Here is a 134,853-nt window from a genome sequence, read left to right as displayed (position 1 = left end):
CCCATGGAGGGGCAGCTGTGCCCATGCAGCCCATGGGGGTCAGTGGGGGTGCAGAGACCCTCCTGCAGCCCGTGGAGGAGCCCACACCTGAGCAGGTGGATGCTCAGAAGGGGTTTGTGAACCGGTGGGAAACCCTTGCTGGAGCAGGATCCTGGCAGGGACCTGCAGAGCCGTGGAGAGAGGAGCCCATGTTGGAGCAGGTTTCCTGGACTTGTGACCCACGTTGGAGCAGCCTGTGCCTGAAGGACTGCACCCTGGGGAAGAGTGACCCACGTTGCAGCAGTTCGTGGAGAACTGTCGCCTGTGGGATGGGCTCACGCTGGGGTAGTTCATGGAGGACTGTCTCCCATGGGATAGACCCCATGCTGGAGCAAGGGGAGGAATCCTCTCCCTGTGCAGCATCAGGAACACGTGATGATCACGCTGTAACCCCCATTCCCTCTCTCCCTGCGCTGCTGGAGGGGAGGAGGTAGAGCTGGGAAGGAGGGAGAGGTGGGAGGAAGGTGTTTCTAAGATTTATTTTACTTCTCATTATCCTGCTCTGATTTTGTTAGTAATAAATCCAGTTAATATCCCCAGCTGACTCCGTTTTGCCCGTGGTGGTGCTCAGTGAGTGATCTCTCCCGCACCTTATCTCATGAACCTTTGTTATATTTTTTCTCTCCCCTGTCCAGTTGCGGAGCGATGGAGCGGCTTTGGTGGATGCCTGGCGTCCAGCCGGGCTCAACCCACTGGGCTCACAGAGGAGCAGGGAGCAGGGTTTGCTCTTGCAGACAAAAGCCAGTTTATCGGGATGGTTGCATGAGGCAGCACACGGGTGGAGGATCAGATCCTCTGATCAGATCCTACGAGTTGCAAAGGTCCTCGTAGCAGCATCTTCAGCTGGAGCAGGAGAGACTCCCCAAGCTTTCACGCCCCAGTCCTGCCCAGCCAGCTCCTGGATCTGTAGTTATTGATAATCTTGAAATACCTACACAACATCTCCAAACTCTCTTAAATAGATCTGTTCCTCTGTTGCAAACCGCCTGTGCAGTTTGGGTGATGCTGTAGCAGGAACTGACTGGGCAGGCCGTGGGAACAGAATCAGAGCATCATTTAGGTTGGAAAAGACCACTGAGTCCAACCCAACCATCATCCATCAAATGCTCTCTCCCTGCCCACAGGGGAGCTATGGGGAGCCCTGGAGGGTTTCCCAGTGGTCCTGGAGGGTTTCTAGGTTTCTCAGCCTGTTGTTATGCTAAAGGGACACTTGCCTGTCCTGACTGCTCCATTCTCAAAGCTGGCTTTGGCATTGCACAAATTAAGGCCAAAAAATGGTGCTGTGCAGGGTCAGGAAATCCAGCCTTGCCTGCCTGACTTGGGGTGAGGGGAGGGACAGAGCCTGGGATCCCAAGAGGGAGGGTGGTGGTGGGAGAGGGCATCTCAGTGCAGGGACAGGAGGAGTGCTGGCCCTGGAAAGTGAGCAGCTCAGGTTTGGAGGAGCAGGGAAGGTACAGAGAGCAACACTTTAGATATCTAGCCCGGGGCATTCCTTGCCTGGGCAGGACACTTGGCTGCCCCCTTTGCGTCATTCCTCAGCCACCAGCAAAAGTGGATCATGGGTATGGACCACAGCCAAGAGATTGAGGTTCAGGCAGAGAATTTCCAAGAGCCACGGGCTGGTGCAAGTCCTCATGGGAACATGTGAGATAACCAAGGAGCAAAAGCCACAGGCAGTCCGGGTGAGAGCAGTGCAGCCAAGGACAGAGCAGCATGGCAGGGCTCCGTGTCCACTCCCTTCTGGTCACTGGGGCCAACCGGGGCATCGGCCTGGGGCTCATCCAGCACTTCCTGAAGATGCCAAACCCACCCCAGTGGGTCTTTGCAGGCTGTCGGGACCCCAAGGGACAGCGAGCACAGGTGAGGCTGGGCTGGGAGGCAGTGGCTGTGCTGGGGGAGGGAGCACTCGGTGCCGTGGTGGAGATTGGAGCAGGGGAGGGGGTTTGCAAGGGGCTGAGCTGTGGCTGGGCACCCACAGCACAGGGCAGCTGGGCTGGGACACCCTGGGAGCAGCTGTGCATGGGATGTTTGAAGGGAACAGTGGCACATGGCACATGCAGGAGGCACAGAGCCCCATGTGATGGGAGCAGGACAGCTGGAGCAGGGCGTTGGGCACAAAGCAGTGCAGGGATGGAGCCAGAAGGACATGGGCTTTGCCTGAGAAAAGCTGAGCCTCTGCACAGCCCCTCCTGCCTCTCGGTGCCCACACAGTGCCCTCTCTTGCAGGAGTTACAGAAATTGGCCTCCAAGCACCCCAACCTGGTCATCCTCCCACTCGGTAGGTGCTCCGAGGTGGGGAACCTTTGCCCCAGTTCCTCTGGCGAGTGCCCAAGCACTGGGCACACCCTGGCATTCCCTGTGCTGGGAGGGAGCCGTGCCAGTGGGCTGGTGCTTGTGGCTGGGGCCATCGGGCACTGCCAGCGCTCCTGCCCACGAGCAGCCCTGAAGGCACGTCCCTGGGGGAACACAGGACACCCCAAACTCCCACAGGGACACTGACCCCCCCTATGTCGGCTCTGCAGAAGTTGCCAACCCCACCAGCATCAAGGCAGCCGCAGCCAGAGTTGGGGAGCACCTGGGGGGCTCTGGGCTGAACCTTCTCATCAACAATGCTGGAATCGCCAAGATCACCAAGATTGAAAATGAGACACTGGAGGACATGACCGAGATTTACACCACCAACACGGTTGGGCCTCTGCTGATGGGCCAGGTGAGACCCTCACCCAAGCTGGGCTGTCCTGGGGGAGCGGGAAGGTCTGGTGGGAGGGGGTCCTGCTTCCACTCTAGAGCCTGATGGGCTCTCAGCTGATGAGAAGCTCATGGAGCCATGGGCTGGAGCTCAGGAGCTGGAGCCTGGCAGGCTGGGGCAGTGGGGAGAGGAGAGAGAATGTTCTGCTGCCAGTGCCAATGCTGCCCACTGTGGAAGGAGCTGGTCCTCTTCCCTGTGCCACATCCACATCTCTTCCTCCTCACAGGCATTCCTGCCCTTGCTGAAGAAGGCTGCCCAGGGGAGCCCAGGCTCAGGGCTGAGCTGCAGCAAGGCAGCCATCGTCAACATGTCCAGCATTGGTGGCTCCATCACTAATCCCTTTGGTTGGGAACTGATGCAAGTCACCTCGTACCGCTGCAGCAAGGTACTGTCACACCGTGCTGGGGACAGATTTGCTTCCCCTGCCCTGCCACAGCCGCAGGTCCCCTTGCTGCCTCCCTTCCCCTCCCACCACCATCCCTGCCCTGTGTCCCCACAGGCTGCTCTGAACATGCTGACCAGGTGCCAGTCCCTGGCATACAAGGAGCACGGCATCTTCTGTGTTGCTCTCCACCCTGGCTGGGTGCAAACTGACATGGGCAGCTCTGCTGGATACCCGGTAGGAATTTCACCAAGGCGGGTCCATCAGAGCCCCTGTGCTGATTTTCCAGGAGTGGAAGTTGCTGCCGTGATTCCCTGTGCACAACTTCCCATCCTGCCTGATCCCTGCCAGGGCAGCTCTCCCTGTCCTGGTCCCGGGTGCTGGGTGCCCCCATCCCCTCGGTTCCCTGTTCAGCCCCTCTGCCTGGGGTTGTCAGGTTTCCCCTCGCCCTGGAGTGGCTCCTTGCCCTGGCTCCAGCTGCTCCAGGGCCCTCAGCCTGGCCTGGGGGCATGGGCTGCCTCTCCCCCTTTGCCCCACAGCCCCCTGTGACGGTGGATGACAGCGTGAAAGGGATGCTGAAGGTGCTCTCCTCCCTCTCCGAGAAGGACACCGGCACCTTCCTGGACTGGGAAGGGAAGGTCGTGCCCTGGTGAAATGCCGGTTCAGGATCCTGGCAGCCATGAGGACCTTTGCTGCTGCTCCCACCTGCCCCACAACCTCAATAAACCCTTGTCAAGAGCTCCCAGCTCTGCTGTGTGTTGCCAGCTCATGGGGTGGCCCCTTCCCCATTGCCCCACTCCTCATCCCACAGCTGCCACCGGACCCATGGCTGTCATTGCACCCCCACGAGTGACAACATGCAGGTCCCATAGCACTGTAACCACCCTCTGGAGACTTCTCCTGCAGGAGGCACTGGAGGAGCCAGGGCAGAGGCCCTCTCATGGAGTAGAAAGGTCTTCTGAACACCTGCAGGGCTGGCTTTCCCCCTGTCCAGCTGCAGGGCACCCCAGGGCTGTGCTCAGCGTGGGCTGCCCAAGGGGCTGAGGGTCACAGGGACCAGCTGGCCTCTCCCCTCAGCTGGGGGATACCTGGTCACAGGTGGGACAGACGGACACACAGCACTTGGGAAGTGCAAAAGGAGCATGTGCCGGGCTCAGGTGGAGAGTTTGAGGCTGAGTATGTGGAGACAGAGCAGAGAGACATCAGCTCCCAGAGTTTACAGAAGTTGGGAGTACAGAGAGACTGCAGGGTCATACAGGGGGTGGGGAAGGGGAGAGAAGCTGCTTCCCAATCCCTTCCCCTCTCCTTCACAGCCCGGGGTGGGCTGAGGACAAGCAGGGTGACCACTCAGAGGGGTGAGCCGGCAAGCAGGAGGCTGTGGCGTGGGCAAGAGGCACCATCCATCTGTCCATCACCAGGGCAGGCGGTTTCCTTCCCAGTCGAGGAAGGCTCCGGAGGCGTCCTGCGAGAGGCTGCCCAGCACGGTCAGGATGCCCCGCACGCTCTGCTCCACCCTCAGCGGTGCCTGCAGAAGGGGACAAGGCACAGCGCCACTGCCAGGGGCTGTGATCAGCACAGAGAACAGCTCTTGGGCAGAGGAGAGGGTGTGCAGCCTGGGAGCAGCACCCACGGTGCTCATGGGCACGTTTTTCCTTGCTGCCACCTCTCTGTTCTCCAGGCGGGGGGGGAACACGGGGCTGGATGTGCTGCTTGCTCTGACCCAGGAGATGGTCCTGGCAACCCACACAACATCTCCCAAGTGCCCCTGCCCTTCCCAAGATATGGGGATACAGTGTGGGTTCTCCTGTCCCTTCCCTGCACAGCCCATACCTTCTCGGTGCCCATGTCAGTCTTCACCCAGCCAGGATGGATGGCCACGCACAGGATCCCCTTGTCCTGGAGGTCCACAGCCAAGCACCTTGTCACCATGTTCTGGGCAGCCTGGAAGAGGCACAGCCCTGCCAGCACCACCTGGGGCGTGGGTGGGCAGGAGGGGGCATATTTGGCAGCCAGAAAATGGCTGTGGAGGTGGGAAATGGGACTTGGCCCCTGGGCAAAGCATCAGCACAAGCTGCCTGAAAGGCTCAGTCCCGGCTGCTGCTGTGCGGGTCTCTGTGCTGATGCCTGGGAGAACCAGGCAGGGGGTGGGTGAGCGGGGCAGGGGGTGCCCCCATGGGCTTCCCCCCTCCTCGGGCACCGTGCACGGCAGAGCATCCCCAGCACCTCCCCTGGCACCTCACCTTGCTGGCACGGTACGGGTACATGGGGGCCTCTGGCACCCCGAGGCACAGCCCGATGGATGCCAGTTTGGTAGAGATGTTGATGACGGCGGCCCTGCTGCAGCTCAGCCCCTCCTTCCCTGCGCCCTTCGCCGCCTGCTCCAGGAGCGGCACAAATTCCTGAGGCAAACACACTGTTAAGGTGTGACAAGCCCCCAGCTTGAGGACTGCCCTGGGGGGGCTATGCCAAGGATGAGCAGCTGGACAGACACCCCCAGCAGGAGGGCAGGGGATGGGGAGAATGCCCCAAGGAGTGGCCCAGCTCCAGCCTTTCCCCTCCCCAGGGAAGGAGCGAGCTGGCACAGCCAGCCTGGGGCGGGCAGGAGCTCCAGCTGGGGAGGAACAAAGCGAGGGAGATGTTGGGGCTGGGCTGCTCTGCTGAGCTCCTCTGGGTGGGCAGGGGAGACCCATGGAGGTGGCCTTATTCCCATCAGGGAACAATCTCCCCCCGAGCAGGAGAAACCCAAAAAGTTCCACGTGTACCTTGGTAACCTGCAGTGGCCCAACCACGTTGGTGGCAAACACGGCGAGCATCTCCCGGGAGTCCAGGGAGCGCAGCGTGGCGTGTGAGGCGACCCCTGCGTTGTTGATGAGCAGGTTCAAGCCCTGGTCCTTCAGGTGAGACCCCACAGCCCCCACGGCCCCTCGGATGCTGGGCAGGTTCACTGTGTCTGCCAGGGCAAAAAGCAAAGCGGAGGAGAGCCCTCGCAGGTCACACAGCACTCACTGGAGACTGCGCTGTGGCTGGAATGGCTCTCCCTATACCAGCATCACCCAGAAAGGACACAGCAGGTTTAGCAGGTCAGGTCATCAAGCACATTGTAAACTATTTGCAGCCTCAGAGAAATTAAACCTCAATTCAACCCATTCTGGCTGTATGGGGGCTACTGGTAGGAAAAACTTGCTGCACTTGCTTTCTGTATTCGCTTTCTGTACTCAAGGAGTTTATGATTGCAGAAGAGGTGCTTGGTCTTTGCACACTGAGACTCCCAAATTTATTTCCACTGGATGGGCACATTTTAAGGACAGACACCATCTTTGGGGAAACAACCAAACCATGCTCTTCAAGCCCTTCTGCACTTCACAGCAGCTATAGGGGCTGTTAACATAGAGGGGATTACTGGATTAGATGCAAATCCTTTCTGGTTTATACCACTCTGACCAATCATTTTGAGTTACCTTTGCCTTTTTAAACAATTTGTGCTTAAATTGGTCTTCCACAGAACAACTTCCCACAGTTTTGCAGCCCTTTGTATGCAAAAAATCCATCCTTTTTCCTATCCTTTGCCTTCTGTTTAGATTTTTATTTGTTTCCTGTTGTTACTCACGAGGATTTGGAGCTCACGGATGAGTTAAGGTGAGTACAAGTAATAAAAGATTTGGGATGTAACCTGCAGGATTTGGTTGCAGGCCCTGAGTCTGAACTTCCTCATCCCTACTGGCAAAATTGTGGGGACAATCCCTCTTAAGCAACCAGAAACAACTGAAACTGGGCTAACAGGGATAAGCATCCCCAGTGCTTTCCTCTTTGCTCAAATATTGGGATGGTTTTGAGATTCTGCCACGCTTTTATTGCAGGATTTTTTGGCTGAGGCAATAAAAAATGGTATTTTTTTAGCTTTGTGTTCAGCTTTCGGGGTTGCTTCTTGGGATTCGTGTCCCCCCAGGTGCTCACCCACTGAAGTGGTTGTTGTTTGTTTAAAAGGGTCATTTAAACACCTTCAGGATCTGAAATGGAAGGGTCAAGCCAACATTAAACTTTATATATTGCCTTTTAATACCTCAACTGAGCCCTTAAGAACCCTGAATATTCAAGCGTATGGGCATGTTGAAGTGTGCCCTTGCTCCCTTTGCACATTTTTGTGCCCATTTTTTTTTGCAGATGCCAATCTGATGAGCCTGCTGGGAGGGGGCGACCGCAGGGCTGGATTCCTCTTTTTTTGCAACACTTTGGCCCCTGAGCTGTGTTCCCATTCTCATGCTTAGGCAAGAGGGACTTAGCAGAGGTTTCCAAGGCTGAAGACTCCCTTCTTGGAGTATTTCACGCACTGACAAGCAGCAGAACCATCCTTTTTCCTGGCATTTTTAACTAGCCTGGTGGTAAGCAAGTGTGTGAGTGGCATGGGACTTGTGTCCACCTTGCCTTGTGCAGCACAGACCTTTGTAGAGGTGCCCTGAAAACATCTGAGGGGAATGCGAGGGGATGGAGAGGGCATGGCCAGCTGCAGGGCACATCACAGAGAGCTTTGGAGTGACTTCTCCTAAAATGATCGGATGAAGTTCAAGGCTCTCCCGCCACTGTGAGGGGTCTTTTGGTCACTCGGTGAATGATTAACTGCTCTGTTTGGATTAGCTGAGTCACTGCTCGGAGGGGCCAAGCACGTGGGACAAGCATGTCTCTAGTTCTAAGACACCAAATTTGTCTAAGGGACAAACTTTTGTCTCCTTAGAAGAAATGAGATGAGGATGAGAAAGAAAGAAAGAGAACAAAAACAAGTGACAGATCTTCCACACTTCGGAGTTACTTTTTAACTCCTTTCTGAGAAGTCCATCCCTGTTACTGGTTTGGAGACAACCTTTCCTTAAGATGGAGCAAGACAGACTGAAGCAGCTTCTCTTAAAAAAAAACCATAACATTTTGCTGCTGTTGATTCTTCAGAGTTTTTTTAGCTTATTTTGGGACTTCATTGATAGTCTGGGGTTTGGGTGTATGTCTTTCAGTAAAGGTTGCTTATGTAGTGGTCAGTCATTTGAGATGTCCCTTTTAATGCTGGCCATGCTTTGGTGAGCTAAATAAGCATGCCCTTCCCATTAGGTACTGCCAGTTGGGGCTCACAGATCATTTATTTTTCATTACAGAGAAGCTGTTTTACTTTAATAATCTACTTAATAGCAAGAGAGAGACTTGCTGCCTGTTTGTAATAAAGCCTGACTTCAGGAATGTCTCATTTGCTAAGAAATGCTAAAAAACCTGAACTTTGAAAACTCGAACTTTTCAGGTGTTTTCAAACAAATAAATAGGTAGGTAGGTAGGTAGAGACTGATACAGCCTGTGCATGGCCTTTATTCGGTTTTCTTATTACTGGCTACTTAGGAACCATCCAGTAGATTTGCTTGCTGTGCCCTGCCTTCCTCTGCTTTGTGACCCATGTGTCCCAGCCCAAAACTTGGCCACTGTATTTAGCATCTTTGGGAAGAGATGCCTTTCCCATGAAACTTGCTCAGCTGAGGTGTCCAGACCCACCTGTACCTCCTCCGAAGCCAGTTTGACTGCCCCAACCAGAGGACAGCTTCGCTTGGAGTGAGTGGATCCCTCCCCACGGATCCCTCCCCGCCTGGCAGGGCTAGAGCTTCCTGGCCAAGCTGCCCCTGGTCCCATTCCCGAAGCCAGCAGAGGACTGGAAGCAATGCTGGGTGAAAGGAGAAAGATTGCTCCATACCTAGCTGGACCAGTTTGATGCTGGGGTGCTGGGCAGCTAATTCTTTCAGGGCCTGGAAAAGTGATGGAGCAGGCAGGTTAGAAGTCACTGGCAGCACGGCCAGGTGTCCCACCCCTGCTCCCAGGTCAACGAGCCAGGCTGGTTTTGCTCTTTTGGGGGAAGTGTGTGGGGCCATTCCCAGTGGATGGGGTAGGGCAGCATCCCCACAGCCAGCAGGAGAACGGTGCTGCTGGGCTTAGGCACTGCCCACCATCCTGAGTGATCCCAGCATGGAGAAGGGATTGGCTGGCCATTGTCACAGCCAGGAGTGAGTGTTGAAAATATGTCTGCCTCTCCAGCCTCATCCCACCCGGCTACATCATGCACTGCCTTATCCAGGGAACGTGGGGGAGTTATGAGACCCTCCCCCCCCCCAAAGCACTCCTGCCCCCACTGCTGGGCAACCCAGCCAGGTCCAGAGCCAGCGGGGAGCTCTCAGGGCTGCGGGGACCGTGGATTCCCTCTGCCCACCTGGCTCAGGACCATCCCCGTGCCCTGTGCCCACACTGACCTTCCCTCTCGGACCCTCGGGGTCGCGGCAGGTGGCAAAGATGTGCTGGGGGGGCCGGGGGCTGGCGGCGAGCTGCCGCACGAGCTCCAGCCCGATGCCCCGGTTGGAGCCCGTCACCAGGACGCTCCGAGCCAGCGCAGCCATCCCCGCAGCCTCCGCGCCGGGCGGTGACACATGGCAGGATTGCCGCCTGCTCGGCGTGAAGAGGAGCCAGGCACAGCCCAGGGTGTGGCTCTGGGCGCCCACGGGGACGGGGACAGTGCCAGCACCAGCCCTGGCCCCTCGCCTGCCCCAAACAGCGCCAGGGTCCCAGGAGGATCGAGAGGTCTCAGGTGTTTTGGCAGGTGGGGCTGCGTGTCTCCTGCATTACCCAGATTCCCACCACTTCACTCCTCTAAAACCCCAGATCCCAGGGTCTCTGTAACAGCAGAAGGGTCCACCTCTTCCACAGGTTTGGAAGAGCACCACTAGGAAGAGGAAAACAGGTTCAAATCTGACTGTGGCCGGCAATCTCCCAGTTTGGAGAGTGTGTTTGGGTTGGTTGAACCCTGGTGTGCTAATCCAAAGCCCAGCCTAGAAAGCACAGGGAGGGAATTTTGAACACTTTCCCTCTGAGCACCCCATCCAGGACCAGCAGGGAAGGACCCCCAGCTTCCTGCTGACCCAACCACTGGCTGCTGGGACTCCAACCTCACAACCATCACCTTCCTCCTTTGCTGGAGGAGAATGCTGGATGCCTATCAGCCCAAGAGGTGCCTGTAAAGTAAAGGCTCCTGCAGCCCAAACCAGCCTTGGGTCATGGATTTTTAGGATGTGGAAGTGCTAAAAGAAGCAAAGACCCGCCATGTAGAGAGCCTCAGTTGAAACAGAAGAATTGGGGCAACCCGAATGTGAGGAGGGAGAGGGAAGAAAAAGAGGAAAGTCATGGGGATGGGTCCATCCCATCTGGATGCGCCCAGTGGGACACACCTGTTGCTCAGCCTCGCAGAGGAGCCAGAACTGTCTATTCCCTGGGTATTGAGTGGTTCCACATTTGGTGGTTCCACCAAAGAAATACACGGAAGGAAGTGAAGGGGCCCCCAGTTTGGAAGACGAGCTTTCAGGTGACACAGAGCGTGGAGGGGAGAAAGCAGTGACGTTTCCTTCCATCGTAGAGGCCAGACTATGGCCCCCATGAGAGCTAAGCGTGCTGGGTGTGGATTTGGGTGGTGTTGGAGTCGGACCTGCTGTAGCAGACGTTCTTGAGGGTGTAATCACCTGTGCAAGCAATCGCACCGCACAGACTTGCCTGCTCCTGCTGCTATCTGCCAGCAGCATCCAGAGCAGAGCTCCCATTAGGAACCAATAAGACTGGAGTTTCCTCTTTTCCTTCCAGGCTCCTCGGGAAGGAGACAAAAGAAACAAGTGGAGAGGGCTGCAAGACCAGGGATGGTGGGAATGGCTGTGCTAAGCACGGGAGGAAAGCACCAAGTGACCTTTGGAAAGGGCTGATGGATGGCGGCCAAGGAGAGCAGCGCAGGCACGCTCATGGCTCGGGAATCACAGCCCGGGGAAAGAAAGGATTCCCTGGGGAAGAGATTCTCTCTTCATGTGAGCAGCCAAGGCTTCAGGCAGGGCGTGGGGCTGTGCTGGGTGGCCAAGGCTCTTGGTGCAGCACCTCACTGTCATTGTTGCAAAACGTGGAATGTGTCAGGATTATCTCAAGTCAGGGTGTTCTTTGATGTAAGATTTTTGTATACTTTCAAGCCTAATCAGCGAGAAAGGAGGGCTAATCAGTGGAACAGGCAGCAGCCAGCATCGCTTCCTCAAGGACGTTTTGTAACCAATACGCTTTAGGGATGACATTGCTAACTTGGCAAAATACTCAAGGTCCGTGTGTCCTAAAGCTGAACTATCTTCATTATAATACTAAAAATCACACCTATAGGTCAAAAGGACCTGCCCAGGGTCCCCAGGTGAAGACCCTTCCCCTGAGCACGTGCGGAATTTACCTGTGGTTGTGTGATTTGTAGGGGAATGACTAATCAATCTTAATAGAGGGGACAGTGAAAAGCTACTTTACCCCTTGCAAAGTCACTAACTCAGAATTTGCGTGTAAATAACGGCACGCGTGGAAGGTCCAGTGGGGCGCACTGGACTTTGTGGAACACCACCAAGCACCCAGGCTGGGGCAGCTCTGAAATCAGTAATCAGTGTCTCAATCTCAATCTCTCTCAATCTCTCAATCTCTCTCTCTTCTCGTGTGCCAATACTGGCTCGTTGCACACGGGGGAAACCAAACCCGATTTTTGTGGGTGACCCACAGGGCGGGCACCCCTAAAATGGCGGCGCCCACAGCAGCCTCAGCCCGGCCGCGTCACGTGACCACCGTGTTCCCGCCATTGCATCAGCCGGCGGCGGGCCCGCCCCGCCGGTAGGGAGGCGGGGCTTGCGCGGAGCGACAGCGCCGGCAGCCAATGGGAGGCGTCCCCGCGGCGAAGGGGCGGGGCTCGGCGCGCGCTGCGGCGGCCGGCGGTGAGGGGCGAGGGGCGGCGGCGGCCGCGCAGGTACGGCCTGAGGGACACGGGGGATCCGCACCCCGGGTTTGGCCGCCACGGCCCGCCCGGGAATCCCCGCGCCCAGGGGAGAAGGGCAGGAGGGAGGGTAATGGGGGAGGATGGTGGCGGTGGCGGTGGCGGCGCCGCTGGTCGCGCCCCAGCCGGGCCCGCGGAGGGGGTGGCGGGCCCCGCGGGGGGATGGCGGGCCCCGCGGGGGGATGGCGGGCCCCGCGCTTCCCCCGCCCCTCCTCGGGCACTGGAGAGCGAGCAGTGTCCGGGCAGACCCCTTGGTCGGCCCTGTGCGCGGTCCTTCCCTCCTCGGGTCGTTCCCTCCTCCAGCGTCGAGGTTGGGCTCGATGATCCTTAAGGAGTTTTCCAACCTCCTTAATTCTGTGATTCAATGAACTGCTCCCAGGCTCTGCTCCCATGGGGGATCCCCTTCCCTCCGCGCCGCAGCAGGCTGCTGGGAGCTCGCCCCATCCCCCCCGCTCTGTATCTGCATTGCGCTCCGCTGACAGGGACAGCTCTGTGCTGCCCTGCAGGCTGTCACTGCCTCTGGGGTGCCTGGGGGGATGTGGGTCCTCCCGGGAAAGGCTTCCGGGAATCCCTGGAGCTGTCACTGCTTCAAGCAGGGAGGGTGGACAAGGTGATATTCAGGGGTCATTTTCGAACTTGGCTCTTCTGTGGTTTAATTATAGAATCACAGAATGGTTTGGGTTGGAACAGACCTTAAAGCTCATCAAGTTCTACCCTCCTGCCATGGGCAAGGACACCTTCCACTAGACCAGGTTGCTCCAAGCCCCATCCAGCCTGGCCTTGAACACTTCCAGGGATGGAGCATCCACAGCTTCTCTGGGCAACCTGTGCCAGGGCCTCACCACCCTCACCAAGAAGAATCTAACCTAAATCTCTCCTTTTACAGTTTAAAACTGTTCTCCCTTGTCCTGTCACTATCTGCCCATGTGAAAAGTTGCTCTTTCTCTTTTTTATAAGCCCTCTTCAGATACTGGAAGACTGCAGTGAGGTCTCCCCACTCTCTGCATTTAGTCACCTTGAGTACTTTGATAACTTGGCAGTTGTCCCCTCCATCCATGTCCCCAGCAACACAAACCCAACATACTAAGTTCAGTATCCACGTGAATTTGCAATTTTAAACCCATGCGTTTTCAAAGAACAGGTAACTTGATGCAGAGCCCCGAAATCAGGGAGGTTGGGGGAGAGGAGGTTTGGGGTTGGGCCAGCACTCTTTGGGGCATGGTTGAACTGAGGAGTCAGCGAGTACCTACTGTGGGGGGACCCTTTCAGGAGATGGAGACAGTGATCCTCAGTGTTCAGAGTGAGCTAACAGCACGTCAGAGCCTTGCTTGTTGTTGTTTCTTCAGACTGCACCGAGGCCTTGCCGCTTCCCTGCCGCTCGCTTTGGACAGCGGTGACTTGCAGGCTCGGGATGGAGGCCACGCTCACCGCCAGCCAGATCCGGCAGCGCTTCATCGACTTCTTCAAGGAAAACAAGCACACCTATGTGCACTCATCTTCTACCATCCCCCTGGACGACCCCACGCTGCTCTTTGCCAATGCTGGTATGAACCAGGTAGGTTTCCCACCCTGGCACTGCGGTCCTTACGAACGTATCCTGTTGGCGGCATTTTTTGTGTGGAAAATTGTTATTTTCTCCTTCTTCCATCTGGCCACAATGAGGTGGTTGGTGTGTCTGGTTGAGTCCTCTCTGCCCTCACAGAATTGGCAAGAGCACTGGAAGAGAGGTCCCTGTGATGGGAGCTCTGCCAGTCTCCCTTCCTTGACCCTTTGTACCACAGTCGGTCCTGGCACAAATGACTACTGGCATCTTTAAAGAGTGTTTGGGACTGACCTCCTGGCAAGGGCTGTGCTGCAGATCAGCACCCAGTTTTTATGGTTTGGCAGCTGGGAATCTGACAGCTTCCAGTCCCTTTGGAAGTTCCAGGGTTTGGTGGAACATGTGTGTGTGTGAGTGCTGAGTTCTGGGCAGTGCTTGCAGCCTTGCCACAGGCAGGAGCAGCAGGTTTGTTTCTGAAAGGTCACTGACATTGTCACACAGATGACACACACTGCCTTGCTGTTGCTTGCAACATTTGGAAGCGGGCTCTGAGTGCTTTTCTGAGTTGCCCTTTTTTCTCTCCTCTCAGTTCAAACCCATCTTCCTCAACACTATCGACCCCTCGCACCCGCTCGCTAAACTGAGCAGAGCCACCAACACTCAGAAGTGCATCCGAGCAGGGGGCAAACACAACGACCTGGACGACGTGGGGAAAGATGTGTACCACCACACCTTCTTTGAGATGCTGGGGTCCTGGTCCTTTGGGGATTACTTCAAGGTAAAGCAGGCTGGCTGAATCTCTGGCACAAATTTATCTCTGTGAGCTCAGCACAGCGGTTGCCAAGAGGAAAGAGAATATTTTGGCACAGAGGTGCGTGTGGCTCCTCTGGGATGAGGTTGGAAGCTGCCCCAACCCTGCAGAATGATTTGAGATTAATTACTTAAGGTTTACAAAGCTGATTAAATTAACTCTGCTAGTGTGGAGTCCTCAGACAGAGGTTTTTGGGGTTGTCCTGGAGCTGTGGGGAGTTGCATGTGCTGTGCAACTATGGTGGACCTTGAAACAGGGGTGATCATACAGTGATGATGTCCTTTCCCAAGCTTCTTGATAGGGTAGTGCTCAAAGTCAGAAGGAGGATGTTAACAGAAAACAACAGCAGAATTAAAAGGCTTTTTGGAGGCAGTGAACATGCTAGGAGTTTACTTGGCTGCATCAGGGAAGTCCTTTGAGATGTTTCTTGTGCCCTGTTCACTGCATATATTCATTTGCCTCTTATGTGAAAGGTGGGAAAGTTGTTTGGTTTTTACCTGCTGGTGTCTACAGTGGCCAGTACTTCGGATGTTGAAGAGAAGCTGTCTTTGCACTCACTTGCTGACCTCATCTTTCCTTCTGCAGGAGCTCGCTTGTAAACTGGCACTGGAACTTCTCACCAAGGAGTTTGGCATTCCTGCTGAAAGACTCTACGTCACTTACTTTGGGGGAAATGAGGCTGCAGGGCTGCAGCCAGACCTGGAGTGCAAGCAGATCTGGTTGGATTTGGGGTAAGACCTTTCAGTGAGGAAGGTGAATGTTTTGATGAGCAGCAATAGTAATTTGTTTGGCTTGGATATTAGGAAAAATTCTTCACAGAAACAGAAGAGGCTGCCTAGGAAAGTGGTGGAGTCACCATCCCTGCAGGGACTCAAAAGCTGTGTAGCTGTGGCACTTGGGACATTGTCTAGTGGTGGGCTTGGCAGTGCTGGGGTAACAGTTGGATTTGATCTGGAAGGTCTTTTCCAGCCTAAATGTTTCTGCGACACTGTGATGGCATCTGTTACGTGGCAAAACACATCACATGTGGCAGGATGTTTTAGCAAAATTGAAGTGTCACAAATAGTGTTTGCAGGGTGGTGGAGCTTTGAAACCGAAGGGAAGTACTGGTATTAGATACAAGAGAGAGCTTGGGAGCTCTGGTTTCAGAATCTCTGGTGTAAAGCTTAACAGGTGCCTCATTGGGTCAGATGGATGGGCTGTACTGCCCTGTGTGCTGCTGCTGACAGCATTTGAGAAGATCATGGAATCCTAGAACCATGGAATGGTTAGGTTTGGAAGGGACCTTACAGCTCATCCTGTTCCAACACCCTTGCCACGGGCAGGGACACCTTCCACTATCCCAGGTTGCTCCAAGACCCATCCAACCTGGCCTTGGGCACTTCCAGGGATGGAGCAGCCACAGCTTCTCCAAGCAACCTGTGCCAGGGCCTCCCCACCCTCCCAGGGAAGAATTTCTTACCAATGTGTGGTCTAAATGTGTCCTCTTTGAGTTTAAAGCCCTTTTCCTTTCACTACACGCCCTTCTAAAGCCAGAGTTCCTCTCCAGATTTCTCGTAGCCCTCTTTTGGTACTGAAAGGTTTCATCAAGGTGATCCCAGAGCCTTCTTTCCAGGCTGAACAATCCCAGTTCTCTCAGCCTTTCCTTATAGGTGACATGCTCCATCCCATCCCTGTCTCCTTGCTGGTGGCCTCACTGAGGTGTTGTGTAAGCCTCTGCCTCCAACTGGGACAGGTGCCAGTGTTCACTTGATCCCCCTCAGCAGTGATCCCGAGGCTTAGGCTCTAAGAATTCATCGTCTCATCCAGGGAATTAGTGAGCTGAGGTTTCTCTGGTCTAGCCCTTAGTCTGGGGAATTCTTGCCTTGCTGTTAGTCTCTGCTGTTCAGTAAGTTTCTTGTTGCAGGCTGGCTGAGGGCAGGATTCTGCCTGGCAATATGAAGGATAACTTTTGGGAAATGGGAGACACAGGCCCCTGTGGCCCTTGCAGCGAGATCCACTACGACCGGATCGGGGACAGAGATGCTTCGCACCTGGTCAATCAGGATGACCCCAACGTCCTGGAGATCTGGAACCTGGTGTTCATACAGTTCAACAGGTGAGCCAGACCTGCTTCCAGCCCCTGGCTTGCTCACCATTCCCAGGGGTCCAGGAGCTGTGCATATTGTGATGCTCTGTCCCCTGGCCCACCTGTACAGAAGGAATCAGTCACGCTGCCTTTGGGAACAAACTGGAAGTATTTTTTCCCGTTTATCTACCAGGAATTCAGTAAGGAATAAGTGCCATCCTGCTCTGGGTCTGAGTTGTCACTGATGGTCTTGTTAATTGTGTTTTATCACAGTTATCCTTTGTGTGGCTTGTGTATGGGCTCGTGTCATCAATCTGATGGAACCAAATTTCATGGAGATGAGGAGAGAGATGGGGTTCCCCCTGCAGAGCCCCCATCCATAACAACTCATCTTTCTTTGGCAGGGAAGCTGATGGGACACTGAAACCCCTTCCTAAGAAAAGTATCGATACTGGGATGGGCCTGGAGAGGCTGGTCTCTGTCCTGCAGAACAAGATGTCCAACTATGACACTGACCTTTTCCTTCCTTACTTTGAAGCTATCCAGAAGGTAGGAACTGGAATCTGATCCAGCTGTATCCTTTCGCTGAATCCCTGGGGAGATGCCTGGGGCTGGTCAGACGGGGCGGTCTCTGCTTTCCCAGCTGCTCTGAGCCCCACAGGTTTGTGCTTTGCTGAGGAAATTCGGGCTGTAATGCCATGCAGAGCCCGCAGCTTCCCACCTTCCCTGGCTTCACTGGGTCACCTCTTTCCAGAGGAGTCTTCCTCCTCTGTGGCTGCCGGCAGTGGGGTGGGCTTGGCTCCTGAGGCCCTTCCCTGTCTTTCCCTGTCTTTCTGCCATGCTGCTGGCCCCCAGTGTCTGTAATCATCCCCCTTTGCCCACTGCCTTCCCCTCTCTGCTCAGGGCACAGGTGCCAGGCCGTACCAGGGGCAGGTGGGGGCTGAGGATGCTGACGGAATAGACATGGCCTACCGCGTGCTGGCCGACCACGCCCGGACCATCACCCTGGCCCTCTCGGATGGGGGCAGGCCTGACAACACTGGCAGAGGGTAAGAAGGAGCTGCTGCAGTGCTGCCACTGCCGTTCTGTTCAGCACAGCTTCCCTGTGGGCTCTGGGATCTCCTGTGTCTCTGGCATTAAAGCAGTGGGGAGCAGAGTGTGCGCTCAGGAGATTTAACACTTGAATCCCTGTAGTAAGGTCAGCCCAAAACGCCACAGCACAAAGGTCTGAGGGTTCTTGTGAGCACCAGTGCTGCTGTGCCAGCCCCTGGAAAGGATCACTGCGGGCAGACAGGCACAAAGCCCTGCTTGGTGCAGTCTTGCTGTTAAAAAGCAAGGAAGTTTGGGCTGAGGGGGCTGTGCTGTGGGTGCCACTGGACTCACAGCAAGCACAGAGTGACTCTGGGTCAGAGAGCTGGGGCCTGGCACCTCACCCGTGCCTTGCTGCTGCTATGAGCAGCTGCTGTGGGAAAAGAACCCTGTGTTCTTGGTCCTGGGAGGGGGTGCTGGTGGGTGGATGCTGGTGGAGCCCTGAGAAGAACTCAGAGGTGTAACGTTTGCGTGGGGGCTCTGCTGTTCCCTAGGTATGTGCTGAGGCGGATTCTCCGACGAGCCGTGCGCTACTCCCACGAGAAGCTCAATGCCCCCAAGGGTTTCTTTGCTACTCTGGTTGATGTGGTGGTGCAGTCACTGGTAAGTTCTTCTCCTGCTCCTCTGTATCTGCTGAAGAGTTAGTTCCTCTGCTGAGGTGTGTGGATCTCCGTGCTGAAGGGCTCATCCTCTTGGGTCTGCAGGGAGATGCCTTTCCTGAGCTGAAGAAAGACCCAGATATGGTGAAGGACATTATCAATGAAGAAGAGGATCAGTTCCTGAAAACACTGAGCAGAGGACGTCGCATCCTGGACAGGAAGATCCAGAGCCTGGGGGACAGTAAAGTCATCCCTGGTAAGGCTGTGACTTCTGTCTGGATGCAGCAAAAGGCATTTATTATTTGGGATCACATCAGGGCTCCACTGGGCTGGGAACTTTGAGGTGGTGGAAGGTATGGGACAGAGTTGGAGTTAAAAGACATCTCTCAGAGCTGAGCCACCTGTCTCTCCTCTGGTCTGTGTTCACCTGCTCAGGTCTCTGAGCTGCCCAGAGCCCTGTGCTGTCAGGGAGGAGCCTTTTGGATGGTCTGTTCTCCAGACCTGTTTGCTGTCCTGCCGTAACACAGAGCCAGCTGGGTGGGACAGAGCCAGTGGGAGAGCAGGGAAGGGAGCAGTGTATTTTGGAACATGAGAGCTGACTGCTCTGCCCTGTCTCTGCAGGTGACACTGCCTGGCTGCTGTATGACACCTACGGTTTTCCTGCGGATCTCACTGGGCTGATTGCAGAGGAGAAGGGCCTCGTTGTGGACATGGAGGGCTTTGAGGAAGAGCGGAAAAATGCACAGGTAGGTAACAGCTCCAGGGGAAGATGGGCCCTGAGTGGACAGGGAGGATTCCCTTCCTTGCAGTTTGCAGTCACAAGTTGCTCCTTTCTTACTGAGTCTGCTCACACCCCACGTGCCCCAGTGTCCCGTGGGAAACACCGGGACAATGGCAGTTGTTGTAGGACATGTCTTTTCTGTACAGCTGGGGTTGGTTTCTCTCACTAGCAGAGCGTGGGGCCTTGAGCTCAGCCTTCAGACAGAGATAGTGGAGCCCTCACAGCACTTACCTGCTGGCCTGTTCTGGTTGGGGAAGTTACTCCCTGTCTGAGTGTCCAGGCAGGTTTGCAGCCTGAGTGCCTCTCTCAGCACGTTTGCTGCAGCAGCGGGGAGTGGCATCGACCAGCTGGGTACTTGCCTTGCCCTCGCTGGGCTCAGGCCCACTTGGTCTGCATGCTGGAACTGCCTTCTGAAGCCAGAAAAGACAGGAGCGTTCCAGGTGCTGGCACAAAGCTTCCCAGGACAGAGCTCTAAACCACAGAGCTCTCAGGGGTGCGGGTGAGATGTGCAGCTAGGCTGGTGTGCGTTGGCTGGAGCTGAGGGGGGTTTTCTCAGACCTTAGTGCTTGTCATTGGCAGCTCAAATCCCAGGGCAAGGGAGCTGGAGGGGAGGACCTCCTCATGCTGGACATCTATGCCATCGAAGAGCTAAGGGCCCAAGGGCTGGAGGTGACCGATGACTCGCCAAAATACAGCTATGCTTCGGATGCCAGCGGTACCTATGGTATGAAAAACCTTCTCAGAATCATCTACTGCTGCTGAACCTTCCCTGGCATGTACCTCAAAGAGATCCCCTCTGGGCTCACCTTTCCTTGGGACATGGAGGTGGGAGTGGAAAGGTGTGCAGGTGAATAGCCTGCCTGTTACAAAGCAGGGAAAGGGAAGGACAGACTGTTGTTTTTTTCCAAGTTAAGGGCATCCCTGTTCCCTGCAGCTTTGTGTCTCCACACTCCTATGTCGGTGTTTGTCAGCTGTTGCTGCTTTGCCACTGCTGCAGGAGGCTGCAGTTTCTTCTTGGCCTGTTAGGGGGCTCTTGGCTCGTTTGCTGTGGCTCTTCTTGCTAATTCTTTGATTTGGTGGAGATTGAGGAGGCTGCAGGCTCACAGCCATGCGTGCTTCTGACTTTTCACTGCACAGATGTGGAAGACAGTGACAGCCCCTGCCTTGGAGGGCACTGAATGAAATTCCCAGCTCACTGTTACTTTACTCCTTTCTCCTTACCCTCTGCAAATGTGGTAGCTACCACGATCTGCAGTAGCTGGGAGATGCTGCCGTGAAGTTCCCCTCCCATGTGGTGTCTGCAAGGTTTTCCTATTTTACTGACGCTGCCTGTCCTCCTGGTGACAGATTTCGGGAGCCTGGTGGCCACAGTGAAAGCCATCCGCAGGGAGAAGAAGTTTGTGGAGGAGGTATCCACTGGCCAGGAGTGTGGGATTGTGCTGGACCGGACCTGCTTCTACGCCGAGCAGGGTGGGCAGATCTATGACCAGGGCTACATGGTCAAGGATGACGACAGCAGGGAGGATGTGAGTGGGCCTGAGAGCCTTTTGCTAGATTCACTCTGACCCCCAGGGCCTGGGCAGAGGGGGAGAAGGGGCCAAGCAAGCTCCAGCAATTTCCCATCTGTGTCAGATGTCGGGCATTGCCCAGGTTTCCTTTCTGGGGGTACAGCATGGCACGGATGTGCTGGAGTTTTGTTCCCCTTGCTTCTCAGGGAAGTGGACTCTCTGCTGCTGTTGCCTTTGGTGGTGGTGCTGGGATTGCCCAAGGGCAGTGCTCTCAAGCCATGATGGGGAGCTGAGGTGGAGAGCTCTTTCTGTGCCCCACCTTCATTCACTTCTCTGCTTTGCTGTGTGCTGTGCCTGGGGACACTCGTCTTTCTCCAGCACACACCCTCTCTGGCTCTCAGCTGGGACCTTTCCAGTGGCAGCTCAGACCTCTGGCTAGATGATTTGTCTCCCCTTGGCCTCTTGCCCTGCTCACATGGGGCATTTCCCTCTTTGTACAGAAAACAGAATTCACTGTGAAGAACGTGCAGGTCCGAGGAGGCTACGTGCTCCACATAGGAACTCTGTATGGGAGCTTGAAAGTGGGAGATCAGGTCCACCTGTCTATTGATGAGGTAAGACATGGTGCAACACATGGGCTTGACTCTTTTCCCTGGATTTTGTCTCCTTCCTTTTCATCAGTGCCACTCTGAGGGCCTGATGTTTGAGACCTGCCCTCCCTGCAGCACACGATCAAGTTTGACGCCTGGCTTCCTCCTACCAGGAGGCAGACCTGGTCTGTCCTTGTCCTCCCTCCACACAGGGGATTGCCAGGGAAAAACCTTGCACAAATTTGGTGGGGAACGCCCTGCTCCCTTAGCTAAAGCTCCAGGGCAGCAAGTGTGGTCAGTTGTTTTCTGGTCTCCTGAGCTGGTTTAGGGTTCTGTTGGAGGGCATCAGCCTACCCTTCACCTGCTGGAGGCTGTGGTGGCTCCTCAGTGCAGGGACCCACCTAACAGGGGCTTTCCCTCCCTCAGGCCAGGCGGAGGCCGGTCATGAGCAACCACACGGCCACCCACATCCTCAACTTCGCTCTGCGCTCGGTGCTGGGCGAGGCCGACCAGAGGGGGTCCCTGGTGGCACCGGACAGGCTGCGCTTCGACTTCACGGCCAAGGGAGCCCTGTCCACCCAGGAAATCAAGCAAGTCGAAGGGATTGCCAACCAGATGATCGAGGAGTCAAAGGTGGGTGCGGCTGACAGGTTGTACACCCGGAGCCCGGCTTTTGGATGATCTGGGGTGCTGGGAGTTTGGCGTGCAGGAGTCTTCTGTGCACAGCCTGGCATCGCCTCAGAGGGTTCTGAGCAAGAAAACACCATGTAGATTGTTCTGTTCGTTGGTCCCAGGCCCTCTCTAGGGTTGGAGTGTTCCCATTAGCTAAAAGAGCCAGGAAGTTTGGCAGAGAAGTTTTGCAGGCCTGGCTGGATTTACAGCATACACCCAGACAACCCAGTGATGCGTCACCCGTGGCGAGAGAGCTGCTCTGTCTGGTGCCAGGCCTGTGTCAGAGCAGACCCTGGAGGACACTATGCTGTGCTCAGGAGCCTGTGCTTGGAACCATTTGCACGTACAGTAGCACAGGGAGTCTGAACAGGTGGTATGGGGAGTTTTGAACATGGGACATGTGCCAGTGCCTTTGGAATCCTTGCAGCTCAGCAAACCCCAGCTTGGGTGAGGCACAAGGCTTCACTTTTAGCATCTTCCAGAGAAAGTCAGGGTTCCCAGGGAATGTGGGTCGTCAGAGCTGATAGGACCTGCTCTTACCCACATCCCTTTCCTGTCCTCTGCAGACTGTGTATGCCAAGGACTGTCCTCTCGCAGCAGCCAAAGCTATCCAAGGACTGCGGGCAGTTTTTGACGAGACCTACCCCGATCCCGTCCGTGTGGTCTCGATTGGCATCCCTGTGGAGGAGCTGCTGGCTGACCCCTCTGGCCCTGGGGGCTCCATCACCTCAATTGAGTTCTGTGGAGGCACGTGAGTATCTGGAGAGGCCAGGGAAGGCTGATAAGGAGTCCCTGCGGAGCCCGGTCCCTGCTGGGAGTGCTGTGGGTACGTGCAGGGCACAGCCAGGGCAGAGCTGGAGGTGGTGGTGATAATGCCTTTGCATTTCCACTCCTCAGTCAATCCATTTTTAAAATCAGGCTGTAACTGCCTGTATTGCCCTGCCTACAGGCAGGGTCTCTGGCAGTGCTGGGAGCACAGCCCTTGCCACCCTTTCCTCGCTCGTTTGCTTTTTGCAGCTTGATTGGGTTTTCTGCCTGTCCCCACACTTGCTGCATCTCCCTGGCAAGGTGGTTGTCTTGTTTCTGTCCTGATTCCTGCTGAGATGAGAGCTGGACTTCTAACTCTCTCCTGTGGGTCTGTCTGGGTTCTTTCCAAAGGCACTTGCAGAACTCCAGCCACGCTGGCCCCTTTGTGATTGTTTCAGAAGAAGCCATTGCTAAAGGCATTCGGAGGATAGTTGCAGTCACCGGGGCTGAAGCTCGGAAGGTAAGGGGAGGCAGGAGAGATCCTCTGAAACTCCCACATAATAACCCAATGCCAGACTTCCTTTTGTTTGAATTTGCACAGTATCCCTGTCAGCACCAGGGAGAATTGTCTGAGGGACTCAGGGAAAAGGGTACTGCTGTTGGCAGAGGCTGGGCTGGAGGCCCCTGCTGTGCTACAGTCAGAGAGAGCAGGGAAGAAGGGGAGAAGTCTCGGCTGTAGGTGTTGTATCAGTGTGGCAGGCTCTGGGAATAGAAGAATAGGTTGCTTAGCAGAATGGGCTGCAGATGTAGAGCTCTCAGCAGCTGGCAAGGCTGGCAGGAGAGTGGTGAAGTCTGAGAACCCAGTCCTCTGCTGCTGGGCTAGCAGATCCTGGGCTCGCTTGGGCTGGTGCTTCCCAGAGTGGGAGAAAGGGGTTTGTAGGGGAGATAGTTTCCATTGTTGAGGATCTTTCTTTTGCTTCTGGCAAAGAAAGAGTCCTGGGGCCTCTCTGCCAGCATCACACCCTGCTTCTGGTCAAGTGCTGCCTGCTTTGGCTCTGTCTTCTGGAGGAGTTACTCAGCTCCATCCTGGGGCGCGCCATCATTCCTCACCCCTTCTCACCCTGGGGTGGTCAAGAGCCCAGCCTGCTCAATCTTCCTGCATGATTTAACCTGGATTGTTTTCTGCTAGGCCCTCAGGAAAGTCGACAGCCTCAGGAAACTGCTGTCAGCCCTGGAGGCCAAGGTGAAGGTCCAGACAGCTCCCAACAAGGATGTGCAGAAGGAGATCGCGGATCTCGGTGAGGTGAGGATGGTAGCAGTGCTCTGCCTCCCCAGTGTGAATGGGACCTTGATTGCCAGCACTGGGTTGCATTAATGGGGTCCATATTCACCTTCCTGCTCCTGTCTGGCAGCCCTGAATCCCATGGGTGCTACAACCAGCACCTCCTGACTGGGTTGTTGGCCCTGGGAGAGGAGCGGGGCTTATGGGGCTCTGCTGGTTGAGGCACTGAGGTTCGTGAGGTGCAGCATCTCCTGTGGTTGCTGGTACCTTTAACCCTCTCCACCTGCTCTTTTGCAGACTCTGGCCACTGCTGTTATCCCACAGTGGCAGAAGGATGAGCTGAGAGAGGCTGTTAAAGCACTCAAGAAAGTTATGGATGACCTGGACCGTGCAAGTAAAGCCGACATCCAGAAACGGGTGAGCCCTGGGCTGGAATAAAGGATAGCGTGGGAGGGCTGCAGGGCTGTGGGTGTGTTAGGGGACCTTGGGGGCCTCTGTACCTGCAGGGGAAGCTCTGCCTGTGTGGTTCTTGTGTCCATACACACTGTGGGTGCTCTAGTGTCTGACCGCTGTTGTCCCCAGGTGCTGGAGAAGACCAAGCAAGTCATTGAGAGTCACCCTAATCAGCCATGGGTCATCATGGAAATGGAAAATGGAGCCTCAGCAAAGGTATGGGGAAGGCCTGATTTCTCCTCAACAACCTTCCTTGTGCCTGAGGAACAGCTGGGTGGTCTCTGCTCACTCGGGAAGGCAGTGCAGTCCCACAGAGCTGTCTTTCTTCAGACCTGCCATACCTGAGGAGGGGAATGGACTGCTGGGGCATTCTCTGCATCCCACCTCCTGTGCTAACACATGAGTTTGCAGGGGTGGGTGGGGTCTTGACCACTTGCTGAGCTTCCGGACCTGGTGGTGGATAGGAACCCCAACAGAAGTGCCATTGTGTCCCTCAGCAGTCCCAACACTGAAATGCAGGCTTAAGGGGACTCAGAACTGCAGCTCCTCCGAGCAGTGGAAGTCATGATGTTTGTGGCCCCTGCAGATCAGTTGTCCTGGGCTGGGGATGTGGACAGGGTCGGGCAGAGAACTGCCCCCCAGCTCCTGGGCACTGTCAGCTACAGCCAGGGCTGAATCTGCTCCTTCCCTCCTCCACACACAAGTTTCTTTCCAGGGAGTTTCTATTGGAATAACTGCTCCCTCGTGTGCACTGTGCCGCAGTGCTGAGCCCAGCAAGTGCCAGGCAGCAGGGACTGATCGTGCCTGGGGCTGGACCGCTCTGGTTTTAACGCCCTGTTGAAATTTCCGCTCCGGGAGTCTTGGAGCTGATCCTGCCCTCTCTCTGTGGCCCTCTCCATCACCATGGTGCCCACGCTCACAGTGGGTGCCATGGCAGAGTTCTCCCTGGCAGAAGGGTGCATCCCAGGGGATGGCAGTGCTGGCAGCCTGGGGAGCTGCGTGTTCCCAATCCACCCAGAGCAGCGCTGCTTTGCTTGCCAGAGGACCTGCTCTGTGCTGCATCGCGCTGTCTGTGTGAACAAGGGATGATGCTCTCCTTGGGAATAGCGGGAGGCATGGCAGTGTCCCCGTTTCTTCCCGTGTGCCTGCTGTGTCTGTTAACCCTTGCAGCCTCTTCATGCTGTTTTTTGAGTTCTCCTGAGTCGCTTTGGAACAGCTGCTCCCTCCTGCTGGGGGCAGCTTTCTACCCTGCAGCCAGTACACTTGGGAATGGTTCACTCTGGGGCAAGTTCTGCCGGTTCCTGGATAACCAAAGGTGGAGAAATAAAGGTGCTTTCTCCTTCCTGCCTCGGGACACAGCCGGGGCTTGTGTCACCTGCCAAGGCTTCTACACTGTGAAGGATGTGAAGATGGATTGTGTTGGGGAGGAGTAGCACAGCAAGGTGCTGCTGGCTGGTTTTGTGCCAGTCTGGATCCCTGAGTTCTCCGTGGGTGCCATGGGGGCTGGAGGTGAGCTGGGTGTGAGTGCAGGGAAGATGTGCTGCAGTAATTTTTTTCTCTTACAGGCCCTGAATGAATCTCTGAAGCTCTTCAAGACTAACTCCCCCCAGACTGCTGCCATGCTCTTCGCTGTGGATAATGAAGCTGGCAGGATCACCTGCCTGTGTCAGGTACCCCAGGTAATGCTGAGACTCTGTATCTGCCTCTCCCTGAGCCTTCCTGGAGATGCAGCCTCCAGACAGGAACTATCTAGTTCCAGAGCCACAACCTTCATGCTCTGGCATATCACCAGGCTACAGAAGTGTGGGGAAAGGGTTGTGCTGTGCAAATGGGGAAGAAGGGTCAGATCTTAACATGGTGGGAGGCATGGGGCAGGGAGACAGCTGCTCTTCCCTCAGTGCTGACCAGTGGTTCTTTTCTCTCTTTCCCTGCCCAGGAGACTGCAAATAAGGGCCTGAAGGCCAGCCAGTGGGTGCAGGAGGTGTCTGGCTTGATGGACGGTAAAGGCGGTGGGAAGGACATCTCTGCACAGGCAACGGGCAAGAACGTGGGCTGCCTGCAGGAAGCCTTGAAACTGGCCACGGACTTTGCTAGGCTCCGGCTGGGGGAGCTGAAGAACTGACCGAAGGGGGGGTCCCCGGCCCCCTTTTCCTCCTGTCTGTCCCCTGCGCGGTTTTCCTGTCAATAAAGGTTCCCTGCCCTGCTCGCCGCGGCCCTGCTGTGCTGGGGGAGCGAGATGGGAGGGGAGGGAAGGGGATGGGATCCTCCTCCTCCTGCCCGTCACAGCCCGTGCCCGTCCCCGCCTCCTCGCCGTCCCCGCCCCGTGCCCGCCCGCCGCCGCCGACCATGCCGCTGGATCACCGCCGCCTGTGCGGCCCGGAGGAGTCGCAGCCGCCCGCTCTGTGGGCAGCGCTCGCGGCCGAGGATGAGGACGAGGAGGGTGCGGGGGCCGCGCCGCGGGACCCCTGCTCCCTGCGGCCGCTGTTCGCGCGGGCCGGGCTGCTGAGCCAGGCGCAGGGCTCGGCCTACGTGGAGCTGGGCAGCGGCACCAAGGTGCTCTGCGCCGCCTGGGGCCCGCGGGAGGCGGCCGAGCCCGGCCCGGGCCGGTTGCTGTGCGAGTTCCGCCGGGCGCCCTTCGCGGGCCGCGGGGCGCGGGGCCGGCCGGGCGGGCTGGCGGAGCGGGAGGCGGAGCGGGAGGCGGCGGCGGCGCTGCGGGAGGCGCTGGAGCCGGCGGTGCGGCTGGGCCGGTACCCGCGGGCCCGCCTGGCGGTCAGCGCGCTGCTGCTGCAGGACGGGGGCTCGGCGCTGGCCGCCGCCGTCAGCGCCGCCGCCCTGGCGCTGGCGGATGCCGGCGTGGAGATGTTCGACCTGGCCGTGGGCTGCGCGCTCTGCCGCCCGCCCGCCTCCACCGCCGCCCCCGCCGCCTCATGGATGCTGCAGCCCGCGGAGCCCGAGGAGCGCCGCGCCGCCGCCCGCCTCACGCTCGCCCTGCTGCCCGCCCTCAACCAGGTGTCGGCCGTGCTGGGCGGCGGACAGGGCGGCCCCCCCGAGGACTGGGCGCAGGCCCTGCGGCTCGGCCTGGACGGCTGCCACCGGCAGTACCCGGTGCTGCGGCAGAGCCTCCTGCGGGCCGCCCAGCGCCGCGATGCTGCTGCTGCTGCTGCTGCTGCAGCCGCTGCCTCTGTGGCCTGAGCGCCCCTGAGACCCGGGTGCCCCGGTGTGGGCACGGGATCGTCACCCAGAGCTGCCGGATACCCCTGGAGCCTGCCTGATCCGCGCCTCGCTGTTGGGGATTGAAATAAGTTTACTTTCAGAACATTAGGAGTTTGTTAAGTTTAATTATAACTACTGGAGACCACCACGGATCCACCCTGTTCCACACCTCATGCTGCCAGAGACCCTGGACCCAGCCTGTTCCATGCCTCGTGCTTCTGGAGACCCTCCTGAGCCAGCCCTTGTGCTGCCATAGACCCCGCGGTGCTGCTCACACAGCTGAAGGCCCAGGAACTCTGATGAAGGACACTGGAGTTTCCCCCCACACACCACTGGAGAGCCCCAAAAAGCGTATCTGAGGAGTCGCTGCATGGCAGAACATTCCTAACTGGCACCACAGGGCCCAAACAAGCCTGGTGTGCTGCTGGACCACCCCAAGTACTGCTGGCACTGCGGGACCCCCACGTCTCACCTTGGAGTGGTCCTGGCACCAGGCTGAGACCCTCACGCTGAGCTCCCCACCACAAGCATCCATGCAGGCCGGGTCCAGTCACCCCTGGGCAGGAACCACACTGTGGCATAGACTTTGCGTCCCTTGGGCCTCCTGCCCAGGCAGTGCTTCAGGGCAGCAGAGTTGTGTTTTGTTGGTTTTTTTTTCATAGTAATAAATCATTTATTTTCTGGTGAGTCTTCTGCCTGCACGGCTCTGCTGGGCCCTCTGCTAGCCAAGGGCAGAGGTGGAAGGAGACACTTCCATGATTGGGGTCACCCCCTGCTTCTTCTCCCTCTGTCCTTCCTTGAGTGGTGCAGGTGGGTGCTGGTTGGGATCTGGTTATTCCTGGGGATGGAGCAGAGCAGAGCAGCCAGTCCTGTCTGCCCAGCTACACCGTGGTGGGCTGGTAGGGAATATTCTGGGTATTTTCCATGGGAAACAGGGCAGAGCTGTGCTCCTGCCTCTGAGCTGAGCTGCAGGAAAGGCAGCATCAGGAAAAGCCAGGGACTGTGTCTGGCAGCACACGGAATCGGGTGCAAAAATTAAATGAGCACTTTAGACAGTTAGAAACTGCACCGGAGTTAAATAACCAGAGAAAAGAAATACAAATTATTTTTCTTTCCAACACGATACACTCTTTTACCAGAGCAAGTTAGAAATACAGAACAAGTTCCTACCAGTGAGAGAAGGACAACCAAGAAATGAGGGACAGGGAATTTGATGCTGGAGGGTACGGGGGGACCAGGACTCCTCGGGTGCAGGTGAGAGGACCCTGGTAAAGCTCTCACAGGAGTCCTGCTGACTGCAAACGTGATGCCTGGACAAGAACAGCCCGTGGAAAACACATTTGGGAGCAGGGGCGAATGGGAGAGGTTGGGTTGGCATTGCCCTGCTGCTGGTTGGGCAGCTCACATCAGAGCTAGGTGTGGCACCGTCCCAAAATCCCGCAAAAACCTCATGGAGATGGCTTAGGGTGGTTCCTCCTTCCTGTGGTGGCTCAGAAAGCTGCCATGGGCTGTGCCTGTGCCTGCTGCACCAATTCCCAGCGGGGTCTGACGGTTGGGATGTGACCTGTGCCATAGGGATGGGAGCCCCGGGCTGCTTTCTCTGTGCCCCACAGCACCCTGTGGGTGAGGTGGTGCTGGCAGCAAGGCAGGTGGGATTTGGGTTGCTCCTTTGGGACATGGTCCTTTTCTTTTTGTTTTTGCTCCTGCCCTCCCTCCCCTGGCCACCTCTGCTTAACCCTAGGTATGACAACAGGAAGAAGAAGAAAACAAGTGCACTGGAACACAAAAACTTCTCTCACCCCAGCCTGGCAGCAACTCCCAGGGTGGGACACGGGGCTGCCGGCGGCAGGGGATGGCTGTGCCAAGAGCGGGCACGTCGCGTTGTGCGTGGCTGGAAGCCTCAAAAAAAAATAATGAACACAAGTTGGGAAGGACTGGCCACACGGGAGGGCCACAGCATCCCTGTCCGGCTACTGGCTCCCCTCGGGATCTGACATGTGGGTTTTCACCTGTGAGGAGAAACACACGGCACGGTTGTCCTTTGTGCTGTCAGCAGGGTCAGACCCAGCGCCCTGCCCGGCACGGGGATCCCCGGGATCCCACACCCAGCTGGGGGATGTGGGTGGGGGAGCAGCACCTTTGATAAAAGGTATTTCTGCTCTGAGGGTCTTTTTTGCAGCCTCAGTGCAGAGTTGATTCACAGCCAGGGGTGCTCGGGGCTGTCCCAGAGGCACCGGCAGTTTTAGCCCTGGCACCCAGCTGGAATGGCTTGGGCAGCCCTGGTGGAGCCTCTCATCTACTCCAGGCATCCCCCACCGGCAAGCAGGGGTGGGTTTTAGGGAAGCAGAGAGCGCAGCACAGGATCTGGCCCTCCCCTTACCGTCTCCTCCGTGTCTGTGCTCTCCTCGGCGCTGTCGATGTTGCGCAGGTCACTGTGCCCGTCAGCTCCCGTCCCCTCCTTCCCCCGCGACTCCCGTGACCCCTCTCCTGCTGGGGATGGGGACTCTGTCCCTGGCTCTGCCCTCTTCCTCTCACTCTCCTTGGACCCTGCAAAGGCAGAAACAGCAGAAATCTGGGGTACCTGTGCAAACATCAGCCCTGTCCTCACTGCGTTCCCTTGTGCCAAAGGGCTGGTTTTTTACTTCCCCAGCCCAGGGAAGGGGAAGGATGTAGGGAAGCTGCCCAGCCAGCTCTGGATGTCCTGGGCACACAGGGGGGGACCCCTTACAGCCAGCTCAGGGTCCAGGTTCGCCTGTGCCCTCAGGTTGCCCAGCACGGACACACGAGTGTTGAAGGGTCTGGGCCCGTCCCCTCACCCGTGAGACGCTCTCTCCTCTGGTCCATGCGGTCCAGGCTCTCCAGCAGACTGTCCACCTGTGCCTTGATCTGGCTCAGCTCCCCCTTGATGGAGTGCAGCTCTTCGGCTCGCACTGCAGGGAGAGGAGTCGTGAGGAGCCCACCCAGAGCAAGGAGGACACGCCATCCTCCTCTGAAGCATCGCACTCTCTGGAGCATTCCCCCCCTCTGCAACATTCTCCTTTAAGAAAGATACTCCTTACCAGACATCCTTGGGGAACAGGAATGGACCCAGGGGACAGTCACCAGCCCAATGTAGCCCAGGCTGTGTCTGCTGGAGCTGGGGACTCACAGCAGCAGGGTCAGCACTCACCGAGACATGAGGGCTCAGCCTCTTCTTTCTCCCAGCCCTGTCACACTTACACTTTGTCCTTCCCCCCGTGGAGCTGGTGCTGCTCCTCGTCCCGGGCTGGGGACTCAGGCTGCTCTTGCCTCCTGCTCCCAGGTGAGTCCTCCTGGTCTTGACCGGGATGCGGTTAATGAGGGGCGGGATCTTCTGGTACTCATAGACCCTGCAAGGGCACAGGAGCACAGAGGCACGAGCACAACCTTAGGGGGTGCAAGCAGCACCCCTTGCCAGCCAAGAGAGCAGCTCTTTGGGTCCCTATGTGGTAAAAGACCCACCCCCAGTGTGGGCACTGCCCTGCCCACATGATGCCCCATCTGCCCACTCTCCAGGCCCCCAAGCCTGCGGAAGCTGCAGCTCCTCAAAGTGGGGAAACACCACAGAACCTCTCTTGGAGGCAGGGGACAGATGCCCAGGTACACACCCTGCTTTTCCACGATCAGAGATCCAATCACACACACCAAACCCACACGTGCTCAGCTCATCCCGCTCCTGGAACACCCCACACTCACCGGTATGGGAAGTCATCCCTGTAGCGATCGTAGTCCAGGTCACAGTTACTGCTGCAGGAGGGGGAGAGAGGAGAACATGTCACTGCTTCGTGGAGCAGTCACTGCTGGGCATGGGAGGGCAGAGACACCCTCCAGCCTCCAACCCCCCCGAGCAGGAGACATCCTGGAGGATCCCCTGCAAGCTGCCTGGGCTGCAGCGTGCCCTAGGAGGTGGCTGTGCCCTGGCAGGAATCTTTCTCACGGGAAATAAGGGTGTTGGGAGGGATGGTGAGAGCCCCCTGGGCAGCATCAGCAGGGTCTGGCCTCAGGAGGCTGCCTTTAGAGTGCCCTGGTGCTAAACTCCACGTGCGTGCTGTCCTGCTGCCACCCTACCTCCTTCAGAAGTCACCTGCACAGGGCACAGCCCACAGGCACCAGCCCTCCTGGTAAGGGTGCGCTGGGGGCACTGGTGACCCGCCTGCTCCTGTGCTTTGCACGTGGGGCACAATCCTTGGGGTCTGTTTTGGGAGCTTTTGGTCCAGACTTGCTGCCTTCCAAGTTTCTGTTGCTGTGACAGGGATGGAGTGTCCTTTGCACCCCCAGTGGCTGCTGCTGCTGCTGCACGGAGCCCACACTGCAAGGGGTGGGGATGCCACAGGACACCCTGTGCCGTGGGAGAACTGATGGCACTGCAGGACACCTGGTCTTGGGGTCTAGCACCCTGTTAGGGACACAGCAAGGGGTTTCCTGGCTCAGCTCTTGGCTCAGAGAATCCCGTGGGAAGAGCAAAGGCAGTGGCTGCCACGCTCCAGCGCCCAAGGGGGCCAAGCAGTCCCGGCCCTCCAGTGCTGCCTCCCTTCAGCTCCATGGCAACAGGCAGAGCAATTAGTTCAATCAGGGCGTTCGCAAAAGAGCTCTTCTGAGGCAGAGGAGCCCGGCTCTGATCCCCACCTCGCCCCACATCCACTGAGGGGGGGAGACAAAAGCGTGCAGGGATAGGGACCTGCTCCTCTGCTATCATCAGTGCCATCAGCATCACCTACTACCATCCTCAGGGCCATCACCACCCCGTACAGGGGCGTCTGTCCCTGAGGAACAGCATTTAAAAGCCACAACTGCAACGGACTGAGGGAATTGTGGAATCCCGGAATGGTTTGGGTTGGAGGAGTCCTTAAAGCTCATCTCATTCCAAACCCCACTGCAACAGGCAGGGACACCTTCCACTAGACCAGGAAGCCCCATCCAACCTGGTCTTATGCATTTCCAGGGATGGGGCAGCCACAGCTTCTCTGGGCAACCTGTGCCAGGGCCTCCCCAGCAGGAGAAATTCCCTTCTTATGCTCAGCCTAAACCTGCCCTCTGTCAGTGTGACGCCATTCCTGAGGGAGGGCAACACCTGTAACAGGCGTGGAGATCGCAGGGCTCTGCTCTTCTCTCACTGCCTTCGGGTGAGGAGGGGGGATCCCCACACCCCACTGGTGACACACAGTGGGAGGGGCCCAGCGAGGACTCCAGCCAGCACCTGTGTGGCCAAGAGCCCTGTCAGGATGGGACAGGGACATCCCACAGACTTAACACCTGCCAGCTGGAATAGTCAGGGGTGTGAGTGATGGGGAGCAGGGGGGGAAGGTGAGCCAGGTGTGGGACAGTCCCCATCACCCCCCTGTGCAGCCCCCAGCCCGCACACAATCACTCACTGGTACAGGCTGCTGCTGTGCTGCCTCTTCTGGCCCAGCCTGGCCCGGCTCGGCTTGGGCTCCCTGGCCATGTCCAGATCTGTGGGGAGAGAGGAGGAGCATGAACCCACACAGAATCATCTCTAGCACCAGCTTCCTTTGGTCCCAGCCACGCTCCTCTCCCGGTTGGAAATGTGCCACTTCAGAAAATCTGCAGGGCAAGCAGGAGGCTGGCAGCTCTCTAGATTTAGGTTTTTGGGAAGGGCAGGAGCAGCCCAGGGTTGTGGCAGAAAGCACCTCTGATGATGAGGGTAATTAATCCACAGAGACATTTCCCACCGCGGCGGTGAATCCACCTGTGCTGTCACTCCTGCTGGGCAGGTGGACCATATTTTGGGGAGCTCTGGGATGATGCCCTTCACCCCTTCGTTAGGATTTCACAGCCAACATCCACATCAAAGCCAGCTTGAACCTCCTTTCTGCATTTGAGAGGCACCAATACCGTGCTTTATGGACATCTCCATAGATTTAATTTTGTGATTTTGGGGGGACTCCAAAACCTCTCTGGCCCCTGGGGTAGGAGCTGGTGGGTGAAAAGTGGAAGCTTCCTGAGTGCTCTGGGAACACACTGTCCCATCAGAGAGGTTTAGACCTCCCCAGGAGCATGGGCACTGGCCACAGATCCCTCCAGCCCAGCATCTGCCAGAGGAAGGTTCCCTCCATCCCCACAGGGAAGAGGGTTTCTGAGACAGATCCAAGCAGAAGGAAACTGGCACTTTGCTTTCCAGGCTGCCACCTTGTGTGGTGAAGTCTGTGGGCTGGCTCTGATCGCAGGGTGAGCTGGGGAAAGTGCTCTGTGCGTGCCAGGTAATGCTGGCACCGATTTTTCGTGGGTGCTGCCAGATTCCCAGGGGCTGCTCGGGGCCAGAGCCCACTGCTGACATCCCTCTCTCCAGCCCATCACACCCACCCAGCAGAGACACCCACTCCACCCCCTGCCAGCAGGACAGACACCTCAGCACCCCAACCAGGCACCCTGTCACAAGCCACCTGCACCGAGGGGACTGTCCTGCTGGGGCAGGGGACACAGCCAGCAGGGCTCCATCACCCGGGGCCATTCCCCATGTCTGGGCTCCTCTCCCTGTAATGGAAGGGTACTGGGAGAACATCCCTGTCCTTGGGGAGTAATGGTATGGGGGAATAATGTTTGGGGGAGCATCCCAGTCCTGGGAGGACACCCTTGACCCGGGGGTAATGGCATGGGGGCATTCCAGCACCGGGAGGACTTCCCTGACCTGGGGGTAACATCCCAGAACTGGAAGGACATCCCTGAGGTAGGAGGGACTTGCACGGGGCCATCCCAGTAGTGTGAGGATATATTCCTGTCCTGAAGGTAACAGTAACGAGGGGGTGTCCCAGGACTGGGAGTGCATCCTTGTCCCGGGGGTCATGGCATGGGGAGAACCAGGTACCCCGGTATCGGGAGGCCATCCCAGCCCAGGGAAGGGACTGGTACGGCGATGGAGGGCACCCGGGAGGCAGCCCCGCCCGGGGTAGGGGTGATAGGGGCGCCAGAAGGCTGCAGGGGGACACCCCCCCTGCCTCGGGCAGAGCTGCCAGTGCCGGGCGAGCATCCCGGTGCCGGAGCATCTCCTGGGGGAGGGGTGCGGGAGGAGGGCCGATCCCGCGGGGGATGAGGGCCAGATCCGGCCGGTACTCACATCTCCAGCCCGCGTCCCCGCTGCCGAAGAGCGTCATGGCCCCGCACCGGCCCCGCACCGGCCCCGCACCGGCCCCGCACCGGCCCCGCACCGGACCGAGCGCTGCCACCGGCCGCTACCACCGCCGGGCGGGGGGGGCCGGGCCGCACCACCGCGGCGCGGGGAGGGACACCACGCCCCGCACGGTGGTCCGTGGCAGCCCCGCTGCCTGTCCCTGCCCGCACCGCTGCCGGCACCGCGGGCACCGCGCTGCCCCGGGATCTCCATCCTCACCCTCATCCTCCCCGGGCTCCTCCCGCCCCCTCGCACCTGCCGGATCCTGCCCTCCCGGTCGCCGGCTCGGTTGCTGTCCGGGTTTGCCCGGCTCGCCCGGAGCCCCGAGCCCAGCCTGGCTGGCAGCGATGTGGATCGTGTCTTCCCGCCACTCAGCTGGGGACACAACCGACTGGCACGCAGCGTCCTGGCTGGGGACGTCTTGATTCCCAGCCCAGCCCAGCGCTGGAGAGGGCTGGTAGGACAGGAGGAGGGCAGAGGCATGTCCCCTCCAAAAGCACCCACTGACACCCACCAGCGCTGGAGTCACAGGTTGTCACCCAGCACATGGGGAGCCCTGACCTGGGGCTGTCCTGGGGCTGGAAGGATCAGCTCTTGGCTAATGCCACCCCTCCAAAACACCCCCAGGCGCTGGACACAAGAGGTCAGCCAGAGGCAGAGCTGGTCCTGGCTTCACCAACCCCAGAACCTGCTCCAAGGATGGAGCTGGAGGTACCACCTAGTGCAGGCAGGATGTGGGATGTGGTTAGGGAGAGTCTGGTGGGCTTGGGAGAGCAAAAGGAGACAAGCTGCTCCTCCCAAGGGGGAGAGGGTCTTTATTAACTGCTGGGCAGATGGTGCTGGTGAAGAACTGTGCGATGATGAAGGGTCAGGTGATCATGAGGAACCCACCAGGCTGGGAGGTTCCCACACAGGTTGGGACAATGGACAGAGCTGAGCCCTGTCCTCACCCTCAGCTGTGACGAGATCTGCACCTCCCAGGAGCCCCTCTTGTCCCCTTGTCGCTCCGAGACCACAGTCCAGACACGGCCCAGCTGCCAATTTTGGAGGAGGATGCTGCTGTACCTGGCTGTTGCAGGGGCATCTCCTGCCCGGGGGGTGTCACAGCGTGATGGTGACAGAGGAAGGCGAGGGGCAGAAGTAGATGCTGTTTTGGGGGTGCTGACACAGAGCACGTCCCTTCTCACCAGGTCCCAGTGCCGTAGGGCCCCTCAATCCCCCATCCCCTGTGCGGGTAAGCCCTGGGGGGATCCTTCTGAGCCACGGTCCGGGCTCGGCACAGCATCAGGGTCTTCCTGAGCGGCGGGCTCGGCACAGCAGCCAGCGCTGGCCTGTTCCCAGGGCTGCTGGCTCAGGGGTCCCGCTGCCACAGGGCGATGTGTTCCTGAGCTGCGACGGAATGGGGACAGTCAGTGCCCCCCATGCCAGGAAGCACCCAGAGGTCTGGGCAGGGCTGGTGACAAGGGACACACCCAGCAGAGCTGGAGGCTTGGCAGCCCTGGGGACGGACAGGAGGGCTCCCAGGCGCTCGCTCACCGAACTGGCAGATGTAGCGGTTCCGGGTCTTGCAGCGCTGGTCGTTCCAGTTGAAGGCGGCCGATGCCTGCATCTCCACGCAGTTCCCAAACCTGTGTCCCGGCGGGAGGGCGGTGAAGGCAGCCAGCGCAGTGGCACAGCGGTGACACCACGCTCGGTGTCCTCTACATCCACTTACCCCTGGTTGTCCGGCTGCCCAAAGGCGAAGCTGGTGAAAGAGGACGGCTCGCCCACATCCCAGCGGAAGGAAGCCTTGGATGTCTTGTAGGTGAGACCTGGGGGAGCAGGAGGTGGGTTGGCACGTCTGCTGGCACCCCTGGCACCCTGCCACCACTGTCACTCACCGATCCAGAAGTTCCCAGTCTCGAAATCGGTGTCTGTCACCCTGTTACCCATCTCCAAGCGGCTGAGGTAGAACGCCAGGATGTCCTGGACCTTCTGGTTTCTGATCTGGGCCAGCATCGCCCCTTTCTCCTACAGGGAAGGGAGTGAGTCTGCCCCAAATGTGTGGCCCAGCCCTGTGCCAGGCAGAGGAGAGATGCCCGGGAAGGCTGCGAGCATGGGTGGCACTTTTCAGCCGCGCAGGGATGCCCGGAGCATCCCAGGAGCTCACCTGGCACTTAATTTTGGCTCCATAGTAGGTGTCGGCCTCTGGGGACACCATGAAGCAGTCGCTGTCTATCCGCACGTCGCAAGCGTGGAAAGGGAACTGGATCTTCACTGGGGGCACAGGTGGGAGCAGGTGGGTCCCTGTGCCAGCCCAGGACCCTCCAGCCCGCTCCAGGGGCCCCTGCCCGTGGATTCCTGCTGCCACCCCGCAGCAGCGCAGGAGGGCACAGACTCACTGCCGCACTCGGCTCCGCCGTAGCCCGCGTCGCAGAGGCAGGAGCACTCCTCCTTCCTGAACCTTCCATGGAGGCACTGCCCACTGCACCTCACTGTGGGCACGGTGCTGGGTTAGCTGGGGGGGGGGCTCGGCAGCCCCTGCCCGCCCCACGCTGCACCCCAAGCACTGGCCATGCTGCCCACGCTGCACCCACCCACACTGAGCTGTGCTGGTGCCCCTGGTGCTGCACTGCTCTTGTGGGCACAGGGGCACTGAGCAGGCTGTCAGTGCTGCACTGGCCATGCCCAAGCACGCCCTGCACCAGCCCTGCACCTGCACCCACCGCACCCACCCTGCACACGGCGTGCCCTGCACCCACAGCAGCCACGCACGCCCCCCGGGAGGGGAGGAGAGGCAGGGCTGTGTGGTGCCCTCTCACCTTGGCAGTACCTTCCTGTGTAGCCGGGGGGACAGGAGCACTGGCAGCTGCTCATGTCGAGGTGCCCGCTGTTCCTGCAGCTCATGCGACAGGGGTTCCTGGGCACCTCTGGGCACAGCAGGCGGGGGCGTCAGGGCCGGCAGTGGCACTGCCAGGGACACCCAGGGGCCGGAGGGACCGCAGGGACTCACCGCAGAGCCCGCCGCCATGATCCCAGGACTTGAAGCAGCCAGAGAGGCTGGCGGTGCAGAGGGAGCACCAGGGGCCCTGCTTGTAGGGCAGGACGGGCGTCCCAGCCACCTCCCAGTTGCCCCTGGCCCCACAGGCAGATGGAGAAGGATGCCCCGCCCACCCGGGCAAGCCACACCCTTTTCTGGGCAGAGCCCCGCCCACTTCCAGTGCACAACACCGCCTACATTTCACAGCCCCGCCCATTTCTGCATACATAGCCCCACCCACCACACTCGGTCCCACCAACTTTAACACGCAGCCCCATCCATGGTCCACGGCGCCAAACCCTCAGCCACTCACCAAAACCAGCACCGCCCACATTTCCCACCCCGCCCACTCCAATGCAGAGCCCCACCCACACCATCCAGCCCCACCTACTCCTACCACCAAGCCCCGCCCACCAGCAGGTCACAGCTCCGCCCCCACCCCTCCCCATGCATCTCCATAGGTCAATCCATGTGGACACACCCAGCAGAGACCCCACCCCCCAAGCCACACCCACTCACCCCAGGCCCCACCCCCATCCCATATAGCTCTGTCTCTCCCAGCTTGTCCTGCCTCCCATCCCGTCCCATCCCATCCCATCCCATCCCATCCCATCCCATCCCCTCTTCCTTCCCTCCTCAGCCCTTACCCCGGGTTGTAGGCGCAGGCGAAGGCCTCGCTGGGGCCGAGGGGGCCGTGGCAGCGGTGCCGGCCGCAGCCCAGCCGCCCCGCCGTGGCCCACACCAGCTGCGGGAGGACATGTGTCACCCCGGACCCCAGACCCCCAGGGCCCCCCGGTGCCACCCCCGCCCCGTGCCCACCTGGGTGTAATGGTGGCAGGTGGCGTTGCTGGCGCAGCGCCCCGTCCCGTAGTCGTAGCGTCGTCCCTCGGCGAACCAGCGCTCCAGCACGGCCACGAAGCCCCCCGTGCCCGCTGGCAGCAGGGCCTCGTTCCAGCCCAGCTGTGGGGCTGCTGGGGGAGCAGGGCCCTCCAGGCAGCTGGCTGCCCGTGCCCCCGCCAGCTGCCCCAGCTCCTCGCTCCACTCCTGCGGGGATGGGCGTGAGCCACCCAGGGAACAGCCCAGCGGCGATTTGGGGGATGACAAGGGGGTCAGTCCAGGGGATGTCACGGGGGATGCTGCAAGGAACCCCCAGGGACCAGCCCTGCCCTTGATGTGCTCAGGTGTGGAGGGGTTGGGGGACACCAAGGGCCATTCACGGGGAATGAGGGACTCAACAGGGCACCAGTCCTGTCCTTGATCTGCACGGGTATGAGGTGACTGGGGGATATCCAGGGCCATCACAGGGCATAAGGGACTCCACAGAGGACCCCATACTGGCCTTGGCATGTGCAGGTGTGCGGTGATCAGGGGACATCAGAGGGACACGGCAGACCCCAAAAAAGACCTCAAGGGACCAGCCCTGTCTTTGGCCTGCCCTCGATCTGTCAGTGCTGGTGACACGTCCTTCCCTGGGGGGCCCCACACCAGCTCTTCTGCTTCGTTAGCTTGTTAACAAACTGCTGTGTAGCACCCACGGGCTACTACCTTCCCTGGGCATGGAGAGGTAGGTGGATGTGACATCGAAGGTGGGGGACATGGGACCTGCGAGGGGTCTCACCAGCTTCTGCATGTTGGCAGCAGGGGGCTGCACTTTGCTCCTCAGCTTGTTGTGCAGCGAGAGCACCAGGAAGGTCTCCTTCATGCTGAGAGCTGGGGGGACAGCAGGGAATAGGGATGGGGCCGAGGGGGCCACAGGGTGCAAGTGCCTTCCCCGTGTCTCTGGCTGCGGTTGGACGCTTCAGGAAGCCGTGGGAACTCTCCCTGAAGGGTCCGACCGCAGCCGGGGATACGGGGAAGGCACCCAGGTCTCCATGGAGACTTGAGGGGAGAGAAGAAAGCGCTTTTGGGCTGGGAGCACAAAAGGGGCAAGGGGCCGGGGGGGTGGGGAGGGGGGTGGCCAGCCCGCTGAGCCCCTGTCTCGCACGGGTGGGCTGAGACTGCCAGGAATGCACCCGTTCTCGGCCCCCCTCTTCTCCCCCCAGCTCTGTCCTGCCAGCACCCAGACCCTTCCAGGCTGGACCCATCACTAGCCCCCATCACCAGCTGCAGGAGACCCCAGCCCCACTCCATCCCCAGCTCCATCACCAGCACCAGAGCCCCCTGCTTCCATCACATCACCAGCCCCAGACTAGCCCAAGCTCCACTAGCCCCAGAGTTCTCCAACCCCTTCCCATCACCAGTTTCATCCCATCATTAGCCCCAGAGCCCCCCCCCAGCTCCATCCCGTCACCATCTCCACCCATCACCAACTCCATGCCCCTCTCCCAGCCCCCCACCGAGATCCACGTTGCCATCCCTGGATGCCCATCACCCACCCAGCCCCCTACCCACCTGGTCTGTCCCACCGAGTGCTCAGGGTGCATCCACCCCCTAAACCAGCTGCCTCCCAGCCCTGCTGCCGGAAGAGCAGCCCCTCTTCCCAGTTACCTCCCGGAGCCAGCGGGGACAACTTCTCTGGAGCATCCGACCTCGTCTCACCCACCCTCCACGCCAGGAGGTTGCAAACCAGCAGGACCAAGAGCTCCATGTCGGTCCTGGGATGGGGGGGGGGGGGCAGAGTCTCCAGAGGGAGGGCTGTGGAGAGCCGAGCCACCCCTCAGCAGCCCAGGCTTTGGGGAGAGCTCGGCCACTCGCTCCTGCGCGCTCCTCTGTGTGTGTGTGTGTGTGTGTGTGTGTGTGTGTGTGTCTGGTCGCAGGATTTGATCCTATTCAGGACTCCAGACAGGCACCGCTGGGCAGCGCGAACAAAAGCTTGACGGGTGAGTAATAGCTCTGTCAAAACAGTTGCTCGCTGGAGCGAATGTGGCAGACAAGTCCCGGGGCCCTGGGCTGCAGCCCCGCCGGGATGTCCCGCAGCGGGGTCAGCCCCCCGTGCTCTGCCCCAGCCCCTCCATCATGCCCAGGTCGGGGTGTGGAGGCAGCAGGAGCTGGGGTTGCAAGCAGAACCCACTTTGGGACCCTGGGAGACTGGATACCAAGGGGCTGGGGCAGTAAGGGGGCCCCTGCTGCCAGCCTTCCTCCTGCCCCATGAATTAAACATGCCGGGGAGGTAACACACACCGCTGCAGGCAGGAAGCCAAATACCCACTCCAGAGGGATGGGCAGTGCCGTTACGGGGTGGGAGGATGTGAGGGCTGGGGGGCCGGTGGCGGGAGAGATGCCGGGCTCGGGATGTCTCGGCAGGAACCCGGGGTCAGGCAACGAGGCCACAGCCTGGGCTGCTCGGGGGGCTCAGCAGCACCCTGAAGGCTTTGCCCCAGTGCAGGGCTCCCAGCAGCCATGCCAGGTGCCCCATTGGCACAGGGCAGAGGTGTGGGCTTCAGACATCCCTGCTGGGGCCTGTGCATGTGGCTGTGCCCCCTCCTCTGGGCTGTCACAGCAGGAGGGACCGGGAGCATCCTACCTGCCAGCTGTCAGGTCTGAGCTGGGTGTCAGCATAAACCCAGTTCTAGACGCTGATGCCAATCCCAACTCTCATCCAAACCTTCCTGCTAACATGGAGCTTAACCCTTGGAACTGATCCTAACCCTAACCCTAAGAGAAAACCTGACCTTAGTCCTAACCATGAGTTTAATGTTAAGCCAAACATTAGGCTCCAGACCTGACCCTAATCCTAACCCCAACCTAACCCCAATGCTAATCCTAATTCTAAACCTAATCCCAACCCTAACTGTAACTCTAATCCTAACCTCATCCCTAGCCCTAATGCTGACTCTAACATTAACCCTGACCTGAGTGTTAATGCTGACTGTAACACCAACCTGCATCCCAACTCCAGGCTGCATCAGATCCCTGGGGTTCCCCTCTAAACTCCAGCCATGGCTGAGCTCACCTCACCCCAGCAAAGCTGTGCTGAGTCCAGTGAGCCCACAGCACTCCTGGGCTGCCCTTCCCCACTGCCCCAGCCCCTCCAGAGAGCTGAACCCCAGTACAGACCCCCAAAGCCATCTTTTCCCACAGCAGACTTTCCCAGGCTTAGCAAACGCATGGGATTAGCCTCCTCCTGCATCCCTGCGTGCTGGGAAGCCCCAGAGCCGGGGCTGGCTGTGGGGCGAGCCCGGCACTGCCGGTACCGCTGTGAGTGCCGTGACAGCCACCGCCTGGCCCCGGCATCTGCTGGCCCCGGGAACATGAAAGGCCCCCAAAGCCTCTGATGTGCAGAGAGGGAAAGGAACGGAAGGGAAGGGAAGGGAGAGGCTGGAGCCAGTGCCAAGGGGAAACTTTCCTACAGCTCGGCCTCGGCCAGGAGAAAAACCAACAAACACACAGGCACACACTGCGGATAAATCCCAGCGAGCGCAGGAGCGCGGCTGGGAGCAGAACCGGACCATCAGCGTCTTGTCCCTGCAGCCAGCCCCGGCGTGATGCTCCTCATCCCACTGCCAGCCTGGCTGGCCCTGGGCATCCTGCAGCTGCCCCTCGGCAGCGCCCAGGTAAGGACCCTCATGCCTCCCTCCCTCCAGCCCCACAGCAGATCCTGCACTGTGGGCTGCTCAGCACCCACCTCTCACAGCCCAGCACCCTGTCATCAGCCTGGCATGGTGGGTACAGGTGCCTTGGGCTACCCAGGGACCGGGGGGTGATCATAGGACTTTCCCACTGCAGCAGTGAGATGATGTTAAGCATCCAAGCTGCTCCTCAGCATCCAAGTGCCCGGGCAGGGCTGGGTGGGGAGGGCTGAGGCTGGAGCAGACATGGAGCCAGGGGCAGACCCCAACTGGAAGGGGAAGGGACCCTGCCCAAGGCAGGCCATTCAAACCAACTCCAAAGGTGCTGCCTGCTTGGATGGGTCCCCCTGGGCTGTGGCAGGGTGGCTGAGGAGCCCGGAGGGTGACAGGGCTGTCCACGTGTCGCCCCAGGAGTGCCTGAGCCGGCAGCAGGCGCTCAGCGCGGTGCGGCAGATGCAGAAGGCGCTGGCGGCGCAGGAGGCCGCCCACCTGCGGGGCACACGCGGGCTCCGCAACCAGCTCTCCATCCTCCAGAGCCGCCTCCAGAGACAGCCCCCCACACGCAACGGTAACCCCGTCCGGGCGCCACCACGGGTGACGTCCCCACGGGGCCGGCTCTGACCCCTGGGGCCCCACAAACAGCCTGGGCAAGGCACCCCCAGCTCCTCGCCGGGTTGGGGTCGGCTCCAGCCTGGCGATGTCCGTCCTCACCCATGTCTGTCTGTCTGTCTGTCTGTCCACAGACACCTGTCCGCAGCTGGCGGTGCCCCTGAACGGGCGGATGCTGGGCCGGAGCGCGCGGGTGGGCCACGACGTTCACTTCGTCTGCGACGGCGGCTTCCGGCTGGTGGGCTCGGAGACGCGCAGCTGCCGGCACAACCGCACGTGGAGCGGCACCCAGCCCTCCTGCAGAAGTGAAGTGGAGCGGGGTCGGGGTGCCCTGGGCTCAGCCCAGCCCGTGGGCTCCTCCCTCGCCCTGAGCCACGGGGTTCCATCGCTCTGCCCAGAGGCTGCGGCCACGGGCACGGGGATGAAGCGAGGATGTGCCTCTCCAGCGGGTGCTCACGAGCTGCTTCCCCCTAGGTATTGACGACTGCTCCAGCAACCCCTGTGCCAACAGCGGGACCTGCGTGGATGGCGACCAGAGCTACACCTGCCTCTGCCCCCCAGGCTGGTCAGGCCCCACCTGCCAGAGCCCCATCTACTCCTGTAGGTGCCCGGGTTTGGACTGGGGAGGACGGGGATGCTCATGGGGACAGCACCTGGCCATGCTGCACCCATCTCCTCCCTCCCTGGCAGCCCCCCCCCCGGGGACCTTGGCCCCCACCCATCTCCCCACGCCCCACTCAGCATGTGACACCCTCTGTACCCCACAGACTGGGTGACACCGAGCAACGCCTCCTTCAGCCGCCAGCCCCGCTGTGCCGAGGGCCGCTCGGGCTCCCGGCGCTGCAGCTGCGACACCGGCTTCCAGCTGAGAGCTGGTGGCGTGTGCCAAGGTGAGAGAGGGCTGAAGATGGCAGGGAGAGGCAGGAAAACCAAGGCTTGGCAGCAACGGGCCCCCTGACCATTCCTCACTTTACCTCCCCCCAGATGTGGATGAGTGCCAGCTCTACCAGTCCAGCCCCCAGACCCGGATTTGCCTCCACGACTGCCTCAACCTCCCCGGCTCCTACCGCTGCCTCTGCCCCCCCGGGTACCTGCTCCACGCCGACCGCAACGCCTGCGAGGGTGAGAGTGGCAGGGCAGGGAGCAGCCCGTGGGAAGAGGGGTGCGGTGGGGACAGCCCCGCTCACCCCGTGTCACCACCGCAGATGTGAATGAGTGCGCCGGGAAGCAGCACAACTGCACCCAGGGCGACCTCTGCATCAACACCTTCGGGGGCCACCGCTGCGTGCGCCCCAAGTGCCCCCCGCCTCGCCACAACACCAGCTACGTCAAGACCTCCGCCTTGTGAGTACCGTACTGCGGGTGGCTCGGGCTGTGTCGTGCCCTCTCCGAGGGTGATGGGTCCTGCTGTGCCCTGGGGACTGTAGTGTGTCACCCAGGGGCAGCGGGGTGAAGTGCCGGCCAGCACTGGTAGGAAATTGCCACTTGGGGTGCCCGGGTGTGCTTGGCACGCTCCTGGATGGTCTTGGGATGCTGGTGGCTGGGGGTGCAGGTGGGAACACCTCAATATATGGTGGCTTTACGCAGAATCCTGCCTCCCCTCAGGGCCCCATACTGTGGGAAAAGACACTATTTCCCCTCTGCTGTGCATCCATGTGTTGCCATCAGCTGCCTTCCAGCAATGGCCATCCCACCCTTGAGACTAAACTGCTTTGTGGCTGAGCAAAAGCACCCAAGCAGAGGAGCATCCCTGATCCTGACATCTCCCTCTTCGGGAGGCACATCTGGCTCCATCCCCGACCTCCAGCTGTGATTGGGCTACCCCCAGTCCCAGCCTTAGAGCCTCACCCAGAGCTGTGTCCCTGCAAGGCATGAGGTTTGCCTGGCAGAAGCAGGGATGAGGCAGAGATCCGACGCCAGGCACACTCAGATCTGACTGTCTCGGGTTGCTCTGCCACAGGACCGGCAGTGGGGCTGGAGATGCTGCCTGTGGTGCGGGCTGGGCTCGTTTGCGAGGATGAGGGCAGCTCCCCGAGCGAGCCAGGCCACGGCGCTGAGCGGTGGCACCCCCTTCTCTCCCGGCAGCCAGTGCGAGAGGAACCCCTGCCCCATGGAGAGCCGGGCCTGCCTCCTGGCTGCCACCTCCATCTCCTTCCACTACCTGCCGCTCCAGGCCAACCGCACCGTGCCCCGGGTCCTCTTCAAGATGTCCACCACCCGCTTCCTGGGCGACAGCCTGCGCTTCGCCATCACGGGCGGCCGGGGCCAGGGCGTCTTCTCCGTGCGCCGCTCCGACCGGCAGACGGGAGAGCTGCTGCTCACCAGCCCCGTGGCGGGGCCAGCCACGCTGGAGGTGGAGCTGGAGATGAGCGAGTTCTCCCGCAAAGTCCTCCTGGGCAAGCACATCTTCAAGGTCACGGTCTTTGTGTCCCCGTATGTGTTTTGATCCCCTTTGGGGGGGCCAGGCGTGGGGCCGAGCCAGGGTCTCTCCTGGAGAGTGATGGAGCGGATGCAGCTCAGTGGTCCCACTGGAGACGTCCCTCTCCCATAATGCTTGCTCATGGCTGGTAGGGCAAAGCCACCACAGCAAAAAAGGTGTCCCTGTAGGAAAAACCCCACAAGCAATGGGGGGGGGACCAGCCTGGGTGTGCCTGTCTCTGCCAGCCCCCCTTCTCTCTGCCTGCAGAGCACTCAGAGGGGAAAGACGGAGTGAGCCAACAGCACTTGGCATGCAGGGCCAGCTTCTTGTATCTTGTAATCTCTAATAAAAGAAAAGTGGCTGTAGAAAGGGTGTCCTCCTTGCTCCGTGCCCCCTGCTCCTGGGGAAAGGTTCTTGGGGACAGCTGAGAGCTGTGCTCACACCAGGGTCCTCTTGCAGAGCTTGGGGGGGGCCAGTAGAGCTGCCAAGCCCACCCAGGGTGATGCAGTGTCCATGTCCCTTGCAGCACCACTGTTGCTGAGGGCCACGCTGAAGAGCCCCCCCCAGCAGAGGACTGGGAGATGGGCTAAACACAGAATCACAGAATGGTTTGAGTTGGAAGGGATCTTCTCGTTCCAACGCTGCTGCCATGGGCAGGGACACCTTCCAACAAGCTGCCCTGCACATCCTGTGCAGCCAAGGCTGTCCTCAGCCCCTTTGGCAGCGCCTGGAACACGCTCTGGCGAGCAGGGGATGGCGATGGGGGCCATGCTTCCTTGCGTCCAGGAGGCTTCCCTCTGCTACAGCTCTGACAAGAGCCAACCATATGGCTGATCAAAGCTCCTCGAGCTGCTCCCCTGCACCCAGCTTGAGGAGGGTGGGCTGAGAGAACAACAGAGGTGCAGCCCCCCACCCTCCTCGGCCAGAGAGCCGCCGGCAGCGGGAGGTTGAAAAGGTGACGAGGGCCTTTGGGGACAGAGAGGGAAGGACACGCCACCCCCAGGACACCCTGGAGCCTTCTCAGGTGAGTGCCCGGCCAGCACAAAGCAGCCGCTGTGCGCAGACGGCCGGCGGCTCATAAAGAGCTCCTTGTGCGCCAGACAGCGGCTCCCGGGGCTCCTGGGGCTGCCTCGCTCGAGGACGGGAGGGAAAAGCCTCCCCAGGGTCACCAAAATCCACAGCTGGCCCGCGCCGACTGCGGAGAGAGGCTGGGATGCAAAGCAGGGAATTACAGGGGTAAATATTTATCCCCGCGCACGAGGTGTCCCGGCCAAACCGGGCACCACGAGCGGGGTTTGGGGCCGGTTTCTTTCACCCTTCGAACCTTCAGGGACAGCACGACTCGATGAATCGCTTGCACCCACGTTGCTGGTTGCTGATGAGAGTAAAACTTTGCAAAACTCACTCCCTGAAAGGAGGCTGTAGCCAGGTGGGGGGCAGCCTCTTCTCACAGGTAACGTGTGGCAGGATGAGACAAAATAGCCTCAAGTTGTGCCTGGAGAGGTTTAGATCGGATATTAGAGAAAAATTCTGCACAGAAAGAGTGGTCAGGCACTGGGACTTTCTGCCCAGGGCAGTGGTGGAATCAGTGTTCCTGGAAGTGTTCAAAAGGTGTGTGGATGTGTAACTTGGGGACCTGGTATAGTGGTGAGCATAATGGTGCAGGGTTATCATTTGGACTCGATGATCTTAGGGGGCTTTCCCAACCTTAATAATTCCATGGTTCTTGCTGCTTATTTGTTAATTCAGTGAAGTGGCCACAGCACCAAACATGACAGAGTTCAGAAAGCATTTGGACAACACATGGTGTGATTCTTGAGGTTGTCCTGTGCAGGGCCAGGAGTCAGACTCGATGATCTTTGTGGATCCTTCCAACTCAGAATAGATATCCTGTGATTCCATGATCCAGGAATCCCTGGGGTCCATCTTGGTGAAATTACTGAAGCCAGACGATGCTGGGAGGATTTCAAAGCAGTGTCAAATGCTGCATCATTCCAGTTGCTCAGGGGATCCTTTATCCTTCATAGACAACTCTATGCTTCCCAGAAGCGATCCATATTCCCATGTGCTTTAGTCCGCTTTCCTTAAACACTAACCACTCCAAAGCCTCTAGTAAAACTCTGCCACCTCATTTACGCCTCGCTGTAAATCCGAATATATATATATTAACAAAAACAATACACTTCTGTGCTATAAAGACTGCTCGGCACAATGGGGAAGGGGATTTTCCAGGAGCAGCAGGATGGCTTTTAGCTCATCCCCAACTTCCAGCCTTCCTCCCGTGTCCCCGCGGAGCGGTCGCGCCCGGCGCCGTTTGGGCCCCGCGCGCCGCCGTAGCCGTTGCCATGGCGACGGGCCCAGCGGCCCGAGGAGGCTCCGGGAGCGGCCGCGGAGGCCTCGCCCGCGGGCCCCGCGCCCTGCCCGGGCATGAGGCGGGGACGGGGACGCTGCCAACCGCTTCTGCGGGGAGAAGGTGAGACGAGGGAGGTGCTGGAGGGGTTTACGCCGCTCGGGAACCCGCTCGCCCGGCTCGGCCCCTGGTGCCTGCCCTGGTGACTGTCCCTGCGTACCGGTGCCTCTCTCAGGGCTGTTTGCCCTGAGTACCCCGATGGTGACTTCATGCCTTGGTTTTTGTATTCAGCGGTTTCTGGAGCTGGGTAGAAGGCAGTGCTGGGCATACCCCACAGCATAAGGGCATCCCATGGGGAGAGGGAGGTGGAGCGTCTGGACAAGGGGGAATGGCTTCACACTGACAGAGGGAAGGGTTAGATTGGATATAAGAAGGAAATTCTGCTCTATGAGGGTGGTGAGGCTCTGTCACAGTTGCCCAGAGAAGCTGTGGCTGCCCCATCCCTGGGAGTGTCCAAGGCCAGGTTGGACGGGGCTTGGAGCAACCTGGGCTGGTGGAAGGTGAACCTGCCCATGGCAGGGGGTGCAACTGGATGAGCTTTGAGGTCCCTTCCAACCCAAACCATTCTGTGATTCTCAGCCAGACTCTGCTCTGGGGTTGCTGCAGCCGTAGGGACAGCCCGGCCAGGAGGCACCTTCAGTTACAGCAGGTTTATCAGAATTCTGTCCAACTGTACCAACATTTTGGACATTAAATACCATGGTGTTAAAACCATCCAGTGTCTCAAACCAGCAAAATCTTGCAGCAGAACTTCCTCCTTTTCTTTCCAGGGTCTCTGGGGGCCTCTTTCCCTAGCCAGGGTCTGATGAGGAGAAAGGAAAAACCTGGGAATTTCTTCAAATGATCTGAGCAGGTTTTGTATCAGGTAGCTCGAAGTGATGCACAAGCAAGTTTGCAACAGCCTAATGAGAAGAGGATGGCATGACTGGAAACTGTTTCTCATCAGTGATGAGCCAGTTGCCATGTAGCAATTTAAGCTATAAATGCAGGCAGATGCTGCTAATTACCTGGAAGGCTGCTTGTTGATAGGACTGTGCTGAGGAATATAAATCATATTCTGTTCTATTCTTACCCACTCCTCTACCAGTTGACCCCAAAAGACATTTCCAGCCCTTTGCCTGGGGCTGAAGGACTGTTGGCACACCAAGACTGGAGTTGTCCTGCTCTCTCTCTCAGCACTTTGCCATCCTTGCACTCTTCCAGCCCTGTGGCATTGCTCTGGCACTGGAACCATCATCAGAAACACCACAAGTGAACCAGAGTCCTCCTGCTTTTCTTCCAGCGCTCTCACGTGCAAGTCAATCAGACTAATTGAAGTTGCTTATCATGCGAGATGTTAATTCCACATCCTCTTTAGTTCCTAAGGAAGGGTGGGACTGGTGCAGAGGTACCAGGTAGAGCAGAGCTTCTCAGTGCTGGTTTTACAGCCCCAGAGCTGCTGCCTGGTTTGTTCCCTCTGCTTTGTGCTCCCTGGTATCTGATGTTAGGAACTCCTCCCAGCTCTGTGGCAAGTGACAAGCAGCAGCTAATAATCCAGCACAAACCAAAAAAAAAAGGGAGAAATTGCCTCTGAGCCTGGAGCTGTTGTGCTGTCAGGAATTGTAAATGTGTGGAACTTTCCAGGTTATGGTTCACAACTCGTGTTTGCAGTTAAGTCTTGCTGTGTCATGCCAGGAGTCCAGACATCAGAGGGCAGCTGAATAACCAAACTGCTTCCTGCATGGGTGTCTAGCAACAGTCCTATTTACACTTGTGTTGTGGAGCAGCTCCTTCTTCCTTTCCCCTTTTTGTCACTGAGTTATCAGTTCACTTTTTTTTCAGTTTCTAGTCTTTGCACTTCCTTTGTTCCTGACAAAGGCACCTCTGTTTCCTCGTGCTAAATTGCAGTTCCAGGCCGTGTGCTGCCACGGGGCCACAGGCTCTCACTGCCCGTGTCTGCACGACCTGGCAGGGTCACCTGGCATCTCTGAGACAGGTGAAAGCGTTTGTTCTGACATCATCCAGATCTCTGTTCCGACAGGAAGACACCCCCAGGCCACAGCATATCACACACTCTCTGCAGGCTGCCTCCAAAACACCCTCTTTTGCTCTTTTTACTCCCTTTGGGTCCAGAGCCATTCCAAGACTGGCAAAACGTGCGGGTTTCCCTTGGCTGCAAGTTTGGGGTACGGTTGTTTCACACGGACATCAGCACTTGCGTCTAGCATGTGAAATTGGTTTTCCCCCTTTGTTCCCAATGAACACAAATCTCCCATGCAGAGAGAAGCCTCTCCTCAGATGTGCCATCATTTTAGTCTCTCTAACTTGGTCTGCCTTGGAGCACGTGCCCAGCACCAGGGCTCGGGCACAATATATTTGCATCACATCTTTTTTGCTCTCCATTTTTGATTTCTGTAGATGAATATCTGCAACAAACCTCATAACAAGATCGCTCCGGAGGATTTGGATGAAGCTGTCCCCGAGGTGCAGGTGCAGCGTGCTCGAAGAAATGGCTGGAGCTGGCCCCTGCACCTGTTCCAGGTTATTGCCTGGCTGCTGTACCTCTTCTTCGCACTGGTTGGCTTCGGAATCCTGGTTCCTCTGCTGCCCCGCCACTGGCTGCCCGCTGGCTACATCGTATCCTTTGGTCAGGAGGAGAACAAGGGCCTTAATAAACTATCAGTGGGGTTTTTTTGACAGTAGTTAGCACAGAAAGTGTTGGAGGAAGCAGCTGAACCGAAATCATCTTCTGAAGGACAACCATCATCTTGATCCTGTCCTGTCTATAAAACTCAGTTATTTTGAGATCCTCACTTCAGGTCATCGGTATCCTGAGGTTTGAATTTAGTGCTTATCAACCCAGTGGGAGTTTTGTAATTTGTGAGCAAGTGTTGGTTTTTCTCGTCTTTCTGGCAGCATCTTCCTGGTGAAAATAAAATGGACCGAGTGGCTCAGTGCCACTTGGTGCCTGCTTAGCCAGAACCAGATAACCAAGAAATATTACTGAGAGAATCCTAGGAAAAGTTCTGATGAGGTGGGGTGTGCATCTTTCATAATTTATACATCTGACTTACGTTGGTCTATGAGCCTTTGATATGTTTGGGATGATTTTACTTATCGTTGTTTTAGTTACATCTGCGTGATTTAGGCATTAATTAGCTCACAGTGGTCTTACATCTACTTAGTTTACTCAAATCCTTGGTGCTATCACGGCTCAAACCTCGTGAATTTGCCTACCAAATATCTTCATAATGCAATCTAAAGTCATTCCAATTCAACAGATTAATGTATCCCAAAGTTTTACTTCCAGTTAATAAAGCACTAATGTCTCTTTTGTGTCAAAGGCAAATCCCTTCCCATTCTGCTACACCAACCATCAGAGCTCCAGTCAGCTGGGCCTCTCAAAGACCTCAGTTTTTTTTCTTACTTCATTGCTCTGTTTTCCACAGGCCTTGGTAGGATCAGTGATGTGCACAAATCCTCGATCGTGGCTGTAAATTTTGTAAGGAGCTTACTCTTAAGAGGTGCTCCTCTTTCTTGGAACTCTGACTGAGGAAAAGGAAAGCAAGGTGATCAGTACTAATTCCTTGCTGTGACTTCTGTTTTTTTCCTTCTTGGAATTTGCTCTTGTGCAGGGGCACGTGCACAACCTTAACCACTCTCCTTTCCAAGGGGTCTGTATGGACTAAGAAATGTGCACCTATGTCAGCAGGGTCAGAGTCTGGTAAGTAAAGGTAACTTCTAAAAACTCTCTGTGCTAGGAATGACATTTCTGTGAGGCAGAGTAGTACACAATAAGGAAGATTGTCCCTGTAGATTTAGTTATCTTTTCCCAGAGGGTATTTATTACAGCGCAAACGTCTCTGTTAATAAACTGCTGCAATCAGTTATATGGTGGTTTCCAATTCTAAGTTATGTATTCCTCATCTCTGTGGGCTTTGTGTATTAAGGATCAAAAGATACATATTAAATCCTTAACTGTCTACTTACTTCAGTGTCCAGGAGTGTGTTTTATCTACCATTTAGTTGTTCATCTTACTGCAGTCTCCATTGACCCTGCGGATGCAAACGTGCGAGAAAAAAACTATCTGGGGCCTCTGGCCACCTTCAATCGTAACCAGCATGCACATGTCATTGAAAACCATCACTGCCATGTCTGTGACGTGGATGTGTAAGTATCTTCTTTCTATTTCCCCGTCTTCTTTAGCTTTGCACTTCACCATTGGTCTGTAATGTCAGACTGTAAGGTTGTAACCGAGCCCCTGAAGCGCGAGCTCAGCTTCATCCTCTGGCAGGGTTCAGGTGGTTGGGTAGGGACCTTCTGTCAAATGTGTGTTTTATTTCATTGCTCACATGTTGCGTGGAGAGGGCTCTGTGTTCTGTGTTGCCTGGGTGTTGGTGTTTGACCTAGCATTGTGTAGCAGTGTGTGTGTGTGTGTGTGTGTGTGTTTGTGTCTGGCTGGATGCTGATATGGTAGAAGAAATGCTTGAAGGGCAGGCATTAAGATCAAACTTTGTGGAACTGCTAAAGGGATTCAAATCAGAAATCGACAATTTCCAGTTTAGAAATCACACAAGGCACTGAAAGGCAAATTTGGTGGTGTTTGGGATTGGGGTCCAGCGATGGCAGATGTGTTTGGGAGTTGAAGTGCCCTTGATGCAGAAGGTTTTCACACTATTACCAGGGTCTCTGCTGCTGTATCCCCCCTGTGTTTGTGTCACTGGAAAGTCATGGTAATGAGTTGGTGCTTGTCACACTAATACCATCCTTTCTTTGGCAGGAGTGCCAAGTCAAAGCACTGTGGAACTTGCAACAAGTGTGTGTGTGGCTTTGATCATCACTGCAAATGGCTCAACAACTGTGTGGGAGAGAGGAATTACTGGTAGGAGCCTGGCGTTGTGACAGGAGCAAAACGCTGCATCAGTAATGTCACCCCTTCCCTTCCCAAGGTTCTCCTGCATCTCAGTCCAGTCTGTACTCAGCCACACAGAACCACTTTTCTTTCAGTTTCTGGCCCACTAAAATCAGCCATGAGAAAATTAGATGGAAAATACGAGCATGATTATGACATTCAAATAACCAGGGATAAAATCCCAACAATTAGAATTTTGTAGCTGAACATCTGTGAGTAAAAACAGAGAACATAGTCTTATTCCTTGCTATTAGGAAAAGCTTACAGGATGTTAATTGGGTGTCCTTAATGCTTCTGAGAGCTGGAGTGGGAATAGAACCATGATCATGCTGTTCGAATCTGAAACCACCTGCATCCAGATTGTGTGCTTTCCCTGTGAGACTTGCCAGTTGGCAGGATTCACAGCAGCATATAGACACCTCTAATCCGTGCCAGGTTTCAGATAAGAGTAAGCAGACTATCACTGATGCTTCTCAGTTTACTTTCCCCCACTAAAACCCCGTGGAGAGCAAAGTGTTGCTGCTGCTGGGTGCCACGTTTCACTGCCTTCAGATTTTGTGCAGGGAGCTCTTTGTCTGTCCTAGATATACTTGACTGTTTTGTAACCACAGCTGCTCTAAAGGGTCACAGTTTAGTCCCTCAGGGTAACAAAAAAATAAGTCAGGCTGTTCACCAGTATCTATCATAAGTGTAATTCAGCGTGACAGTAATTTGAGACAGCTGTCTTTATCTCCATCTTTATTAGAGTCTGGGATATTGAATTGTATGTGCGATGTTATTGAAGCCACTGAGACCTCTCCCCTTCTTGCAGGCTCTTTTTGAACAGTGTTCTGTCTGCCATCCTGGGCCTGGGGCTTCTGCTGCTCGTTGCTTTCTACGTCTTTGTGGAGTTCTTCGTCGACCCCACGATGCTCCGCTCGGACCAGCACTTTGATGGTACAGCAGCGCTTCAGCTGAGCATCCTGTGAATCAGCCAGCATGTCTCCATATGGGTTTGGCTTCTGTGGGCTCTTCCACTCAAGAGGAACTCCATTCCTTACTCTGTCTACTTTATATTTCTGTTAGAGTGTCTCTGCTCAGCTGGATGGAGTGTCTTTCCTTACAGAGCTAACTGCTCTTCCTGAAATCCCCACAGGCACCAGATTTCTTTAGGCCTCCAGGGCACAGTGGGGTCTGCAGCTACTTTTGAGTTAACAAGATTTCCAGCTGTAAAGGTTGGTTAGAGGTATTTCCTACCAGGACAATCCATTTAACCTCCAATTCCCTCTGTTTTACAGCTCTAAGGAATCACATGGACCGCTGGCTTGTGTTTCTTCCTGCATCTCCTGTTGAGACCAAGGCACCTGCCATTTTGGTCACAGCTGGGATTTTTATTCTTCTGAGCCTGGTGACCGTGATCCTGCTGGGCCACCTCTTGACCTTCCACATTTATCTCTGTAGGTGTTGTGTTCCTGTCACCTGCATCCCTGTTTTGTTTTCATTTTATTAGCTTCCACTCGTCCCTGCACTCGCTGTGTGTTCACCCGTGTCACATTGGAAAGGTAGAAAATTGGGGGTCAACATCATACTTAACGAGTTTCCCCCAGTAGAAGGCTGGCTTATCAGTGCATGTGCAATGTGGGGCTTGCACTGGGCCTGTGCATTCATGTTTGAGCTGTGTTGTCCTGGAACTGAAGCATGTGGGAGAGACCGGGTGGGATGAAGTGGTCGATCCCAGCGTGGCACCAGCAATGGCAGGTTCAGATTGACTCTGCATATGGGCTCTGTGAGTCTCCTCACTGTGCTTTGTTGTGTGAGAGAGCCTGTTTCTCCCTCATCCCAGAGAAATGTGGATGTACTGAGCTAAGTTTCTAATAGGAGCCCTGACACCCAGGCCAAGGTCGCTTTATGGAACTTGTACCATATTGACACAAGACTTGTGGAAATTCAGGGGAAGAGGCTTTCAGAAAGGCTTCTCTTTAGATCTCCAGGTTGTTGCTGTGTCAAGAAGGGGTATTTATGTTTGTTTATGTACAGGTGGGCATCAAAAACCTTTTTTCAGTCGTCGTCTAAAATGAAGCCAGTGCTTTTTGGCTGCTGATGAAGGTCGTGATGGGAAAAGATCTTACACTTTCATTAGATGGTGGTGCCAGAACTAGGGAAAAGGGATGTGGTGGAAGAGAAGTAAAGGGCAGCAGTTACAGAGGATCCTTGGAAGGATTTTCAGCTTCTCAGTTAACATCTGTGCAGGTGCCAACACAAACTAGGTCAGCACAGACCAGCGCGGCTCCAGAGGCAAAACAGCTGCAGTGCTGAAGTGCAGCGTTCGATGGGTGAGTGCTCCTCAGCTGGCACGGGTGTCACAGTCAGTGAGGACACCGTCCTTTCCCTCCTGGAGCCTCTTGGAGCTTGACCTAGACTTGGTCGTGCTGTGATTTTGCTTTCTTGGTGGAACTGCCAGTTGGCTTTGCTGGGCTGATGGCGATACCTGGGGATCCAAAAGGTTGATCTCTAGCACCGTGGAAAGGCAAAAAGCATGTCCAAGCTGGGGCCACTCCAGGAAGGTTTCTTTTGGATGAAGAAGCATTCTTCGGTTTAGTTCTGGGCTGTGCTGATGCTGTCCCTGTGCACAGCTTCCACCAGAGGGTGCTCCGTGCCTGGGATACAGACCTGCTGTCTCCCTCGGAACCCGCAGCTCTGCTCCGGGCTTGGGGGACTTCTGGTTGCTCTTGCCTTGGGGTGATTCTTCTTCCTCTTTCAGAATAAATTTTGAGCCAAGTTGACTTCTACTTTTGGCCCGCTTTAAAATTAATTAATTATTTATTGGTAAATTTTTGCTGACGTTTTGTTACATTAAGATCTGCTACCCTAATGAAACCAGTTCCAGCTGTGCAGAATGTAGTGTGTAAGTCCTTGCTCTGAAGGAGGGGTGTTACCATACTGAAGCCTGTATTGTGTGCTACACTTGAGTATGCATTGCACTTACAACTGCATTTAGCTTAAAAACTGGGCTTCAGGGAGATAGACAAATATGTCTGGTTGAATTCCTCTTATTTCACATCTCTAGTTGTCAGTAGTTTAGTCTGAGTGCTTTGAGGTAGACAGGGTTTTAATGAACTGTCTACCCTCTTTTGGGACTAGAAGTGTTTACCAATTCAAATGTAATTACTGTTCATAAGTATTTTTTCATAAACCTTTTTTGGTTTTAAATAATTAAATTACAGAAAGAAAATAGCATCCCTGTGAGTGGTAATGCCCTTAGGCTTCACATAAAAAAAAAAAATTGCTTCAGTCAGGTATGACTTTGAAAATTTAGAATCTAGTTTTGTTACAAGCACAGTAGAAATTTCAGAGTTACTTTCCTGATTTTAATTATGGTGATCACTCAAAAGGAAGGATGTAGGTTATTCTCCAAATAGTAGGTCCATGCATTAAAAATTACTAGTCTTGATTCGGGATCAGTTCTAAAAGCATTCAGTGAAGCACAGCACTTCACAAATTTGGAGGGAGGATATATTTTTTCTTCAGTACTGAGAGGCCGATAGTCAGCAGAGTAGAAAGAAAAAAATAGTAGGGAATATAGAAAGGAAATATAGGAAAGGATGTGTGGCTCTTCACAGGCTGTGATTATAGGTTGTGTGTTATGTGCTGCGGTGTTATCTGGCCAAAAAAATGCAGTATTTTAACTAAATAGCTCTGTTAAAATATTTTAAAAGTTCCACAGTAAGTACTCAGAAACCAACAACCTCTAAATTAAAAATGGTTTATAGCCCTTTGCTTATGAAGCAATATTCTGTTTCTCAAAGAAAGCAAACGGTGCTCTGCACTGTCCCCCATTAAGTGCATTTGCTAATCACTTGGCTGCAGACTCACATTCATCTCTCTGTGCTCTGTCTTCCTGACCAGATGGATACTGAATTTTTATTTCTTCATAAGGTGATTGCTTTAGCAGAGGGGCACCTTCTCCTCTGCTCTCCCCCACTTTCCTGTGAAGTAATACTGTGCTCAGGGCATGGTTTGAGAGATAAGATATTACTGATACAAGTGTCTTCAGGCAGAGGAAGGATTTTAGTAGGGATGTCTCACATCCCAGGCATCTGCTCTAACTGCAGTGCTTCTGGAAAAAAGGTGGAATGATTACCAGGCTGTGCACTAAAGCCCTTCAGCATCCATTTCTGGGGTTTGTTCTCTAAAAATACCATAACAGGGTCGTTTTGGGAGGAATGTCTGAGGTTTGGACCCTGGCAAGATTTGGCGTCTCACGAAGAAACCAAGCTGCTCAGAAGTGTCCCATGCTTCTGGTCATTTGTGGAAGCAGATGTGTTTGCATGGGGGACCTTTAAGAGCAAATAAAATCAAAAATATGTGAACTCTGGGCACATCTGCTTGGCACGAGGCAAGCTGTGCATTTGATGCTCGCTGGTTTGCACATTAGATGCCTTTAATCTCCACAGGACACAGTAACCTGAGCGATTCCTTCCCTCCATTTAGCATCACACACCTTCTGATTGCTCACTGAGCTATTCATACCTGTTGGCCATGAATAATGGATGTGCTCTGAAATGAGCTGAGCAGATTACTGCAGCCTAGAAGGCTGTGCCATTGTAGGGTGGTTTAGAAGAGCAGTGGGACTGCAAGAAAGCGTTCTGATGATGGCAATAAGAGATAAAGTAAGATGCATAAAAGATACAGTACAGTGCACAGGTACTTTTGGCTTAGAGTGTCAGTCCTTTCATGTTTACAGTTACTGTTTGACTGTGTGGTTATTCAGGCTGTCTGTGTAAGTGCAGTCAGGGAGTGGCCTTTCCTGTGCTGACAGGTCTCTTTTCTCTCCTCCCAGTGTGGCACAAACTGACGACCTACGAGTACATCCTGCAGCAGCGGCCCCAGCAAGAGGCAGAGAAAGTGGACAAGCAACAGGAGTCCTGCTCCTCCCAAGTGAGGCCCAGTCAGGTACTCGTCCTACTCTCAGTCCCCTTTCTCAAAACCAGCCTCACTTGCCTGCAGTGCAAAGTTTGCTTCACTTTGCTGAGCTCCAAATTTTAAAGGCAGTTGCCAGAGATAAGACCTCAGAGGTGCTTTGATGGGGTTGAGTAGGATGTGAGAGGGTGTAAGGCCTGTAATTCGATGAACACTTGAGGCAGAAGCAAGCGCTGCTTTCAAAGGAATCAATCCCACCCACTCTCTTCCTCCACCACTTGTTTTGGGCCCTACACTGTCTCATCTCCTCTGCCAGCACAGCTGTTCGTTAGGACAGGGTGGGGGAACTCATCTGAGTAACAATAAAGTTATTAAAAAAAAAAAAAAACACATAGTTGAGCTGGCCCAGCTCTCTCCCATTTGGTTCACCAAGCAGTCGCATAAATGCCTGGCTCAGCACGAAGGAGGGTGACTGAGGAGTGGGAAGAATCCTTTCCCTGAAAGGGGCAGGACCATCTGTTTGGGTGGCAGAGCCACAGCTTGGTGCCCTGTGGGAGTGGTACCCCAGGTCATGGCTGAAAGTGAGACCAGCTTTAAGGCTGGAGAGACTGCTCATGGAGCAGCTGATCACAGCAATAATTTAACCATCTTCAAAGTGAAAAGGACACCGGTCGTTCAGAAATGACTTTGGTATCTGCTTTTCTTTGAATTGAGTCTACACGGCGATAAAGGGTCCTCGTGATTCCCATGATGTTGATCTGTATCTCTGTAAAAAAGAGTTCTACAGGCTCTTTAATGCTGCTTCACTCTGCAGAGGCAGATATACCCCCTCTCTCAACTGAGCTAAATTATTGGATTAGCTTAAATTTTGACAAATTCTGTACTGGCTTTAACAGGGGGTGGAAGTAGAAGCTTCCAGAAATTCTTCCTAATCTAAATTATTCCGTGATTCTCAGTCCTTTGTAACTTTTCACTTTATGCAAGTTACCTACTATACAACCAGCTTTATATTTCATAAGAAATTAATTAAATCCAAGCTTCATCCACGTATCCTGTGTAGAGATACTGGGATCTCTCTGGACTCATCCATAGTTTTTCCTATCAAAGCAAAGGGGAAAGTGAGCTAATTCAGTTTTGTGTAATATGGAGTCCCTAGCTTTTCATATAGATATATATATATATAGATATATATATATTTTTTTTTTTTTTTTACTGTTTTGGAAAAGTTGGACTTTCAGTTTAAACAGAGGTTTCCATAACAACAAAAATACTTGGCACTTTGTCTCAGAGAGCTTTGCTTACTATGAAAATGAAAACAAGAGTAAAGCATTAGCTCTAATCATCTAGTCGCTGAATATTAATTGACATTGAAAATATGTTTGAGCAGGGGTGGACTTTGTGTGTGTGTGCGCACATTTGGGATGCAGCCTTTCAGTGGTGCTTGTCTAGAGGTGTGTGAATATGGTTAATTGGGAGCAGCAAGCCTGGAAGGAGCAGGGTGAGAAGGAGTTTAGTGTTTCAGGGCTGCGCTTAGTACCTTGGGGAACCAGAAAGACTGGATGATGCCCAGTAACATTGTTAAAAAAAAAAACAACTCACCCTTAACCCACCAGATTTTCCTTGTTTCTTACATAGCAACCAGAGATAAACACAAACAAACAGATTGGAGTAGGAGGACACCGAGTGACTTGCCTTTTGTGAGCTGTGTTGAATGCAGCCTTCTTTAGCTTGAACACAGCAACCCTTTGTAATGGATCCAGCGTGTTGTGAGCGCAAAATGGAAATCATCCTCTTCCCGCTTTTGTCTGAACTGCTCATTCATTTGAGGGACTCAGAAGAAACATCCATTTCCCCCTTAATCCTTGGGTTTGAGCCTTATTCCAGCTCGGGTGTTGGTTTTGGCTTCCATTTTCCACGTTGGTCTGTAGTTAAGTCTTTGGCTATGTGCAAGTTAGAGGATTCTTGTTCAGGTTAAAGGATTCTTATGTAGTTGTAGAATCCTTCTCAGAACATGCACAGAGCAGGAGCCCTAATTTTGCACACTTAAGTGGTTCAGATGTCACAAAAAGTGCAGACCAGTTGGACACATCGAGCCTTTGCCTCTGTTACCGTCCCCAAAGCAGGATGTGCAAGAAACAATTTTTTTCTGTAGGCTGTTGCGTAGCAGTCCAAAGAAATACAAACTAAACCAAAACTGATGCTTTAATGAGTAGTTGCATTCATGCCAGGGAGCTGGCTTTCATATGGGGCCAGCTGGGATGGGATTCTTCTCACATTCCTGAAGCTTTGAACTTGCTCTGGACACTGAATCAGGTCGGTGAGGTTTGATTTTAAATAATAGACACAGATTTTACTCAGCTTCCCTCAAATTTTCAGCGTTGTTCCCTCCTTCCAGCGTTGCCTTAAGGTGAACCTTATCTTCACACTCAGCCTCAGAGATCCCCTTTCCCTGGGACAAGAGTGCTTTTTTCCTGTTCAATCCTGCCTCCCTTCTGGGCAGACAGCACTTTGGGGCACTTGCTGTCACTGGAGGGGTTGATAAGGGCAGCTGCAGCAGGCAAGGGAGCTGAATTCACCCTCAGCTTGTAACCACAGTCCTTGGGGTGGACACAGCTGGTGTTGGGTGAGCAGGGCCAGGATTGGCACCGTGGGCTGTCGATCCCGCAGTCTGTTCTCAGCAGGACAAACAGCTGAATCCAAACAACCCAGCTGCAAAGAGTGGCTTGTCTTGGTGCTGCAGTGGAAGGATTCTGGCTGTCCTGCTGCTGCCTGAGAGGCTTGGGCTCTGCTGTGGCTGGAGGTTTTGTCACACTGACAGAACATTGTATTTTCCACCGAGCGAATCTGCTTCCGTTTGTTTCCTCTAGTCAGCTCCAGTGCTGTACTTCCATTTGCGTGGCTGCTTTGGTTATACATTATTTATGGAAGGCTGAAATGAAAAAAAAATGGATTTCAGAAAGGCTCTTTCATTCCCTGCTTGGGAAGAAATCGTTCCTGTTATTCTCGAGATGAATCATTTATTAATCTCCCTCGCCATGCCGCTCCTGCCGTCCTGTTTGTGCACACTTTGTGTTCAGTCGATGGTCAGCAATGATCTGGGTTACAAGTTCTGTGTGAAATACACGTAGTAAGTTTCTGCGGATTAATAATCTTGCACTTGCATAAATCCTGCCTGTGATAGATCTAAACAGCATGATTCTCAAATCAGAAAGTCCTGACATTTGCAACTGCTAAACCCGTTCCCTTCCAATTTTATGTTGCCACCTATAAAACAGCTGCAAATTCCTCTCCATCCCTTTTTTTTTTTTTTTTTTCCTTTCCAAGACCAGTTAAGCACAGAGCATGTTAACAAAATGCAGCAATTCTGAAGTCCTTCCAGTCTGGCAACTCTCTTATCTACCCATTGCATGAGTGCGGAGACTCCAGACATCGATGCCAAGATGTTTGAAAGGAACTTGTCATTTTGGAAGGATCTCTTCTGCACGGGGAGAAGGCTGGCCAGAGGGGATCAGACCAGTGTGCTGGCTCTGACACTGGCCAGCTCTGGCTGCTGAGACAGAGTGCAGGAGCTGCAGCCCCCAGTGCTCTCTCCCAGCACTCAGAACTCTGTGTTAGTGGCTTCTGGAGCACAGAGCTTCAGACAGCTTTGTATCTGCTGATTTCCCACACCAGCATTTCTCACTTCTTGAGTCTGTGTCACATTTAGCACCTGCAGCACCCTAGAGCTTATTTCCATGCTGTGTCAGAAATGCAGCCTTCCTTCTGTTTCTTTTGAAACTAATACCTGATTTTTTTTTCATTTGATGCTCTCTAAGTGCTGTGTTTGTTGGAGAGCTGGTAAACAATTATTCTCCATAAGCTTTCTCCACTCATATCTGCCCTGAGTATTCCCTCTTGTGACTGAAGAACCCTGCTCCATCAGCTGTTTTCTTGTGCAGAAACTGCTCAGTCCCTCTCATTGTCACTGTTCTCTGTACCTTCTTCCCGACCTTCTGTGGTGAAAGATGCTGGAACACTATAAAGAATCCAGTGTCCAAGCTTTCGATGATTTTATTCAGTAACATGAAACTCTTTTCTATTTTCTCCTTTTATTCACCTTTTTATTCTTAACATCTGAAATGACTTCTTGGCTGCCACTGAATGTGCAACTCCAGGGATAAAGTTTGCCCTGCTTTTCCCACGTGCATTGCTTCCCATCTTTACCTCTGGCAACACTGCTTTTTGTGTGCCATTTTCTCACCCTGTAATTCAGGATTAAGAGGCTCTTCCGTGGCTCTCTGCGGCTGCCTTTCATTTTTAATGCCTTACAGCAGGGAGTGTCATCACCAGGCTTCTCACTGCTCTGCTCCTTTGTTGATTGTTTATGAATCTGGTGAAGTGCAGAGGCCCTGGATCTCTCAGGAGCCCATCTGTGGGGTGTCCAACTCTGACTTCATTTTTCTCAAATTTGCTGATCAGGCTGTTCAGAAAAACAGGTCTTCATCAGCTTGTTTAAGCTTGTTTAATGCCTATCACATTTAAAATCCCTCCATCTTCACCACCTAAAAGTTACCTTAAAATGTGTGCCTTGGTAATCACTGCATGCTAAAATGCTTAAGAGGAAATTGTCCTGCTGGTTATTCAAGTTTAAGAGGAGCTGATAAGTAGTGTCAAGGTTCTTCAGAGCATGGTTTATCCTTTTTGATAACAGGGTTTCATGGCCTGCATCCCTTGCTACTCTGACCATCTTAACTGGGTCCTTTTGAGGCAGAGTTGGAGTCCTTTCCTGTAATGCATACACTTGGATTTAGGAGGCTTCTTTATGGAGTCTTCTTGTATGTACCTGAAAATATGCAGTTTTCAAGCTCAGTGTGGCATTACTTTGAGTTCACCTACAGCTGAGGCAAATGATCAATGTATCACATACTTTTTTTAAAAAACAGCAGTTACCAGTCAGACAGGATCACGCAAGAACCAGAAAATACTTTATGTTTTTCCCATGTGTTGCAAGCTTTCATCTTCCTCACCATTTTGCATTTAAAAACCAGGTTTTTTTGCATTCACTGAGTAGTTCCTCGGAGTGGACTGTGTAACTAATGGAGGCTTTAAGTGGTGTTTTGAATGTGGTCCCAAGAAATGACTAAGCTGATCTCTCTAAGTGTGATTTGGTCTTGAGTCACATAAAGTACTGCCTGGACTAAATGAATGAATCAGGGACTTCTAATTGCGTTCAGTCTTGGTTTTCCATCTTCTTAAGCAGCAGATTCCTGCTGAGTTTCAGCTGTGCTGCCTGTGAGGGTGGCAGAAAATGCCTGACATGAGGAGAAAGGAGACATCTGTAGTGAAAATCCCTCTTCTCCACTCTGTGTCCATATTAGTCTGAAAATGTTAATTTTTTTTAATTTTTTTTTTTTCCAGGAAGCAGACCTATTGTCAGGTAACCCTGGCTATACAGACCCTGGAATACAAGCAGTGGAATTCTCAACAGTAACTCCAGGAAAAGGGTGAGAAGAGTCTTCCAGCAGTGTGTGTGGTGGATGGGAAATTGTCATCAAGGATAGGGAGCCACCAGTATTTTGACCAAGACCCAGTGAAATCTTTGAGTTTCAAGAAGGGGATAAATACTTGCTTTCCCTCCCCTGGGAAAATATCATTCCTAGAATACTCTATTAACGCTGTTTTACAGTAAATATTTTATATCAAAGTGGTTCCTATTAATTGTTTTATGGTAAAATTACTTTGAGGCTGCCTGATTTGTCCCATAATTCCTGCATGCTGCTCATTATGGTTACATGATTTCAGGTTGTCAGGAGATGCAAAGTTTATAACACAGGCAAGCACTCATGGGAAAAGAAGGTCTTTGCCTCTTAATTAATCCTTGCCTGTTAATTTGTGTCCCTGGGGATTTCCTTCATATTTAGCACAGTTGTGCAGGAAAAACTGCCCTGCAGTTTTGCTGGGAATGCTGTGGAAGGCAGGGGAGGCTTCAGTCAGGCTGATGTGTACATGCAAAGAGGGAATCAGAGTTAAATCCTGTCTTGGGGACTCACCCTGTGTGTCTGCCGTGTGTTTTAGCTTTCCCAAGCTCTATGGCCACAGCAGAGGAGGTGACCCCGAGCAGAGCTCCTCCCCAGAGCCCCCAGCTCTCCTCTTTGCAGCCCCTTCTCAGGTAAGCAGGACCTGCTACCCCCCAAACCTGTGCTGCTGGCAATGCACCGAGGTGCAGGGGCACACCCTCACTCTAGTGCAGGCTGTGCTTGCCCCCTGCTCACACAGGGTGTGAAGTTTGAGCCTGTGAAACAGCTGTCCAGAGTCCTTGGACTGTGCTCCTCACATTCATTTATCTGCAAATGGCAGATGGTGGTGCTTTTCCCTTTTCCTCCAAGCTTGTTATCAAAATCTTGTCATCTACATGATAAGAAAAACTCCTTTTCATTTATACTTGTATTTTGGACAAGAACTGTCCCTCTCTTGGGAGGGACTGTCCCTCTCTGGGATGTCCTGTGCTGTGTGAGTTTTGGCCCCCTCTTCTAGTTTGGCTTTGCCAATACAAGTGATCAGCGTCTCATAAATCCTCCAGCTGCATGAGACAACACACAGAGAATCACTGCATGCAGATAATGTGTGTGTTTATTCAATACCTGTTCTCTATCCCTGCTTTATAGCAACTCAAACTATAAAATATTCTTGGACTTTGGTTATACCTGGTGCTCATTATTCAAGTAGGAGGAATTAGAAAGGGGTAGCAAGTGAAAAAACTGTATATCTTGTTACTTTGGGCTGATAAACAGACTTCTCCTCTCTTGGGCCACTTGCTCTCACAGCAACAGAAGAAAAGAAGAAAGAAGATGCACAAAGGTTCTTCCTCAGCAATGGACAGTGGATCTAAAGAACATGCTGCACCTCAGCCCTCGTTCCCAGATCCCCACTCAGGTGAGAGTGCACCACCCAGTTTCTCTGCTGAATTTTGTGTAAATATAGGTATGATTTCCTCTAACCCTGGTGGATCAGCCACAGCAGAGTTCCTGGGCTTCCTGATGTCCCTGTGGGGCTGAGAGATCTCTCTCAAGCTTTCTGCTCCCTTTATTTCCATCTGCAGAGTTCCCAGCCACAGCTGCTGCCACCCCACCTTCCCACAGCCTTCACCTCTTAGTGCCAGCTTCTCCTCTGAGCGCTGCTGTGCCCCCTGGCAGCATCAGCCTCATCCAGGCAGCAGGACCCCCAGCTGACTATCACTCAGAGTCTGCTGAGTCCGTGGATGAGATTCCTGTGGCTCAGACTCGCCTTGGGAGCACAGCCCTTCAAGGGCCTCCTAAGGATAACTCAAGCAACTCTCAACATTATCCCTTGTCCACAGACAACCCCAGAGGGGACAGGAAGAAGAACCTGTATTCTGAGCACAAGGTGAAAAGGAGAGGCTGCCAGCAGGACAGACACGTGGAACAAGACCTGAAACTTTTCTCCAAGGTTCCTGATGTGTTTGTGAGTAAGAGCAGTGGAGAACCTCTTGTCCCTCAGCTCCAGCCCAGGGAGAGCACAACCGAACCTGACCACAGAAAATGCACCAGCAAGCAGCACGTGAGCAGACACCACCCCTGCTCCAAGGACATAAGGACAAGCACCACAGCGGCCTAGGGATCAGCCTTCCAAAGCCACAGCCTTTGGGAACGGTGTTAGCTTTGTGTAGAGGCCTGAGGGGCTCATCCCTCACTCTGCATGTGCTGTCAGGCTGCAGTGAGACACTTCTCACCCTCAGCCAAAGGCAAGAGGCAGCGAGGTGGCAAACCTAAGGTAGACCTGTTGCTCTTGAGAGAGTTCCAGTGCTTTCCTTGGGAAAGGGCTGATCCCCCCTGGCCCTCTGCACACTGGAACTGCAGGGACTGCCCGGGAGACTGTGTGGGGAAGAACCAGGCTGCATCTCTGCTCTTCCCTGCACCCTGAAATCTGCATTTCCCATCTGCCTAAACCCTGTCAGTCTTTGGATCATGCTCAGAGGCTTCAGCAGGTGGTCAGGGAGTAACCTCAGGATTGCCCCATCCCTACACCGCTTTCCACTGTGCCCCCTCAAGCCAAGTCCACCACCAGCATGTTCTCTGTAAGGCAATTTAGTTCGACCTGCTCCCCCTTCCCAGCAGCCTGGGGTGCCCCACAGTGCAGCCTTCTCATAGCAGAAGCTTTGGGATACAGCAAGTCCTGAAACCTTTCCATTTCCCGGGCTGCCAGATCTGCGTTAGAGCCCAGCCAAGCCTTGGTTGATGTGACCAGTTGCACCATTTCCAGACAGGCCCCTGGTGCTGGTGAACAAACAGGAAAGAATTAGGGAAGAAAAGGAAGGCGGGGGAGTCTCCATCAACCTACCAGATCTTTGATGCACGGACAGCACAACTGACCCTTTGTCCAGACTACGGTGGGTGCAGGTTAGGGAAGGACAGGGCAAAGCAGGTTTGCTGTGTGAGTCGGTGAAGGTGTTCTCCCCTCACCTGTCTCAACCTGCAAGCACTTACTCAGAGCAGGACAGGATATCCCAACATGGGACAGGCAGGCTGGACTCCCAGCCCTGATGGGACAGCCTAGCCCCAGGGAGGAAGACGTGGGGGTGTTTTAAAGGGCTGCCTTACACTCTTCTCTGTTGTCTGATTTTTGTCTCCTGAAAGAACTGGGATGAGGAGCCCTGACTCCTCATCAAATTACATGATCCATTGGTCAGCAAAAGTGAAGTCTCATGTAGCTGTTGAAGTAATTTTGTCTCAGTTTGTAGGAAGGGCTGGCCTGTGGTCACCCTCCTTGCAGCATCCCTTGCTGTGGCTGGCAGTATCCAGTGGCAGTGTGACCCTTTGGAAAAGCAGGTGAGTGTGGGTCCAACCTTTGTGGGCCAGCACACGTGGCACTGGGTGTCTGCAGAGGCCAGGGCATCTGCTCACCAATGGGTCCTGGTTAGACAAAGTCCTTCCTCTTGTTTCTCCTCACGTCCCTGTCATCCACATCATCGAGGAAACTCTGCAGCAACGCTGGGCTCAGGGTTTTCCAAGGCCAGCTGTCCCTCCACCAGAAGGCATTGGTAATTCCTCTGCAGCAGGTGCCCCTGAGCAGACCTTGTGTGTTTTTCTTAACCTCTGTCCATGCAGGACCAGTCCCAAAATCATGTACAGAGTTCTTTAGTAGCTCTGGCCACAATAAAATTTTCTATGCTCTTTGCTAAAGAGTTTCCTCCTTTTTGCAGCCGCTCCTGGATCTATCAGATGTCCAGGGAAAGAAACCCCTGGCATGTCCTGATGTACCAGGTTTTGGGCTCAGTCTGGGAGGGATGGGGATGTCCTATAGTTTTCTGGGACATGACCCTGTCCAGGAGCATGGGACTCACCCCGAGGTTCCCATTTAGTCCTCCCCTTCCCAGGCTCTGCTGCCCACTGCCCTACCGAGAACAGCACCAAATTCCCCTGTCACACACAGACACATCCCCCTGAGAAGGCTCTCTGCCCCCAGAGCCCCCAGCAACCAGTGCAGACCCCATAAGCTGTTGGGATGTTCTGGTTCTGCCCAGCCCAGCAGGCTCTGCGAGGTGCAGGAGCCCAACACTTTTTTTTGGAGGCCAACAGGATGCCCTGGGGACCCTGGGCAGGGGAGCCATCCTTCTGCTGCCTTCAGCTGGAGTATTTTCTCCACTCTGCTGAATAACTCGAGGCTGCCAAACATTGCTGTGTCCATGTGTTGGAGCAGCTGGGTGCTGAGCCAAGAGCCAGGCTCCAGCAGGACGGGCTCCCAGCTCTGCCAGCGTTGGACTCTGATCTCCTGAACCTCACAGGCAGCAGGCAGGACTGTGTGTGCCACATGGTGGTAGGAATTGGCCTGGGGTTTGTGGGTTTGCCACAACCACATCAAAAGAAGACTGTTGAAGATGCTTAATGGGCACCAAGAGGGAAGATGGTGAGGCTGAGATGGTTTTAGCTCCTGGGAGAATTGGACTCTCCTTCCCAACCTCATCTTGGGACTCTAATGCTGATACCCCACAGGTTCAGATGCCAGCAGTATTTCTGCTGCCCTGAATGAGGAGGGTCCACAGCAAACCTGTGGCAGGGAGCAAAAGGACAGAGTCACATTAGGGTGCTGCTGCAGAGTGCAGTTTGGGCAGAGAGATCCTGGTCTCGACACCAGAGGATTGCAATGACTGCAAGGTACAGCCCAAGATCATCAGCGAACTGGAGTCCTGATGCTTTAACTCCCCTTCACTGCAGAAACATTGAGGTCTGACATCCCCAAGCACCTCCTCCAGCACTAAATAAAAGGGTTTTTGCTAGGGCATGAACTCTCCCATCAGCAGGAGGCAGCGCCCTGGGCCAGCTGTTTCCACCACGAGACACTGTGGCTTTTTATTAGGAAGAAGCAGTGATTTGCAGGATGACAGCCTTGCACCGTCCTCTAAAATCAGAAGTCGTGATCCCTGGCCATCCTCTGGCAGCTGTGCCAGGCCTTGCAGTGCCTGCTGTGAGCCTCCTGCCTTGGCACGGCACGAGCATCCTGCCTGCTTTCATCTTCGGGCCTGGCTCGAGTTTCTTTGTTTACCCTTTGAAGTCAAGGGGGACCTTCCTTTGGGAAACGATTTTGCGTGAGTCTGTTCCTGCGCTGCTTTTGACGCGTCCCGAGAGCATCTCCATGAGCTGCCCTTGAACTGCGGGACGGGGGCGGGAAGGGGGGAAAGGAAGTTCCTGCCAGAGGATGGAGCTTTGCCCTCCCCCCTCCTCCTCTATGCCCAGAGCCGGGCACGGCGGGATCGCGGATCGTGCTGTGTGTCACACCCGGCACACACGCACACGCAGCGCCCCGCGCCCCACGATCGCGCCGCTCGGCAGCCGCAGCTGAGCCCCTGCCGGTGCCTTGTGGACACGCTGTTGCTGGGGTGACCGTACACAGATTGCACAACCTCCGAAACACTTCCCTCTGTTTTGTAGCAACTCGCGCCGGAGAAGCGGCGTTCCCGGCATAACCTCATCCCACCCCAGGCGCGGCCGAGCCAGCGACTCATTCCTGAAACAGGAGGACTCCCGGGAGCCTGGAGCGCTCATTCCCGGGGGGAGGTGAGGGGCAAAGAAGATGAGGGTGAGCACAGAGGGCGCTCCGAGGTTGTGCTGTGCTCTCGTGCAAGCTCTGAGATGCACCTCGAGCAGTCACAGCAACTCGGGGGCTCTGTGTGAAGGCAGGGAGAGGGACACAGACCTGGCAGGGACCAGCCCAGCAGCCGGAGCTGCTCGAGGACACTGAGCTGTGTGTGAGCCTCGGTGTGTCTGGGGTAAGCACTGGAGTCTTCAGCTCGTTAAGGTCCCTGGGGCGGGAGACAGCCTGGGAACATCCTGACCTTGGTTAGAAGGGAAATGTCCCCAGGGAGCTGAGCACTGAGCCGTGCACATGCTCCTCCACCACAGCACAGGACCTGTGCAACCTCCCTCTCCACTCCTGCCCGTCCCGTGGGCTCTGGACCAAGCCCCAGCCTCCTCCCGGGCTTCCTTTTCCGGGCTGCATGAGGAACAGCAGGAGCCAGCCAAGGACCATCTCCATCCCAACAGGGCTGTCATGGTGACAACAAATGCACAACAAACCCCAGCCCTTAGGAACCGAAACCTGACCTGCTCAGCCCGACCCCGTGGGGCAGCTCGCCAGCCGTGGCTCGGTGCTCCCCCTGGCCCAGCTCTCCCCGTTTGCCATCTCTTGGCTCTCTGGGCTCTGCAGCCCCAGGACCAGCTGGAGCTCCTACAGAAGAGCTGCCAACGTGCCCAGCTCCTGCCTGCTGCTGGTTGGGACGATTGTGCTGCTGAGCCCTGCAGAGCTGCTGCAGCCTGGATGCTCCAGCCCAGGTTACCTGGGCTGCTCTCTCGAGCTGAACTTGAGCCAGAGACACCTGTTCCAGTGGGGAATTGCAGGGCAAGTTAAGGACAAGATTGTACCTTCAGCAAGGCTTAATCATCTTCCTCGATGGCAGTCCCAGTTATTCCCTTCTCCTTAAACCAGAGAGAAGGCAAAAGCTCTTCCCCATCTTCTGCAGGTGGGATGACACCCCTGGGTCCTTGCTGGTCTGCATGGAGGCTGGTTTACATTCCAGAAACAGAAGAGAGAAAAAACACTTATTGGAGAGGTCTGCCTGGACTCTGGCATCAGATGAGCCTCCCACACCAATCCTGCCCACACTGGCCTATCCCTGCAGGATGTCCTTGTCCCCCTGCCTCTGGCTGGGCTGTGAAACGGCAGCTCCTGTGGAGACCTGGGTGGAGAGGTCGCAGGGCTGGTTGGGGGATGTAAGGAAGTGGCTGCAACATGTGGCTGTGACCAGCTGGGGCTACCAAAGCAACCCCAGGTGCTGCGACGTGCCTGCAGCCGCTGGCACCGGCCCTGGAGCTCACCTCTGAAGTGGGAGGTAAAGTTAGTGATCCCTAACTCCCAGAGCTGGCTGGTGGCCACCCCTGGAGGTCTCCAGTCCCTGCTCCAAGCCAGGATTAGTGTGAGCAGGTTGCTCATGGCTTCGTCCAGTCAAAAACTGTCAACTACGTCCCAGCAGAGAACACGTGCCCCTCAGAAAAGAGGAGGAGGTTGTCGCTGAGGCTCTACCCCACAGCAAAGGGCTCTGGGTGCACGAGCAGATCTGACACTCCTGGGGCAGCCCAGCCATGGGGACAGCCCTGTCCTTGCCCCGTGGCTCCTCTGCACAGGGACCAGGGCAGACAGAGACTTGCAGGGCTGCCAAAGGCTGTGTTGTTTGAGCCACTTCCCAACTCCTCAGGCCGCTGATTTGCCCACAGCGGCCTGTGGCAGCATCAAACCACACTCTGCACCCCCTGTCTGTGCACAGCTCCTGGTGATGCTGTGGCTGGTCACCCACGGTGCCCTGAGCCCAGGGAGTGCCAGCAGAGCAGCGGGACAGGAACGGGCTCTGGGCAAACAGCTGAGGTGGGGCCGTGAGTAAGTGATGTGGGTTGTGTTGGGACTCCATGACAACCACAATATTTGGGCACTGCCTCAGCTCGCAGCACCCACAGGGAGCCCTGTGTGTGGTCACGCTGCAGGATGGGCAGACTGGCACGTGGCTGCTCCAAGGATGTCCCACTGGGCCATGCAAAGGGGACAGGTGCTTGCACAGCAAGACAGTTGGCATTTGTCCCCACAGCCTGGGCAGTGGCCTTTGATTCGTGGTGTCACCCACTGAGAGGGGACAGTTCCTCAGTGGAAGGGCACGGTGGCTGTGTGGGGCAGGGGACAGGGTTGCAGGGCAGAGCACAGCAGGGCTGCCAGGGGGAGTCTGAGGGGAATGGGAGGTGGAGAGACCTCTTGGGGTGACGGTGGGGCCTCGTGGCGTGATGAAGGGACCTCGTGGGGCAATGCTGGGGCTTTGCGGGGTGATGGAGAGACACTGTGGGCTGGAGGAAAGACCTTGTGGAGCACCAGTGGGGTCCTGGGGAAAATCAGAGGGGCTTCACGCAGTGGTGGATGGTACACCAGAGGCGGCACAGCTCCGCCCGGGGTCCATCTCCCCGCCCCGAGGGCGCTCCCGGCCGAGCGGCGGCCCGGGGGAGGCGGGAGGGGGCGGCTGGAGGGTGCGGCCCCGCGGCCCCTCCCGTCGCTATGGCGGCGCCTTAAACCGGCGGCGGGGCCGCCCCCCCGCCTCAGAGCGCGGCTCCGCGAGGTGAGTGACCGAGCGAGCGCGGCCGCGCCGGGGACGGGACCCCCGAGCCCTCTGAACCTCCTGCACCCCCCGCGCCCCCCGCGCCCCCCGCGCCCCGCTGCCCGGCCCGGGACCGCTGTGCGGGGAACGGGGTATGGGGTGGAGGGGCGGCGGGGGCAGCCACTGACCCGGCACCCCCAAAGCGCCCGCGGTGACAACCCTGCCAGCCGGGAGGGGTCAGCCCCTGCTGCACGCTGCGGGGCCGTGCGGGGCGTTGCGGGGCCGGGGGCGGTGGGAGCCCGCGGGATCGCGGGGCCGGGCGGCGATCAGCGGCATCCCCGCCCCGCCGCGCCTCCTTAGCGACGGTCGCCAGGCAACGCCCATCCTCCCTAGCGACGGTCCCAGGGACCACTCCCCGGCCCTCGCCGAGGCTCCCACCGGGCACCCACCGGGCGACGCGCCCGCTCTGCACCTCGGTGTACCAGAGCCCCCCTGGGCACTGGAGCTTTCCCGGGTACCGCCACTCCCGGTCCTTGCCGAGATGCTGTGGGTGCTCGGCGTGTGGCGAGGGATGCCGAGCGGGCAGGGCGAGGCTGGCGAGGCGACGGCAGACGGGGAGCAGGGACGGGGAGCGCCCGCAGTGCCCTGACGAGGCGCAGGGGCCCATCGGCAACTTGACACCCTGAGGGGCACCACGATTAGCCCAGCCCTGGGGGACAAGGGCACAGGGCCGGAGCGCTGCAGCTTCGTGCGGGGGGATGCAGGCAGGGCAGAGGTGGGGCGGGAGGCAGGCGGCGGTGCCGGTTCTCCCGATCCTCGAGCGGGAGAAAGGCGGACGCATTGCGTCATTGCCGGAGAGTGCTCCCGAGGGGCCAGGCTGATGCGCTCACTCCCTGCCAGCTCCCAGGGCTGACAGCCCGGCTGCTGACAGCTCTCGACCGGGACCCTCCGTTCCCCAAGACACGCTCTTGGCTGTCGGCCTCGGGGCTCACCCGAGGCTGCCGCCAGCCCTCAGGCACTGCCAACACCCCGGCCCTGCTGCGGTGCCTCCACCCTCGCCAGCCCTTCTCTTCCTCCTCCTGCTGCTGCCCTCGAGGACCCAGGAGCAGCCAGCTGAGCTCTGCCGTGCAGCCTGGGCGGTGACGGGCCCCTCTGCCCCCTGTCCTGCAGCCCCATGGCCGGGAACGCTGAGATGGCATCCCTGGAGGAAAGCTTCCGCAAATTCGCCATCTACGGCGACACCAAGGCCACGGGGCAGGAGATGAACGGGAAGAACTGGGCCAAGCTGTGCAAGGACTGCAAAGTCACCGACGGCAAAAGCGTCACCAGCACCGACGTGGACATTGTCTTCTCCAAGGTGAAGTAAGTGAATGGGATTTTCGGGGCCTCCAGCGGCCCGGAGGGTGGGGATGCCCCTGCACTGTGGGCAGGGTGGTGGTGCCCGGGTGTGGGGTCCCCTGCAGAGCTGTGCTCCCAGGCTGTCCATCCCACTTGGCACGGAGCAGCTGGTGCTGCCCTGCGGTGTCCCACCTTCGGGGAGGATGTGTGGCTGCTTCTGCAAGACTTAATGATGAAGTAACCCAAATGTGGGGGTGGGAGGCTCAGATTTTGTGCAGGGACTGTGCCCCTGCTCCCGCTCCTGGCATTGGGATGGGCCTGCCTGGCTCCCATCTGACAAACAGGTGCCCTGTAATGTTGAGGGGTGTTCTGTGTGATGTGGCCCATCCCTGGGCCTGGCCTGCCAATGCCAGAACGTGAGGAGGACTCTGGTCCCTGCAGGTCAGAGAGGCAGCCTGAAGGGCTAAAAGGCACCTGGAATTTTTGGGGGCCCCTGGGGACAAGGATGGGTGGAGAACCTGCTCCATCTGCATGCTCTGTCCAGGCGTTGCCTTGTTCCTTGGGCGGTTTTTGGGGTGCAGGAGGGCGGGTTGCTGTGCTGAGATGAGAGAGATGCTCTGTGCACGTCCTTCCGAATTTGACCAGAGGATTGATGCCTGCCAGGGAAGAGAGGGTGCTGGGCATCCCAGGCAGGCTGGGAGCAGTGGAAATGGATGCACATCCCCTCCTGACAACAGCACCCAAGTCTCAGAGCGCTTCCATGCGCCCTGGCTTTTGGCATCAGGGACTTCAACAGCTTCAGCACGTGGCTGAAAAGCTCCTGGAGCTCAGCACCAGCTGTGCCCAGCCCGACCCTTTCAGCTGGGATTGCTACAGCTGAATTTCAGAGGCGGCCAAGGGGCCCGAGGCCGGTGGAGAACAAAGACTGGATCTCCCTGATGCAGCTCATCCCATTTGGAGGCACAGACTGAAGACATGCTGATGGCAGCCCGGGTTTTGTGCTTGCAGAGGGAAGACGGCCCGTGTCATCAACTACGAGGAGTTCAAGAAGGCGCTGGAAGAGCTGGCCCCCAAGAGGTTTAAGGACAAGAGCAAAGAGGAGGCGTACGAAGCCATCTGCCAGCTGGTGGCAGGGAAGGAGCCCATTAACGTGGGGGTCACGGTGAGTGAGGAGCCCCTCGGCTGACGGCAGCAGGAGGGACGGTCAGGAAGGGAGGATAGAGCTCTGCCTGCAGTGCAGATGCTTCCTAGGAGACCTCATGGCCCTGGAGGGACGGGGGGGGGGCCTGGGTGTTGCGTAGGGCACTTTGGTGGGTGTCAGGAGCAAAGGGTGAAGGGCACAGGGCACGTTCCTCACCCCCGTGTCCCATCTCCCCCGCTGCAGAAAGCCAAGACAGTGGGTGCCGTGGAGAGGCTGACGGACACCTCCAAGTACACGGGGTCCCACAAGGAGCGCTTCGACGAGAGCGGCAAGGGCAAGGGCAAGAGCGGGCGGGAGAACATCGTGGACACCAGCGGCTACGTCAGTGCCTACAAGAACGCGGGCACCTACGACGCCAAAGTGAAGAAGTAGGGAGGGGTGCCCTCGGCGCCCACCGCCCCCGTCCCTGCACGCCCGCCGTGGGGTGGGCGCTCGCGCCAGCCCTGGGACGTGCCCGTGTGAGGTGGGGCTTGGCAGGCTGCGCTGGGGCCAGCCCCAGGCTGGCGGGATGTCGGCCGCCCAGCGCTGATGTGAGTGGGGAAAGTCTCGGGGCCGCATGCTCTGCCCCAGCGCTGCGTCTGTCCCACCCTGTGCCGCCACCCCCAGCCCGGCCCGTGTCCCCCGCGCTGTCACACCCCCTTCCCGCACCCCTGGCAGCGTCCGCCGCGCTAACAGCACTGCTCCTCAGGGCTCCCCCGCCCCGCTGGCACCCACACCTTCCCTACCTCAGCCCCGGCTTTTGGGGCACCCTCCCCACTCCCACCGGGGACCACAGCCTGTCCTCCCTCAGGCCTCGTGGGGACCTGCCTTAACCCTGCACCAGTTACGCCACAGCCGCCTCCTCCTTCCCCACCGGTGCCCTCCCCACGGGGCCGCCTGGCTTTGCCGCTTGCCCAGCTCCCACCCCGCGGTGCCGTTAGTGCCGGAGCTGCCGGGGCGCTCCTGGCCCAGCCCCGGGAAGCACCCAAAGACATCTTGGTGTTGCCTGGCTACTGGCAACCCCCCTGGCCTCCCGCTGCCTTCGTGGAGCCCCAACCAAAGGATGCTGCAGACCCACGCTGTAACCCGGCTCTGCAATAAAGCCCCTCCGCACTGACGCTCCGGTCTGGTTGTGTTCGTGGGGCCGGGCAGGGACGGCCCCTCTGTCCGCTCACCCCACCCTGCAGAGGGGGCTCTGCCGCTCACACCGCCCCGGGGGGAAGCCGTGCCGGGGGCTCGGCCCCGGCCACCCATGATTTTGGCAGCTCCCGGCTGGCCCCGAGTTGCCTGAGCAACCACAGGCACACAAACACGAGCGCCTGGCTCCCACTCCCGCTCTGTTTGCGACCAAACACACACCAGCTCCTGGTAACGATCCCTGGGAACAGGCTGGGCTCCAGGACGGGACGGCAGCTCCGGGACGGGATGGGATGGGATGGGATGGGATGGGATGGGATGGGATGGGATGGGATGGGATGGGATGGGATGGGATGGTCACTGCGGCGGGTGCACGAGGCTGGGTGTCGGTGTCGCCACCCCCATCCCAGGCATGGCCTGGGCCTCCTGGGGTGTTGCCAGGATGACAGTGCCAGGCTTTCCAGCTAGGTGCCTTCCTCTGTGATGGTTCATTCAGAGCCAGGCTCCCAAATTAACTCCCAGGGATTGTTTCCAGGTGCCTGAGCTGTGGGGCTGGCACGGCCCAGGCCGTGAGGGATGTGCCAAAGGCACACACGTGGCTTGGAGAGGCTCAGTCCAGGCCAAAGCACAGCACTGCACCTCTGCATCCCACCTGCAGGGACACCTGCTTTGGAAAACACAGGAGAAGGAAGAGTTTGTCTTATTTTGAGCTGGATTCATCCCCATCCCCAGTGAGGGTCTAGCAGTAAGTGTCTACCAGTGGTGGGCTGGGGGATCTTAGCCCTTCTTTGAGCAGGTCAGAGGGATTTGTGGCTGTCTGTCCCTAAATGCTCTCTCTGAGCATCCAGCCTTTGTCCTGGGAAAAGCTGTTGCTGCAGGGGGAGGGACTTTACATCTTTTCCCAGCTGCACAAATGAGGAGCAGAGTTCCCAGGGCCAGGTTGCTCTGCACGACTCGAGGTCTGTGGGGGTGATTCAGCCCTGTCCTTGTGCAGCCTGGAGATGGAAGGAACGTTTTTGGCAGAGGTGAGCAGGTCAGGCCCCCTAAGACTCATTCCCTGCCAGTGTGGAGCTCCTGCCAGGAGCTGGTTGTGGATCTCAGGGAGGGTACCAATATCAGGGCAGTTCTGAAGGGGAACTGGGGGTACTGACCCATCTTTGATATTGGAAAATCAGGACTGGGAATCATAGAAGTCTGGAATGGTTTGGGTGGGAAGGGACCTTAAAGACCAGCTCATTCCAATCCTCCTGCCGTGGGCTGGGACACCTCCCACTATCCCAGGGCTGCTCCAAGCCCCGTCCAACCTGGCCTTGGACACTTACAGGGGTGGGGCAGCCACAGCTTCTCTGGGCAACCTGTGCCAGGGCCTCACCCCCTACTGAGCCACTGTTGCTGAGCAGAAACAGCTTCTTCGCAGCCTGTGAAGCCACTGCAGAGGTCAGGCCATGGCTCACAGTTCCTGCATCCTCCTCAGCCTGAAGGTGCTCCTTGCTTGCTCCAGCACATCTTTAAGTGCTCCACCACTTGCTCCACAGCTTACACGGGACTTTTCCCCTCCAATCTTCTTGGTTCCCAAGGAGGCAGCTCCAGTGCATGCTGTTCCATGGGAATGGCATCTCAGTCCTGCCAAACCAGGAGAAATAATGCCACTAAAGACCAACAGGGTCTGGTGGCTGCAAAGTGCCTCAGATCAACCCGCAAAGAAGCCACATCCTCTGAAGGGACGGGAACAGCTTTCTGGGAACAACGAGGTGTCGATTTGGGTCTTCACCAGAAATGGAAACCATCACAGAGCCCCTTGGCGTGGTGGAAGGCAGGTGGAGACACAGCCTCGTGGGCAGGTAAGTGCAAGGACCGAGACCTTTAAAAACCAATCTTTATGAGTAGAGTGGGCAGGAAAGCAGAGGCCTCCGGGGTGTTGGCACTGGAGAACAGGACAGATGAGGAGAGGCCAAGCTGGGGTGTTCAGCCCTTGGGAAGACCCAAACCTGCAGGAACTTCTTCCCCAGGACCAGCAGATCCGGCTGGTGGTGAAGCTTCCCAGTGAAGCTCGCAGCGGTGCCACAGCCTGCTGAGACAGAGCTGCAGATCTGTTTTGTGTGATGAAAAGTGACACTGCCCCAACTTAAAGGGCCTGCAGGCACCTCCCTGGGCTGAAGAGCCGGCTCTGGCCAAGCCCTCGCTCCCAGCTTGGCTCCTCACCAGCCCAGGGAAGACACTTTGCGATTCCAGCCTGCAATTCCCTGGCAGCGGAGGAGCCAGCAGGAGGAACCAGCAGGAGGAAAGGTGGTGTCTCAGCCAGGATTTATGTTGTTTGCATTGATCCAAGCCCCAGACATGGAACCTTTTTTTTTTTTTTTCTTTTTTTTTCTTCTCCTTCCCACTTGTCTCTTCCCCTTGGCTGCTCTCGGGTCGCTCTCCCACACGCCAGATCTCCCCCCAGCCCTGCCCCAAACACCTCCTCCACCACCCCAGGCAAACCCAGAACCTCTCACAGCCCCGTGTCCCACCTTGCCAGCGAGATGTGCAGCCCAGAAGGCTCAGCTGGGTGGTTACAATCAATTTAGCTGTAAAATGGGTTTTCTGCCCCCAAGGTCACCTCCCTGGGGTGTTTCTAAAACCATCTAGTGGTCATGGCTGATGTGCCTCGTGCTTTGCCAGCACTGATCTGCCTGGGATGAGGGATCTGGCTCCTCCAAGAGGTCGTTTTTCTCTGGGATGACCGGAGATTTGACCAGAGACACTGATGAGGATGGATTACTCTGCTCCTCAAGGACACACACTTATTCCTAGAAGAGGGAGGCAGCAGATGCCAACATACCCAGGGAGGTTTTGGCCTCTCTGTGCCTGTGCAGGATCACCAGGAAGAGCTCACTTTGCTGCTGTTCCAAACATCTGCTGCCCCAGGGAGCATCCCAGCTGGGAGGGCACTGTGCTGGTGCAGTGCAGGTCCTTGATCTCGGGCCAAGGCAGAACAGCTTCCCTCCAGAGCTGTACCTGCGCTGCTCCCTCAGTACTTTTCCATTTCCCTGCTGGCCTGATGGACAGCGATCTCCAAAACACACAGGCAAGGCTGTAAATCCTGTCCAGACAGGACTCAGAGCACAGTTTGTCTCACCTAAACCTGGGGCTCACATTTCAAACTCCTCCTGCCCCGTGCCCTGAGATATTGGTTTGACCACGAGCGTTCCAGGCAATGCTTGGCTGCCAGCTGTGTGCTCCAGCACTGTGCTGGAATATTGATTTAGCATCATTTTAGACGGAATTCAATTAACTAAATTACCATCTTCCCAGCGTGGCACGGTTCCAGATGAAATGTTATTACCCAGAACTCATGCCCACATTTGGTTAATGTAATAACTGAGCTGTAAGAGCACAGGGGGGAGATGGAAGCAGGAAGACGCAGGGAAAGAAAACAAGGAGCAAATAATTTTATTCCCAAGGTTTAAATACAGCAACGAGATTTCATGCAAGGCTGAACTGAGCCCCAGCCATGTTTAATGCCTGTTTTGTTCCCTGCAGAGAGAACACAACTGTGTAACTGCTCTGAACTGCAGAAGTGCCCAGAGCAGGGTGCTGAGGTACCCACGAGCGTTTCCCAGTGGGTGTTTAATTCCTGGAGATGCAGTAGCTGGAAGCAGCAGCCTGATCTACCTCTTGTAAGGTGGAATCTGATAGAAGGCTCTCCTCCAGCCCTGCTGAATCCCATAATCCCTTCGGGATGAGACAAGACATGAGAAAACAAACCCCCAAATCCCCAGAATCACAAAGGGTCATAAACGTTACAAGAAATGAATCATTTTTCTCCAGTTTTCCCCCCGTCTGGTGAGTCCCTTGGAGCCTTCCCAGTGGTGCTGCTGAGCGAGAAACATCCGTGAGTGTAACACGGTGTGAGTTTAAGCAAACCCTTATGTCACTGCTTTGAAGTGTTAGTCTGAAACACACTTGTAAAAGAAAACAAAACAAAAACAAAAAGACGTTTTCAAAGCATTCCTACATAGGTGTGCAAAAAAAAAAAAAAAAAAAAAATCCTAAACAAACAGTAAAATCTGAAAGGCACCAAGATATTTGGGTGTTTTGGCAGGGAGCTCAGGTGATGTCAGGAAACAAATCTAAACAGAAATGTTTCTATGGAATTTTTTCTCTCTCTTTTTTTTTTTTTTTTTTTTTTTTTTTTTTGGAAACCTAATTGGAAACAGATTTTTTTTTTTTTTTTATAATTTTTTTGGCTTTAGATTTAAACATTTCCCTGCAGCATCTGAAGCGCCGTTCCCTGCCTTGTGCGTGTCGGGGAAAACTCAGGGGGTTTGGGCAGTTTTTATTTGCAGACAAGTCAACTCAGAAAGTCAGAGATCCAAAATCATAAATCTGACACAAAAAACAGCCTCCAAACCACCGTCTGGGGTGCTGATTAATGAAAAAAATTAAATAAATTGGCTTCATGTCAGCTGAGAGTTCCAGGGATAACACACAGAATGATAATGGGTGAACCCAAGGGTATGTTAAAGACACACAAACTCATCAGCGAGCTGTGACACAGCTCCAGAATGCAGTTATTATTGTACAGATCTACTTATAAATTATTAATGTCAAAATTATTTATATATAAATATCAAATATAGATACTGTGTGGAGTTGGTTTGCATTCATACTGACACTTTTTTTTTTTTTTAATGCTGACCTTGTCCTCAGTGAAAGCTTAAAAATATTATTTTGAAAAAGATTTAAAATATTTATGAATTAATAAAATATCGATAATTATTAATAAAATGTTAATTATTGTGAATATTAATAAATATTAATAAATATTAGAATATTGATGAGCACTCCTATATCTTTACCTAAAGTCCTTTCTGTTTTTAAAACCAAAAATCCTGCATGATAAAATCGATTAGTTCACTGATGAGCTGTCATATTCCATGTTTCCTTGGATCTTTTTTTATTCCTTGGGTCTTGCCTCTCACCTGTTTTTTGTTCTAAGAGAAACGACACAGGCAGCATCTCATTAAAGGCATCTGTCACGTTAACAGTGTGTTAATTGGCTTTTAAGATAAATTGCAGCCCTGCCCTTTCCTCCAGGCCTTTGGGAGGGCTCAGGGGGATGGGATGAGTTGAGTTGAGTTGAGTTGAGTTTTCTTGGAGCAATGGGACAGGGAGAGGGTTTTGGTGGTGCTGTCCCTCTTCTACTGTGCCCAAAAATTGGAATGAGCTTCAGAAATATCAAGATTTTAGTGTCTGGTTGTTTTTCTCTTGAAATTTTTCATCTCTCCTGCTTGAAAAGTTGGGTAGGGGTTTGGGGGGTTTTTTTGTTGGGTTTTTTTGTTTGTTTGTTTGTTTTTTGGGTGGATGAGTGGGGTTTTTTTCCTGTGTTGTGTTTAAATATGTAATTTGCTTTGAAGTTGTCAGGCAGCATCAGCAATAAGAAGTCGATGGTGAGAATAGCTATGGAAAACTCTCAGCTAAACATACTGTGAGGGCAACTGTGGGTCCCCACCACGAGTTTTGATCCTCGGCGCTGTCTGGAGCTCCAAACTCTCTCTGGAAGCAAATCAATTCTTACATCCATTTAGAGCAGGGTTTCCCCCTCACCATCCTTTTCCAACCATGCTTTTGACTCTCTGTTCTGTGAGAAACAGCTTAAAATCATTCCAGGCATTGAGGATCACCTTCCCCCGTGTTTTTTTCTGCTGTGGGAATTGTGTTGTCCCACCTCTGGCTCCTGGGCTGTGGAAGGTGCAGGCAGATTTTCTTTTTCAGGCTTAACCTGAACTTTTCTGTTTTATTGCACAGCAGATTAATCCACATCCACCACAGGATTATTTAGGTGGGAAAAGCCCTCTAAGATCGCCGAGTCCAACAATTCCCCCAGCACTGCCAAGCCCATCACTAACCCCTGTCCCCGAATGCCACATCAAATGGCTTTTTAAATCCCTCCAGGGCTGGTGACTCCACCCCTGGCCTGGGCACCTGTGCCAGTGCCACCCCTTTTGGTAAAGGAATTTTCCCAGAAGTCCAAATGATCCGGTTGTTTTCCGTCTGGCCAAGAGGATTGTGACTGACATCGCAATAAATATCTGCACCTCAAAATCCTAATTCACTGCGTGGGACGGTGTGTCCAGGGGCGGGAGGGGAGTTACCTGGTGCTTATTTTTATTTTACTGCTCTTGGTTTTGAGTATTTAATGACAGCACTGGCCACGTTTCTCTTTGCTGCTCTGTGTGACAAGCTGTGCAGCAGGTTGTTCCGAGGTATTACACCATCAAAACCCTCACAATTTGCTGGCTTTTCTCAGCTCTGCTGAATTGAATTTAATGTATTTATCGAATTTATTGTATTAGCATTAATTTTGCAGCTACAGCCTTTATTGCAGGCAAAGTAGGAATTTCTATGTGGCTTCTCCAGACTTTTTTTTTTTTTTCCATCCTTAGATAATGTTGTCTGTAGAAGGACGTCAGACAGTTCGTGTCTACAGCTTTGTAAAAGGTTTGTCACAAGTATCCAAACCAATAATTGTCACATTCTCAACTCATCTGCCCCGGTCAGGGAGCACAGAAACTGTTCCAAATTTCACGCCTGACCTTTCTGTAAGAGCTCCTTCCCCACTCGGGGTCTGGTTTTAATTAACTGGTTAAAGAGAGCAGCTGTTGTGCTCGAGGACAATTTCACACTGAATTTATTGAATGCATTTTAATCTGGGAAAGGTGGGATTGCCCTTTCTGCTGCTCCCCGAGAAGGCTCAGTTTGCCTGACAATAAATTCATCCTGATGGGGCACCACTGGATTTACTGTCACGGGAAACGGGGATGTGACGGTTCTTCCCCTTCTCCTATTCTGTGCCTGCATAAATGGAAATATTAAATGGACACCTGAAACAAAGATTTAATCTGCTATTTAGCTACAAGTGTCTTTATTGTAATTACAGCATAGTTTTGCCTTGTGCCAGTGAAGGGTGAGTCCCTACGTGCTGGATGCATGAAATATGTATTTTAATATATTAATATTTGAATTTCTTTTTTCTAAACTCTGAGTTTTTTCTGGTTTCTAAGCCTTTTTTTCCTTTTTTTTTTTTTTTTTTTTTTTTTTTTTTTTTTTTTTTTTTTTTTTTTTTTTAAATGGAATTGTCTTAAAAACGGATTGGCCCACTGTCTGCACATCTTTAGCAAAAAGGAAAATTGCATTTCTCTTCAGACTTTTGTGTTTGGTTTTTTTTTTTGTGGCAGGACAAGCGAAGTCGGATCAGTCCAGCTGAAAAACACCCCACCTGCCCCCTCTACTGGTATCTCTGCTCCAAGGCTGGAAAACGTTTTCCAAAAGGTCAGTGGTGTGGAGGAACACAGGGGATGACTGTCCTGGGAATATCCCCCATTCCAGCCAGCCAGCCTTCCTGCATTTCCCATCCCCGGAAGTGTTGGATGGGGCCCTGAAAAAGGTGTCCCTGCCCCATGGCATGGGGTTGGAATGAGATCACTCTGGGATTCTTGACTTGCAGCTCAGACTCTGTGGAAGTCAAGGGAGGCAACGGGAAAAGTTTTATTTATGTCAATAAAGCTTTTTTTCTCACTGGTTGGGTGCCAGATATGAAACAGGGGGAAAAAAAAAACAGTTTTATGTACTTTTCAGTATTAAAATGACAGGCACCATCAGCCTCACCCCAACAACCTGCTGGGCTGGGTTAGAGGAGCATTGCTTCAATCAGCTCCAGGACTCTGATGCTGAAATGATGACACAATGCAAACAAGAGCCATACAAAGAAAATAACCTTTATTAAATCAATCCAACCCTGAAAAAACAGTATCAGGTAAACAACTTTCCAGCAATGCAGAAACCTTTGAAACTGAGAAATTCGGGAAGTCTCATGTCCCTCTTGTTGCATTAGTAAATTCTCTCTCTCTTACATGAGCTATTGCTGTCCTGACAGCCCCCAAACCGTGCATTAACCCAGCAATTATCTCAAAACAGTAACTTGTAAAATATTCCCTGTGTAACTGTTTCACACCCCATTTTGTGCAAAGGTGTCCAACTGTGTTCTCTGCGCTGTCTGAAAAAAAGAACAAGGTTTTTTTTTTAAAAAAAACATCCAGCTCATTAAAAATAAAACAAGTGTTTTATGTACAGTACAGGAATTTCCAAACCTGAAGGAACAACTGTCTCCAGGGTGGCTGTGGGGCTGTAACAGCCCAGACTGCAGCTCTGCAGTGCCAAGGGGAGAAAAACTGCAGTTAAACAAAGCACTGCTCCATCTTCCTCCTCAGGTGAAACGTGACACTCCCCCCACACCTGGGGGAGCCTGATTTATAGCCCTGCATAAACCAGGAGTAAACAGGAGCTCGGCAGCGAGTAACCACTGTTTCCAAAAAAAATGCTCATTTTCATTTCCTCCAAGAACGGGGAGGGTGTCACAGCCTGGCAGGGAGCTGGGTGTTTTAGCCTCCAGTTACGTTGTGTTACTTCAAACAACATGCAACTTTAAGGTTCAGCATTTTAATCAACACTTTTTACACTCAAACCCTGTTGGTCTCGGATGCCAGCACCATCCAAAGCTCCTCAAACAAGCCACGACCCTGTGACTGAAGTACCAGGAGAGGGGCTGAGTTGGAGGTGAAGCAAGCAGCCAGTCACCCCAAAACCAGGGGCACAGCCAGGACAAGGCACAACAGAGCCTGAATGGAGCCCCTGGGACCTGGCCCAGCAGGGAGAGACAGACTGGCACTGGGACAGCAGCTACAAGGGGGAAGTGGCTTCAAACAGAGCCAGGAACTTTGATGGCCTGTGCCTCCTGACCTCCAAAACAACCTGTTCCTCTGCTGGCTGCTCCAAACTCCTCAGTCTGCCTTGGCCTCCCACTGGCATCAGGGGAGCCTCTGCCTGGGAAATCCTCCCCTTCCCTGGCAGAGGAGCTGAGGATTTCGAGGCTGAGCTGGCAGGTGGTTAGTGCAGAGATGGCACAGGGAGAGTGGCAGAGCTGAGAGATGGTTATGACAGAGATGATTAGCTCAGCACCGAGGCACTGGAAGAACCATCTGAAGAAACAATTCACTACAACAATGAAACTGCTTTTATTAAAACAGAAGTGTTAAGCCAAGAAAATAAATTATTGCTATAATAGACATATTTAGAACATAAGGAAGGACGTTACACCTTGAGTCCAGGTCAATATAACCCTGAAATAGAAAGTTACACTACTTTTCTTAAATACCTCAGTTTCTCTTCATGCCCTTCCAAAAACTTTATAAAATGTGCAGCTTACACAACAAATAGTAACAGAGTCACTTGTAACAAAAATCTGTACAGCTCTTAGCTTTAAAAATAATACATTTTTTTTTTTCCTCCAAACTGTTATGTTACTTATTACTCATAAATATAGGGCCAACGAGTTTGGAACGCCCAAGGTCCCATCCAACACCAAAGCTATTAAGTGTAGTTGACAGAAACCTTCTTGGGACTTCCCCCCCAGGCAGAGGTTCAGGTTTTGGGCTGTTTGAAAGAGCCTGAGTACAGGCCAAAAAACAAAAAAAAAAAATCTTCCTGGGTGAAGACTGTCTCTCTCCTTCTGCTGGTCAGAGGCCTGAGGTCTTCAGGGAGTTTGAAATGGCAATCAAACCTGGAACACAGCACCGTGCAATGGGTTAGACCAGCTGCACTCCCCTGACGTGGCAGGTCCCTCTGTCCTGGCCAGCAGTGACTTTGCAAAACACCTGAAAACCACCATTTGTCCGAGCTCAGTTTTGGTGGGCAAAGAATGTTTTCCTGGAAGAGCCTTGCAGGAAAAATACGGCTCTTCCCCCCACAGGGAGATGTGTCTCTGTGCCTCAGGACTCGCCCAAAGGCCACGCGGGCCAGCAAACCTGGGGCTTCTGTGACCACTCCAAAAGTCTTGTCTGCCCCTCCTGGATGTCACATTTGAACCCTGGCTAGATCTGTTCAGCTGATTATGAACACCTGTAGATCACAAGCCACGGGCCTGTGTGTGTGTGTAACACCCTATGGTGCCAACCCCACAAGCCTCCATCACTCACAGCCTAGTCCTGCCTCTCACATTCCCACCCCTCTGCTCTCCCAGAAAAGGGAGGCTCAGCTCCAAGGACAGAGAGGAGAGGTGAGCCAGGAACAGGCTGGTTTGAGTGGGCCCTGACATGGTGGAAGCCCTGCTTGGCTTTGAGCCCTGTCAGCATTCACCCCCTCCTCAGATCAACAATGATTTCCTCACAGCCAAGGCATCCTCCCAGAATCACTAAGTACAGGAGCAACATCTGGCAGCTCCCTCAGGACGTCCTGACCATAGCCTAGTGGGTTCCTCTGCCTGATGTGCAGTTTCCTTTGGAGGTTCAAAGGGAACTGTGGGATAAATCCAGCTAGGGGAGAACACCATGGACTCCTCAGGGCAGTTCAGGGGGACTCAGAGCAGGATTTTGGCAAAGAGCCACGAGAAACAGATTAGTGGTTAGACAGGAGGGCAGCATTCAGAGGAAAGCAGCTCATCTGAACACTGGTGACTGGGTAGTGCTCAAGCCTCTACTACCTGATAGTGATTTTGGTTGTTCTGGTTCTGCAAGGCAGATGGATCAGACTGGCTGTTCCCAGTGTTGGCTCCATGGGAGCTGGTATTCTCATGGATCAGAGCCTCAGAGACCAGTCAGGAATGTATGGGGAAAACTCACCAAGAAGCAGAGGGTGAGGTTCCCCTGACTCGGAGCTACTGACAAACCTGACCAGCCCTCAGAGCTGCTGGAAAATCCCCCCTGCAGGGGCTACTTACAACAACTCCACTTCCTGAGGCGGGGCCGAGGGGCTCACACTATTCTCGAGTGACTTTTGGTGACCTGGCCTGCTTTCTGCAGAGGAGAGAAGCCAGCATTAGTACAGGGTTAGAGGACAACAGCATCAGGACACGATCTAGTGGGAAGGCAAGCAGCTGAGAACTCTCAGGAACGTAAGAGGAGACACACTGACAGAGCAACAGGCTCCTGCTCCTCCATTTCATTGCTCCCCAAAAAAGGCCCAAACCTCCCGGGAAAGGAGCTTGGCAGCATCTGCAGCAGAGCTCCAGCCATCCCAGGAGGTTCCCTATGTACCCCAGCCCATGACAGCATTATAGCTCCTGTTTGTGCAGCATCCCCTCCTCGTGCAGCCTCCAGCACTGCAGGTCCTTTCCAGCTCATCTCCTCGGGGGGGATCTTGGCCACCGCAGGGGTGGCTCCTGCACCAGAGGGGCTCTTGCCTGCCCCAGAGGAGCCAAGTCTCTGCAAGGGGAAATGTCACTTGCCCACAGCGACCCCGAGCCCAAAAGCAGCATCTTCGGTGCCCCCGTGAGAGGCAGTGGCTGGAACTGGGGAGGCAGTTGCAGGAACAGGCAAAGTGAAGACATTGTTTTGGCTGCTGGCACTTACTGCAGAAATGTACTGGCTGTTTGTGAACCTGGGTCTCCCCTCCACTGCAGAGCTGTGCTGTGGGGCTATGGGCACGTAGGGGGGCGAGCCCATGTCTTCACAGAAGCTTTCCTGGGGGACGTTGGAGACACAGCCGCTGTCAGAGCCGCTGGAGCCCGTGGCTGACATGCAGTGCGATGACTCTGAGCTCTCTGTTGCTGGGGAAAGAGAGGAAGGTCACTGATAACCACGAATTTGGGCTGTGTATGACCTGTGCCACACACACTTGATGATGTACCTGTTTGCAGAGGCACTGGCCACACAAGCCACACTCCTCCCTGGGCCTCTTTAAAGCCCCAGGCAACAAAACAACACAAGGAAACTGAGTCATAATGATGCTGGAGATTGGTGTGGGCTGGCCAGGGAAATTCACTCAAGGGAAGCCAAGGGGTCACTGGACCAGGCTGATGAGGGCAAGGAACAGAGGGGCAGAGACACGAGTGCCCAAGGCCACAGCAGCACCAGTACACAGCACCAAGGCTGTCATGGGCATGGCTGCAGCTCAGTGGGCACTTCATAATCCCTGTGTCTGAGCTAACTCCCCCTGTGGAAGCTGAAAGAGCTGGCACAGAAGGGCACTGTGACCCCCAGAGCCTGGTCTGAGTGCACTGTGCAGAGCAAGGTGAGGGGACGAGCCTGCCCCTCCCGGGACCCCACGTACTCAGGGATGGTTGGCTGCTCGTCTCGTGCTCCAGCTCATCCTCCTCGATGCAGGTGCCGATGTCAAAGGGGCATCTGGGGGGCAGGACTTCTGGCAGCAGAGCCTGGTTCACATACATGTGGAGGTTGAGGGGCCCCAGCAGGGAAGAGGAGGAGGAAGGGTTGTACGCAGTGTGGGTGCTGCCAGTGGAGAGCTGCGCTTGCGTCCTCTTGAACGGGTTGGAATGGTCAAACTGAGACACTGCGATTGATGCTCTGGTCCTGGCACCTGCCAGAAAATATATTAAAAAAAAAAGCCCTGAGAACCAGTCCTGCCTGGCTCACACAGAGCAAGGTGGAAGGCAAAGCCGGCACCTACCTCTGCCTTTCATGATGTAATCGATAGCACGGTCATTGATAGCTGCCTCGCTGGGTTTGATGTCCAGGAATGGCTTGTTACCCACACCCATGGAGACCATCTCCTGCATACGGATTTCTGGAGAGGAAGAGACCCACAGCCACATGATGAGGTTGACCTGACCCTCCCAACAGCATTACGCAGCTCCAGGATAGAGCACTCCTGGGCTTGGCTGCTCCTGAACTGCTGAGACTGGATCTGTTCTCCCCTTGCTCCCCAGCCCTGCAGAGTCTCCAACAAGCAGTCATGCCCTGCTCTGGCCAAGCAGCTCAGTGCCATGCCGCCTAGTTGAGTCCTGCCAAGCGGGAAGCCTGGTGGGGGAGAGGAGGGACTCAGCCAGCCTGATTCAGGCAGCTCCCACTCCAGCAGTGGCCTAGATCACAGAGAGAGCAGCGAGTCTTTCAGGGGTACTGGACAGAGAACCCTGTGCTCCTATTTCTCTACAGTCACACAGAGCTTGGACTGGTTGAGATCCCTGGGGACGAGGGGCAGGGAAGGGACATGCCCAGCCAAGCCCAGCACATGCTCCTGAGGCTGCATGCCAGCACACAGCTGCTTGCTGCACAGAGCTGCCTGCTAACAGGCTCCAAACCTACTCCGGACAGCACGAGCTGAACAGGGCTCCCGCACCTTTCGCGGCACAGACGCCCCAGGGAGGAATCACACCTTTATTGCGGGCTGCCTGCTGCCACAGGATCTTGGCAATGTCACTGGTCCAGGCCTGCTTAGTCTCAGCTGAGCTGGCCTGGAGGATGTAGGTGTCGCTGGATTTCCGCCTCCGGAACCAGATCTCGAAGCGCAGGCCGCTGTCTCCGGAGTTCTCCGTCAGACCAATGTCTGCAGTCTGTGAGGAATGGGAAAAGCAAAGCATCGACCAGGCTGCACCAGGAGCAGAAAGGGTAACCTCTGCCTGAACCCTGTGCCACAGCTACCTCCAGCTCGGCACAACCAGTGGGAAAGAGCCTGAGGTCCTGTCAGGAGCAGATACGATCTGGACACAGCTGAGCACACACAGCTCGGGCAATTCCCAGAGCTTCATCCGGAGTCAGCACCACTTCCCTGCCTTTCCCTCACACTCCCTGGCCCTCAGAAAATGCTGACCCCCCACATCTCACGGCACAGAGAGGGCCTAGGCATTAATGTGTGAAGTATTCACTTCTGTTTTCACTGCATGGCTTGGAGAAGGCTTAGAAGTGGTGGGAGCAGCTCTTCTGCTGAAGGTGCTCCTGCTTCCCATTTTCAGGGGCAAGTCCATGGGGAAACCAGCCACGGACACGTCTCACATGGGAGGGAACAGCAGAGCTGCCCTTACCTTGAAGGAGCACTTGTAGATATACACATCAAAGCCACCCTGGATCTTCTTGGGCTTGCTGAAGAGGATCAGATCCTCAAAGAGGAAGACGTGGCGCTGGCACTTCCTACGGCCCAGCCAGATGGTGAACTCGTCCTGACGCACCAGCTGTCCCTGCTCCTTCAGGTTTACCTGGACACAGAGCACATCCTAGTGAGACTTCCACCTTGAGCCCCGGGGTTTCTGCACTTTGCATGCCTCTCCTTCAAGTCCCACCCAGATGATTTTGTCCTACCCCTGCCATCAGCATCAGCTTGAATTCCTTGCAAACTGCCTGACCCTCTTTTCACCAGCTCAGAAGAGGTGAAAGGCCCAAAGCAGCATGCAGGACAGCATGTTTAAGGGCTGCCAGGCTGCTGGTGAGCACCTGGCAGTGTGTTTATGACAACCCCCTCAGGTAACAGCACCCAGGCTGTCTGTCCTGACAGATCAAGGAGATCTCCAAGCCCCATTGTTCCCTTGCCCCACGCCTCAGTGTTCCTGCTACGCTGGACTGGCACACAGCACCCTGAGCACTGTGGGAATCTGAGGGGAGGCTCACCATACAATCCAAAGACCCCAAGCCCAGAGAAGGGGAAGAAGTGTGGCTCTGCCCCCCTGGGCAGGGGAGGACACCGGAACGTACGTCACAGTCACGGATGGCATCCATGGCCAGCAGGTCATTTCCATGCCGGAGCTGAAACTTCACCATCTCCTCAGCTGCACGCAGGTAGCCCAGCTCCTGCTCCTGAGCCTCGCTGCACTCCTTGATCAGGTCCTTCAGGAGCAGGGCGTATTTGCTCATCCTCTGGATGGGTTTCAGCAGGTAGGAGGCCAGGTCCATCTTATCCCCCAGCTGCACCTGCTTCAACTGAGAAATGCAGCAGAGTGAAGGCAGCAGCTTTCCCATGCCCCCAGGCAGGCACTGACACCCACAGCTCTCCTGGCTGGGGTACTCAGAGAAAACAAGTGCTCTCAGGGAAATGTAAGGCCACAGGACCAGCACTGCTGTGTGCTGGGCTCCTTTTCCAAAGCCCTCACTGCTCTTCTGCCCTGTCCCCCCCTTGCTCCTGTGCAGACACATGCCAGGGAAGCAGAGGCCAGCATTGAGCCTGCCTCAGGAAGGAAAGTTGGGTTTGTTTAAAAAGACTGGTTCAGGACCCAAACACCCTGAGCAATCATGAGGCAGACAGAGGGACTCACCTTGAAGAAGGTATTCCCATGGCTGGCCAGCAGCGAGTCTGACTTCGGCTTGTTCTTACTATACAATGCATACATTCCAAACTGGTCCTTCTGCAGAAGAGATCCATCCTCCAGTGAGACCCACACACCCAGGGCACAGTGACAGCTGTGCCCCTGGCAGGTTACTCTAGAATTACTTCTGCCTCTCCCAGGCTGCACCAGAGTCTCCTCTGATATCAGGAATGACTTTGCTCCAAACTCATTAAGAGCCAGGGAATGTACTCGTGTTCCTACTCCTATGGTATCCAGGAGTCTTTAATCCACTGTCCTGTCATCCTTTGCCCCTTCCATACTCCAACAGCAACCTGGTACCATTCAAACCTAGTAGCAGCAAACGTGCATGGGGGCAGCTGACCTTAAGACCTGTGCCCCATGCTTCTGTCCAGCAGCCCTTTTCACCCAGAGCAGCAGGTCTGCACCTCACTGGTCACTGAAGTCATTCCCCCCTTACACCACAGACAGAAGGTGGGTATGGGATGCCCCTGCAGAAGCAGATGGGGCTTCAAGAACAGACATTTTGCTTCCCTGGATGTGTCTCTGAGTGGCAAAGAGCATCTGCTGCCATCTGGGCTCAGCCTCACACAGCCATCCCAGTCCAAGCTAGCCTTTGAGCTGGAAGGGGACAAACCAGCCCAGCACAGGGTAATCCTTCCCCTCCCAAAAAGGGTCACAGCCCACTAACACACCAAATACACAGGCACTGCTGGGCTGGGGGGCTGAGCACATGCCCGGAGCAGCCCGACCCAGGGTGGGGAGGTGCTGATGGTCCTTACGTGTCGCAGGAAGCAATGGCTGACCCGCAGCGGGTGGTTACAGCAGCTCTCCAGCTCCCGCAGGAAGTACTGGCTGTGGAAGTCGTAGAGCTTCTCCAGGTTGCCGAAGATGACGCTGCGCTTGCCGCGCAGGTCCTGGGGCAGGTCGAGGCGCTCCATCTCGGGGAAGTAGCTGTCGATGATGTAGCGCAGCGACCTCACATACTCCCGCTCTGTGGTGACCATCTCGTCGATGATGTGCCGCAGTTTGCTGCAACAGCGAGCACACGGCCCTGAAGGGACTGACCCAGGCAGCCAGAGCACCTGCAGAGCACTGCGCTGTCTCTGCAGAGACCCAGCACAGAGGGGAGATGATCCCTCAGCACGATCCAGGCTCATGTGAACAACTATGTGTGATAGCTCTGACCCTGAGCACTGACAGGACCCAAGGGAACGGCACGAAGCTGTGTCAGGGAAAAGGTTCTTCACCCAGAGGGTGGTCAGGCAGTGGAACAGGCTCTCCAGGGAAGCATTGACGGCACTAAGCCTGACAGAGCTCAAGAAGTGCTTGGACAATGCTCTCAGGCACAGGGGGGGATTCTTGAAGTTGTTCAGTGCAGAGTCAGGAGTTGGACTCAATTATCCCTGTGGGTCCCTTCTGACTTGGGATAGTCTGTGATTCTAAGGAACCCTGTCAGCTTTCCTGTTCAGGGAGAGCGAGCCTCGGGCTGGCTGTGATCCTGGCCTAAGCTCAGCAGGGCACACATCCCTTGTCCTAGTAAAGCAAGAGCAGGAAACAAACCATGTAACACCTCATCAGCAAACAGCACTTCCCAGCGTGGGTTGCTCCACGCATCTAAGGGTGCCTATCAGGTACTCGAGGTTGCCACTGCGAGGCAGTGCAGCACCAAACATAACTACTCTAACGTGTCCCTGCCTCAGCTTTCCCCCAAGCCAACTCCTCTGGTTGTTCAGAGGACAGCTCTTCCAATGAGAGCAGCTGAAAGACCTGCCTGGAGATCCCCTGTCAAGAACAGCTCACATCCCTGGCCTCTCCATAGCTTAGGCATGTTGAAGTACGACAACAAAGTTGAGACTCTCAAGGACAGAGAAGGAAAAGAAGAGCACAAAAGCCAGCTGCTGGACATCTAGAAATTTCAGCCCCAAAGGACAAATCCAGTCTCTTATCTGTGAAGCTGGAAATGCTTCCCTAACAGTCTGGATCCAGCACTGCCCAAAAGAATGTGGGACAATGCACTGTGTTTATGCTCCCCTACTGAATAGTGTTTCTGTATCCCCTCATCCTCCAATGCCAGCAAGGTTGAGAGACTCCCTCTCCTGGGACTCCTTCCCCTCTTAGAGGAATGACGCTGCGAGGGAAGAGCAACAGATCCCATTTCTCTGCCTCCCCACCGAGAAAGCTGCCAGGCTATGTGGGGACATCCCTGCGTGCTTGCTCAGCACCCCACACGTGTGTGCAGGAACGATGGAGATGTAGCTCCAGTCACCTACCCCGTACCCAGTGCTCAAGCTCCGCAGAGCTCCCCACATCTCTGCTGGCTGCCTTTTCACCAGCCTGAGAAAGCACCGAACGTCAGCACCAGCCACTCACCTGCCCCAGCTCTTGGCTTCCGAGGCGGAGAGGCAGCCCCTGTGCCCCTCGAGCAGGCAGTCTGCAGCCCAGCTGTGAGCCGCCGGCTGCCGCAGCGCGAACGTCCTGTCCACCAGCTCGGTGCTGCTCACCTCCAGCCCCTTGATGAAGACGCCGGTGTTGCCGTACCTGACCGGCTCGCTCCTCTGGCAGCTCGACCACAGGCTCTCCCCGCAAGGGAGGTCGAAGCTTTGGGCCTTCCGGAGCACCCTCCTCGGAGGCAGCTTCCCGGGGGCCGGAGTGGATGCAGAGGGTGGCTTCACCTCCGAGGTTTCTAAGATGCTCTCGAGGTTTGGCTGTTCTTCAGGCAGCTTTGGAGACTTGCAGGCCCCGCTGGCAAAAAAAACTCTGCTTGAGTGAGGGCCAGGGCTGAGAGCAGTTTGGCTGGCAGCGTCTTCCCCAGCCCCGACATCAGCGGGGCAGCTCAGGGAGGGCGAGGGAACTTTCTCCTTAGTCCACTCCAGAGAGCAGTTGGACCTGTTGTAACAGTGGGATGCGCTGTAAGTCCTGTCCCAGTGGGACCTGGAGGTGGCTCCCTCGGAGTGCCTCCAGTGGAACAGACTGCCAGCCTCGCTGCCACCCTGGGGCTGCTCCCCGGCAGCTGGGCTGTGCTCTGACAGCAGAGACTTCCTCGTTCTCAAGGCCGCTTCCAGTTTCTTTTCAAAAACCAGCTTGGTCTCCTGACATTTAGACCACGCGAATTTCCACTGCTTGAGCCCCTTGTCACTCTTCAGCTCACAGGCCAAGTCCTTCATCTCCTGGAAGCGGGCAGCGCTGATGTCGGGGTGCTGCCCCTTGTAACTCTCCAGGCACTTGATCACATCTGCACAGTGCTCGGGGGAGCTGCAGTCCTCCATGCTGACACAGGCGAGGTGTCGCATCCCTTCCAAGGCCCACTCGTACGCCTGCAGAGCCAGAACAAAAAGCAGCAGCCGGTCAGAGGGACTCTGTGAAGAATAACCCTAATTCCGTGCCTGAAGACAAGAGAAAGGATCAGTGTGTGGCCATCGCAGATCGAGCGTGTGGGTGGGGGGGCTGCTATTGTCAATGGGGCTTAACAATTCAGCAAAACAAACAGCCCCTTATGCCAAGGGCTTCAGCTGTGCTGGCTGCTCTGCCACAGCCCCACCTCCCCAGCAGGTCCCAGCGGCGCTGGCACCCACACTGCTGGGCACGTTTGTCCCCTCCGGGCAGGGGGGCCCGGGGGAAGCTGCTGCTAAGACTGTAGGAATTCACACCTCAGTGTGACCCTGCTCAGTAGGAAACCTGGAGCTCTCCCTCCCCCTCTGCCCAGCCACTCTTACCACTGCCATGCAGGACAAGGTCACAGGGGCATCAGTAAGCTGCTGCTCCCCACACACACATTTCCCTGGAGCTGACAGCACACAGAAGCCTGGAGCTCCAGCAGAGCTGGGGTTTGTGGATCACCCCAAGTGATCCACTGACCCATCCTTGCAGCAAGGAGGAATCTGACACTGTGCAGCTTGAGCCCGTGCCTGCTGGCAGCTGTGTGGTGCGCTGTGCCCTGCCTACCTGCCTGGCTCTGCTTGCCACTGCACTACATGCTTGTGCTGGTTAGCTGAATGCTGAGCTCAGCAGTTTATTTCTAATATTCCAGGAATGCTGGAAGCAGCTTCATGGGGCTTAACTCCAGCAGTGGTGCATGAAACAGTGCCTTGCTGAGACAGCTCTGCCACATCAGTCAACCAAGAGGAGCGGGACAAAACGTGGTCCGACAGGACAGACACAAGGGAGGAGTGAGTGCCTTATCACCATGGGAGGAGAGGGGCTAATAAAGCATCAAGCACCAAGTCCTGTCTGTCATCAATCAGATCAGAAGAAAGGCAAACATCTGACGGGTTCATTAGCCACCTCTCTATAAAGCAGGGATGATGACAAGGTTTAATGATAGAGTAAGATGTGACCAAGTTGCCACAGGCCTGGTCAGGGAACTTTACTATGCATCAGTGAACACACAGGGTTATTTGTCAAGATCAGATGCACAAGACAGGGAAAACACCCAGGACAGGGCTGCCCGGCATCTTCCACCAACTGTCTACACTAGAGGATGTGCAGAAACACCACCAGCTGCTCTTGAAGTGAACCAGACCATCCCTAGCACTTGGCCTGTGTACCTGCAGAAAAACAACACTCATGCTTTAGTGCCAGGAACAAAGTGACCAGCTTTTACATTTTCCACTTCCTGAGCAGCATTACTGCGACGATTTTTACTCAGAGAGCTTAAAGCCCTTACTTTTATGCAGGCTTAGACACCAAGAAAATCCACCCAAGCTTTGTGCAAGCAGGCACTGCATCCCTATCAGGCTCATGGTGGTCAAACAGACCAGGAGCCAGGCTCACTCTGCTGGAGACAGAGGTAGGCAGGGCAGAAGGTATTTCATTCACATGCTGCCCAATCCCTGCTGTTTGTACAAGAGCTAAATGCCAGCACAGCCTGTAGCCTGCAGCCCGAGCAGAGTCACTCCAGGGGCAGATTCCACCGGAGTTCCCAGAGCCATCCGCACTGCTCTTCTGAGCTGCAGCTGCACGGCGTGCGTGCAGCCAGACCCATTCCTCACACGGAGCTCCTTCAGAAACACCAGCAGTTGTTCAGGGAAAAGGCTTCTCAGCCCCACACAGCCTCAGCACAGAGAAACTGGAAAGAGCAGCAACCCCCTCTCCTCTCATCGCCCTGCCCTGTGCAGCAACAGAGCCCTCACCTGCCTCTCTCTCAGTCCAGGCCTTATGCCCTAGACCTGCCCACTGCTGGGGGCCAGAAGGGATGTGCAGAGGCAGAGGACGCGCCACATTCTGGTGAGAAGTTGCATTTCCCCATGATGCAGAGGGTCTTCTATTCCCTGGAGATGGAAGCACACCCAGGCGAGGGGACACACCAAGTGCAGCAGAGCCCGGCAGTGACAGATGGATGATCCTGCTGTGGTTCTTTGAGCTGCCCCCCTCCAGCTGCACACAAACCAACATCAGCCCCTTCCAGGGGCAAGGGCTGGCCATCTGTGTGGGCTAAGAACAGGCACACCTCACTTCTCTGGCTGTGAAGGGTGATCCTCACTGGAGGCTGCGTGCTGGCTGCCTTCGCTCAGCGATGGAAAAGCTGAGCTCAAAAGGCACTCTGGGCTCTGAGAGAGTGTGCTCAGAGCACTGTGCAGGACAGAGACAGCCAAAACACCAGCCTGGACTTTACAGCAGCCAGGCAGGAGGGCAGCCACCCTGTGAAGGCGTTATCCAAGGCTGGAATACTCATTTCCATGCACAGACAGAGAGAGAGAGAGAGAGAGAAAAAATGTGGCTTCTTTTATTTCTAGGAAACCCCACAGATCTGCACGGAACCACTGGAGGAGGGATCAGGGCTGCAAACCAGGCAGGGAGGCAGCTCTGCCACCTCTCTTGTTCACACAGTCTCTGTTCTTGGCGAGGACCCCAGGGCTGTGCAGAAATGACTCCCACTCCCGATGGCATTCCCTCCATCCCCAGGGCTTGCTGCAGCCAGCGAACAGCTCAGCTTTGTTCCCAGTCCCGTGGAGCAGCCTCCACACCCTGCAGCTTGCCTGCTAACATGCTGAGGGACCACCGAGGCTTTCTCCAGTCACATCACCCTCTTCAGCTGCCCCTTTTAGCACAGAAATGGCAGCTCTCTTCAGAGACCAAGCGTGCCCCCATCCTCATGCAGGGGGTATTGTTGTCACCGGTGTTCCCCCAGGAAGGTTACAAACAGCACCCAGTCAAGCCAGGATACTGAAAAATGTGGGATTTTGGGGGAGCAAGGCAGCCCTACAGCTTCTCTGCAAAGCTGCAAGGGCTGCTCGTGTAAGAGGAGGCAGCCATGCACAGTGAGGTTGAAATCCTCCCAACCATGTCTGGAACCAGGCAGGAAGGAGCCTGTACCTTGGCTTTTGTTCCTTAGAGAAAAGTCGTTACCAAAACTCTCAATTAAAGGATTAAAGACAGATGTGCTTCCTGCACGTGCAGGGCTGACCTATCCTGCAACAAGTTGGTCCTGCCAGGTTGCCCAGGACAGGCAGGGGCTCGTGGGGGTGTAACCCTCAAGCAACCCTCAAGCCCACCACCCTGTGCTGGTCCCTGATCATTTCACCATGGACAGAAGCTCCTGGAGTCTGTTGGATTTGGCATCACTGAAGTGCCATCTGCAAGTATTGCCCGAGAGAAGCTGCTCGGCCCTGGCTCAGGGCACGTTACCAGCAGTGCACAGAAAGCCTTCCAGGGGTCCTGGATCCCCACCTGAGCCACCACTCAGATATTACATCTTCCCAACTCAAACTTATTACAAATCCACCAGATTCCTTTCATACTCATGGTTCAGTGATCTGTAAGGCACCTTCTGGGCAGCCAAAACAGGGGACAGACACTGTGCATTTCAGACATGCCAGAAGGGGCAATTTCAGGGGGGTCTGGCTTTGTCCAAACCTTTTCCATCTCCTCCTGTGGAGACAAGATGACTATAACTGTATTTTTTCTTGTCACATAGGAATCTGGGTGTCTGAGCAGGTAGAAGTAGGTTAAAAACAGATCTCATCCTATCTTCCCATCCGTCCAGAGAGGGTCCATACCCTGGGTGTACCCAGATCTGTGCTGTACATTATCAGCCCCTAGAGCCAGACTTGAGGCAGGGCCACTGCTTCAGTGCATCATCTCAGCTATTCAGAAGCAAATACTGCAAAGCAAAATACCAGATTGGGGAGCCCTGGTAACCAGAGACAAGGCAGAGGGGGCAGGGGCTGAGCTTCCCATGAGAACTACTGAAGTGTGCAGAGAACACCCCGACTGGGCACAGGCCAGATCCCCTTTCTTTCACAGTGCAAAACACAGGGAGGGAAAACATCCCAACCGACCCCAAATTCAAGCAAAGTGCAAAGCAAGCTGTTACCCGACACACAGGAGCTGTGGAGAAAAAACAATCAATCCTCCCAGACATTGCGATGCTTTTTCCACATCTCCAAGAGCCAAAAGCCCCTGCTCACTTCTAGCAAGGTCTGTGGCTCCAGGAGCAGGCAGAAACATTGGAGACACAAGAAACCATGTAATTGCAGAGCACAAGCATTTCAGCAAAGCCACCAAGTTAGAAGTAATCTCCTCTCTGTGCAGAGATTCGTTGTTCTCTCTTCCCCACCCTGTAGCACTCGACTTTTCCAAACTGCATCTGAAGCCCTGCCTGGGATTCATTAGCAGCAGAAATCAAACTAATCAGAACTGTGTCCTGATGTAGCTGGTAGGGATGTGACTGTGGGGATGGAGCTGGTAAAAGCTCAGCTTTAAAGACAAAAGGACTGACACTCTTGAACTGAAAAGCTAAATCACTTCTGAGTTGCTGTGTAGCTCACAGGGCTTCCCCTCCTCTCTCCAAGGGAGGACAGACTACTGAAATCATCAGTTTGCCTAAAATTAGCTGCTAAGGGAAACAAACTTTAAATCCTGTATTTGCATTTCTGCCAGTTACCAAGAGCCAGCTGTTGCACAAACACCACGGGAGGGCAGAGGATGAGAGACGAGCACAAACTACAAACTCCTTGGATTTAAGCATAAGAAAGGAGAACAAGCAGTAAGCACAGCTGGGCAGGAGAGAAGAACAAGGGGTCAGGGAAGCAGCACCTGTCAGGGTTAGTCTGGGCACGCCACAGCCCAAGCACCATCAAAGGCTGCTCATTAAAGCAACTTGCTTGGACATCTATTTTGCAGCAGCGCTCAGGATGAACACGACCAGAGCTCAAAAATCCCTTCGTCTGCCCTCTGGGCAGTCAGGCATGACAAGTCCAGGAGAGCCTAATTACAGGAGAAGATAATTGGATAAAGTAGGATTGCACACGATTTCTGCTCTGTTGACGACAGCACGAGGACCCGAAGGGCAAACGCGGCTCGTTGTGCAGGACCCGGCGTGTGGGACGCGTGCTTGCCCTTCCCTAAACTGCTGCCACTGCCAGGCGGCACCTGGGGCTGCCCATTAGGGACAGGGGGACTCACTTGGTGAGCCACAAGCAGTGACAGCAACCCCTGCTTCAGAGCAGCTCCGAGCTTCCACCGGGCAGCCGCTGCCAGCTTTGCTGTCTGAGTACAGCCACACACACACGACACACACATGTGTATTTATGAGTGTGTGCATGTACAAAATAATTCCCTGGGTAGCTGGGCAGCAAGTGCCAGATTTGTCCTCCTCACAGCTTCCCTGGCTATGACCTCCCAAAGGCCAAAAACGTGCAGCCCTCCCTCGGTGTTTCCTTCCTGCTCCTTGGGTAGATTCCCGACTGATTTTTCTCTCCTTGTTTTTTCTGTCTCACCACAGGGGTTTTCTCAACGTTTAAAAGCTTCCAAGCCCAGAAGAACAGGGGACAAGTCTGCTCCCAGGAAAATCAGAAACTTTAGCGTTTGCCTTTGCTTCAAACCAGCCTTATCACGTCTGAGGCACTGTCCATTTTTTTCAGCAGCTTTGTGCACCCATAGCAGAGCTTTTCTGACACGGAAATTCTGCTCACAACCCTTTCTTGCAGAATAAGGGCAGATGCTGTCTCACTGCCTACATATTATCCCCTCTCCTTTCTGATGTTTCATCATCAAACCCAACTGCATGCTGAAATCTGCTTTGGCACATTGCTGCTCTCCTCTTCAGCTGCCCCTGACAACTGGAATCTGGTGCCTGGTCCTTCAATTTGGCTACACCAGTCACTGCAGAGTCATGAAACCAACTGGAGGTTGACTTGAAAGAAGCTGCAAGTGTTGAGCTGAGCAAACAGAAGGTCTGAAGGAGTGAGTGTGTGTGTTTGTGGATGTACAACCAATGCCTAGGGGAGGAAAAGGACTGCACATTTTCAGGCTTCTTTCAGTGAAGGGGATAACTCCCCTCCTTTGGAGAGAGCCAAGAGCCTCGTGTTACCAGCCAGATCAAGTCACAGTGAGATGTGTGAGTCACCCAAGCTGCCAACTCGCACAACAGCAACAAATTACCCTGTTCAGAGACTAATGTCACCTCCAGAGGTTTATTGCATGCTTTGCTTTTACATCTGTCCCGACAGTCCCATCATCACCCCACACAAACACCCCCCTGTAATAGCACCCCGCAGGCCAGCCAGGACAGACTGCACTGTGGTGGGTGTCTCCCCTCTGCCCTGCACTGGCTCCCTTTTAATGAGGTTCTCTGTGCTCAGCTGGGGATTGCAAAACCTCCAGAATGCCCTTGGGCCTGGTTAGGGAAGCGTGGATGCTCTCTCTGTAGATTCACATCCTTTCCCTTGTGACAAGCTGAGCCAAACTCTGCTTTTAAGGACTCCACGATAGGCTGGGGTCTCTCTGCACTGCACTGTAGGTGCCTGTACCCTGGGGGATGTGGAGCTGAAACTGAACCCAGACACCCAGCACCTCTGCTGGGTCCCCCTTCTCCAGGGGAGCTGACGACACTGCAAACTGCTCCCCCTTAAAGAGCACACTGAGATGGACTCAGAAGGTGCAAAGCCCTGCAGAGCAGCCAGAGGAGCCAGGCCAGAGGCAGTGGCTGCCTGGGAGAACCCTGTCCATATGTCCAGGGCTTTGATATGCAGATGGAGCCATTGTGAGCTTCAGTCCCATCTGTACACTGAGGGCAGCTTCATGTCCAGATTGCCTGAACAGATCTATTTAACTCCCGTGACTAAAGGGAATTCCAGCCTCAGGAGGATCCCAGCATCCAGAAGGATGCCAGCACACAAACACTCAGAAAATCTGTCACCCTGGGCCACTTCCACGCCACGATCAGAGGGGAGAAAAAAAGCACCAAATCCAACATTCTGCACACATGCACAAGGCTGAGGGAAGATCTCTGCTGGCATCAGATCTCACACCTCAAGCACTACACACTCCCCTCACAGCTCAGCTGCAACTCGAGCAGGGAAATTCCTAAACCTGCTGGGAGGAAACGCCGTTTCCCTGACATGACTGACTGGCTCCCAGTGTTGTGATCCTGCAGGAGATTTGAACCCACCTGATGGGAGTGCCAGACTTTGAGAGAACTGTCAGCTTATGCTTGTGGCAGCCAAAGACACTGAGGAATTCTTACACAGAGGTGCTCTGGCAATCGAGACTGAAGGTGGTTTCAGCATGTCAAGCAACCCTGGGATTGGGGAAGGCACATGAGGAGCAAGCACCCTACACCCCAAAGGGTGCTACACACCCGCTGGCTCCCTCAGACTGCTTCCTGCTGTGTCCTCCACCAAGGGGGAGGATTCAGCCACCACTGTAGGAGGGAGAAGGACCCCAGACAGACAGAGCAAGGCTTTGTCCCCCTGCACATGCCACAAACAGACCACACACAGACCTCAAGAGAACCTGAGGTGCTGGGACAGGTGCTCAAAAAACATCTCAACCTGAGAACTTCTCGATTTCAACTGCAAATTGTGCTTGGATTTAGCGTGTGAATAAAACCTAATTAATTCACTGCTACTGCCCTGCAACACAGAGAGACAAAGGAGCCTCACACCTGTGTTGTGTAACCAGAAAGTAGCACTGAGGGCTGGTGCCAACTACTATTTAACCTCCTGCCACAGAACTTGCTGGAGCTACTGCTGTGCTGCCCCTTTGGCAACACAGTTATTGGTGAAACACAGGAGAAAACAGCCTGGGCACCGGTGGAGCTAGCAGTGAATTACTAGAGAATTCATACGACACAACAGTTTCCAAATCACTGATTTTGCAAGACAGAAAAATACAGGGGAGCTGGAGCAGACCAGATGTAAGTGTTCTTTTTGTTCGTGCAAGAGGGCTATCTCCAACTCAAGGCAGAGCAGAAACTTTCTAATACATGAATATCCTCTGCTAGGAAAGTAAACATGAGAAGCTTATTAACCTTGCAAGAAGATTTCTCCAGCAAAAACCTGGCAGGAAGGAGAAGGGAGAGATTTCACGCATTAACCTTGCATGAACTCTGCCAGAGGATCGATTTTCCACCCCCAGGGCTCGTTCCCCCAACTGCTTCAGGCTGGGCATGAAAAAGGACACCTCTGAAACGAGAGAGCAAATCAGACTAGCTGTCTGTCCAGGGGCACGACTTTACAGGCATAACTGAGGAAGGAGAGAGAGAAGACAGAAGGAGATGATACAGCTGCTGTCAGACATTGCTGAAGCCAGACAACAGTGGCTTCCCCTGAAACAGTTTTACAGCATCAGGAAGGCACTGTAAATATTCCTCTCTTGCACCTCTCCGATCTCCCTTCGCCATCCTTAGAACTTGTGCCAGTAACCAGATGAAAATTGGTACTTGGGAATGTTGTGCAGCCCCTCCCCAGAAAAGCAAAGCCCATCTCTGCACAGAGGCAGAGTAAAGACATGTCAAATGCCTCTTTTTCCACTTCAGTGCTAAGTTCTGCTCTGCACATCACCAAGCACATCCCCAGAGCAGGTAATCCTAGCACACCCTTTCAGTAAAAGTACCTCTCAAACTGTGCCAAACAGCCTGCTATAGAAAAATCAGCCTTTTTAGTTTGCAGCCACCGGGATCTTTTCTGGCTATCCAAAGACCAGCATTCACAACCCTCCTTTTCTTCCCAAAAGCCAAGCAAAAAGAAACATAAATGATTTATCATCTGGAGAGAACTTGATTTGGTTTTATCCTCAAAATTATCACCTGCAACACTATATCTGGTACATCATCAGAAATGAAACCGCAGAAGACAAAGTACCAGCAGGTCTCTGTTCTGAAACTTCTGGGGAGAAGTGAGAGGTGAGGGCATCTGGGGAAGGCAGCTTATTCATCATGCTCTGGATTTCTGCTCTCACAGCCAAGATCAGATCCAGCTCTGGCACCTGGGAACGCTGTGCCAGCAGGTCCCACTCACTCGAGGGGCAGCAACCCAGCAAACCTCGGAGCAGTTCGGGAGAGCAGCCCCTCCTGTGCTGTCCACAACGTCTGACGGAGATTCGGGCAGGCTGAGCGGTACCACCTGCCCTGCCCGCGCATCCCACTCGCCTGCAGCCCCCACAGCAACTTCCAGCTGCAGGGAAATGATCATCAAAACGATCGTGCAACAACCTCTAACGAAGAGAAAACAGGGACAGGCACTGACAGCACAACCCGGGGTTTCGGAGGGACCGTTCAAAGATGCCCCCACAGCTCCCAGGGCTCGGTCTGAGCGCACAAAAGCTGCACACAAAGCGATGTGATTCATGCTGGATGCACGCAGACACGCACAGGCAACCGAGTGAAAAGCCTTCTCTACGCTGTCTCCAAACAATCCCCGTCCAGCTCACACGTCAGCCGGGCCACCAGACACTTGGTACTTACAGGAGGGTTCGCTGTGTCCGTCCGCTGCCGGAGCCGGGACGGGGTGGCTGCAGCTCGGAGGGAAGTGCATGGAGATGTGCAGAGAGGCTCTCCTGCAGCGGGGCCAGAGGGATGAGAGGAAGGGCCCCAGCCCCTCTCTGGGCCCCAGAGCAGCAACACTTGTTCACGGGATGGAGCAAAAAAAGGCTGGCATTCCTACAGCAGCAAGGACAATGGGGAGGGATGAGGAGGCACTGCCATAATCAAATGCAGGCCAGCTGGCCCTCCCCCAGGAAGGGCAGGCACCTCCTTCACTTGCCAAGGGCTTTGTTTTCTAAGCCACAAAGAACAAAGTGGCTGAGGAGGAGAGCCAGAGGAGGAGGAGGAGAGCAGAGGAGAACCCGCTGTGGGGGCAGAACCACACGTGAGCGCAGGTAACCCACTCCCAGAGAGAAGAAAACACAGAAGGGAGGGAGGTCGGGCAATATTCTGCCCACTCCAAGCAGAGCTCAGAAGCAGCAGCTCCTTGTGTGCAGCAGAGAAAAGCCAAAGGTGATTGAGGAACAATAATCAGCACAGGCTGATGGTCAGGGGTCCTTTGGGGGAAGAGATCCAAGGGTGGCAGACAGAGAACACCACTGAAGGAATGGTTTGTGGAACAGAGCCCAAAGAAATCCCACCATGGGCCACTTCACCACTTCCAAACCAGCCTCACTCCACCAATCCTGAGCAGTGGGACTCTGAACAGCTTCACTCAGAAAGCAACCTCCAATCAAGGGCTCAAGCTGCAAGAGGCTCCCAGGCCATGGCAGGCCAATGACCACACGTTCCCTGAGCACCAACGAAGCACCATCTTGCACAACATCCTGACAAGCAGGAAAAAGCCCCTGGAGCTGCCCCAGGCCCTCCTGTAATAACAGAGGCAGTTCAGCTCTGGGCACCACATCCCCACAGGGTATGCAGGTGCTGAGCCGGTGTGATGGGACGCTGCCCTCGCTGGTTGGGTCAGTGCTTTCTTCCAGAGTGACTTCTGCCAGCAAGGATCGTGCACCTTTGCTCCCAACCTTCAGCAGGGCTGGCTGTCATCCCAGGGCTGGCAGAGACTGTGCTCTGGCTCACTGGACAGTGCAAGTAGGGTGCTGCTCGCACGGGTCATTTCAAACCTGCCGTCCAGGTAACCTGCACTTCGCTGATGCCAAAGGCAAGAGCATGGGATATTAAGAGCGATCTGAGAAGTAATTTCACCCAAAGAAAGCTTGAGAAAGGAAAAAAATGTGAAGACTAACGAGATAGGAAGGAGAGGGAAAGCTGCTGTGGCTGCTCCTGGTGTTGATGGTGTACCTATGGCAGTGTTACTGTGAAGCCAGGATAGACAGCAGGACAGAAGAGTACTGGGGACTGTCCTTGCAGGCACCCCAGAACAAAACAGACATCAGTGCTTTTGGTACATCATACACACCCTTGCTTGCTCAGCTTCCCAGTTCTCCCCCAAAGCCCTGTGTGGTGCCAGATCCCAGTGCAGTCTTGGAATTGAGTAAACAAGGGACAGCAGCCAGACCAGGCTCGAAGCCACAGGAAGATGGCAGCTCCCCGAGTATGCCCACACCGAGTCTGTGGTACTGAGAAACAATCCTCCAGCCCCCAGTCAGAGGTGGGGAAAGCAGCTTCCTTCACTGCTCCTCCTGCCTCAGCCCAGCCATCATCCAGGCACCAGGGGCTCCTGCCGCAAAGGAAGCCAGGACAAATGGAAACATCCAGCTTGGCACCAGCCCTGGCTCTGGGGAGGGAACCCTGCCAGCCCATGTGTAAGCTCCATGTGGTCTGGCCCAGCTCAGCCTGCCTCCTCGCAGGGAGCTCTGACAGGCCTGCAGGAACTGCCAAGCGGTGAAAAAACACAGCACAGCGTCCTGATGGGCCATATGGGGTTGTGCTGTCCTGCTCCACGGCCCGTCCGGCAGCCACAGGCAGTGCCCCCGCAAAACACTCGCCCACCACCCGCACAAGGGTGGGCACAGCAGAGCCTGCCACTCCCAGGAGGCAGTGAGGTGGGTGAGGGATGAATGCCACGATCCCCGGGGTGGGAGCTCCGCTCCCTTGGTGTGTGCTGAGATGTTGGGAGAGCTGAGCCTGCCAGCTCGTTACCACAGTGTACATTGCTTACGCATCCTCCGGCTCCTTCCCCAAATCCCGGGGCTTGGCACACGGCGGGTTCCTTACAAGAAGGAAAATCAAGGACGTTGCTTATTGTAGGCTCCTGCTGTTGATATCCCCTCAGATACTGGGGAAGAGAGAAGGGAGCTAGGCAGGCACTGACAAGATCACTGCAGGAAGGTCAAAGCAGCTCATCATCAGAAAAGAGTGGAATCAGTTCAGATAAAAATCTGCTTACCCCCCCTCACCTCCCAGACCACGCCACTGACTTTGCTTTGGGAAGGCAGGAAGCATTCTGGAGATCCAAATCATACTGAAAGAACCTTCATAGTGCCCAGCAATCCCTGCCCTGGTCCTACACCTGCAGGATGTGCCCCACTACACTCCTGGTTTCGGTTGGCCGGCGGTTCACACACGGTGTATTTATAACACCAGCATTGTTTATGGTTCTACTGAAACCATGAGATCAAAATCCTCCTTCCTCCCTGAGCCAGCTGCCCCTCCTCCACACCAAAGCAGTGTGCAAACACACCATGCCACTACCATTCCGTTTTCACTGGGGCAGTGCAGCATGAAAGGCACAACCAAGAGTGGGGCTGTCACTGCCAAGGACTGCATCCCACGGCTTTCATCCACCAAAGAGAAGCTGTCACGCTCTCAGGAAAGAAAAGGGCCACTTTTGGGGTCTGTGTAGCATTTGTGCCCCTAGGAATGGCCCAGGCTTTCTGAAAGGCTTTGAAGCTGCAGAGGAACACGTTGCTCTTGAGGCATGTCCAACCACCCTGGCTGCCCAAGAGCTGTCAGCAGAGCACAGGTTCTTGCCATTCTGCTATGGCACAGGAAGCACTTTTCTTTCCATTCAGGGGGAAAAAAATTACATTTTACATTCCCACAGCGAGACAGTCCCCCACCTGCACAGCAAACTGCAGGGATGAGCCAGAGCAGACCTGCAGAGCATCACCAAACAAACTCGATCCTCACATGCCCTGATCAGTGATCAGTGTTCCAGGCTGCCTTCTCCACTTTCCTGCCTCACACAGGACGCTTCTCCATGTTTTCATGTTTAGCTGAATTTCCTCCCCCCTCCCCTGAGCACTTCTGGCTGCCAAGGCAGCTCAGAGACAGCAACTAAGTGGCACCTCCATCTGGTACAGCTTAACTTTTAGTGTCTATTCTTTCTGGAATTTGAGAACTTCAATACCCAATGTTTGTACAAGTGTGGAATAAATGAAGCACAGGCTCCCTTGCCCTTCTGTACTTGCCAAAGCTGTATTTTAAAATGCACTTAGAAAATCCTACTGCTTATTCATCTGCAACTTTAGAAAATTAAAGAACATCAAACCCAACTGCAGGTCTGCTGAACGTTTGCATTGAACCAAACTGGTGAGGTCAGTCAGTCACCAACACGCCTTCTCTCCTCCTGCCTCCCAGATGCCTGGGATGACCCAGTCCCCTTGTTCCCTCAGCCACACTTCCCAGCACCCCCCAATCCTGGTATTCCATCTCCTCAAGCAGGGCTCCACAGGGGAGGAGATGGGATGTATTCAGGATTGAAGAGCAGGGAGCTCATCCTGAATTTTCCAGTGTGCAAGGATGCAGTGTGAACAAATGCAGGCAGTCCACTCTGGTATGGTGGCCAGGACAGGACGTGACCAGCCAATCTTCTGGCCCTTGTCAACACTGCCATGATCCTTCTGTCCACTGGGGCCATGAAAGGGGTCTAAAAGCTCCAGCTCAGACAGCAGCAAACCTCTGCATTTAACAGATGTGGGCATGTTCTGAAACACATCCCCTCCCCTTCTTCCACACACTGACTTGAAAAAAATCACTGCTGACACACGAGCGTGAGGGAACTGTTGCAGGTTACAGATCCAGCTCCCTATTGGAGCAAACACTCCATTTCACACCTTTCATACAAAACCCAGCTCTGGACTGAGTCCAAGCAGGCTTTTTACACCCTCCTCTGTGCAGCAGATGCCTTGTCTTACCTTGTCAAAGAATTCATACAGCCTGACCGTTTCAGAGATTCGGTGCCTGGTTTCATCCAGCTGAGTGCAGAACTCCTCCAGCTGATCTCTGTAGGTCTGCAGCTTCACCCTGTAAGAATGCACATCCACAGAGGAAAAGTCTTCCCATCGATCCATCTTCTTTAATGCTTCCTGTCCCCTTTTGCAGTATTCCTGAAAACAAAATGGGATTGCACGTGAGGACCCGGCACGGACAGCACGTAGTCTTCAAGGTCATTAACAACTCGGGCTAATTAGATGGGGTTTTAAGGTTCAAATCACATGAGCAGGGGTGTCTTTGTTTACAGCAGAATTCTAGAGCCCTGATCTCTTGTGAACTACAGCAGTCACAGAGCAGCTTTTAAAGGTCTACACAGCAAGGCACGGGTGAATTAGGATCAACAAAGGCAGTGTTACAACCACATCAAGGGAGTAACAAAAAAAATCCATCTTCCATCCCGCTAGTTATTTTCCCCAAGACTGGCAAATGCCATCTACTAAGCTGTTGAGCTGGTGGCTTTTCCTCCACGAGGAGAGCAGGGATGCTGAGCAGTGTGAAGGAATGACACACACCTCGGTGATGAGCCCTCTCAGCACCGTGGGTTTGGCTGAGCACACACAAGACACTCACACTACCAACTTAGACGTGGAGAATACATTTTTCCAATCAGACAACACTTACACTGGCAACAAGATCAAACTCCTTGAACTGCTTTTGCGCTTGAAGCAGCATCTCCAAAGAATCATCCAGGTTGACGGTTCCCTTTAGCCCTTTTCTGCCAACATTCTCAATCCAACTGCTGACCTAGGAGAAAAGGGATAAGCCCCGTTATTAGTCACCCTGTGCTACTCACCAACGTGGGCCTTTATGTGGAAAGAGCAAGGAACTGCTCTCATAACGCTGGTCATGTCATTACTGGAAAGAATGTGTGTGTAGACTGCTCCCCCCATGCAAGCATTTCAGTCTGAGCCTCCTGCTAGGAGTTTTTCCACTTCAGGTTACAGAGTAATTGCAAAGCTCTGCTGTTGCTCACCAGCCTTAGGCATAAACAGGGCAAGCGGCTGCCTGGGCTCTGTTTCAGGTGAGCCATGGTCTAATGTGAGCTCTGAACCTGCAGACTGGCCTGACACTCCTATTATTGTTACCCCCAGCTGGGATCGAATCTCCCTGCTGCCAGGTTTCTACATCACTTCCTTTCTCTGGCTGGCAGCACATGAACTGTGTCACTGGGGGTGTACTGATGGACTCTCTCCACCTGCAGTGTTTCACAGTTCTCTGGGGCTCTCACATACTGGTTTTCTGAAGGCAGCTCTCCACAAACCTGAGCAGCAACTGCAGGTTCCTTGATGGAGTGTGGCCACTGCTGCTCTTATCAGCCTTATATCCTCAAACAGGGCTAGAGGACTGACTAACAAAGACCCTCCTAAAAGCAAAGCAGTCCCAGGAGGTCAGGCAGGATAACACAGCATCTCCATCATCAGTGGGTTTTAAAAACAGGCTGGTGAACTTGTCTGCAATGCTCCAGGCAGAGCTGCACCTGGGGGAAGGGAGAGACTTCAGTGTTTCCTAACACCCACTAAGTGTTTCCTAACGCCCATGCATCCTGTTTTCCTGCATCATCTAAATCCATACCCCAACTCAACCACACAGTCAAGGGCAAACTCCCAGTCTTGTAGCCACAGAACAAGCCCACTGGCAAGAGGAGAGGGGGGTGGGTTCTCAGTACTGCAGAGGGACACGCTGCTGCTGCCCAGGGCTCCCAGGCAGGCTTAAAAGGGGGAGCAGCTGCCACCATCATTAGTGATCTGCAAGGAAAGTAAGCTGGGAACAGTCAGTGTTGCTCAACTGAACAATAAAAAAAAGTTCAACTTAAAGCAGGGACAAGTTGCAGAGCCTGCTTTTGTGCTTTTTTTTTTGTATTTCTGCTTGGTATCAGGAACCTGTACGCTTCTAGGAGAGTCTCTACCAGGTTCTTGCATCACACCTCTCATCCTGAGCACACAGCACACGGCGCCCCAGTGTCTACCTCCAAATGGGAAGTCATTAAAACTCCTGGATCCACCTTGGCCTGTGAAAACAACAGGGAGGCTACGGGCTCCTTTGCAAATCCACTTCCCTCCAGAGGAGGAGCGTCTCCAGGCATCACTGTCCACCTCCACACAAGGGATCAACAGGCCCAGCTCCTGCTGTGGGGCACAGTGCCCGAGGGCAGCAGCAGGCAGGCACTGTTTGAAAGGACAGGCAGGCCTTACCTCCTTAAAACACTCTTCCACTTTCTCGAACTCCATCACCAGCTCCAGCTCCTGGATGCGCTTGTTTGACAGCATCACCAGCCGGTGAACGCCCTCATCGACCCGATTATAGAGCACGCTGGCAGCATCCAGGGCATCTCTGCAAGGGGACACAGGTCTGGTCAGGGGTTTTGCATCAGGTCCTTCCCCCAGCACTTCATGCAAACACGAGCTGGCAAACAGCAGTGCTGCACTCATCCTCCCCGTGGGACCCACACTGGCCATCTCCGTATGAACAGAAAAAAAACCACTGCTGTGCTTCCTGCACACTGCTGTGATTCACCACTCTGATCCCAGCAGTGCAGACAACCTGGCAGGAAGGACAAGAGCATCTCCTCCCAGCCAGGCTCCTTGCAAAATTTACCGTACTTGTCACACTTTTCAGCTTTTCATAAACACAGGTTATTTGCATCAATGGGCTTTCCCAAAACACAGGCTCAGGCAGCCTCAGCGTCTAAAACCACCATTTGAATTTAATTAAAATAAGTAAATAGGCAATCACTAGTAAGCAAATCTTTCCTGAGTGACAACAACAATACAAAGAGCCTGATGACCCACTCGCTCTCAGGATTTCCACCAGCCAAACAAAAAGGCAAAGCGTCCAACAGGCCAGCGCCAAGAGAAATGGGATTTGATGATGTGGTGGTGGAGAGATTCACAGCCTGAGCTCCCTGTCTTCCCCAGGCAGCTGTGCTGACCAGAGCCCAGCAGGCAGTGCTGTCCCTGCTGGCCTGCCCACAGCAGGGTTAACATCCTTGGGAAGAGCCCGGTGCCCCGGGATGCTGGAGCCAGGGACCTGCCACATCCTGGCTAGTTGATGAATGTCAGCGAGTTCCACTTAGATGTGTGCCACACCTCTCCAGCACAGGCTTGGGTGAATTACAGATGGGAGCCAGGAGACAGAAGAGCATTCAAGTTTATTTATTCATCTTCAACTTCTTCTGCTTCAAGATTTCCCCTCCTTTTACAATCATGGGCTCAACAGGCACTTAAAACAGAACACTACAGGCTCCTTCAGCTTTGCTCTACACCACCCATTCAGCTGCCTGCTCCTCTCCTGTACTTACCCTAAGCCTTGACTTTGCCTTACAACCTCCTGACTTACGAGAGCACGGCTTTTTTATCACATTATTAAAATTGCCTAAAGCCCTTGCAATACAGGTAGCTAATACTGCTAATGGAAATGAATTCAAAACAATTCAGCATACGTGTTTATTTCTGTCTTGGGTTACAGGCAATCCTGAACCTATGAAAAGCAACTGAATAGGAGCATTTAGTGGCAGACATCCTGTAGTTTTTATGTAGTATATAATTGACACGAGGTAGCGCAATAGGTCTGGACAACTGGCTCTGCATAGCAGAAATCCACACTATTTTTCCATTCAGAATTCCACCCAGCACGCAACAGCCAAATTCTCAAACCTCAGGCTCCTAGATACTTTTGTTTTTCCTCTCTGAAATGCCATCAGACTGAATGAATTCCTCCAAAGCGCAGCCAAAAACACCCGAATTGTTTCTGGACTAAGATCAGTGCTACTGCAGTGCAGAGCAGACAGGTTCTCTACAAGAGAATCCCCAGGCTTCAATGGAAAGATCCTCTCTGCAACGCTGCTCCCACATTTCCTGAAACCACCATAAACAAACAGGGATGATATGAGCCTTCTGTTTCGTAATCCTTTCCTAGGGACAGACCCAGATCCAGCCCGGGGGGACTCACAGCAGCAGAGCCACAGCCATTGTCCAAGCCGAGCTCTGGAAAGTGTGTTTACAGAGCAGGTTGTGGAGGCCAGTTCCCGTCAGCAGCAGTGACACAGCTGGGACAGCTAATGAGAAACAGCTTTGGGAGGGATGGCTGGAAGTTAAATTTGGCAACACCATTAACAGTGTTCGTGCAGCAGAGTGTATCTGTCAGGTCCCAGTGTCTGGTAAGGCTCCAGCATGCTGATGGCCAGACAGGCAGACACCCTTCGGCCTTACCCCCACGAGGCTGAATTCCCTGCTGGCAGGAATGCTCTCATCCACCCAGGAAAACACACGGATACAGCAAACACTCCTCCTCCCATAGGCACCAATAACTTTAGGCATTCCGGGCTGTTAAATGCAAACACTGGCAATTATCCCCTCATGAGGCAAACTGTTTTTCAAACCTTTCTCTGAGCTGCCATGGAAATCACTTTGGTGTTGAGGGCACCTCTTTGATGTCACTCATCAGCAAGCTAGATTGACCTGCCAGACCTTTCTGTAATGGGAGTCCTCGTGTCCACCCAAGCCCACGACCAAACAATTTGTGTGGCTTCAGCACTCAGCAAGGGATGGTTGGATGGTAACACAAGGTTCAGGGACTCGAGACAAGAGCTCCAGCTCTAAGGTCATCTGACCTGGCACAGAGTGGGATCTGATACAGGGGAAGGCAGCCAGGGACTCCCACTCCACCCCTTTCCATGCCTGATGGAGGAAACAAACCCCCAGCTGCCTCAAGTATGAGTGGTTTCCCTTGACAGGAGTCAGTCACAGCCTCAGCTCCAAGGCCCTAACAAACACTACAGATCAGTCACTGAACATCAGCTGAAGACAACTCTATAACTATGGGGGAAAAAAATCACCCTCAAGGTAGAGCGATAGGAAGCAATTACATAAAAACAAAAAGACAACAAACCCCACATTTCAAGTATTTTTCTTTGTATAAACAGATATTGGCCTTCCACAAGGTCACTGTGTAAAGAGGTGCTGTGCAGTCAGTCCAGGATGCATTTGGGAGTTTATACTGTAAGACACTGGTTGGACAGAGAATTCATTTCAGAAGAGGGCTGGAAATCAGCTCTTGCTGTTAGCTGTAAGTTGGGTTGTTTATGTATAATCAAAATCCCTTACTCTTGTCAATTAACTGGTTTTGCTCTCTGTGAATGCTCCCAGCAGGCTATCGACACCCTTATCAGGCACAACCCAACACTCAAAGGCTGCCCCTTTTCATGGGCCTGCCAATGGTTTCCTGAGTGACTGCACACAGAAATAAATGTTTCCAAACAGCTCCTCTGGGCTCAGAGCCCCAGAGGGACTTCAGGTGTGGCCCCTACACCACTCCTCCTCCTCCTCCTCCTCCTCCTCCTCTCTGAGTTCCTTCAGCATCCCAGCACCTCGGTCCTTTGTTCCAAGGACCAGCCACGCTGTTTTCACACGTTCTGCCTCGCTTGGCAGGCATTCATTAAAACCTCAGTGTCTGGTTGTTGGTCTTGTGTTGCATCTCCAAGGTAACTCCATTCATACGCTGTCAGTGCCCTGACAGTTCACTTTTACCAGCCCAACAGGCTCCCCGAGTAACGTCCATCTTTGACTCTCTTACACAGAGGAAAACACAAGCCTTTCCACCCTGTAGGATAAAGAAGGTGGGCAAACCGAGCCAAACAAAGGAGTCGCTCACAGTCCATGGGAAAGTTGGTTTTTTAGATTCACTTGGGCACTTCCAGTGCTCCCAGACAGTATCCACTGGGCATTAAGCATGTTCTCCCAAACCTCTCCACGTCTGTTTATCTCTTTACACACACACATCCATTTGCTGATTTAGATCTTAAAAATTTCCTAAATGATTTCCAGTATACCAGTAAACTCCACTGGATCCTGCAACAGGGAGTTTCATGGGGGAAAATGACACACTTTGCACAAATATCTGTTTCTTTTTCAGAGTCAGACTTGGGAGTTTTTCGTTCCTGTCCGTCACTGCCTTCAAGGCAGCTCGGAGTAAACAAACCACATATTGAAAATTTGGTGGAAGAAGAAAAAAGTGACTTCCATCCTGCCACACAAAGGAAACACCTGGTTGTTAAGAGAACCTTAAAGATATTTTAATAGAGGCCTGTGCAGCTCTGAGGACGAAAGGCAGAGCTGTTTGAAGTCAGTGGAAAGTCTCGTCTAAGCTCGGATTTGAGTGGATGTATTGCAATTTCCCTGCACATGGGAGTGTGGTAATAAGTAGTCTTTCACTGCATTCTTCCATGGTCAAATCATCACAAGTAATTTTGCAATAGTGCAGAGTCAATATAATTTATAGCAAAAAGGAGTAGCTTGATGTCAGTTTATGTTTCCCCAAATCCTGTTTTCATTGGGCAATTATCGTTTCAGTGGAAAAGGTTCCAAACGTCTTCAGTTTTCTGGAGAAGGGCCAAGCTGTTGTATAATGGCAGGGTAATTTTAAACCTATCATTTAGAAAGGCCGTTTCTGTCTGAAGCCATTCTTCAAAAAGGCCAGCCCTGGAGAGTTACACTTTATGTTTCTGAAGCAAAATACCTGGTTTGTTTTCAAAAAATAGATGTGACAAAAGAGTCACCAAAGCAGGTGCTGCACAATGCCAGAGCCACACAGACAGGAGAGGGCAGGGAGGGGAGCAGCAGAGCCATTTACTGTTCTGCACTTCCCAATCCCTGAAAAACTGCCCTAACCAACAGATCTCACGAGAGGGGTCATCTTCTGACCGATCCTGGTCAATTTTAAAACTGCAAGAATTCATGGATGGAAGGAAATACTACATTTCAGGAAGCGTATTTGATAGGGTTTAGGCAAGCATAGAGCAGCTAACCTGCCCTGGAAAATCACCCATCCCTAATCATTCTGTAATTTAGAAGCAGCACAACCAGATGTTACATGATCTTCATCTAGTCCTCCACTCTTGGTGCTGAACTTCCCTCGTGGATGTGTCTCCAGGTGTTAGCAGAAGGTGAACAGGACCTGGCAAAGAGGAGCTTAAAAGGATGGATTGGTCCAAGGACATCTCCCAGATCACACGTGCTGGTACCTTGGCTACAAACCACCTAAACATCCTGAGCAGCAATGCTTCAGGAAGAAATCCAGCTTTTGCAGGGACAGTCCTCTGTGCCTGAGGGCTGTTTTGCAAGAGGAGAAAGGCATTAGAGCCATTCCTGGTCATTAATTCACTTCGGTAGCAACCCCCACAAGTGCCATATTTGCGACAATGCCATAAAAAGAGGTCAGCCTCAAATGCACAATCCTGCTCTTCAAAGCTGAGAACTTCACGTGCAGCTGAGGTTGAAATTCCAACTGGCCAGGGTGAAGATAAAGCAGATACTGCTAAATAAACTAATTATTCTTTGCAGCACACAAATAACCGTGGTGGTTTAAATTACTGAATAAAAGTATTTGAGGAACTGGGTCCAGTTTTCAGAACCCTGAAGTGTCCTTAGGAAGGCACAGAGGTCAAACAGCAAGTTTGGGGTTGCCTGTGGGATTCCTGTTCCCTTTGAGGATGGGAATGGTGGATGTAGCTGAGACCACAGACCTGGCTGAATCCCTCCTCACTAGGTTACCTGACAAGCACCTGCACTGGGAGCAACTCATCCAATTAATACCATGCAGCACAGACCATAATTGCTGAGAGAATTCTCTTTTCTTTGTTTAAACACGTTTTTAGCAGAAATATACTGAGAAATCCCTTTAAAAGCCAAGGGATCCATGCACACAGTTAAACAAGAGTCCAAGTGTGGTCCCAAGCTGTGACCTTTGATTCTTTCTGCAGCCTGGCTTGCATTCAGGAACAGCAAAACTGTGTTCAGATTCTGGTTGATTTTAAATCCCAGTAAGATCCATAAAACTGACTGGGAAAAAAAAAAACCAAGACTGTAAGAAATCCCAAACCAACAAGTAGCCTGGGTAGGGGGAAAAGCTCACTCAGCAGTGGAGCCTGAGATAAGCTGTGCAAACACCACTCTGGGAACACCAAGCATCAAGCTGAGGTTTTCCACCAGCTGTAAACAGTTTCTACCTCCAAACCTTCTTTCATGTACATTAACCTATTCCTGTTTATATTTTAAATCGAGGTTGAACAAAGGTCTAATGGGCTGTGAGCCTGGGAGTTGGGGCTCCCAGGCTTTCAGGGTGCCCAGCTCAAACACACACACACACACACACACACACACAGTCATTTAAAAACCACACACCTATTTCCCTGATCCATCCTCATTTTGCCCACTTCCCCTGTTATGACCCATATAATAGCAGGGACTGTGCTATTAACCACTTCCAGCAACCAAAGCATCTACCCCAGTGTAGCCATGTAAAAAAAATGGTCCTTGTGGGATGGTCTGGGCTGAGGCAGGAATGTCAGGCGGCTCAGTTAACATCCTATACTGGAAACTTTTTGCAAGTTTTTCCATAATATTTTTAAATAGATAAAACGCAGTGTGTCATTAATTACCTAATGCCCCGTTGGCATGACAAATATTGCAAACAAAACCAAGCAAAACTGGAGTCTTCTGGGTAAATTCTCACCGAATCCAAGATGATTTAGGACATAAAACAAACAACAGAAGGGGAGCTGAGGGGAATCATCTCGTAAAAAGCCTAAAAGAACAATGAGAACTTACCTAGATAGAACTCTGCAATCTTTCACCCCTCTGCAAATGTCACAACTGACTCCACACAGCACTCCATGCACTCAGAAGGACAACGAGCTCCAGCTCCACGCTCCTTTATGTGTGTGGAGCAACGAGGTTTGTTTAATGCGAGGGTAAGTGCTTTTTACCGGGCTAAAAACCACCAGGCAAACAGAGGGAACAGGTTAGACCGTAACCAGAATGAATACCAAGCAGCACGGTACGTGTTTGGGTCGAAATGTCGCCCCGTGCTCCTCCCTCCACCTGACACAAACAAATAAGGCCGTGGACAAGCACTGCCAGCCCCGCTGGGCCGAGGTTTAGTGCTCGTCAGCACCTTCTGTGTCGCCGGTGACAGCGCAGAGGCGTCTTGGGCAGAGCTGCAACCTCTGAGGGCAGAATTTATGCTGCTTTTATTCATCTCCCTTCAGAGGTAAACTGAGGGCTTGTCCCAAGGTGAGGGTTGCAGGATTAGGTCCACGGGAGGAACACGTGAAGGAGCTCCCAAAGCAAGGTGCCACGTCAGGAGGGTGCACTGGGGTGAGTGGGAGCACGAGAGGCTCCCGAAGCAACCAGAGAGGGTGGGAGAGGAGCAAGTGCTACTTAAGCAAACCAAGAAACTGGCACTGAGTGACACAAGCACTACCACCTTCTGAAGCACGGACAAACACACAGAGACACAGCAGACACACATCTCTGAGGAAGGAGAAGAAGAAAAGGGATGGCAGAAGACAGTGATGCCTCCAGGAAGGGTTTCTCAGCGTAAATTGCCTGGCTATGACCACCAGCCTATGGCACCAGCTGCCAGCTTGCAGACGCACACGCTGCACCTTCCAAACCAAGAATCCCAACCATCCCAGTCTGCCCACACCAGACACCTCTAACTTTGCTCCCAATTTGTCCCATGTTTTGCACTATCAGCTTAGTCTCTTCATCTACCCCAGGCAGACAGAGCTGCAGATGCTGCTGTGCAGTAGCTTGGCAGGGGGCAGAGCCTGCACATAACCCAGGTTTAATTCCACCCAAGGGAGCTCGTACACCACTCTGCAGAGCAGCACGTGCCAGCCTTGTAGCATCCAAGGAGTTGCTACTGGCAGGAGTCTTGCTAAAGACCCACAAACATGAGATGTGCAGCACCACACAGCTATAAACCCACTGCATCACAAACTGGCCATGGCTTCAAGCACACCCAGTGTCTCAACAGTGTGTGTGGAAGACAGGCACGAGAACTGTGCTGCTAGCTGTAAGATCATCCTCTTTGTTGCTCTGGCTGAGTCAGGTCCAGCATCAGGAACCTGGCAGCTGCTGCTCAGGAAGTCTGCTCCGTGCTGCCCACTACCTCTGCTCAGATCCCCACCCAGGGCTTCCAACCAGATCACCAAGCCACACTAAAAATAGCCAGCTCACAAAACCAGCTCTCGGCTCTCGCCACTCCACCCTCAAAGTACAGATACTAACTATACTGCAAACAAAGGAGAATTCACTCCTCCATCTATTTATAAGCTGCTTATTCACAGCTTGCAAGCACAGATTCTTTTCAGATGAGGAGCTTGGGGGAAGAGGGTATGCTTTTTCTGGTTCCATGTGCACAGAGCCAAGCACTCAACGTGGTCATTCCTTCACCATCTGAGGTTTTTCTCTTTCTTTCAGCTCTCACCTCCAGCCTTGGGCATATCTTGTCCATCACCACGCAGAGGACGATGCAATCCCACTCCCCACGCCACAGTGAGAACGTGGGTTTGCTGGGAGAGCCAGGCATGTGGCAGGTGTGTCCTGGTTTAACCTGCACAAACCATCCTGGCATTAATATAAAATGTTTCTCCCTTCCTTACTCCGCCTGTGACTCACAGCGTTATCTGCAGGACGCAAAGCACCACCGGACACTTCGGCTGGGCACACATTCCCAGCTCCTGGCTATGCTGGAAGAGCAGCAATAATAAGAACAACAGTGGAAAATGCCTGGCTAAAGAGCAGGTCAGAAGTCTCCTTGCCTTGCCACCCAGCCCCATGTGGCTGCCTCGCTTTAGCAAGAGTTCCCACGGCTGCTGCCTGGCTTCTGGCAGCTTCTCTGATACCTCCATCCTAACACAAGCCTCCTAAATCCACCACAAAAGCAGCAATGCATTTAGTCCACCTCCCACAGCTGGCTCAGTGAGTTGCCTGCAAGCTACAGGTTAGTTGATCACTACACTAGATAAGCCAGAAGCCAAAACTACACCTGCTACCCAACTCTGTGTTCCTTATTAAAAAAACCTTGGTAATAAAAAATTTCCTGTTTCAAAGTGCAAAAAGAAGTATTAATAGCATTGAAGGGATGGAGGTCTCCATGGCACTTGTCCACACTGACCAACAGATCTTTTACGCTGGTACTTGGTGGAGAAAGAAGCATGAAGACTTGCACTGTGAGCTGAGCAAGAGCTGATGTACCTGTCAAAGCCACTGCTGTGGTGCTACAATTTTTACCTTCAGCTCTCCACTTTTGGATGGCCTCTTTTAATTAACTGGAGGCAAGAGTCCAGAAAATTGCTCTTAAAATTGTAATTCTTGCCCATTCGGACAGTTACCTGTTCACAGCTGGCCTCAGCTTAGGACTGAGAAGTGCTGGCAGTCACAACTCCCTGTTTTATGAGACTTCTGCACCACAGGAGAGAATAAAGAGCAATGGGACACGTGATAGAAAGCAGTGCCAAAAGGTGGCTCAGAAAAGTAAAGCCATTTGACTTGCTTTTGTAAATAATTTGATTTCAAGTATTGGGAGAGTGGGTGTGGAATTAAGCTTTAAGAACTGATCTAGATTTTACAATCCAAAGTCCAGGACAGCAGTACCACAGGCAGTGCTGAGTGCACACCCAAGGTCCTGTTCCATTTTCACACATCACCAGTTAGAAATTCAACACTGGACCCACAAACAGCAGCACCTTCTCCCTGTCAGCTTAGTAGGCCAACCACAGTATTTTGTCCCTACCCTGCTTTGATCATATCTGTTACAGAAGCCTGTGAAAATCATAACCAAAAGGAGCCTTTACAGGGTTAGGAGAGCTCAGAACCTTTGGTATCTGCATGCCAGATTGGAAAGAAGGAGTAAAAGTAGAGCCATGGAAGACTCAAAACCAACAGTGCCTTATACAGAGTCCTCTAGCCAAGTGATAGAGCTTTTTTCCCCATCTGAGAGGATCCTGGAACAGGGAAGAGTGGATTTATTTAGTCCTCTGCCCCGAGTTAGATCAAAAGCAGGCATTTCCTCAATAAAGATACTGCATGGATTTTAATTTCTACAACTACTGCACAGGCTAGAAGAGGGATAAGTTTCTCCTGCTCTGTTCATTTATGCTCCTCAGGCTGGGGACAGACACACGTATTTGAGCCAGGGCCTGCAGTCCCCTCTCATACTGGCAGGCAATGAATATATTTTGAATGAAGCAGAGAACGTGCTACACAGCCTGGGCATGCACTCAAAACACTGTGCAATCAAAGAATTCTGTGTGTATCCCCCACCCCTGCCCTTGCTAAGGTAATCAAAGCAGTAAATTATCCTTAGGGGCTCTGTCAGATCAGGTTTCAAAGTTGATCATTTCCCTGCACAAGAACATAGGCTTAGCTTAAAACCAAAACAGAACATGAAACCCATGCATGTTCTCCCTAGTCTCCTAGGACTCTAAAGTTGCTGTGTGTTGCTTAAAATAAAATAAATAAAAAACCCTAGACAGAACACAAAAACTCTCATTATTGTGCTTCTCATGTCATGTGGGAATGAAAAGACTGTACTGTACCAATTCAGTCCAAAATTGCATCAAGATTACTTCACCATTTCAGCAAGACAACTGTCTGCACAGCCTGCCAGAGCTGCTGACAGCAGTCACAGCAAGCAGGGAACAGAAACAGTTCCACAGCCTGTCCCCACACTCCCCTCTCAGCACCAAAATGTCAACAAATCCCTTCTCCCAGTGACGGGCAGCAACTTGCACTGTCACCCGCTGAATTTTCAGAGAGATGTTTTGCTTTTCCCAGTGTTTGGGTGATACACTCCATAACTATTCTGTTATCTCCTCTCCATTCCCTCCCTTCAAACCTCCCAGCTTGTGATGGCAACAGGGAGTTGGAGCAGAGCGAGGCTGCGGATGCACGAGCAGTTCCACACCACCCCGCCATCCGCTGCGCCCTCACCTGCACCCACACGCCAGGGCTTATCTCACACTGGGGCTGGAAGCTCCTGGGAGCAAAGGCTGCCTTTCTACCTTGTTGTTTGCACAGCACATAGCACAGAGGCCTTCACAGGCCGATAGGCTTCAGGTGTTTCAGCAGCACAAACAGGAGTTGTGCAATGCCCCGGGGATGTCGAACAGCTGGGCTCTCTCAGGCCCTGCTTCTCATACCAACCCTGCAAATGGGCAGCCAGTCTTTGTTTGTGCAAAGCAGTACCAGTGTGTGAGGAGATCAGAGCCTGCTGCAGCCAGAAAGCATTCCTCACAGCTAAGGTCCTTGGAAATCCCCCTTGCATAAGGAGTGCCTTGGGAAATCACACAGCGATAATGCCCTGGACCCAAACATTCATCGCTGGCATCATCAATTAAGGGTTGTGTTTTGGAGGTGCACAAAATATCCAGCTCTCTCTCCACTACACAAGATAAGTCTAACTTGGCTTGGAAAAGGAAGTTTAAACACCAAAGTGAATCCACCCAGACTAGTTTTTGGGCCTGGGATGAAAGAGTCAGGATAAAAAGTAAACCTCCATTTTTCACCTTTGCTGTTTTCAACGTAATTCCTCACTACACAAAGCTGCTCTCCAACCTCCAGCATTGAAGGAGCATCTCGGGGAGATTCACAGTGCCTGAGTTTTGCTCAGTTCCATCTCCTCTTCTCCCACTCTGGAGGCTCACCTGTAGTCATGGGTGAGGGTGACACAAGACTCCTCCTTCCTCAGCCTGGCCAGGAGCGCTCCACCCTCCAGCTGCAGCCTGACCAGCCGCGTGTCTTCCAGAACGTTCTTCATCAACTGCCTGTAGGTCCTCAGCAGCACAGCTGCATCCTGCAGGGATCACAAGAGTGAGATGAGCAGTGACTGCAACCCACAGGCAATGAGGGAACAGGCAAAAACCAGCACCCACCCCAAAACACACCCAAACCACATCTCACCTGGGCCCACCCTGGGAAAGGGGGGGGCTGCTTCCCACAGCTGCTTCTCTCAAGCCTGCCAAGTCCAAAGTGATAAAGCAGCACTCCTTACACTTCCCCTGCTTTCCCCACCAGGCTAAAATTGTGACCCAATTCCCATCATTGTTGTTCCATTCATTTGCTGGGCACTGAAGCCTCATCTTCCACTCACAGCTAGCTCCTACTGTTCTGAGAGCCCAGACCTGCTTGGCTTCAAGCCTTGGGATGAGATGGATGTCCTGTGGTACCTTCCCTCGATTTACTGCTGGGACCCTCAGCAGTGTCCTACCAGGTCAGGGGTACAGCAACTTCTCAAGAGGGGGAATTCAGCTGGAACCACACCACAACTGTGCTGTCACCTGACTTTACTCCAGGCCATTGGAGCTGACCTGGTGTGGCACAGCCCGAGGCAGCTGCTCTGTCCTGGACACACCAAAGCTCGTAGGAGCCACAGAAAATGCACTCCAGTGCTGCAGCCAGCACCCATCAGCAACAAGCCCAGCTGGAGAGATCTCCTGGGTGACCCTGAGGGATCAGTGAGCTTCCAGACCCACTGAAGCTTCTACCACTTCATTTGGATCAGCTTCTACTAGTTCTGCTGTCCTACCAGCTCCCCAGTGACACGCAGCACTCGGAATACTCTGCTACTACAGCTTGCAAATTCAAAGCTGCAGCTTTTCTGAGCTATCCTGCTCTCTCCTCTCTCAGGCCCCACCTCTGCTGACAGGTGAGGGACAGGCTCACCTCAGCTTTTCCTGGTAATTTTCCAGATTCCACTTTATGGATAGCTCCCTGAAGGAAGGCACAGGCACCTTGGCATCCTTGTAGCAAGTGTTCCAGCTTCTACGAGAAGAAAGGACCGAGGCAGAGATTATCGTCTCAGAGCTGACAGGAGAGGTGTGTCTTGAGCTTGCAGAAGGTTAAAAGTACAAAACCCAAGAGAGAATCAAACACATTAACCCAAGGGCTCAATTAGACCATCTGGTGAGGCTCAACCAGCAGAGAGAGGCCCATCACACTCCCCCAAGGCCTCTGTGCAGACCTTATAAACTTGCATACTCGTGCTTGCATGGGCCATGCTCTACAGAAATCAGTCCACTTGAGTCCCACATTATTCTGCTGTTAGCATTTCTTGTCACTTCCCATGAAGATGAATCACCATGCATGAATTTCGGAGAAACAAAACATAAAAAAAAAACAAGTACTTGGAATTTTTCTACTTTAAATCATTTCTCTTTGTGTTACAAGTAGTGTGAATTAAAGAACAGGAAACTGGAAAGCTTCCAAAATTAAGCACCTTAAGCTATGGGCAAATCTGAGATCCTTCCTTTCTTCAGAGTGGGGGGAAGGGGAGAGAAAAACAAACAAACAAAAAAAGACCCAACTTTCCATAAGAGTTCCTGAGCCACTGCTTTTTAGAAAAGTCAGAGATATGAAGCCTAAGTATTGTCAGATGCCACCCTCCAGTCACTGAAATCAGAGAAGGGAGAAACAGCTATTCCAAAATAACTCAAAACAAAACAAAAAAGCAGCTGTTTGAATCTGTACTGAACCCAACTCCCTCCTCCCCGGAGTGCTGGAACCGCCCCAGCAGTGACAGATTAGCAGGCAGGATGCAGGTGAGATCACTGGGACAGGAAATAAATGCCATTTGCCACATAGCTGCAGAGCTAAAGGGGCTGAGCACGTGGGTCATTATCACACACAGTGCAGACAGGCAATCCATGCAAACCAGCTCCCTTTGGGAACATTTTACACGTTCCGATCCACGACACAAGCAAGGAGCAGTCTGACACCAAGCTCCTTCCCTCAAAAATTACCCTTCTGCACACACAGAGCACCTCGGCTCTTTAGGTATTCCCAACTCTGTCCAGAAAACTAACCCATAATCCTTGCAAAGTTCCTCTGCTTCCTCACTGCCAAATAAACTTTGGCATCTCAAATTCAACCCCAGGTACCAAGATCAGGCATCAGCATGGGTCCATCCTAGTATTTTTACATGAAAATTTTGAAAACTGGGTTCTAAAATAAGTTGGAAAAGGTAAATTAACACTGCCACATGCCAAGTCTAACTGCTGAAGCACACAGTGGTTTCATCAGTGACATCTTAATCTGTTTGTGTACTCTGCCATGCAGCACTCTGGGCAGCGAGGTCGGAGCCAAAAGACCACTGGATCCCCTGGAAGCTGAGGTGACAATCCTGTCATCCCCCAGGGTGAGCAAGTCACACTCACCGTGAAGACAGCCAACTTGTGTGCAGATTCACAGAGATTAAATCCTGTCTAGTCTCAGCATGCCAAATAACTCATAACTCAGTACAGTTTTTAAAGATTCAAACAGCACATGGGTCCACAGCACTCAGGCTCCCTCCACAGCACAGGCACACACAGAGCTGGGCACTGGTGCCACAGATGCAGATTTCTGGCAGTCTGCACACACCCTGCTGCACGAGGTAAAAAGTATTCCTAGAGGAAGAATTCTGAACTGATTATCAGGAGCTTCTAAGTCTCACTCCTGCAAGGACTGCAGTTTTCCTAGGGGGCTGTTAGCATGACCTGGGGAACTTGCTCCAAAACCAAAAAGATGTAACAAAACAGGGCTCCACTTCAGATTTGACCATATCTTGAAGGGAAGGAAGAATTAATGCAGTTCAAGCAGATGAGGTAAAAACTAAAATTTTACTTCCTGCAGTCACGCCAATCAGTTGATGAAGACAGTATTAGCATTCTTTTGATAACAGAAATTCATTTGCACACATAACCACCACAGGAACATTGTCTTTTAATGCTGTAGGTTCAGCTGCTGACAGCTCCTCTTGCTTGCACTCCGTTCCTGTGCCAAAGCACTCCCCACATCCCACTCACCATGCGGAAGCTCAGCCAGTCCCGGTGGCAGTAGGGGAAGGTCCCATCCAGTTCCAGAGGCAGCTGTGAGCTGTCTATGTGCTTATGGAGGGATTTCATGGAGGTGAGGAGTTCAAACTGCACAGGAATAGAAGGAAAAAAATTTTAAAAAGCAGGCCTGCCTTAAGAGTGTGAGTATCGGAGGAGGAGGGGAAGGTTAACAAAAGACAGAATCCTTCATTTCTTTCTCTGTCTTGCACAGAAACACGACACACAGTGTACATCTGCAATATCACTACAACATGAAGGAGTAAAAAAAAAATCAATTAAGTCTTAGAGCAGCTTGTTGAACAGCTCAGTGGGCGAACCCTGAAGGAATGCAGGCCACAACACGCTGCTTCACCAGGCAGAACATCTGTGATGGCAGTCTGGCAGCAGCCAGCCTTCTCCAGAGCCAGCACCTCCCAGTGGAAGCACAGCAACTCCTTCAGATGTTCCCACAACGTGCTGCGATTTGCATTTGTTTGGAGAGTCTGGGAGGTTAAATCCAGCCCCCAGTTTCCCCATCTCACTTCCTGGAGAAACAGTCTAACAGAGCAGCCTCTGCCCTGCCCTCAACTCTCCACTCATCGAAGCAGCTACTTGCTACAGCAGTTTCATGGATCTTGACACAGATAACTCCCCTTCTGCGAGTCTGTAGGACCTCAGAGGACTTTTATACTCACCAGAGCAACAAGCGCTCCTGCAGGTACATGGAAGCCAGCCCAGACACAAACTCAGGTGCAGACACTGAAATCCCCCACACCCGCTGGGAAGTTTCCACCTCCTTACAAAATAGCGATGATGCTTCCAATTCCTCCTGCATACCCTTGTCTTTATGAGCCTTTCCTCTGTCCCCTCCCACACTCTCTGTATTTGTTCTGTGTGTTTAATGCCTTCTGTAGCTCTCCCTGCAGCCTCCATTCTGACTTCACATTCTTCCACAAGGGGCAGTGAGGAAATGGACTGATGGTATTTGTTATTCTTTAGCCTTCTGGGACACCACACCACACACACAGCGAACCTGACGCCTATCACAACCTCTTCATCCACAGGAGCCAAAAGGGACGTGCTGGCCTGCTCTGAAACCTTCAGGGTTTCAACAGGCACAGAATTTCAGTCCAGTCTTGTCCCTTGCAACAGTTTTAAGAGCAGAGGGAGGAACCAAGATGCAGTCTGGTATCTATTCACTCAGACTGACACAATTACGGTGCAAATGTCACTGAGGGACTCGGCAAACAACAGAGCATGACGGAGATCTGCTCAGCCCCCATAAACACCACAGCCATCAGACACAGAGAACAGCTACAGAGATTTCATGTGAGAATAAACATGATACCAACACGTTGTTTGGAGAGTTAAGAAAAGGGTATCAAGGGCTGTCCAGCAAACCCCCAGGTTTTACCTGTCCTGCTGGTGGCTTCTCCATCCGAAAAGTCAGATCTCTTTCAACCAGAAGCAGTACCCCATGAATGCAAGGGGGATCCATGTCCTACAACAGAGCAGAGCACAAATCCATCACTGATCTGTCTGGGATGTTAAGGAGGATGCACCATACCAGGTTCCCACACAAGATTGCAATTTATCCTTCAAAGGCATCTACGAAGCCCAGAAGGCAGTCACCAGGAATTAGGGACAGCCAGTCCACAGAGCACCGAGGTGATGTCCTTAAGGTAATTTGTTTCTGATCAACTAGTCCTGCAGTATTTAAGGAAGCAATGGAAGAGGTCAGGTCTTGGCTGCACTAAAAAAACTCTGCCTTCTACACAGGGAAGTGTGTCAGGGTTAAAATAAACAAAACAGGAAAAAAAAAAAAACAAAACCAAAAACCGTGTTCAGTGTCCAAGTTTTTTCTTGGTAACTTTCCTGGTCACCTCACCTAACTGAAAGGAAGTTGTGTTGTGTTTTTTTTTTAAACCTCACAGTGCCAAAGAGGCAAAGAGGTCGCCTTGTCTCTACTTACTGCCAATTTACAATTAAGTACTTGCATCCTGTTTCTACTGTTAAATAGACAGAAATCCCAAATCCAAGGATGTCTGGCAGCTGTAGTTCAAACTCAGAGATCCAGGAGCAGCCCTGCAATTATAGAAACACTCTACAGGGAGGTAAAACAGGCACAGGGAGGGACAGCAGGAAGAGGGAAAGATCCAGACCATGGATCCTCACTCAATATGTGATGCCTGGACCAGGAAAGCAAAGGGAAGAGCCACTGAAGCTGTCACGCCACGTGGTTAAACAAGAGCCATCCCATTTGGATGTCTCCTACACGGTCTTCGTGTCTGCAAGGATCTCAGGGCCCTGAATCTTTGTCAAGCAACAAATCCTTTGTGGTACCGCCCAAGCTGCAAGGAAACTGCCACAGAGCAGCCCAGGACAGCAAAGGAAACTCGTTTAAATAAACAGCTCCAACCCTGTGGAGGCTCAAATATCTGCCAGGAACAGCAGAGCCAGAGTAGAGAGACAAGTGGACCAGCAGACACTGAGCCACCTAACACGACACTGGGCCCTGTTCAGCAATGGAGATACAATGACAACTCAAGGAGCCCCAGTTCTGCAAGTGAAAACAGCAGCAGAGATTCCAGAACGGAGGAAAAAGGCCTTTCCTTCATCCAGTCCTAACTGGATGATCCTTTCAAACAGGCAGGAAAAAAATCCCAGCTGAAACATCTTCCAAAACTGTGAGAGGCTTCTAATTCTTCCCAAATCCCTTTCTGCAAAGGTACTTATTCACACTTTCCCTGTTATCAAAAGGCCAGAAAGAATTTATTGCATAATTAGGCTGCATTAGGTAAGCACTGAAGGTCATCTGAAGAGAGGATGGGGAGATATCACAGCTGTATCAGCAGCTCTGAATTTATCTGCTAGAAGGTACTGAGGGACAAAGACTAGACACAGCTTCAAGACAGATGATGGTGCTAAACAAATTTATTCTTACACAATCCCTCTTCTACTCCAACAGTCATGAGATGAGGGATAAAGGTAGAGATGGTGCAACAAGAGGTTACCAAAACAGCCAAAACACTCGCTTGTTTGTTTGTTCTGAAACAGAAACTGAAAATAGAAACTGAAAAACCATTCATAAATAAAGCTGTCAGGGGAGAAGTTCACGGTTTTCCAAGCCAAGGAGAAGCTGCATTTCCAAAGAAATTAAGTATTTTTCACCATATTTTTTTAATTTAAGCAGCTGAGAGAAGCTGAACAGCACTGAGGGAGCAATCCAAAGACTGAAACAGCTACGGGAGCCACAGATACCTGCTCATGTTCCACTGTCCATGCCCTGCCTGCTCCCTGAGCAAGGGATCAGCCCAGCACTCCTGAGCTGCAAAGCTCCTCTGGACAGGCCCCCCAGCACTGAGCTTGCTGGTGACAATGATGTGTGACCAAACATCACAGCATTCACCTCTGCAAAATTCCTCGCTCCAAAGCATCAGGACAGAGTCTCCCACAGGAACAAGAGTGATCTATTCTTGCAGCATGGCCACACTTAGCATTTCCCTTCACCTCCATACAGAGCTGCCAGAGTTCCTCCAGCTTCTTCCTGAGTTAGCTCTGCAGCAGCTCTTTATTCAGCCCCTGCTCCCACTGCTGTCTCTGGGACAGAAAGATTTCCCAGCTACTCAGTACTCTGATAAGGAAGAGGGGGGAAAAAAGTCTTGCAGAATGTAACTACAAGGCAGAGAGGACAAGCTTCCACCAGTTTACCAGGTGGGTCCAGGCAGAGCAATGGGCACACTCCGTAGTACTGTAGGGAAAACTAACCTGAAAGCACCAAAAATTGTCTATTAGCACTTGAATTCCGGTCGTGCATTCATTCTGGAGAGATGGAAAAGTGGAGGAAGGATTTTCTCAGACTGACAAATCCTGACCCAGGAACCTTTGCTCCCCAGGATCAGTCTGCACTCCCCAGGAGTCTCTCTAGGTTTAACAGGTCAGAGCATTGCAGCAGGAGAGGACTCTGCATTAGGGCATCTGACCTGTGCTTACCCACTGGGAAGCAGTGCTTCCCACTGCTGGGTCAGGAGGAAAACAACCCTTCATAATTTACCAGCATTGAACAGATTCTACCACGTTACCAAAGCAGGCTTCACAAAAACCATGTAAGTCAAATCCTGTTTCAGTAGAGTGCAGGACAGCAGAAAAATGAGCTCCAGACAGTCTGCCAGAGGTCAGAGACGCTGAGATGTGTCAGGGATTTCAGGAAAGACCTCAAGGAAATGACCTGCTCTGTGACCTCAGAAGCATAACTTACAGTCTGTGGTTCTGCAGCCACTGCTGCACTCTGGAACGTGTAGCCTGCCTCACTGCAGCTACACCCAGTGTCCTATCCTTGTTCCAGATTAGAGGAGAATATTGCCATGGGATCACGGAGCAAATGCTCAGCATCTCCAAAAGGCTCAGGGGAGCCAGGGATTACCAGATAATAAGTTACCCAAAGTGGACTCCTTTAAGGAGTCTTCAGAAGAGTCAGTGTAAGATTCAAAAAACCGTAAGCAATCAGCCTCCATCAGTCACTGTTACTGAAGCACACACTCAGGTCCAGCAATCTGTCTTGCAGCACATTAATCTCTGTTAACTACCTGCTGCACCACCCTGATAAAGACGTGCTCAGAGCCAAACAGCCATCACAGTAGGGACTGCAAAAAGCTTCCCCTCTCCCTCATTTTAGGTGGGAAACTTCAGGTTAAAATGGCATTATTACCATGCTTGAATGAGAGTGGGGACAGGCAGAACACGTTGCTGATGTCCAAATCATCCCACTACGACCACCATGCAATTTCCATGGGCAGTGAAACCCTCAAAAGCTTTAGCAAGCCCACTGCCACGTGGGCACAGCATGAAAGAGAACATCCTTGTTTTGCTTGTTACCTCTGCAGAACTGAGCAGGGCACCAGATTACTCCTTCACCACAGAGAATGAGGACGCTGATAGAGCTCACAGCTCCACCCAGCCCAGGAAGCAGGAGGACAGACCTCTGACTCAGACCCAACTCTCAGATGTGGCGCTGAAGCACATAAACCACAGACATTCAGCTTCATTAAAACATTGCCCTGTTCCAGTTTGCAGAGTTTGAGTCCTAAGAGACCTAAGCTCTGATTTAAGAGGAACACCTGCTTAAACAAGATTAGTCATCACTACAACCCAGCAGCTCCCTGGCTTTCTAACAGAGCAGGCAGTTTCTATCTGCGAGCGGGGACAACACAACCCCCTGGCTTTTCCAAGTGACTGATATGAAAGCCTTTGACCTGAAGCAATATAGAGTTACAGCACGTCCGATTCCAATCATTCACTGACAGCTACATCAACAGCTGCATGTGCTTCTCCACCTGGTATGGCAAGCAGTGTCCCTCCCTTCCCAAGGCAGCAGGCAGAGGTTTCTCTTCCTCCCTTCTTCGTGGCAGGCAAAAATCCCTGCACATTTCACGCAGCCCCTCAGTGCAGGGGACATCTCCAAGCAGGACAATTCATGACAAATTTAGACTTGGTTACAGGCTGTTCTCAGCACCGAGATGAAAGCAGCTTTGCAGGGATGGGGAGGGGTGTTGTCCCCTAACTCAGATTGCTTGGGGTTTTTTCGCTTTGTCTGCAGTCTGGTAAGGCCAGGTCATCCTCCTAGAGCAGGGCTGGGCACGGAACTCCAGCTCCCAAAGCCAACAGAGAGAGCCAGGAGCCAGATGGAGACAAAAGCAGCAGATGGAGATGTACCACCCAAGCACAACAGCGAGCCAGCCAGTGCTGCTGTGCCCAAGCTCAAGGCTCACCTGCAATATGCTGAAGGCCTTGAAGAGAGCAGGAACAGGGGAACAGCGACGAGCATCCACAAGAACAGTCAGACCCAAAGCCTGGCATTCTGGTCTGCAAGGACAAGGATAAAAAGGTCACCTTTGTCACCAAGGACAATCAACAGGACTACAGAAACAGAACACACAGTCATGGCAGGGTGAAAAAAACCCAGTCCATTATGGCTTTGTAAGGACAGGGAACTAACTGGCCACCTTCTCCTAACCAGTATATATATATGGAAACCACCACTGGATTGCTCAGGTTTAACCTCTGCTGCAGGATTCTGTGGTTTCCACCCAACTTCCCATTTCTCCAATTCCTAGAATACATGTCACTGATAGCAAAGGTTTCCATACCCACTCTGGATAATCCACACAGGAAAACCAGTCCTTCCCAATTGTGTTCAGGGACAAGCTTAGGTTTAGCCTCGCTGCTTCACAAGAGCAGCCAGTCTGGAACCAACCCAAAGCCCGTCTTGCCCAGAATCAGAACTGAAGGGAGAAGCATAAGAAACAAAAGCAGGAGCAGCAGAAGCTTTCTCGTGGGTTAAGCCTCCTCCCTTTACCAACTGTTTAAAGCCTTCCCAAAAAAATCACTATCAGAGAGTTTGCTTTACCTCTGTCTAAAAAGGAAACAAGGTGATGAGCAGGGGAGGAATAGTCTGTCATCCTGAAAGGGAGAGAGGCTGCAGCAAACCCCAGCCTGCAGACTCCAAAATAAATTTTCAGACAGACATCAAGGCAGATTTTCTCAACCCTTGCAGATCCTCCCTCCCTCTCAGCTTGGAGGCCTGGCCCTAAAATTTCATGTCACAACACTACCACGGAGCTGCTGCATGACTGCCCCATCACAGCTCCCAAATCCCACTTTCTGAGCTAATGAGGGATAGCAAGAATGGCTTGGATTCACATGGCAACACGTGAAAACATTCTGTACACAACCAATTCTATCACACCAGGTGCACAAGGCATATACAGAATAGGCAGAGTGCTTGCTGAACACAAGCCTGGTCACCCTAGCAGGAGATCCCCACCTTGTTTTGGGGACTGTCTGGAGCAGGTTCTTAGGCCAGTAAAGTCACAGAATCACAGAATATTCTGAAGGGACACATAAGGATCATCGAGTCCAGCTCCTGGAATGGCCCATAAAGGAACCAAACCCACAACCCTGGTGTTATCAGCACCGTGCTCCAACCAAACTAATCTCTGGTCAACCCCTCCCACTCGCTGCGTCGATTCCCACCTGCCCAAAAGGCAAATCAGAGAGGGCAGCAGAGTCCACCCCATCCCCACAAACCTGGGGATGCTGTGCAGGTAGAGGAGCAGCCGCACGAGCTCGGTGGTGTTGCAGTGGGGGTTCAGCCAGGCCGTGTTCCTTGTCGTTATTATGGCCACGGCACGCCCCGATTTATCTCTCGTACCTGTAACAAGAGGGGAAGGGGGGGAAAGTCACACAAGGAATTCAACAGAGCCTGGCTCCAGTTGTGTATTCTCCTACTAGCACCCCATCACCTTCCTGGAAATCCTCCACAGAACTCATTATAGTGTACGTTGCAGATGGCAGGAGGCTATAAACACACTTCCAAAGTACCCAACTGCTGCCCCAGAGCGAAGTAGCTGAGCTCTGCTTGCCTTCGTCTCATGGCAGCATTAAATTTGGACTGCTCTCTTCTACCCAAACACACCTTCTTCATCAACATGGCCCAAGTCAGCCAATGATAACCCAACCTCGTGAGAAAAGCAAGAACCTCACGAACTCAGGACGAAAGGATCTCACCTTCCCATCGCTGTCAGATGAGAGAGCAGGTCAGCAGAACATGCACTGCATGACCAGACTGGGCACACAGGCTGAGCCCAGACATCTCCTCCTGGGAACGAGGCCCCGGAGCAGGAGCCCAGAGCAGCCAGCCCAGGAGCACAGCCCTGGCAAGGGCACACTCAGTGCCAGCCTTTCATTAGTTCCAGTGCCAGCCTTTCATTAGTTTCAGAGCTTGCTCAGGGGATAGATAAGGCACAGTAAGGGCAGCACAGCTGAGTTGTGACATGCTGAGGAAAGAGAAGAGCCGGGAAGCACAATGCCTCTCTGCCCAAAGACACAGCTCATCACAGGAGGAGGAGGAGGACACAGCAGTGCCGGTTCTGGAATTACACTCAGCCTCCTCTCCAGATGCAGAGGTGAAGAGCAGGTGGGGCACTTTGGAGAGCCAGAGCTGCCTCTGCCACTCAAAAGCAGGCAGTGCCTCTGGAGTGAGGCTGCTCAAGCCACAGCACTCACACAGGTCACCGGCAAGGTAAGTGATCTGGAGACCAGCAGGGACAACGTGTCCATTGTGTGAAAAGTAATTCATAAGAACAGGAGCCATTTCCTGTCATACAAATTGTATGAGAAAGAGGCAGGGGGGGAAATCCCAAGCACAAGAGAAAACCAGAGACTTGGGAAGGCTGTGCCTTTCTGTCTCTTCTGAAGTCTTTGCTACTACAGGAGACACTGTCCTGCACCACCTGGGACAAGCATGCAAGTTGACAGGTAAAACAGACACAGATGGACAGGCCCAAGCATGGAAAACTGCCCTGGAGTGATCCCAGTCTGTCACTAGGATGTGATATGAGTAAGGGCCACAGACACAGATGGGCATCATTTCAAAGCAGGGCTTTCTCCCTCCCACGGACCAAAACAGTGACACAGGCTTCCTCCTGCTAACAAAAATCTTCCATCATCTGTGTGATTCACAACTTTCATAACTCTGAAATACTGTGGCCTGGACCCTGCATAATCAAAGAGATGGGAAGAAATTAGAAAAAGCTTATTAAAATACCTTGTTTCATAAGATAAGGGGATCCTCACAAAATAAAATTTAAGAAAAACAAAGCACTCAATTACGGGAAAAATGGCTCAATAACTCAGTAAAAACTGTTTAACTCTGAAGAAACATCTTTTGTCCATCAGGGAGGCTGAGCATCACCAGAACTTGATTAAACCTTGAACTTCCATATAGTAGTCAAGGAATTGCCTGACAAGGTCAATAAAGCAACCACAGCCACCAGGGCAAGGTGTCCAACAGCGGCCCAACCACAATCACTCAAGAGCAGAATGCAGAACTGAAACCATCCCGAAAGTTTCAGCTAACTCCATCAGCTACTAGTTTATTAATTAGCTCTTGTTTACTATTCATTATAAAAGTTACTCCTTCTGATGTAATTATTGTATCATTACCAATGACCAACATAAAACATTTAACTGAGTGGTGAGTGTGTTGCCTTAGGTGTGAGGATTGCCCACTGGAATCCCAAAGGAGCAGAGATGACTATTTGAGAGGCATCTCGAGCACACAGAGCTAAAAATCACTCAATCTGTTTAGCCATCCCCTTCCCTTTACATATCTGAGGTCAAAATTGGTCTTGCAGCCCTAGCACAGAGCGGGAGATCCCTGTGCTGCCTTTCTGCCCTCCTTCCCAGCTCCTTCACCTCACACAGCTGCCTGACCTCTTCCCTGCTCTCTGCCCGATTCCCACCCGCACGTGGCTCCTGAGCTGATCAAATGCAGATATCCTGCACTCCACAACGAGCAACCCTCTCACTGGCTGGGGAAGGACACAAACCCACAGGGGCTCCTTACACGGGTGCTGCCAAAGGCTGTGTCTCACTGGAGAGGCAGATCTCACTTCCTCTGCTTCAGTTCACGTCTGGTTAAACACAAAGCCCTGCCCACTGAGTGACCCTGGCTGCTCTGTCCAACAGCCTCAGCTTCGCTCACCCCTCTGCCAGTATTTGTCCCCTGCAGAAGTTTTATCTGCAGCCATTTGATACTTGCTGCTCTAACAGATGCAAACACCGGGTAACGTTTGACCTACAACTTGATGTGGGCAGAACAATTCTGGGGAGTCCTCCCTTGATAGCTGCTTTTGTCATCTGCTACTTAGCTACACTACCCTTCATCCCACACATTGCTCATCCACACTTCACTGGGATATTCCTTTCAACACTGTGTGTCATGAAATCAAATGTTTTCTAAAAATCCATTATATCTAGGGTAGCTACATTTAATCAACTAAACTTCTAATTACTACGAATAAAACTGGTTTTCAAGAGCCCTGTCACAGAGCACCTTCTGCACACCTATCCTTTAATTATCTACCAAGAGAATCGAGTTCCTATTGTTCTGACCAGGTCTGATGTCAGGCCCACCAGCCCATTATTAGGTGTACCCTCACTCTTCTCTTTTTGAACTCCTGGTATGAGCCCACAGATTTGGCATTTCTGACTCACATGCACTCGGTTAACATTTTGAGACTCCTGGGAGCAAATTAACGTGACTTTCATGGGAGGGAAGTTCCACTTCCTGTCCTGCCCATTCAGAAGCTTTAGAGGACTCAAGGAATGTTGCTTCTGGAGAAGTTTGGGGTGAAAGAAATGGAACTGGCAGGAGTCTCCAGCGCTGCAAACAGAGGCTCATCTCCCTTGCCCTCCCACAAGCCACATTTCCCAGGCATTCTGGCCCAGCTACTCACCGGGCAGGTAGGCAACACCACTCCTGAGCACTTCTGGGTTCACATCCTTGACTATGGTAGGTGCAAACTGGCCACCCCAGGCAGTTCCAGAAGTCGGGGATGTCGGGGGAGTAATTGGTGCCAAAGTTTCCTCCGGGGCACTGACTTTACTCACTGGTTTCAACACATCTGTGCCAGCTGCTCCTTTTCTCAGCTCTGTCCCTTCTGACACCATCCCTGTAAGACAAGCAGCAAACAGAAGCTCAAGCAGATTTCCACCCAGAAGGTCCCAGGAAAGCACGAGATGTGGGAGGGATGTGCCCCCAGCACTCCGCAGCTCCTTCAGTCCTCGTGCCAGCAACTCATGCACGTTGCAAAACTGGTTATAACATCAGTGCTGCAGTAATTCCAACAAAATAAACCGATTTGTTGTGAAGTTTGCAAAGCACAAAAGCTCGATTCAGATCGGGATTACTGGAGTCAAAGCCATTTTTAAAGGTAACATATCAAGCAGCACATGTCTGCTCACAGCCTGGAAGTCTGGCACGGTGCAAGTTGCCTGGCTGGGCTCCAGCAGCCCGAGCCTGCTGAAGTGATAAACCAGCTTCTGACAGGGAGGGCAACTCCATCACAGCAGAATTACTCCCACAACAGCACTTTCAGATTAGTTCCTGAAAATATGAAGTCAACTTGAGGCTGACAAATCAGCTGGAAATCAGCCAAAGAGACCTGGTTCTGCTCGTCCGGACTTTTTTAATGAACAGTTAATGTGAAAGTCACAAACCCATTTTAAAGCACTGAAGAACAGGATGATTACACCAATCAGCTCCTGCTCTAGAACTACAGAGAATGCTTCCTTTGTCTGACACCTCAGCTCTCAAGTACAAGTTATCAGCATAGGTTAATTCTAAAATTAAATATTCTTGCTATTGCATGGAAACCAAGGCTGGTTTTATCACGCTTTAATTTTCAGGCAAAAATTATCTGGACAGAAGAAAAAAGTATCTACCCTCTGTGTAAGAAGCATTATTCCCCATTTCTGAACACCACAAGAATGAGAAGCCAACAGTATGCCTTCAATAATGCATCTTTAGCATCCAAAGTACCCAGCTTGGCTATCCCAGTGTTCGCAGAAAGCTGTAATAAAGAAAAGGCTACACTGCACTGATACTTCAGCCATCTACCAACACAAATATCCACCTTTCTTCAGCAAAATAAGAGTGGAGTATTTATTTGCTTGCTATGAAGTCAGACATTTTAATTGCTATTTAAAATTGACTTCAACCATCCTGCCTTCCTGCTGCATCAACAATGCTGCCACTTGACTCAGTTTATTTACTAACAGATTCCAATACTTCATTAAAGAGCAGGACCAGGAACAAAGCAGTCCTTGAAGTGGCTTTCAATACAAGTTTTAGCAGTGAAGGAGATTTACAGGTTGAGGCTTAGCCTGAACTGCTTTCAA

At 53.6% G+C, this 134,853-nt stretch overlaps 10 protein-coding genes across 23 annotated transcripts; 6 read left to right on the top strand and 4 right to left on the bottom strand.

Moving 5' to 3' along the window:
• The first annotated feature begins 1,485 nt into the window (after nt 1–1,485).
• Nucleotides 1,486–3,910, top strand: LOC114068158 (C-factor-like). Its single transcript, XM_027904072.1, has 6 exons — nt 1,486–1,899; nt 2,266–2,317; nt 2,562–2,749; nt 3,015–3,173; nt 3,288–3,407; nt 3,710–3,910. Exons 1-6 carry the CDS (start codon nt 1,753–1,755, stop codon nt 3,821–3,823), a joined length of 780 nt encoding a protein of 259 aa, XP_027759873.1. The 5' UTR covers nt 1,486–1,752; the 3' UTR covers nt 3,824–3,910.
• A 629-nt stretch (nt 3,911–4,539) lies between these two features.
• On the bottom strand, nt 4,540–10,968 carry LOC114068143 (uncharacterized oxidoreductase C663.09c-like). Its single transcript, XM_027904034.1, is given in 8 exon segments — nt 4,540–4,695; nt 5,001–5,111; nt 5,411–5,569; nt 5,933–6,120; nt 8,890–8,941; nt 9,440–9,651; nt 9,654–9,823; nt 10,907–10,968. Coding segments are annotated over 8 exon segments (1,068 nt in total). The 3' UTR covers nt 4,540–4,581.
• Nucleotides 10,969–11,940: 972 nt separating this feature from the next.
• On the top strand, nt 11,941–26,358 carry AARS (alanyl-tRNA synthetase). The gene is made up of 21 exons (XM_027904036.1): nt 11,941–11,985; nt 13,359–13,567; nt 14,142–14,330; nt 14,949–15,094; nt 16,270–16,461; nt 16,836–16,980; nt 17,335–17,480; nt 18,015–18,123; nt 18,225–18,375; nt 18,741–18,865; nt 19,480–19,624; nt 20,248–20,426; nt 20,909–21,022; nt 21,425–21,631; nt 22,237–22,421; nt 22,829–22,937; nt 23,607–23,720; nt 23,997–24,116; nt 24,282–24,368; nt 25,718–25,831; nt 26,089–26,358. Exons 2-21 carry the CDS (start codon nt 13,424–13,426, stop codon nt 26,272–26,274), a joined length of 2,907 nt encoding a protein of 968 aa, XP_027759837.1. The 5' UTR covers nt 11,941–11,985; nt 13,359–13,423; the 3' UTR covers nt 26,275–26,358.
• Nucleotides 26,359–26,485: 127 nt separating this feature from the next.
• Nucleotides 26,486–27,390, top strand: EXOSC6 (exosome component 6). The gene has a single exon (XM_027904043.1). It carries the CDS (start codon nt 26,499–26,501, stop codon nt 27,342–27,344), a length of 846 nt encoding a protein of 281 aa, XP_027759844.1. The 5' UTR covers nt 26,486–26,498; the 3' UTR covers nt 27,345–27,390.
• A 939-nt stretch (nt 27,391–28,329) lies between these two features.
• Nucleotides 28,330–34,532, bottom strand: LOC114068149 (RNA-binding Raly-like protein). The gene is made up of 7 exons (XM_027904044.1): nt 34,456–34,532; nt 32,756–32,834; nt 31,080–31,130; nt 30,585–30,733; nt 30,182–30,295; nt 29,746–29,912; nt 28,330–29,374 (listed from the first exon to the last, which is right to left on the bottom strand). Exons 1-7 carry the CDS (start codon nt 34,490–34,492, stop codon nt 29,336–29,338), a joined length of 636 nt encoding a protein of 211 aa, XP_027759845.1. The 5' UTR covers nt 34,493–34,532; the 3' UTR covers nt 28,330–29,335.
• A 786-nt stretch (nt 34,533–35,318) lies between these two features.
• On the bottom strand, nt 35,319–40,223 carry LOC114068146 (C-type lectin domain family 18 member A-like). 4 transcript variants are annotated; one of them, XM_027904038.1, is made up of 12 exons: nt 39,956–40,223; nt 39,147–39,238; nt 38,348–38,572; nt 38,176–38,273; nt 37,502–37,623; nt 37,311–37,418; nt 36,891–36,983; nt 36,659–36,765; nt 36,390–36,519; nt 36,224–36,320; nt 36,064–36,137; nt 35,319–35,899 (listed from the first exon to the last, which is right to left on the bottom strand). In XM_027904038.1, exons 1-12 carry the CDS (start codon nt 40,113–40,115, stop codon nt 35,721–35,723), a joined length of 1,485 nt encoding a protein of 494 aa, XP_027759839.1. In that variant the 5' UTR covers nt 40,116–40,223; the 3' UTR covers nt 35,319–35,720. The 4 variants fall into 4 exon arrangements, with proteins under 4 accessions (XP_027759839.1, XP_027759840.1, XP_027759841.1 ...); XM_027904039.1 differs by having other exon boundaries at nt 40,016–40,221; XM_027904040.1 differs by having other exon boundaries at nt 35,766–35,898; nt 36,046–36,137; nt 39,956–40,221.
• A 27-nt stretch (nt 40,224–40,250) lies between these two features.
• Nucleotides 40,251–45,169, top strand: LOC114068147 (fibulin-7-like). The gene is made up of 9 exons (XM_027904042.1): nt 40,251–40,347; nt 41,820–42,021; nt 42,448–42,604; nt 42,780–42,950; nt 43,120–43,245; nt 43,413–43,535; nt 43,630–43,767; nt 43,851–43,989; nt 44,731–45,169. The coding sequence occupies exons 2-9, from the start codon at nt 41,953–41,955 to the stop codon at nt 45,089–45,091; spliced, it is 1,284 nt and encodes a 427-aa protein (XP_027759843.1). The 5' UTR covers nt 40,251–40,347; nt 41,820–41,952; the 3' UTR covers nt 45,092–45,169.
• A 2,258-nt stretch (nt 45,170–47,427) lies between these two features.
• Nucleotides 47,428–65,499, top strand: ZDHHC1 (zinc finger DHHC-type containing 1). 6 transcript variants are annotated; one of them, XM_027904079.1, is made up of 13 exons: nt 47,428–47,537; nt 49,872–50,090; nt 51,126–51,177; nt 51,498–51,624; nt 52,235–52,336; nt 53,178–53,302; nt 53,644–53,802; nt 57,186–57,298; nt 62,663–62,681; nt 62,718–62,748; nt 63,320–63,413; nt 64,069–64,177; nt 64,602–65,499. In XM_027904079.1, the coding sequence occupies exons 2-13, from the start codon at nt 49,872–49,874 to the stop codon at nt 64,877–64,879; spliced, it is 1,428 nt and encodes a 475-aa protein (XP_027759880.1). In that variant the 5' UTR covers nt 47,428–47,537; the 3' UTR covers nt 64,880–65,499. The 6 variants fall into 6 exon arrangements, with proteins under 6 accessions (XP_027759880.1, XP_027759875.1, XP_027759878.1 ...); XM_027904076.1 differs by adding an exon at nt 48,245–48,327 and having other exon boundaries at nt 47,437–47,537; nt 62,663–62,748; XM_027904075.1 differs by adding an exon at nt 48,245–48,339 and having other exon boundaries at nt 47,437–47,537; nt 62,663–62,748.
• Nucleotides 65,500–70,808: 5,309 nt separating this feature from the next.
• Nucleotides 70,809–74,358, top strand: TPPP3 (tubulin polymerization promoting protein family member 3). Of its 2 annotated transcripts, none has more exons than XM_027904054.1 (4): nt 70,809–70,910; nt 72,060–72,251; nt 73,236–73,389; nt 73,612–74,358. In XM_027904054.1, the coding sequence occupies exons 2-4, from the start codon at nt 72,064–72,066 to the stop codon at nt 73,798–73,800; spliced, it is 531 nt and encodes a 176-aa protein (XP_027759855.1). In that variant the 5' UTR covers nt 70,809–70,910; nt 72,060–72,063; the 3' UTR covers nt 73,801–74,358. The 2 variants fall into 2 exon arrangements, with proteins under 2 accessions (XP_027759855.1, XP_027759856.1); XM_027904055.1 differs by lacking the exon at nt 70,809–70,910 and adding an exon at nt 71,307–71,476.
• An 8,614-nt stretch (nt 74,359–82,972) lies between these two features.
• On the bottom strand, nt 82,973–133,631 carry PLEKHG4 (pleckstrin homology and RhoGEF domain containing G4). 5 transcript variants are annotated; one of them, XM_027904067.1, is made up of 21 exons: nt 133,410–133,631; nt 130,198–130,321; nt 128,880–128,973; nt 124,526–124,612; nt 123,103–123,219; nt 120,983–121,081; nt 119,965–120,113; nt 108,668–108,806; nt 107,097–107,219; nt 106,397–106,588; nt 91,964–92,907; nt 90,373–90,622; nt 89,561–89,650; nt 88,920–89,228; nt 88,340–88,510; nt 87,658–87,871; nt 86,989–87,105; nt 86,632–86,898; nt 85,932–86,128; nt 85,301–85,376; nt 82,973–84,145 (listed from the first exon to the last, which is right to left on the bottom strand). In XM_027904067.1, the coding sequence occupies exons 1-20, from the start codon at nt 133,621–133,623 to the stop codon at nt 85,335–85,337; spliced, it is 3,939 nt and encodes a 1,312-aa protein (XP_027759868.1). In that variant the 5' UTR covers nt 133,624–133,631; the 3' UTR covers nt 82,973–84,145; nt 85,301–85,334. The 5 variants fall into 5 exon arrangements, with proteins under 5 accessions (XP_027759868.1, XP_027759869.1, XP_027759870.1 ...); XM_027904068.1 differs by having other exon boundaries at nt 85,932–86,125; XM_027904069.1 differs by having other exon boundaries at nt 87,694–87,871.
• Between the last annotated feature and the right edge of the window lie 1,222 nt (nt 133,632–134,853).

Source organism: Empidonax traillii, unplaced genomic scaffold (genome assembly GCF_003031625.1).
Source record: "Empidonax traillii isolate 1590-97213 ecotype Southwest subspecies unplaced genomic scaffold, ASM303162v1 scaffold1005:size266651, whole genome shotgun sequence".
In the NCBI taxonomy this organism is placed as follows: Eukaryota; Metazoa; Chordata; class Aves; order Passeriformes; family Tyrannidae; genus Empidonax; species Empidonax traillii.
The sequence above is the reverse complement of the archived record's forward strand: the minus strand, read 5'-3'. Positions and strand labels throughout refer to the sequence as shown.

What these genes read in the sequence shown, in the direction of transcription:
- AARS (XM_027904036.1), top strand. Translation starts at nt 13,424, where the DNA reads ATGGAGGCCACGCTCACCGCCAGCCAGATCCGGCAGCGCTTCATCGAC. An exon ending in CCTTTGGGGATTACTTCAAG is followed by an intron (nt 14,331 to 14,948) that starts GTAAAGCAGGCT and finishes TTCCTTCTGCAG; the next exon opens with GAGCTCGCTTGTAAACTGGC. An exon ending in AGATGATCGAGGAGTCAAAG is followed by an intron (nt 21,632 to 22,236) that starts GTGGGTGCGGCT and finishes TGTCCTCTGCAG; the next exon opens with ACTGTGTATGCCAAGGACTG.
- LOC114068149 (XM_027904044.1), bottom strand. Translation starts at nt 34,492, where the DNA reads ATGACGCTCTTCGGCAGCGGGGACGCGGGCTGGAGAT. An exon ending in AGGGATGACTTCCCATACCG is followed by an intron (nt 30,734 to 31,079) that starts GTGAGTGTGGGG and finishes GTGCCCTTGCAG; the next exon opens with GGTCTATGAGTACCAGAAGA. An exon ending in GAGGAGAGAGCGTCTCACGG is followed by an intron (nt 29,913 to 30,181) that starts GTGAGGGGACGG and finishes CTGCCTTTGCAG; the next exon opens with GGTCCAAGGAGAGTGAGAGG.
- TPPP3 (XM_027904054.1), top strand. Translation starts at nt 72,064, where the DNA reads ATGGCCGGGAACGCTGAGATGGCATCCCTGGAGGAAAGCTTCCGCAAA. An exon ending in ATTGTCTTCTCCAAGGTGAA is followed by an intron (nt 72,252 to 73,235) that starts GTAAGTGAATGG and finishes TTGTGCTTGCAG; the next exon opens with AGGGAAGACGGCCCGTGTCA. An exon ending in CCATTAACGTGGGGGTCACG is followed by an intron (nt 73,390 to 73,611) that starts GTGAGTGAGGAG and finishes CCCCCGCTGCAG; the next exon opens with AAAGCCAAGACAGTGGGTGC.
- ZDHHC1 (XM_027904074.1), top strand. Translation starts at nt 49,872, where the DNA reads ATGAATATCTGCAACAAACCTCATAACAAGATCGCTCCGGAGGATTTG. An exon ending in GTGGGAGAGAGGAATTACTG is followed by an intron (nt 52,337 to 53,177) that starts GTAGGAGCCTGG and finishes CCCTTCTTGCAG; the next exon opens with GCTCTTTTTGAACAGTGTTC. An exon ending in ACAGTAACTCCAGGAAAAGG is followed by an intron (nt 62,749 to 63,319) that starts GTGAGAAGAGTC and finishes CGTGTGTTTTAG; the next exon opens with CTTTCCCAAGCTCTATGGCC.
- EXOSC6 (XM_027904043.1), top strand. Translation starts at nt 26,499, where the DNA reads ATGCCGCTGGATCACCGCCGCCTGTGCGGCCCGGAGGAGTCGCAGCCG.
- LOC114068158 (XM_027904072.1), top strand. Translation starts at nt 1,753, where the DNA reads ATGGCAGGGCTCCGTGTCCACTCCCTTCTGGTCACTGGGGCCAACCGG. An exon ending in CCAAGGGACAGCGAGCACAG is followed by an intron (nt 1,900 to 2,265) that starts GTGAGGCTGGGC and finishes CCTCTCTTGCAG; the next exon opens with GAGTTACAGAAATTGGCCTC. An exon ending in CCTCGTACCGCTGCAGCAAG is followed by an intron (nt 3,174 to 3,287) that starts GTACTGTCACAC and finishes GTGTCCCCACAG; the next exon opens with GCTGCTCTGAACATGCTGAC.
- LOC114068147 (XM_027904042.1), top strand. Translation starts at nt 41,953, where the DNA reads ATGCTCCTCATCCCACTGCCAGCCTGGCTGGCCCTGGGCATCCTGCAG. An exon ending in CACCCAGCCCTCCTGCAGAA is followed by an intron (nt 42,951 to 43,119) that starts GTGAAGTGGAGC and finishes GCTTCCCCCTAG; the next exon opens with GTATTGACGACTGCTCCAGC. An exon ending in CGACCGCAACGCCTGCGAGG is followed by an intron (nt 43,768 to 43,850) that starts GTGAGAGTGGCA and finishes TCACCACCGCAG; the next exon opens with ATGTGAATGAGTGCGCCGGG.
- LOC114068146 (XM_027904038.1), bottom strand. Translation starts at nt 40,115, where the DNA reads ATGGAGCTCTTGGTCCTGCTGGTTTGCAACCTCCTGGCGTGGAGGGTG. An exon ending in CACAGGAAGGTACTGCCAAG is followed by an intron (nt 36,984 to 37,310) that starts GTGAGAGGGCAC and finishes CCGTGCCCACAG; the next exon opens with TGAGGTGCAGTGGGCAGTGC. An exon ending in GGGCAGCCGGACAACCAGGG is followed by an intron (nt 36,138 to 36,223) that starts GTAAGTGGATGT and finishes GCCGGGACACAG; the next exon opens with GTTTGGGAACTGCGTGGAGA.
- PLEKHG4 (XM_027904067.1), bottom strand. Translation starts at nt 133,623, where the DNA reads ATGGTGTCAGAAGGGACAGAGCTGAGAAAAGGAGCAGCTGGCACAGAT. An exon ending in AGAAGCCACCAGCAGGACAG is followed by an intron (nt 123,220 to 124,525) that starts GTAAAACCTGGG and finishes ATTCCTGTGCAG; the next exon opens with TTTGAACTCCTCACCTCCAT. An exon ending in AGTTTGATCTTGTTGCCAGT is followed by an intron (nt 106,589 to 107,096) that starts GTAAGTGTTGTC and finishes TTTTGTTTTCAG; the next exon opens with GAATACTGCAAAAGGGGACA.